Source organism: Equus asinus, chromosome 15 (genome assembly GCF_041296235.1).
Source record: "Equus asinus isolate D_3611 breed Donkey chromosome 15, EquAss-T2T_v2, whole genome shotgun sequence".
NCBI lineage: Eukaryota > Metazoa > Chordata > Mammalia > Perissodactyla > Equidae > Equus > Equus asinus.
In genome coordinates, this window is record NC_091804.1 from 6,903,272 (window position 1) to 7,024,569 (window position 121,298).

General features: G+C 41.7%; 2 protein-coding genes across 6 annotated transcripts; both read right to left on the reverse strand.

The window, feature by feature from the left end:
- Positions 1–29,527: 29,527 nt before the first annotated feature.
- Positions 29,528–97,937, reverse strand: KAT14 (lysine acetyltransferase 14). 5 transcript variants are annotated; one of them, XR_011494547.1, is made up of 12 exons: positions 97,679–97,937; positions 95,633–95,751; positions 90,637–90,758; positions 84,163–84,344; positions 82,344–82,760; positions 81,662–82,227; positions 70,839–70,975; positions 69,741–69,916; positions 69,467–69,512; positions 68,725–68,792; positions 68,257–68,447; positions 65,387–66,108 (listed from the first exon to the last, which is right to left on the reverse strand). XR_011494547.1 is itself a non-coding variant. In XM_044747938.2 (10 exons), exons 1-10 carry the CDS (start codon positions 97,935–97,937, stop codon positions 29,775–29,777), a joined length of 2,328 nt encoding a protein of 775 aa, XP_044603873.1. In that variant the 3' UTR covers positions 29,528–29,774. The 5 variants fall into 5 exon arrangements, 4 of the variants coding, with proteins under 4 accessions (XP_044603873.1, XP_044603872.1, XP_070341624.1 ...); XM_044747938.2 differs by lacking the exons at positions 65,387–66,108; positions 68,725–68,792; positions 69,467–69,512 and adding an exon at positions 29,528–29,933; XM_044747937.2 differs by lacking the exons at positions 65,387–66,108; positions 68,725–68,792; positions 69,467–69,512 and adding an exon at positions 54,622–55,118.
- Positions 97,485–102,877, reverse strand: PET117 (PET117 cytochrome c oxidase chaperone). Its single transcript, XM_044747939.2, has 2 exons — positions 101,698–102,877; positions 97,485–98,391 (listed from the first exon to the last, which is right to left on the reverse strand). The coding sequence occupies exons 1-2, from the start codon at positions 101,791–101,793 to the stop codon at positions 98,242–98,244; spliced, it is 246 nt and encodes an 81-aa protein (XP_044603874.1). The 5' UTR covers positions 101,794–102,877; the 3' UTR covers positions 97,485–98,241.
- Between the last annotated feature and the right edge of the window lie 18,421 nt (positions 102,878–121,298).

Sequence of the window (121,298 nt, forward strand, 5' to 3'; positions counted from 1 at the left end):
AATCATCAGCTGCAATTGTGATAAAATTCATCCATAAAACATGTTAATATTTCTGCTTGGCTCACAAAAATATACCTCACAGGTTAATAATATTCAGTAACCAGTTTTGAGGTAAAATAAAATTAGTTTAATGGATTAAAAATTTTAAAGGTATGTGATTGGTATTACTATTATCCTTTGAAATATACTGCAGATAGTTCAGCTATGAAGTATTTTGGCTTTTCTGTAAAGCCTTGTAATACATAATTGTGCTGATGTTTGATTACAGGACATAACTAATAACACTTATTACATTGAACTAGTTAGTCAGTGTCCTTTTGCTGGTTGAATTAATTACACCTTTAAATTATAACCTTAGGTATATTTTATTATATTGTCTTCCTGACATCTGAGAAATACACTTACAGAATGTACCGATTTTACCCTGGTTGTACCCCTTCTGGCTTGATGTATTCATGCCAAGGGATGATCACCACACAATGTTGGTCTTGGAGAGAAGCAGGATCTGCTCCTGAGGAATGGGTTTATGTCATTATTTGGTTTAATATGTCTGTACTCCTTGGTGAGACGTAATCCTCTCTCATCAATGTGCCTAATGAAGTGCAGACTTCCCAAGAGGAGATGGAGATAACTGGTTTCCATGGCTTTATGTCCGGGTTTCTCCCTTGGTTTTGAGTACTTGAATTTAGTAGGATACACATGGAACCTGTCCCTTACAATGGCGATCCTGGGCCAGGTAATCTTTGTCTATCACACAAACTTAACAGAAAAACGTTAAATCACTTGCTGCAAAGATGCTGGATGAGGGAATTGCTTTGGGATATTTACGGACCAAATAAGTGGGCATTTGTGTCTGGCTATCACTTTTCTTTGTATTTGGATAAATACCTCTGAATGATAAAGTTCAAGAACAAGGCAATTGTTTGTCCCAGGCGGGACAAAATTAACTGTTGAATTTTCCTTTGCATAACTTGGTTTGGCCAAATAGGAAGTTGGTTGGAGGGTCCTCTACAAATGTTAGGCTATTTTTGTCCTTGTTGCTAATTTTTGCTGCTGTCATGTGTATTGCCAAGAGGGTATTAAAATCCTTGGCAGAGCTACCAACCCATGAGTTCAAACCACAGATGATTTTATATCAAAAGGAAATTGAAGCGACTCTGATAGAAACAAAGAAATCCTGTGAGACTGACACCGAAAACGGTATGGAGGTGTGGAACTGAAACCTTGATAATTTGGCTATTATTTGTGTGGTCATCCCATCATTTTAGGAAAGGAAAGGACCAAATATTTCATTTCATTTACAGCAGCACTTACTTAGATGATAATAACTGAATGCTGTCTCTCTTCAGCTAAATCTATTAAGAAGCATGAACTTTGAATGACCCCATTAAAGCCAAAAGCTTCTTGGATCTAACGTAAGAATTTTTCCTGACCTTTGAAAAATGGGACCTCTTTTAACGAATCATGTAACAAGTCTGTGGATTCATTCTCACCTCTCCAGAATGCTAGCTCTCAATCCTTGATGAACGCAGCCACAGTGAAACTCTTCCTACTTTCTAACATTCTAAGACATGTGAAATTTTCCCCTCAATGAAAAACTTAGGAGATTTTTACAGTGGTGTTTATAGTGTATAAGAAACTCAGCCTTTTTCTTTAATTAACCTGCAGTAGTTTTTGTTTCACATTAGAGACAAAACAAGAAAACTATATATGAAAATCAGAATTCTGATCATAGCAAATCCACTATATTAAATGATGTTATTGTTGAAAAAAATTAAAAAGGTAAGAAAATAAACAAAGCCTTCCACCAAAATTAGAGAAAAAAACAAAAAAACTAAAAGAAGTACAAAGGCATGAATGAATGAATCGGGAAACAGACAGTGAAACTGATAATCCTTGTGAAGCGGTTAGAGCACCTGGCGTGGAGTGAGGGCTCAGGACCTGTCAACTGGGGCTCAGCACGTTCCCCTCCATCTGCCGCCGGCTCACCTCTCGCCAGGTGGTTTCTCATAAGCTTCACTGCACTTTCATTACTGATAGAGTGTGGTTTACTTTTGCTCAGAGAAACATGTCATTGAATAGAAAGGGTTTTTTTCAATTTGGAAAGAAATGCTTCTTTTTAAACTTCAGACTTTTTATTTGGAAATAATTTTAAGCTTACAGAAGGTTGCAAAAGTAGTACACAGGACACCAATACACTCCACCCAGATTCACCTATTGCTCTCTTATTTGCCCAGGCAGGCAAGCTTTCTCTGAGAGAGAGAGAGGGAGATTAGATGCTTTTTCCTGAACTATTTGTGAGTTACATACACCATTGACCCTTAGAGGCGTGCATTTCCTAAGGATAAGGACATTGTCTTACATGACCACGGTAGCTATCAGGTTCAGATGTAATACTTTTACTTAACCTACCATCCATATTCCGATTTGACAATTGACAATTTGACAATTGGTAATGTGTTTTATAACATTTTCCCCATCTAGCACAGGATCCAGTCTAGGATGTTAGGTTTAGTTGTCATGTCCCTAGTCTCCTTTAATCTGAAATATATCTCAGTTGCTTTGTTTTTGATTATGATGGGCCTAAGTGTGGTTTTCTTCGTATTTATCCTGGATTCATAGGGTTTTTTTCCTTTTCACAAAACTACGTGAAGATTCCTTTATTTACCATAAATTTTTTTAATTGAGATATAATTGATATATAACATCATATTGGTTTCAGGTGTGCAACACAATGATTCAATATTTGTATATATTGTGAAGTGATCACCACAGTGAGTCTAGTTATCATCTGTCACTATACGTAGTTACAAAATTTTTTTCTTGTGATGAGAACTTTTAAGATCTATTCTCTTAGCAACTTTAAAATATGCTTTACAGTATTATTAGCAATTGTTGTTTTTGTTTTGTCTTTTATGACAATAATATTTTTGAAAAATGGGGGCATTCTTTTTGTCGCTGGTCTCTCTTACTTGGGGTTTATCTAAAGTTCCCAGGTGGTTAGATTTGGGTTGTGTGTCCTAGTCCGAGTGCTGACGTGAGTGCAGTTGTGTCCTTTGCAGGGTGTCACATTTGCTGCTACCTGATTTCGGCTTTGTACAGCTACTGTTTTTTCACTTGTACCAAAGACCATCTCTGGGGAGACACTTTAAGATGATACATTCATTAATGATTCTTGTCTGCTCCGGTCTTTACTGTGATGTCTACAAAGTTATGATTTTCCAATGCCAGCACTCCTTCCATTTTCCAGTTGGCACTAGGATGCTATTTTAAAAGAGAAAATACGGTGTTTCCAGAAAGCAGTGAGAGATCGACGTGCAGACCCCTGATCGCAGTGGCACTGGGCTCTTCGGAGGAGGTGCCCAGAGCTGTGAAAGCTTGGAGAGGGGAGCATGAGGAGGGGTGGCAGGAGGCAGGGCTGGGGATCGAGGTGGGGCTCCCTGAGCTTCCTCACCTGTCTGGCTGAGGTGTCTGGACTCAATCCTGCGCATCGGTGACCTTATAAAATCACAACACAAAACCTAATTTCTGAGAAAGGGAGCTTTTTTGATGCATTAATTTTTATTTAAATAATGCATCTGTGTACCTGTATATTTAACATTTTCAGAAAAGCCAGTTGTCCCTTAGTAAATTAAATGTTTTTAGCATATTCACAGTTAAGCAAGAGTGACCATCATGATTAGAGTGTTTTTTTAAATGACAATAGTGCTGACAGCAGTGAGGAGCAGATCCTTGAAGAATGAAGACTGGTGATAGCTCTGGTAAAGACAAATGAGATTCATTGTCAATGGGCAATTGTGAGTCATCAGGAACCCAACTAATTTAGACTGGAGCTTCTCAAACTTGGGTGTGCTGGGGATCCTGGTAAGATGCAGATTCTGATGGGGGCCTGAACTCCCCAGTAAGGAAGATGCTCCTAGCTGGGGTCCACGCTCAGAGTTATCAGTCTCCAGGGGGCATGTTGTAAATGACAGGGAGGGTGTGGATAAAGCAAACTACGGAAGGAGCAGCCGAAGGAGGTCTGTCCTGGAGATGGGTTGACAAGATACCTGTGTCTCACTGAGAATGAACAGTCACTACCAGTGATTCCTTTGGGATTTTGGTCCCCAGTAGTTCTGCAAGGGCCTGATGACCTAGGTGTGAGTCAATCTCAGGTATGGGCTACTATTTTTTAAGCTCTTTTCAGGAGCCAGATACCCACAGCATCTCGTTGAACTCCTAGAACAGCCAATGGAGATTACCCCCTTTTTATGGTTGGGAACATGGAAGCACAGAGCTGGTACGTACTTTGCTCAAAGTTATGTAGCCAGTAAATTGCAGAACCCAAATCTGAACCCCTATCTGGTTCCAAAACCCTGCGATTACCACACATTAAGTGCCCACCACACACTACATACTGCGCATAGTGCTCGATAAAAGAATATGTCAACCAGCAAGACTAAGGGGAGAAGGATGTGTCTGCAAATAATGACCACCCAGCTGTGTTAGTCGAGAAGACTACCAGCGAGGTATTAGCTTTCCACTCTGCAGACTGTTTCGGTTGGAACTGTAATAAATGCCCTTTTACAACGTAGAATCTTGAAAGTTGGATAAGCTGGAGTAACATTGTATTTAAAGATATTAAATAATTGAATCTACCTTAATTCTTTTCCTCCCAACTTTTTACTATGAAAATTTTCTAACATAAAGTTTGGGAGAATCGTATATCCAGTGAATATCCGGATGCCCCCCACAGTTAACATTTTACTGTATTTTTTTGTCACACGCCTATCTGTTCATCCATTAATCCATCAAATTTTTTGATGCGTTTGAAAGTTGCAGACATCAGTTCACCCCTAAACACTTCAGCATGCATGTCATTAACTAGAGCTCAGTATTTGCTTACAGTCCTTTTTTAAAGTGAAATTTACTTTACAATGAAATGCACAAATCCTAAGTGTACCATTTAAAGAATTTTGACAAATGCAGACACCATGAAACCAAACCCTTCTCTAGATACAGAACATTTCCATCACTCCTGAAAGTTCTCGTGTGCCCCTTCCTGGTCAGTCCTCATCCCCACAGCCTCAAAGGCAGTCACTAGATTAGTGATTCCTGTCCTAGAACTTCACATAAATGGAATTAGCTTTTTATTTTGAGATGTCTTTGGTCTTAGCAAACAGTTACATATGTCCAACACACCTTGTCTAGACCCCAGATATATACTTTAAGAATTAGTTTATAGGAAGTGTTCATTTTAGTTGAATGGCAAGAAAGGTTAGAGGGTTGCGTGGGCATGCCCTTCATACCAGGTACACATATCAGCACACTAGATCAAGGACATCATAGTCCCGTGTGAGGGCAGAGTGACCTCTGGGCGGGAGAGTCAATGGCTCGCAGCGGTCAGCCCCAAGCTGGGGCTCTTTGGCTTCCAGGTAACCTCAGAGGTACCTTTGAACACATTATTATCTTTAATATTTCAAAATCTCAAGTAGAAGTGATACATTAATCTTCCACAAGGCAGCACAGACTGACAAAAGTACCCGCCCCGCCCCAGCTTTTGGCTGTTAGTATGCTATCATCATAGCTAACATTTCCAGAATGTACGCGCTGCCTCGGCCACTGCTCTAAGTGTTTTATGCATCTAATTTCATTTGATAATGTCAGTCAGCATAACAGCGCATACATGGCAGTGGTGTCTAGACTTTTAAAAGTGAGAAAACACGTATCCTCTAAATGTGTGCTTTGTTTGGTAGATTAAAACTTTCAAAATATGAGGCCTATGGAGAAAAATAATGAAAGAAACAGCTGGGCTAAAAAGAAGCAAGCTTCTCTTTAGTTCTTAAGGAAATTCATTCCTGGGGAGCCCTTAGGATCCAGAAATAATGAATGGTTTTTAAAAATTATTTGATTTTTTAAAATCATGTATTGAAAACATAAATAGTTCACATTATAGGAAGTTGAAGGTATAAATCATAAGGAATAGGCACAATAAATTTATGATTAGTCACTCTTAATTTTTAAGGGAGAAGAGACGGGGGTTATGAGTTCAGTTTCCCCTTATGGGAAGCACCAGTCAGGGAATTCAGCATCTTCTCCTTTTGAGATATAATGAACTATGTGACCATGGACGAGACATTTGACTGATTTGGGCCTCAGTTTCCCCATCTGTAATACATGGATTTAACTAATCACCTCTAAGGTCCTTTCCAGGAATGAAAGCTGGTGGTTCTCTGACCTTTGACCTAAGATCCTCATCCACAGAAGCCCCACCCCGTTCTAGATGCTGCCTCAGTGCCATTGAACAGCAGGGGGCGCCCTAAACACAGTGATCCATTCCTTTTCCTGTAGGCCCTTCTGGCAATCCAGGTAGAGAACGGGAGCAGGCCAACTTCTCAAAAATCAGGGTCCAGTTGTCTAGAGGCCAGCTTTTTCCCTGAACACTATGGGTAGCCAAGGCCTCAGAGGAATCTGTTGGTTTTGGATCTTTCCAAATATTTGTGAGACTGAAACATTTAACTGTATTTTAAGTATGAATATCAGTGAAGGAGACTGAAATTATGACACATATTCTTATAATGCCATGGTAATTTACTGCTCTAAAATCAAACACAGACAAGTAATGTAGCCAGTCTTTTTTTTTTTTCAGGGGTATGGGGTGTGTGTTTCACATAATGTCCCAGGGTTCTCAGAGCATGGATCCATGTATTCATTCATAGTCACTGAGGGTCCACTATGTGGCAGCCACTGTTACGGCATTAATAAAGCGCTCGCCCCCACTGAAGGGTACATGGTGGTACATTTTAAGATGGTGTGAAATGGGGTCTCAGGCCTTGGAATGCATGTGTGGAGCCATATCTGAGCTAACCAAGAGTGTGGCCCTTACAAACACCATATAGTACCCAAATGAAACTGCTCAGCAGGAGGAAAACTGCTATTTGTTCAGGAGTTTTTCCACCAGCAAACTGAGGTAATTGAGAAAATGTCTGTTGAATGAGTTCAATGATGTATCTACATCATTCTAGAAAGAAAGCCAGACAAGAAAGCCAGCTCAGTTTGCCCATATTTATCAGTCTCAGGGTAGTAAAATGGGTGGGGGGATATTAGTGTACAGAGTAACTGTGGCAGCTAAAACACCTGTTGTGGTGAACTGCGAAAGTTCTAGAATTAGGCTGCCTGAGTTTGAGTGCTGGCTCTGCCACTCACCAGCTGGCTGACTTTGAGGAAACTGCTTCATTTACCTTCAGTGGTTCGTGTGAGGATTCAATGAACCCATCTATTTAAGCCTTTGGAACAGTGGCCTGGCACATAGTAATTGCTCAATAAGTATTCTCCATACTCATCAATATGATGGTCATTATAGTTTTAAATTGGCCCAGTTCCTGATTTCTTTTCATCCTGACTAAACTCTTTAGATTTTAGTCTGAAAAGGCTGAATATATTTGCTTAGTCAGTAAGCCCAAAAAATACTGACTATCTACTGTGTGCCTGGCACTGTTCTAGGCACTAAGGATTTGGGAATAAACAAGACAAAGCATCTACCTTCTCAGGAGCTTACAATTTCCAGGGGATGCCAGACAATAAATACATAAATAAATAAACAAGTGAATGTGTAATGGATGTAAATCATATTTCTTCATTTGGAATTAATTTTAAAAACATTAAAATGTTGCTTGTGGTATTCTCTTTTTTTTTTGTTTTTTTTTTTTGCTGAGGAAGATTCACTCTGAGCTAACATCTGCTGCCAATCTTCCTCTTTTTGTGTGTGAGCCGCCGCCACAGCATAGCCACTGACAGATGAGTGGTGTAGGTCCACACCTGGGAACCAAACCCAGGCCACCAAAGCAGAGTGCGCTGAACTTAACCACTAGGCCACTGGAGCTGGCCCTATTTGTGGTAGTCTTGATGCCATATTGCTATAGACTGCATGTTGGTGTCCCCCCAGAATTCATCTGTTGAAACCTAATGCCCAATGTGATAGTATTTGGAGGGGAGCTTTCAGGTGGTGATTAGGTCATCAGGGCAGAACCCTCACGAATGGAATTAGTGCCCTTATAAAAGAGATCCCGGAGAGCTCCCTCACCCTTCCACCACGTGAGGACACGGCGAGAAGACAGCTGTCGCTGAGCCGGGAATGAGCCCTCGCCAGTCACCAAATCTGTCAGCACCTTGACCTTGGCCTTCCCAGCCTCTGCCGCTGTGAGAGCGAAGGGTCTGTTGTTTAAGCCCCCCCGTCTACCGTATTTCTGTTACAGCAGCCTGAATGGACTAAGATGTGTTCCTGTAGGAAAATGGCTTCCACTTAAGGAATGGATACATGATCCTAGCAAAGAACTTAAGTCAAGATATCTGGCTTCTTTCTCTGCTTTCACAAGATGTAAGCAGAAGCTGGAGATGCTACACATTCCCTTTTGGTAAAAGAAAGTTGTATTTGACTGCAACAAGATTTTAAGCCTGATTATATTTTGAATTGTGTTTGTTCTGGCTAAAGACTGAATTCCAGGCTGACATCTGTAGCATGAATCTGACCACTAGAGAATGAGTGGATCATGTTTCCTTTTAGCCTTCTAATATCTGGGTGAAATGAATGTATGTTTCTCTTCTTACGTTTCTCACTACTACACCATCTCCAAAAGGAAAGGAGAACTTCTGCTAGCTCAGACAACATCTTTGTGCAAATTAGAAAAAGAAGCCCCCTTCCTTAAGGCACTTTACTTCCATCTTCCTGAAATTTTTCATAATATATGTTCATTTCCACGAGGTCTAAAGTGAGAACTGCACTCCCTAGTTTTGCTCAGTGCACATCCTGCACAGCCATATCAAACAGCTCTCCTGACAGGTCTAATCAAGTCCTGTGAAGAGAGAAGCAGAAGAGCAACTCATTTCATAATTTCATCTTGTAATTGCCTTCTCTCTACCCTTTCCCTTTGTCACCAACTCTTCTCACTTGGAGGCAAACATGAATTTTCGTGCCAGTGATTAGTAAGTCTATACTAGTCCTAGCAATTAAGTACATTCTTGGGAGAAGACACTCAGCTAATATCTATATGACCATAACAAACAAGCAAGCAAATAAAATTGCACACATGCCCTCAAACAAAACAACACAAAACCAAACCCCCAGAAGACATCCCAATCTAGTCTGGCATCAGACTGTCCTTTTTAGCTGCCAGAGTAGCCTCCTGCTTTTATCGCATCTTCTGAGTGAATATTGCTCCATTGTTTTGGAATTACAATGGGTCTGCTATCTCCTGAGTCAGAACCAAACTCTGTACATGTGGGAGAATGCAAGATGCACCCCGTGATCACCTTTCTGGAGCTCAGACCTAGTCTCCAAAGCCAGGTGGATGTCTCTGCTTGACCATCAGGCACCTCAAGCTTAGCACGTCTCACACTCACCCTACTCCTTTCCTTCCCGATCCTTCCTCCTCTTTAGTCCCTTGGTCACCATCAGCTTCATTGCTCTCCTCTCAGTTTCACAAATGATTATCCAGCTTCCTAGAATCTTTCTCAACATCTCCCTTTACCTTCACCTGACATCAAATCAGTTACCAAGGACCTTTGCCTGCTCTAGATTCTTAAATCTGCCAGGTCCCCTCTGTTCTACCGCCTCAGCTTTGAGCCCTTGTCCTTTCTCCCTGGGACTAAGGCAGCAGCTCCTTAGCCAGTGTTCTGGCCTTCAAAGGGCTCCTCACCTTTCAATTTTCTGCTCTCCTGTTATGTAAACAGAGCTCTGACCATTTACCCAACCCCTTATAGACCTCCAGCAGCTCCTTGCTGCCTTTGGGATAAAATCTCAACTCCATCCAGTCTGCCCCAACTCGCCCCTGGTTTTAACCACTATCACTGTTCTCCTTTCTGCTTCCCCTCCTCACCTCATGGTATTCCCTGCCACTTCGAGCTACTTGGAATTCCCTCAAAACATGTACTTCCAGCCCCTCATCTTCCAGTACCCAGTGGATTGACTCACTCCTCTTCCTCTGGCAGCCTCTATCCATCCGTCAAGGCCAGCCCAAGGGTTGCTCCTTCTCTGAAGCTTCCGCCCCCGCCCCCGCTTGCTTTGACTTTCCTAGCACACCTTACGAACCTCTGCCTTAATGTTTTTTATCACGGTGTGTTGCAACGTGTTTCTCATGGTTTTCCCTCCCATCAGGACCAAGCTCCCCCAGGGGAGGTGCCAGGACTCATTTTATTTCCTAACGCCCTCAGACTGACACTCAGAATGTACTCAAGAGTTGGTTGAAACCTTGAAATGGAAAGACAAGAACAATGATATGGGGAGGTGACTGCATGGACTGTTGAGCAACTTCTGCTGAGCTTCAGGGATAAAGGGAGGAGGCTGCTGTTGCCTGTGGGCCACTGGTTATTTAGGTTAGACAGCTGGAAAACTCAGGTTGTTAAAAATCAGAACTTCCACCAGAAAGTTTTCCTGTTTTGCACACTTGACATTCTGGGCTTCCTTTGGACTGGAGCTTTACAAAATTGAATAAAAGGACCTGTGCTGTTGACTATAAAGTAATCAGCTTTAGAAGACAGACACTAAGAAGAGAAATCACTAAGTCAGCGAGTTGAACGTTCAGAGTTCTAGAATAGATTTATGGGCTCCAGCAAGGGGTCAGGTATTAAATGGTTATCTTTTTTTTTCAATTGAGTTAATGATAGGTTACAATCTTGTGAAATTTCAGTGGTACATTGTTTGTCATTCGTATCGTAGGTGCACCACTTCACCCGTTGTGCCCTCCCCCCACCCCACCTTTCCCCTGGTATCCACTAAACTGTTCTTAGTCCATAATTTTAAATTCCTCATATGAGTGGAGTCATACACAGATTATCCTTCTCTAGCTGGCTTATTTCACTTAACATAATTCCCTCAAGGTCCATCCATGTTGTTGCAAATGGAATGATTTTGTTCTGTTTTGCAGCTGAGTAGTATTCCATTGTGTATATGTACCACATCTTCTTTATCCATTCGTCTGTTGCTGGGCACTTAGGTTGCTTCCATGTCTTGGCTATTGTAAATAATGCTGCAATGAACATTGGGGTGCATAGGACTTTTGGGATTGCTGACTTCAAGCTCTTTGGATAAATACCCAGTAGTGGGATGGCTGGATCGTATGGTAGTTCTATTTTTAATTTTTTGAGGAATCTCCATACTGTTTTCCATAGTGGCTGCACCAGTTTGCATTCCCACCAGCAGTGTATGAGGGTTCCTTTTTCTCCACAACCTCTCTAACATTTGTTACTATTAGTTTTAGATATTTTTGTCATTCTAATGGGTGTAAGGTGATATCTTAGTGTAGTTTTGATTTGCATTTCCCTGATGATCAGTGATGATGAGCATCTTTTCATGTGCCTATTGGCCATTAAATGGTTATCTTTTTTATCTTCCTCCAATTTATTTCTTAAAATTGTTACAAAAGCTAATTCAGTCCTGCTTATATGATATATTTTGAATTCCTTGGCATTCAAGATTCTACTAAAAATAAAATCATCTTGCCTGCTTAAATGCATTGATGTCAAATTCATTTTCTTTTTTGCCTAGAAACAAGTTTTTTCAGAACTGTTTTTTAAGTAACACAAAGTTCATCTTTAAGTAGATTAATTTAAAAAACAAATATATCTTCCACAAATAATTCATTTATATTATATTTATTTAGCTTAATATATTAGTTATATATTTATATTCATTCAATAGCACGCTCTAACATATAGACAGCTAACGACCATTGTATTGGCCCTGCTCAGCTGGGCCACCAGGATTCAAAGGGGAGGGACCCTGCTCCTGCCCCCAAGATGCTCACAGTCTCATTGCGGGAATGATGAAGTATAGAAATATTCATGTCAATGTAGCGGATGTAGAAAGGTCTTTAACATTCATTGACGTGCAAAGTTCAATTAGATAATTCTCTGGCGATGCTGGAGTATGTACACAAAGTGGGACACAGGCTGGCTCCAGGTGTGGCCAAAAAAGGAGTATGGTTGAATCTGACAAATTCAAGTATAAGCAGATGGAAGCTCAAGAAAGGGGCTTCCAAAGTCTTCTGCTTTGGTCCTATTCCTTTACAGTGAAGGCTCGAGGCATAGGAACTGTGATTTGTGCAAGATCACCCAGGTCATTGCACAATGCCTGTTCTCCAAGCCAGGTCAGTGCTCCAGCCCTTTCCACTAGTTGCCCTGAAGAGTTGAAGGCCAGCACAGCTTCGCATTAGTGGGCCGGGTGGAAACCAAACTCTAAACTCAATCCATTAGAGTGTCCTTTCTATTTTATTTTAAAACTCTCTTCTATTATGGTTGTAGTTAATTAACTTTTCTGATTTAGGAGATAGCTTCACATTAACAATAGGCTGGGATGTTTTCAGCTTGAAGGTAGACGTTTATGTCAACCACGTAGGTTATGAGTGTATCACATGGATTGGGGGCTTATGCATTAACCGAGAAGACCCTGAGATGCTTCAGATTCTTGGTTGTGACTGAATGCTACACCAAATAGAAAGAAGATCGCAGCGAATTGGAGATGAAAATTAGATGTCTTAAAAAGACAAATTATTTTTATGTATTTCTTCCACCTTCTTTCATTCCATCTCATGTGTGAGTACTCTAACACCTCCAGTAGCAGAAGGCTCCAGAAAAAAATATTTCTCCTTATCTGCACTATTAAAAGGAATGGCCCTTGATTTCATCCCTTTATTTTTCGTTCGTATTTCTTTTCTTTTTTTCCTTTTATTTTCACGGTGTGACACTTGGAAGACCTAAGTCCCTTTGGCGTGTGTGTTAGCCAGAGATTTTCTGCAGCTTCTCTTAGTGATGTGTTAGAATCTTTTTTGTTTCCCCTGTTGGAGAGTGTTTCGAGCACTTGGGCTTTGATATTGCTGTTTTCACATTTGGATGGCAACACGCATATGCATTTTTCCAACTGGCTCTCATGCCTTGCAGCCAGTGGCAACAAGCTCTAACAAGTCCAGAACGAAAGTTAAAACTGCAGGACTAAGTTTCTAGTCTCATCTTTAAGGCCAATTTTCCAGGTGGTCTTGAGACAGTCCTAACTGCCTAAGGCATAATGGGGATGATAACAGCCCTCATATGGGTAGGTTTGTTGTATAGATAAACGAGGCATGTCTGCAAATGATTCTCAGCTCCTTGGAGGAAGATGACATTATGAATCCATAATGATTACAGCAGTCAAGAGTGTAATAGTTTTCAGTGAGATCTGCTCTAGTGTATTTTGTCTCTGCCTGGTTTCATTATAACCAGCAGCTTTCTATTGGAGGTCACAATGGGGTGTTTTATGACGACACAGACGGGTAAGAGAATTAAGAATACCCGTCAATGTGTAGGATGATGTTTTATAATGATGCGTTTCCTTACACGTATCTTTAACACCTGGTACTCTCCAAGAGGCACTGGCGTGTCCTAGTGTGATCATTCCTGTATTCAGCAATCTGTTTCAGAGGGTCTTCGTGGCGTTGTTTATGCCACTATAGTCTAGGCTGGAGCATATTCCAATGTCTTGGGAAGTGGCGGACAGGATAAGTAAATGTGGGCTAAGGAAGCCACATAGTCTATTTCTACCCTAGGAGATGGGCTTCCAGAGCTTGAGCAATTCTGAGGCTTCCAGGTGGCTAGATGGGTTTCAGAATTCCCACTGGGCCTCTGGATCATTCACTGGGGAAGGGGCTCAAACAAAAGCTTCCTGCCCTAGGGAGTTCTTTTTGTGGGTTGCTCGATTACTGTTCTCTGGAAGGCCACAGAATCTTACAGGTTGCTTAAGGGGGTCTGTGGGGTAGTCAAGGCCAGTGCCATGGAGGAGACTTTGTTAAATCCTTTCAAATACTGGAACTCTTATGTCAGAGGTCCTCAGACCTATGAGACCTGACAAATTCCCTATTACGATATATTAGGTAAACCCCCTTTACTGTCTGGAAATGAAATTCACAGATAATATGCCTTAATTAAGCATTTATAGTTAAACACATATACACATTATATACGTATATATATGCACATCATAAATATGTGCATATATATAGTCCAAACTATACATATGTGTGTATATATATATTCCAAACTATACTATAAAGAAGTAGAAGAAAAGTTGTTTATAAAGAAATAAGATGTAACCGGTATTTCAGCATATAGTTGCTCTAGCATGACTACACTAGAAAACGTAATAAAAGAGCCGATGCTTGCCCCGTGCGTAGAAGTTATAAGTAGCTATACCTACTTATAAGTAATTAGTTTGGATTTTAAAGTAAGCGAGAGGTTCAGAATACACTCCAGATTAGAAGTACAGGAAAATAAAAGAGAAGAGTTAAGCGTGGAGGATAGACTGAAACTAGTATTCAGATAAGATAGACCAGACATTTGCATATGATAAGAGAAATAATCTTAACATAAGCAGGGATAACATGTTAGGACAAATCCACTTCTAAGGAGGGGAAATGGTGGCTATATGAAGCATCAGCAGGCGCCCCAGAAGGAAACAGATGGTGTGCTTGAAGGAGGAAGTGAAGACTGTTTCATGAGGGTGGAGGCAGGCTTAAGGGAAACCATCAGGGAAGGTGGAGGCTCTTGAGGGACTAGCGAAGGTTCCTGAAGGTTCAAGGGGAGGCAGCAATTGATGGAACTCAGTGAGTTGTGGAGCTGAAGGAGAGGGTCCCCCCAGCGGAGCTGTAGCAGAGGAACTTGGCCCCTGCTGACCTACCGCTGGGTAGGGAGGAAACCAGGATAGTAAGTACCCTAACTTCTCTCTCTCCATCCTCCACTCTCCTCTCAGGGCCTCACATTGGCCAAATCCAACAGAAGCAAGGGGGAAAGAACAAATGAAAGCTGTGTGGGATATGAGCTAATTTTTTATCTCGCAGGACTGCTTTGCATACTGCTGCATATCTAGAATCCCTGGCTCCACCCCCAACCGTGCTTTCACAAATTTCCAACAGGCCCTCTGGCAATGGTACCCTGTTGAAAATCACTGCTTTACCTTATCAAACTGAAAAATGCTTTTCTTGTCTAGACCCTCCAATGACCTTTGGAAAATAAATGGATGACAGTTATTTGCAGCCTGTGTCTCAATGTCAATGAGTAGGTCCGATCTTGGAATTACTTTAAAGATGCCATAACGTGTCACAACAAACTGGCCATATTGGTTATCTGTTCCTGCATAACCAATTACACCAAATTTTGGCAGCTAAGCAACAGTAATCATTTCTTATTTCTCACAGTTTTGGGGGGACGGGAACTCTGACAGGGCACAAAGGGCATGGCTTACCAGACTCAAAGGTTTGGGCTGGGATCATCCGAAGGCTCATTCACTCACATGTCTGGTAGTTGAGCTGTCTGTGGGCTGAAGGCCTAACTGGGGCTGCTGGTGGAATAACCACACATTCCTTCTGCATGTAGCCTGAGCTTCTGTGCAACATGGTGGCTGGGTTCTAAGAGCAAGAAAGTTAAAAGCCAGGGGGAAGAGGTATGACCTGGTCTCAGAAGTGACAGGCCATAACTTCTACCACATTCTGTTCATTAGAAGCAAGTCATTAGGTCCATCCCACATTCAAGGGCCGGGGCCAAGGAGGAGACTAGGTCCACCTTTTGAGGGAAGACATTTCAAAGAATTTGTGGATTTATTTTGAAACTACCACACTGCCCTTCCAGAAGACCCAGCTCCTGCCCTCTATAAATATTAGAAGGGGAGAGGGTATGTCAGAGACTCATCCTGTCCTTTCTTTATAATTTCCAAATGTATATGGTAGGCACCTAGCCTATCTGAATGCTTGCAAGCCAAGTGACAGCTCCCAGTCTTGTGGGTAAGTCAGAAGGCAGACCTGGGTAAGCCCTGCTTGGTCTTCTCCAAAGGGACCTTAAGACAGCTGTGAAAAAAAAGGCACATGTATTGACTCCATCCATTCAACTTTTCACTTCTTCCTAAACTTCTCATTGGAGCATCACCGCCTGCTCTGTGCCTCCAGTCTGCTACCTTAGGTCTGCAGTGGTAGCAGCTCAGCTGTAGAGGTCATTCTCTGCAGAATGCCCCCTCTGGAGCCAGCCTTAATGTCATACACCTTAATGTATGGGCTGGCCTTTTGGGAAGACCACTGCTGAGAGAACACTGAGGCTTTGCCAAAGGGAGGGCTGTGGGTATGTGTGCCTCAGCAAGCATCTTTAACCCACCCTGGTGTACCAAGTGTCCTTAATATGATTATATGATGATAAGCTTGAACTCATCACTTCTTGATCCACCTTTTGATCCCCTACCTTGTGCCAGGCACTGTCTTACTTACTCCTCACAATCATCCTGACAGATGAGGGCTATTATTGCCTTTTCACTGATGAAGAAATTGAGACCTAGGTGAAGGAAATAAACAAAACAGGAGTACTCTTCTTTCACAAAAATTGATGTAGTGTCCAGGGAAAGCCAAGACTCCTCCTGTAATGGGGCAGAGTTCTCCTCATTTGAGCATGTGAATCATCTAGAATAAGAACTGCTCCTCAGGAAGCCCTGGACATATACAAAACTCCCAGTCAGTACCCCTTCCAGCCATCCACAGGAAACAGCCCTTCACACACAGTAGCATAGGAAATCCAGACCAGCCACAGAATCCTTTACATTAATGGCTCAGGGAACACACTGAGGGTGCCAGCTAGTTGTTAGATTCCTCTTCAGCCTGGATTCGAATGTAGGTCTCTGTGTAAAAGCTACTCTTTTAACTGCATCTTCTTGCTTCTCCAAGTAAATTCCAAGAGGAGAATGAATTCTTAAATTTGAAGTTTGAAACCTAATTATTTGGGTATTTTATATCTTGTATTATTATCTCTCTTCTGTTTGTCTTTTATCATGCCCTGAGGAAGATATTCTGCCCTAATAGTGATTATACAGAAAGAGAAACTAGGGGATAAGTAATATAATTACTTTAATGTTTTTAATTAAGCCTTTTTTTGGCACTATAAAATAAGCACTGAAAATACTAACATAACACAATGAGATAATTTACCCTAATTCACAGAATGTTAAGGACCAAACTTGTGTGAGGATTTAGGCTTTTTGGTACCTACACACTAGTCACCTGTTTTCTCTATTCAGCTTGTATATAGTAACATATAAGAAGTTTGTAAATACAAGAATATGTAAATATGTAAATAAAAAAGTTGAATGAATAATTTTATCTGAAATTAAATCCCTGTGTTTGCAATTTATTAAGTGAAAAAAATCCGTAGGTATATTTTTTCTTTAAAAGTACATGCATAGGTAACCAAAATGGTGGCGTAGGAGACCCAAGTCTCCATCCTCTGACAAAGATCAGCAATTAGACAGCTATCTACGAGTGAAAATAGCTCTGGGAGAGCCCAGGACTCTGCTTCAGAAACCTCAGCAACATAGTGGAAGAAGAAAAACCCTGAGAATAACTGCACAGAAAGAGCAGGAAGAACAGCTCCATCTTGCTGCACCACCCCATCCCCAGGCCGGCACAGCTCAGCGTCAAGAGGAACTCTGTGGCCTGAAAGAGTTCTCCTCGCTGCTAATTAGTAACATGAAACCATATGAAAATATACAACACACTGGTAAAGGTAGGTATATAGTCAAATTCAGAATACTCCAATACTGTTATATAGTGATGTGTTAATCACTTAACTTTAGCATAAAGGTTAAAGGATAGAAGTATTAAATATGGATATAGCCACAATAATTTGTTAATGAATACACAATATAAAAAGGTGTAAATTGTGACATCAAAAACATAAAATGTGGGTGGGGAGTAACAGGGTAGAGATTTTATATGTCATCAAAGTTAAGTTGTTATTAGCTTAAAATAGACTGTTATATCTATAAGATGATTTATGTAAGCCTCAGGATAACTACAAAACATAAATCTACAGTAGATACACACAAGATAAAGAAAAGGAAATCAGAGTATGCCACAATGGAAAATCATCAGCAAATCGCAAAGGAAAATAGCAAGAGAGGAAGAAAGGAACAAAAGAACTACAAAATAACCATAAAACAATTAATAAGATGGCATTAGTAAGTCCTTACCTATCAATAATTACTTTAAATGTAAATTAATTAAATTCTCCAATCAAAAGGCATAGAGTGGCTGAATGGATAGAAAAGAAAACAAGACTCAATTATGTGCTGCCTGCAAGAGACTCACCTCAGCTTTAAGGACACACATAGGTTCAAAGTGAGGGGATGGGAAAAGATATTCCACACAAATAGAAACCAAAAGAGAGCAAGGGTGACTATACTTATATCAAACAAAATAGACTTTAATCCAAAAATTATAACAAGAGACAAAGAAGGTCATTATATAATGACAAAAGGATTAATTCATCAGGAGGATATAACAATTGTAAACATATATACATCCAACATTGGAGCACCTAAATATATTAAGCAAATACTAACAGATCTGAAAGTAGAAATAGCCAACAATACAATAAAAGCAGGGGACTTTAGTCCCCACTTTCAACAATAGATTGTCCAGACTTAAAATCAATAAGGAAATATTGAACTTGAACTATACTTTAGACCAAATGGACCTAATAGACATATACAGAACATTCCATTCATAGCAGCAGAATACACACTCTTCTCAAGTGCATATGCAACATACTCCAGGATAGACCATGTTAGGTCATAAAGCAAGTCTTAGCAAATTTTAAAAGACTGAAATCATACCAAGCATCTTTCCTGACCACAATGGTATGAAGCTAGAAATCGATAACAGGAGGAAAACTGGAAAATTCACAAATGTCTGGAAATTAACCAACACACACTCCTGAACAACCAATGGTTAAAAGAAGAAATTAAAAAAAAAATCTTGAAACAAATGCAAATGGAAACACAACATACAAAAATCTACGGGATGCAGCAAAAGCAGTTCTAAGTGGGAAGTTTATAGTGATAAATGCCTATATGAAGAAAAAAGAAAGATATCAAATAGGGGCCAGCCTGGTGGCTTAGTGGTTAAGTTCACACACTCCACTTTGGTGGCCTGGGGTTTGTAGGTTCAGATCCCAGGTGCAGACCTAGCACTGTTTCTCAAGCCATGCTGTGGTGGCATCCCACACAAAATAGAGAAAGATTGGCACAGAGGTTAGCTCAGGGCCAATCTTCCTCACTGAAAAAAAAGAAAGAAAAAAGAAATATCTCAAATAAACAACCTATCTTTGCACCTCAAAGAAAAAGAAAAAGAAGAACAAACTAAGGCAAAGTTAGCACATGGAAGGAAATTACAAAGGTCAGAGTAGAAATAAATGAAATAGAGAATAGAAAAACAATATAAAAGATCAATGAAACTTAGTCTTGGTTTTTTGAAAAGATAAACAAAATTGACAAACGTTTAGCTAGATTTACCAAGAAAAAAAAGACAGAATATTCAATTAATAAAATTACAAATGAAAGAAGAAACATTACAACTGATACCACAGAAATACAAAGGATCATAAGGTGCTATTATAAACAATTATATGCCAACAAATTAGACAACCTAGAAGCAATTGAAATACTTCTAGAAGCATACAAAAGACTGAATCATGAAGAATAGAAAATCTGAACAGACGAATAGTGAACAAAGAAATCGAATCAGTAATCAAAAACCTCCCAACAAAGAAAATCCCAGGACCAGATGGCTTCCCTGGGGAATTCTACCAAACATTAAAGAATAATTAATGCCAGTACTTCTCCAACTTCCAAAAAATTGAAGAGGAGGGAATACTTCCACATTCATTTTATAAGGCCTGCATTATCCTGATATCAAAGCCAGATAAAGTCACTACAAGAAAACTACAGGCCAGAATCTCTGATATACATAGATGTAAAAATTCTTAACAAAATACTAGCAAACCAAATTCAACAGCACATTAAAAGGATCATACACCATGATCAAATGGGATTTATCCCCAGGATGCAAGGATAGTTCAACCCTGGATAGTGTAACAAGGATAGTACACTTTTGGTGGGAATGTAAATTGGTGCAGCCATTATGGAAAACGGTATGGCACTTCCTCAAAAAGTTAAAAATAGAACTACCATATGATCCAGCAATCCGACTTCTGAGTATATATCCTAAGGAGATGAAAACAGGACCTTGTAGAGATAACCTGCACACCCATATTCACAACAGCCAAGACATGGAAACAATGTAAGTATCCATCAGTTGATGAATGGAGAAAGAAAATGCGGTATATATATACACAATGGAATATTATTAAGCCATAAAAAGAAGGAAATCCTGCCATTTGCAACAACATAGGTGGACCTTGAGTACATTATGTTAAGTGTTTGGCAGTGACTTTTAGATACAACACCAAAAACACCATCTATGAGAGAATGAATTGATAAGTTGAAAAACTGCTCTGCAAAAGAAATTGTTAAGAGAGAGAAAAGACAAATCACAGACTGGGAGAAAATCTTTGCAAGACACATATCTGATAAAGAGCTGTTATCCAAAATATACAAAGGTCTCTTAAAACTCAACAATAAGAAAACAAAAACCCCAATTTTTTAAATGGGCAAATGATTTGAGCAGACATCTCATCAAAGAAGGTACACAGATGACAAATAAGCTTATGAAAAGATGCTCAACATCAAACGTTGTCAGGGAACTATAAATTAAAACAACAATAAGATACCACTACAGACCTGCTAGAATGGCCAAAATCTAAAACACTGACAATACCAAATGCTGGTGAGGATGTGGAGCAGCAGGAACTCTTGTCATTGCTGCTGGGAACACAAAGTGGTACCGTCACTTTGGAAGACAGTCTGGCTGTTTCTTACAAAACTAAACATGTTCTTACCGTATGATCCAGCCATCCCACTTCCAGGTGTTTACCCAAATGAGTTGAAAAATTATGCTCACAAAAACACCTGCACATGAACGTTTACACCAGCTTTATTCATAATCAACAAAAATTGAAAGCAATCAAGATGACCTTCAATAGGTAACTGAATACATATCCTGCAATACTTCCATACAATGGCATATTATTCAGTAATAAAAAGAAATGAGGTATCAAGCTACAAAAACACATGGCGGAACCTTAAATGCAGCCTGTCTGAAAAGGGTATATACTGTCTGATGCCAACTATATGACATTCTGGAAAAGGCAAAACTATAGAGACAAGAGGATCAGTCACTCTCAGAGGTTTAGGGGTTGGAGGCAGGGATGAATGAGCAGAGCACAGGAGATTCTTTTGGGTTGGGAAACTATTCTCTTTGAGACTGTAATGGTGGATGCATGACATTATGCATTTATCAAAAACCTGCAGTTCTATACTGCACGACACAAAGAGTGAATGTAAATTATGGACTTTAGTGAATAATAATATATCAATAGTGGTTCATCAATTACACAAATGTACCACACTAACTCAAGATGTTAAAATAAATATTGTATAAGAAATAAATATAAAGATTGTGAGTGCGTGTGGTTATATAAAATACAGAGATGTAATATTTAAGACAATAATATCTTAAGGAGAGGAAAGAAATGCATATATACCAGGAGCAAGTTGATATATTTTACCAGAGTTAAGTCAGTATTAACTTGAAGTGAGTTCTGATAAGTTAAAAATGTATATTATAATACCTAGAGTAACCATTAAAAAAAACTTTTAAAAAAGCTTTAAAAGCTCAACAGAGTAGTTAAAATGATACAATATACTAAGAAGTATTTGTTCAACACAAAATAAGGCAGTTATTGAGGAACAGAAGAATAAAAAAGACATGATGCATGTTGACAGCAAACAGCAAACTGGCAGTCGTAAATCCAACAACAAATCAGTACTTGCCCTAAGTGTGAATGAACTAAATATTCTAAGCGAAAGAGAAAAACTATCAGACTGGATTTTAAAAAAGAAGCAGGATCTGACTTCATGCTCTCTACAAGAAACATATGTGAGATTCAGAGACATACGTAGGTTGAAAAAAGTAGGCTTCAAATCTTGCCCAAGATGGAGTAAACCCACTACAACCTATCTCATTCAATGATTCCAACCAAAAACTGCACAAAATACAAAAAACAACTACCTAAGTACTCTTAAAAGTAAGCAAAAACAGTGTTGCAGAGATCTATCGTGACTGTGAGTGGAGAAAGCTCAATAGAAACCCCCTCTTTTGGAGCAAAGCACCCATGAAAATGTGTCCCTGTTATCCAAAGAGTGTGGAGGAAGTCCCCATTTTTCTTTTTCTCTGTCATGGCTTAGCTCTGAGAACAACACCCCAGTCATGGAGCTGCATGGTAGTGTAGGCATTGAAAATTCTGAGAAAAACTATTTTTCAGGCCTCTAGAAGAAGTAGAAAAGTAGACTTTGGAAGGACAGAGTGTGTATGGGGGAATTCAGAACTGGAGTTAGGTGAAGAGGGGGATCTCTTAAGTCTGTATATGAGATGGCCCAAATTGAATGTCTAGAGAAGAAAATTATGTCTGAAATGAAAAATACAGTAGGTAGGATTGACAGAAGATTTGACATTACAGAAGAAATGAATAGTGATCTTGAAGACATAGGAATAGAAACCATCCAAAATGAAACACATCAGAAAAAAGGCTAAAAAAAAAAAAAAAAGAAACAGAGTAATCATAAAAAGTAATCATAAAAAGAAGAGTTTAAAAGCAGCCATAGAAAAATGACCTTTATGATAGAGAAACAAACATAAGAAAGGCAGCCCTCAGGAAACAATACAAGACAGAAGACAGTGCAGGAACATCTTTAAAGTGTGGAAAGAAGACAACTGTCAATCTAGAATTCCATACCTAGCAAAAATATCTTTTAAAAATGAAGGCCGGTTCCGTGGCCAAGTGGTTAAGTTCGCACGCTCCGTTGCAGCGGCCCAGGGTTTGGATCCTGGGCGCAGACATGGCACCGCTCGTCAGGCCACGTTGAGGCGGCGTCCCACATCCCACAACTAGAAGGACCAGCTACTAAGATATACAACTGTGTGCAGGGGGAGGGGTTGGGGAGATAAAGCAGAAAAAAAAAAGAAAAAAGATTGGCCTCAGTTGTTAGCCCAGGTGCCAATCCTTGAAAAAACAAAAATGAAGGCAAAATACTTTCTCAGCATACAAAAGCTGAAGGAAATCATTAGCAGACCTTCTACTACAAGAAGTGTTAAAGCAAATCCTTCAGGCAGAAAGATATCATAGATGAAAAACTGAATCTGCACAAAAGAATGAAAAACACCATGAATGGTAAACAATCAAGTAAATTTAAATACTTTTTTCTTATTTCAAATATCCTTAAGAGATAATTGAGCTGCTTACAGCAAAAATAATAAAAGTGTATTGTGGTTTTAATAAGGTATGATAACAACATCACAAATCTGGGAGGGGAGAAATGGAAGCATGCCTTATTATTCTAATATTATACATGAAATGGTATAATATTACTTAAAGGTAGACTGTGATAAGTTAAAGATATTTACTATAACTCTAAACCAAATGTAAAAACCGAAGTGCTATATACAATAAATCAACAAAGGAGATAAAATGGAATCATAAAAGTACTCAATCCAAAAGAAGGCAACATAGAGAAAAGAGGAACAAAAGGAAGAGATGGAATAGGAACACCGTCGGTGTATTTAAATCCAGTGATACAGGTGACCAGATTAAATGCATATGCTCTGAAGAGTCCAATTTTAACAAGCAGAGATTGTCAGACTGGGTAAATAAGTGAGACTGCCTACTTGAAACTTCTTTGAGAAATGTGATTTCTCCTAGCAGTGTTTCATAGTTTTCAATAGGAAGGTCTTGCATTTCTCATGCTAAATTTTTTCATGAGTATTTTACTCTTTTTATACTATCGTGAATAGAATTGTTTCATAATTTCATTTTGGATTGTTCATTTCTAGTATATAGAAACAGTGAACTTTTCTATATTGATTCTTATGTCCTGAGACCTTGCTAAAATTAATTATCCTCATATTTTTTTTTGCAAATTCCTTAGGATTTTCTACCTACCAGATCATGTAATTTGCAACATTACGTAGTTTTACTTCTTCAATTTCTATCTATATGCCTTTAGTTTCTTTTACTTGATTTATGGTACTGGCTAGAAATTCCAATGCAACCTCTGCTAGAAGTGGTGAGAAGGGACGTCTTTACCACATTACTACTCTTGTAAGGAAATCAGCCAGTCTTTCACCCTCAATGTGATGTTAGCTATAGGCTTTCCAAAGATGCTGTTCTTCATGTTGAGGGTTTTTTCCTAGTTCATTGACAGGTTTTGTTTTTTTTTAAATGAATGGATGTTGGGTTCTATCAAATGCTTTTGTTCCGTCTACTGAGATGATTATATATTTTGTCCTTTAGTCTGTTAACATGACGTTTACATTAATTTATTTTCAAATATAAAACCACCCTTGAATTCCTAGGAAAAGAACCTCACTTAGTCATGGTGTATAATCTTGTATTAGGTGTCTATTGCTGTGTAACAGATCACTCTAAAATTTGGCTTAAAACACTGAACATTTATTATCTCACAGTTTCACAGTTTCTCCGGGTCATAAATTTGGGAGTGGCTTAGCTGGTTGGTTCTGGGTCAAGATATCTCATGAGGTTGCAGTTAAGAAGTCAACCAGGGCAATGACATCAGTGAAAATGGCAGAGTAGGCAGCTCAAAGTGCCTGTTCCTCCAGAGAAATACTGAAAAAATGAGTAAAAACTGTCAGAATCAACTTTGTTGGAACTCTAAGTCAAAGCTATACAGCAACCACCATTCCTTTCCATATGCTGTTGGATCTGATTTGCTAATATTTTATTAAGATTTTTTGCATCTACATTCACGAGGGATATTTATCATAGTCTTTTCTTGTGATGTCTTTGTCTAGCTTTGGTGTCAGGGTAATACTGGCCTCATAAAATGAGTTGGAAATTGTTCTTTCCTCTTCTATTTATGGAATTTGTGTAGAACTGTATTTTACCATTCATTTTCATTACAGTTTGATAGAATCCACCGGTGAAGCCAGCTGGGGCTGGGCTTTTCTTTGTGTGAAAATTTAAAATTATTAATTCAATGTCTTTGCTTGATATTAACCTATTCATATTTTATATTACTTTGTGAATCAATTTGGGTAATTTCTTGCTAGGAATCTGTCATCTAACTTGTCTAGTTTGTGGGCATGAAGTGGTGAATAATACTCCCTTTTAATCCTTTTGATTTCTGTAGGGTATGTAGTGATGTATCCTATTTCCTTTTGATTTTAGGAGTTTGTCTTCACTCTTTTTTTCTTGGTCAGTCTAGCTAACCATTTTTCAATTTTGTTGATTTTTCAAAGAACCAGCTTTGTGCATTTCTTCAATTGGTCTATTTTTTGTTTTCTATTTCATTGATTTTTGCTCTGATCTTTACTATTTTCTTCCTTCCATTTACCGTGGGTTTAATTTGCTTTCTTTTTTCTATGTTCTTGAAGTGGAAGCTTATGTGAATGACTTGAGACCTTTCTTCTTTTCTAATGTGAGCATTTAATGCTATAAGCTTTCCGCTGAGTGCTAGCTTAGATGCATGCCATAAATTTTGACATGTTGCATTTTAATTTTTATTCAGTTTCAAGATATTTCCTAATTTTCCACATGATTTCTTCTTAGACCCATGGATTATTTAGAAGTGTGTTATTTAATTTCCAAACATTTGGAGATTTCCAAGATTTCTTTCTGTCATTTGTTTCTACGCCATGATAGTTGGCACAGGTGATTTTACTATGGTAACTAACTAATACAAAATAATGGAAGTAAATTAAACCAGTGTTTCCCAAACTTTAACGTGCACATGAATCAGCTGGAGATCTTGTTAAACATGCAGATTTTGATTCAGTAAGGCTGGGGTGGGGCTGAGACATCGCATTTCTAACTCATTGCAGTGGCTGCTGGTCTTCAGACCACACTTTGAGTGGTGAGATTTAAAGAATGATAATAATTTTCAAGAGTCTTAGTATTTAATTTCTTAACTCCATTTATTTTATGGTATTTTCCAACTAGTCATTTTTATTATTTATTACTGGAAATAAGAGTGTCTATTGTCGTAGCTTTGCATTTTTTAGAGACCATTCTGACACTTTCTTCATTCATTTTTCACAAGAGTAATGTCACGTAAGGAAGGCATGCATTTATTTCATCATAATTTCAAGAGTGAGGAAACCGAGGTTCAGAGAGATTGAGACTAGTTTGAGGTAGTTCACGCTTTCAAACTTAGATCATGCTCATTCCTTTCAATAGCATCATAAATTTTCAAAGCTGAGTTTTCAGTGTTTGCTGTGATAAAATGAAGACAAGTATCATGTGCAGATCAACGTGATACCAGAAATGAAGGTGGTGTTATATCCAATCAGATTCCATGGTTTGAGAAGCTGCGAGTGCCCAGCAGGCACATTAATATTTAACTGATTTCAGGATGTTTATTTAAGGAATAAATAAAATATATTCTTTCAAACTATGTGTATTATTTTTTCAAATGGCTACTACATACTTATATGATACTTGTATTATTTCAACCTAATAACGGAAGTTTAGCGTGTTCTTGTTGGTGTGGGTGCCATGAAAACTTCCCGAGATGCTCAGGGCACCGTGAGCTGAGAGTGTTTGGGAACCTCTGCTATCGACCATTAATCTCACTAGTCATGTGAACATCTTCAGCTAGGTTTTCCTTGAGAGTTTGTAACTTTCTCTGTTTGCTCACTCCGCCATGTGAATTACCGCGTTGTTTTGGAATTCAGGCGTGTCTGAGGAGGGGAGCGTGTCGTTTCTATGTTTTTGAAAGTGCTTGGTAGAGTCTCACACTGGGTGCTGTCTGTGGGGGTGTGGTGCCTCTCACCAATTACATTGACGGGAAAACTGAGAGAAGAAATTGCCAAAAGCCACGGGGAGAGTTGGCAGCCGAACCCAGGAGCACATGAAAAGCAGGTTTCTCCAGACTCTACCACACCTCTTTGGGGACTTCTTGGGGGGAGAAAATCCTCTAAGTCCCTGTACACCTTGTTGTATGGTTTCCCTTGGGTCAGGGGGAAGACAGAACAAAAATTGTCATCAGAATTTAAGATGTCAATTAACAGAGCTTCCAGGTACTGAATCTAATTTATTTAATTATTTGGTGATTCTCCAAACCCATCCAACCCACTGGATAACAACTAGCCTATCGACTAGCTTGATCATGTGCTTAAGTTTGAATCAATAAGGCAGAATCTTCTTTAATTTTTTTTCAATTTGAAGCTTTTTTGTACTTAAATGCTTTGAGAACATAAGCAAGACTTTGGAGCATTGATTTAGTACACTATGTGAATAAAATGAGGTAGTGAGAGCTAGTGGTTTTTTTTTTTTAAAGATTGGCACCTGAGCTAACATCTGTTGCCAATCTTCTTTTTCTCCCCAAAGGCCCCCAGTACAAAGTTTTATATTCTAGTTGTACAGGCCTTTGGTTGTGCTATGTGGGACACCACTCCAGCATGGCCCGACGAGCGGTGCCATGTCTGTGCCCAGGATCAGAACTGGTGAAACCCTGGGCCCCTGAAGTAGAGTGCGTGAACTTAACCACTTGCCTACGGGGCCGACCCCAGTGCTAGAGATTTTAAAAGTCCTTTAATATAAAATGTCACTTGCTGGTCTCACAGTGTGCATTTTCTCTTCCACCTGCGCCTGAGCTAACAACCTGGCAGGCACCTCCCCCTGTAGCTGTTCTGGGGATCATGACACAAACACAGATGCCAAGGCCCTGCCCCTCTCAAACTCTATCACAACCTCTGGGTGTGGAGCTGGGTTTAAGTATTTTTACAAGCACCCCAGATGTTCTAACATGCAGCCAGGGTTAGGAACCACTGGCATCAAGTTCTTTAGTGTTTCATTCACTGAGTTTCTTCTCTTTCTAAATTTTCTCCTGAAATCATAGTCCAGGGGACCCTGATAAACTCCCTAGCCTTGATAAAAGAAAACCCTAAATTTGGATCCATTGGTTAATCCACACTTGAGTCAACATGTTGAAGGTTAATCCTACCCAAAGGGAAGAAAGGAAACTTTTTTTCCCAAGAAGTCTAACTCTTATCTCATGTGAGAAAACGGAGAGAGATGGCGTTTGCCCTTTCAGGACTCTGCACGCCCAGCTGAGTCAGCCGTTTGGCATATGCTCACAGTCATCTTTTGTGGGCACCTGGGGGCCGTATCTTTGTCTCAGATCTCCTTGTCACCTCTCATGCTTGGAGAGCGGAGTGCAGGCTGGCTGCCTCTGGAAGAACTCACCCTACGGGCCTGCTGGGCCCCAGCAGGAGCTCGTTAATAGTCATTCATTCACTAACGCAGTCCACACTTATTGGCTGCCTTTTGGTTAAATGGGACCAACCAGATCACATGTTCTACATTGTGAACACTTCCTAAGGCTCTCCTTTCCTCTCCACCCCACACTCCTGGTCCTAGTTGAGGTGCTCAGCATCTCTCACCCAGATGCCTGCAGTAGCTCCCTCATCAGACCTGCTGCCTCTAGTCTCACCCCCTTTGAACCCAGCCCACACACTGGCCTGAGTCATCTAATAAAACTAGGTATGGCCAGTTTTCATCCCTGTTCACTACCCTCCAGAGCCCCTGCCACTCTGATCCACACTGCCCAGATAAAGATGCTAGAAGTTTCATGAGCTGGTCTCTGCCCACTTCCTTAGCAGCCAGTCCATTGCTCCAGCCTCACTGAATCCTCTAGCAGTGTTAACTGATGGCTCTCCACGCACATCCCTGACAGGTATTGTTTGAATCACCTCTATGCATCCTGCTGATGATAGAGGAACTCTCATCCTACGGTTATGGAGATGGCCAAGTACACAGACGTGGCAGTGGACAGATGAGCTCGACAGCAGTTTATTAGTCACATATACTCGGCCTGGGGCGGAGGACACTGCACACCACACAGGGCCACACAGGGGCTGCACTTGGGAACAGAGGGAACATCCTGTTTCCTGCGGCGGTTGGCTTTGTAGCGTCAAGAGGGTGGGGTGACCGCCGGCTACGCGGGAGGATGTGGTTGGCTTGTGTGAACTATCTCAAGGGCTCTCAGAGGACTGAAACCCGCTCCTCAGGGATAAGAAGGAAATGCATGCGCCTGGTCCCCTTGATGAGGAGGGTTGTTAGCTAGGGGCCCTTCTCCTAGGGGGCAGAGTGGAGAGGGGACCCATGGTTAGAGTACTTGAGGCTCTCAGGGTTTCACCGGATGCCACAGCAGCACTTAATATTGGGCCCTAATTTTAGACCTCACACCACAGGCACGAGTTTCTTCTCTGCTTCCCCAGTCCCATTTTCTCTCCGGGCTAACTCCTGGTCACCCTTCATCCATCAGCTCAGGCATCCTCTCCAACAGGACATTTTCCCTGACCTCTCCCCTCCGGCTGGGCCGCTTACCTATCCCAAGTATCCTCATTGTGCCCTCTGGCTCAGAAGCTAAAAAATTACATTTAATTTTCTGTCTTTCCTCTAGAATGTAAGCTCCTTGAGGACAGGGACCCTGCACAACTTATTTGTTTTCAAATCCTTAGTGCCTGTCCAAGTAAAGATGATACCTTTTAAGAATACAATGAAAAAATTTACTTTTACAAAAAAACAGTCTCGTTTACTTTTACTAAATTTTACACCGCCAGAGAAAGCGAGTCAGTGGAAATCCCTCAGAGAAAAGAGGCAACAACATGAATTTTAAACTCAACAAGAAAACGGTGAGGGGAAATTATAGTACTTAAAACTTGTTTTGCTAACACATCCTTTCCTCTTCTTTTCTTCACAATGCTGCCTTTGGCCCCCTCACACCTGGTCCAGTGCGCCTTGGCGATCTTGCTGCCCTCTTCTTAAACAGAGAGGCACGGGCTCAAAGACAGTCTGTGCTTTGAAAGCACCGTTTGGAAGCAGTGTGTGGGTGGCCAGTTCGCGGGGAGGTGGACGCCGGGCTGGGGTGGTGAGCCCAGGTCGCCTGGGCTGAGGCTTTCGGGGTCAGTACCTCCAGAGACCTTCGAGTGGGAGACAAACACAGACAGTGACCAAGCTTTTACAAGCCCTGACCTAGCGACCGGAGAGGTTTCCGACACCTCACGGCTGCTGAGGAGCCAGCCAGGATTCAAACCCTGGGGCCCCCAGCTCCCGAGCCCGTCAGTGACCGCGCTGGCATGGAGGGGCACGTGCAGCAGAGGGTATGAGCCGGCAGCCGCAGGCCCAACTGGGCCCCAAGACAAGTTTTGTTTAGCCTGCACTGTACTCATAATTTTTTTTATTGTGGTAAAATACACAGAACATAAAATTTACCATATTAACCATTTTTAAGTGTACAGTGTAGTGGTATTAAGTACTCTCCCCTTGTCGTGCACCATCACCACCATTCATGTCCAGAACACACTTCATATAAAACTAAAACTCTGCCCCATTGGACAATAACTCCCCACTCTTCCTTCCCCCAGCTCCTGGCAACACCATTCTACTTTCTGTGTCTATGAATTTGACTATGCCAGGTACCTCATATAAGTGGAACAATACCATATTTGTCTTTTGGTGACTGTCTTATTTCACTTAGCATAATGTCCTCAAGATTGCCTATGGTGTAGCATGTGTCAGAGTTTCCTAACTTTCTAAGGCTGAAAAATATTCCATTGTATGTATATACCACATTTTGCTTATCTGTTCATGCAAGAATGGACACTTGGGCTGCTTCCATGTTTGGGCTATTGTAAATAATGCTGCTGTGAACACGGGTGTACAAATATCTCTTCGAGACTCTGCTTTTGGATTTTTTGGGTATACACCCAGAGGTGGAAGTGCCAGATCATATGGTGATTCTATTTTCAAGTTTTCGAGGAATAGCCATACTGTTTTCCACAGGAGCTGTACCACTTGACATTCCCATCAACAGTGCACAAGGGTCCACATTCTTGCCAACCCTTGTTATTTTCTGAGATTTTTTTTTTAATAATATCCACCCTAATGGATATGAGGTGTTATCTCATTGTAGTTTTGATTTGCGTTTCTCTAATGATTAATAATTTGAACATCTTTTCATGTGCTTATTCAAGGTCTTTTTAAAAAAATAGTTGCCAACATGAAAAATCTGGAAATTTCAAAATAACTCCAAATTCCTGGCGTCCTTTGACAAATTAAAAGATCTGGCAAAGCTGGGCAATCATTCCCACAAGGCAACAGTCCGTTAGAGGGACGGGGGCTGCTCTCCAGAGGGGCACGCACTGCCTGTTGCCTGATCTGGGGACACAAGAGTTTGAGACTCCTGTGGGAATGTTCAGCATTGCCCTCAACTTGTCCATGTGTCCAGATCTTTGAGTGGACGACTTGCCCCAACCCAGCCTCACATGACCCGACCTGGCCTCTCAGGCCTCTGGGAAAATGCCGGAGCCACTCTGGGGACCACATGGCAGAAGCCTGACGTCTCTACATACTTCTTGTAATCATCAAGAACAGGAGCCAAAAAGTATTTGCCAAGCAAATAATAGAGAGGAACTTTCCTCGTAAAACTTAATAAATCAGTCAAGAATCTAGGTGCGACAGGGAGTGACATCCTGAGCCCAAAGGATTCCAGGAGGGGCTGCAGAGGGCTTCTGAGATAAAGAGCAGTCTAGTGCAGGGAGCCGGTGCAGCCCACGCTCCACTCTCCCACAGTTTGCAGCCAGCACCCTGGAACTGTGTCAGAGGACACCAAGACCTGGAGGGCGAAACCTGGGATCTTGTGTGTCTGGGAAGACGGGCCAGGACCCTCGGCGCCTGTGCTGACAGAGACTGGTAAATCACCCAGCACCTCATGGTGAGGAAGGCTTGAGCACAAGCATCTGGGGCACACCAAGAAAGGAGAGGAATCCCCCGGGGCCGCCTTCCGGGGACCTCGGAGTCTGACCCATATTCACGGACTTATCCAGAGTGTGAACAACAGAGCAGCTTTTCCTTCCTACCACCCTGCGGATGCGAACCCATTTCACAGAGGAGGAAAATGGAGGTTCGTGTCACAGTGGCACCTGACCCTGGGTGTGAACTATAAGATCCCTATTAAAGGTCTATTTGGCCATTTTAAAATTCCAAGTTCCTAGCTAAGTTGATTAGGTGCAGCCTGAATCAATTATGGTTTTAGCAAAAAGAGGCTCAAGCTATCCATGGCAGTCTCATCATTTTGCAAACGTAGGCTGGCCCCAGAAGTGCTTACGGAGCCCATGGGGCATCAGAATAAACAGCCAGCTGCGTTATTCCTGTAATAACAATAAGTAAGTTTACTGAGCGCCTCCACATATTAACCCTCCACCATCACCACAGGCCCTCGAGGTCATATTGAATTCAGGGATGAAGCAGCTGAGGTGCAGACAGCTCCTGCCACTCGGGGGGCAGCACCGTTAACCATCAGAAGAGCTTGTTCTTTCAGCTACTGCAACAATAGGGATCTGTGCGCTTCTCTAAAAGAACTGTCATTTGCTGCCGCCTGCTCAGAGCCTCACCCCAAAAGCACATCTGTCGCCCACACCCCATTTGGTTTCCTGCATGAAGCAAGAGCACCTGCATCCGTGATCCTCTATCGCTCACAACACAGTGAAGCGGGTGCTGGTCTGGCACCTGGAGAGGATTAGCACCGTGGCCACAGGTGTGTGGCGGAGGCAAAGGGGTCCAGGTCTCCCTGCCCCGGAGCCCAGGGCCCTGACGCTCTGCCCACAGCGGGCTGCCTGCAAATCCCCGATGGATGAAAAAGCGCCTTGGGGAGTTCTAGCTTCCAAACTCAGCTCATTGCCGACTTCACCCCCTACTCCTCCATACAGCAAAAATCTCTTAAATAATATTTCAGATTAACATTTTTGTAAACTACATTACTATTACTATTTGCCTGCATTCCCTTTTTTTCTTTGCTTCTTCAACTGCCAAAATGTATTTCAGCAATTTTGATGGAAATTTTTCTAAAATACGTTATACTTTTCCTTACCTTTTTTTCAGAGCAGGTTTTAAAAAACTTTATTATGAAGACTTTTAAAGATACACAAAAATAGCTTATAGTTGAATGAGTCCACAGCACCCATCACCCACTGCCACCCTCCACCAGCAATGGCCCGTCCTGCTTTTCCACACCCTACTCAGTGAACCTTGGCCCATCGAATTCTGAAGCAAATCCCAACCATTATATCACTTCACTTCTAGATATTTCTGTATGTACCTCTAAAAGATAAAACTCTTTTTTTAGACATAACTTCCTTATTATTACATGTAAAAATCATAATTTTTCAATATCATCAGATATCCAGTTGTGTTCAAATTTTTAATTGCACCACAAATTTGTACATTTTTTAGCAGATTTTTTTAAAAATCAAGATTCAACTAAGGACCTCACATTGCAAATGTGATATGATTTTTAAGTGTCTTAATCTAAGGATTTCCCTCCATCTCTCTCTTTTTCCCTTATAATTTATGTGTTGAAAACCCCTGAATTCTCTTTATCAGGAAAAATATTTCTTGCTTACTTTATGGACAAAGTTCAGAAAAAGTTTTCATCTTTTTCATGATGCCTTGGGATACCACAAAAAATGTCAGCTGCTGTTTGTTCTCTGCTGTGATGGGAATCCTTTCAGGGTCTGACTACATGGAAATCTTTGAGCTGCCTGAGGTCTTGTCAATCTTTTCCTATTTGCTCTGCCGCTGCCCTTGTGGTCCGCCTGTCACCCCCCATGGCCCGGGCCAGCCTGCAGCGGCCCTCCTGGGGAACATTCACACAATGAGAATGCACATTCTCCTGCTACACTCAGCAGTGGAATGGATCTCCCAGATGTGATGTGGAGCCCAAAAACCCTGACCTGGCAGACTGCACGCTGTGGAGTTCCATTTATGGAAAGTGTAACGACGGGCAGAGGGCATCCACGCCGTCAGACACCCGCTCAGATAGTGGTTCCCTCGGGCTCGGGGGAGTGACCAGGAGGACTGGTCATGTTTCTTGATCTGCTGCTACTATAGGGTGTGTGTTCAGTTTGTGAATATTCATTGTATTATATGCTTACACTTTTCCATGTGTTTATATACCTCATAAAAAGTTTGTTTTAGTGATAAAAAATATATAACGTAAAAAGTGAATGACTACAAAGGACCTGACATAGCTGTTGGTGGGAGAAGAAGCTAAGGAAATGAGAATCATCACTTCCCAACGGCACCCTGGACTGTCAAGGTGGGGTAAACTCTAGATCTAACTGGCCTGTGGCAAGGAGGTGAGGGTGGGGGAGCACCCCAGGAATCATCTCTTTCTTGACACCATCCCAACCCCCAGATAAAAGTGACCTTCTTCCTTAATACTCAGAGTACGTCCCATTCAAAATTCTCTCCTTGCATTTATTTAGTTAACAAGCGCTTAAATAGCACTTTCACATGTACTAATATTAATCCATTTAATCCTCATAAACACCCTTTGAGGGAGGTACCATTAGCATACCCACTTTACAGATGAGGAGACTGAGGCACAGAGATGTTAAACAACTTGGCCAAGATCTCCCAGCTGGTAAGCAGCAGAGTGGTCAGGGTGGGTGCGATGAGGAAGGGGAGCCCGGCGCATGGACTAGGGGAGAAGTTCAGCTCGCACTAGCTGGAGGATGATGACATGGAATCCCTGAGTTAGCCATCCTCAGGCCTCCAGAAAGGACAGGGTCAGCACTTGGGAGGTCTCATTACCCAACAGAGGCCCCACTGTTGCGCGTGGGCTTTGAAGGCACTTCAGTCTCAAGGCACCTGGGAATGAAGGACACCCCCAGTCCCCGGCCTGGACCTGTGGACTCCTTGGCCTGTTGGACTTGCGCTCCGCTTGCCTGTAGTGGAAATCTTCCTCCCCAGCCCCAGAGGTCCTCCCCGCTTCCTGACGGCTCTCCCACTAAGTCGCAGGCCCCAAAGGCCCAAGCCCTCGCTGACTCCTTCTCTTGGCCCCCAGGGCTACACAGGGATTCAGCAACCAAGTCCCAATCTTGGCACCACCCCTGCCAGCCAGGTGACCCGGGGCATGTTACTTCTCTGAGCCCCAGTTCCTCCATCTGTAAATGGTGGGAAATGAGCCTAGTGGGATGGCTGGGCTTCGATTGCTGATACCCAACACGTAACAGATGCTCATGAAATGTTAGCCACCTCCACCTCCTTAATCTCGCTCGGGCTCGCGCTCGGTGCTGCGCACGTCCCAGCTGTCTGGTTCTCTGGCCTCGAGGGCTAGTCTGCTGACCAGTCCTCTTCCTCTGCCCTTCCCGAGGGCAATCTCTCCACTCTGGGGCCAGGGGAGTGTTTCTCAACTCCAGAGAAGATCCTGTCCCTCTTCTGCTCAAAGCTCTTCTCTGTTAAGTTTTCTGCTGGTGGGAAATGAGCCACTGGGACCCAGAATGGAGAGAAGAGCCATTGGGAGATGGGTATCCAGCTGCAGACACAGACGTCTAGGAGGACAGAACTAGGAGCTCCGTGCGCAGCCCTGCAATGAAATCCTGCAGTAAAGGTAAATGTGTAACTAACTTTTAGGAGAAAGTAAAATTGTGACTTGTAGGTGATATGATTGCCTATCTGGGAAACCCAGGAGAATCAACTGAAAAATGAATAGAAGGAATAAGAAAACTCAGTCATGTGGCTAATTACATATTTAATTACAGAAAATCACTTTATGATATGCAAAGAACTTGTTAGAAAATACAATAGAAGAAAAATCCCATTTACAATACTCACAAAAGACAGAAAACCTAGGAATAAACTCAATTAAAATGAATTTAAATGAACCAAACTTTAAAGCTCTAGCTGAGCTTTAAAAAAAAAAAAAACCAAACCTGAACAAACAGCAAGACATACCCTATTTTTTAATAGGGAGAACTGATATTATATTTTTTTCCTGCGTGAATTTATGTAAATATTTAATGCAACCTTAATGAAAATATCTACTTTTTAATTAGGGAAGCTGATTCTAAAGTTCATGTGAAAAGTAAAACATGCAAGAATAGCCAAGAAAATTCTTCAAAAGAAGCCTAGTAGGGGGAGACCACTCCTTCCACATAATAAAAGGCATTATAAAACTATACTTAATTAAAGAAGCTTGAAATAGCATATGAAAGTGCAGCTAGATCAATGGAACAAATTAGACTCCAGAAATAACCCAAATGCATATGCAAAGGTGGCATTTCAAAGCAACGAAAAAAAGATGGATTACTCGATAAACGGCTTCAGGACAGCTGAATGCCAGCTGGAGCCCTACCTTACTCCGTACACCACAGTCAATTCCAGATGGATGAAAGTACTTTTAAAAACATAAACGTGCCAGAAGAAAACTCCAGGGTTGGGTTTTTAAAAAAAATCATCTCCAAATAGAGAAGATCTTTCTAAGCAAGACATAAAACTCAGAAGCTATAAAGGAAAAGACTGATACATTTATGTACATATAAAGTTTATTTAGTAAAAAATACTTATTTTAAAAGTTTTTTAAAAGAACAACCTTGGAAAAAAATTTTCTACTCATATGATAGAGGACCAATTGCCTTAATATATAAAGAACTGTTGTTTAAAAACAAAAAGAACTGGTAAATCTCAATAATCCACTGTCCCAAAGAAAAATGAACAAAAGGGAAGAGCACGTAGGTTACAAGTGAAGAGGCACGCAACCTAACTTACAATGAAAGAAGGGGAAATCCCAACAAGACAATAAAAATTTTAAAAATTGATAATTCACATTGTAAGCAAGTGTGGAAAGAGGAACTGCTAATGTGAGGTAAATGGCTATGATTTCTTTCCAGAGCCGTTTGGCATTAATTATCAAAAATTAAAATGCCCGCCCTCCTTGATCTTGCAATTCTTCCTGTGCTAGAGATTCGTGCTACAGAAATACCTGAGGGCAAAATTCGATGAATGGGAATGTTACAGAAACATTGTTTATAGTAGCATTGGATTGGAAACAATTCAAGTGGCCTTTCACTAGGAAACTGGCCAAGTGTGTTCTAGAACGGTGCTCGACAAGCTTTTTCTTAAAGGGCCGGATAGTATTTTAGGCTTTGTGGGCCGAGAGGCAAGACAGGGCTTATTATACAGGTACTACTTTAAAACTATTCTCAGCCGAGGTATAAAAACAGGCGACTTTGCTCTGAGGTCTAGAATATCCACACAATAAAATGCTATCCAGGCATGATGAAGTATGTGTAAATACTGACTGTGTGGAAAAGCCCCAATGCACACATTTTCAAAAGCAAGAGCTAGCGCACGATACAAAACCAACGAGTATCAGCTGTGCTTCTGTAAACTAACAATGAACACTCTGAAAAGGAAATTAAGAGAATAATTCCATTTACAGTAGCATCAAAAAGAATAAAATACTTAGGAATTAACCAAGGAGGCAAAAAACTTATACATTGAAAAGTTCAAACATTGCTAAAAGAAATTAATGAAGATGTAAATAAATGGAAAGACATTTCATGTTCATGGCTTGGAAGACAATATTGTTAAGATGTTGAAATCACCCAAAGTGACCTACAGAGTCAATGTCATCCATATCAAAAGCCCAATGACACTTCTCAGAGGAATAGAAAAATCCATCCTTAAATTCATATAGAACCTCAAGGAACCCCAAAGAGCTAAAACAATCTTGAGGAAAAAACAAAGTTGGAGGACTCATACATCTGATTTCAAAACTTACTACAAAACTACAGTAATGCAAAATGTGTGGTACTTGCACAAAGACAGACATATAGACCGCTGGAAGAGAACAGAGACCCCAGAAGTCAACCTCACATATAAGGTCAAATGATTTTTGACAAGGGCACCAAGACCACACAATGGTGTTTTCCAACAAATGGTCTTTCCAAAGGTGTTTTCAATAAACGGTCCTGGGAAAACGTGTCCCCAAAGAAGATATACGAATGGCCAATAAGCACATAAAACAATGCTCGACATCATTATTCATTAGGGAAGTGCAAATCAAAACTACAATGAGATACCATTTCACACCTGTAAGGATGGCTGCTATCAAAAAACCAGAAAATAACAAGCATTGGCAAGGATGTGGAGAAATTACGACCCTTGTGCACTGGTGGTGGGAATGTAAGATGGTGCAGCTGCTGTGGAAAACAGTGTGGCAGTTCCTCAAAAACTTAAAAATAAAATTGCCATAGGATCCAGCAATTCTACTTCTGGGCATACACCCAAAAGAGCTGGAAGCTGGGTCTTGAAGAGACATTTGTACACTCATGTTCACAGCAGCACTATTCCCAGTAGCCTACAGGTTGAAGCAATTCCAGTGTCCATCGACAGATGAATGGATGAACAAAACGTGGCGTTACACACAATGGAGTATTATTCTGCATGAAAAAGAAATGACGTTCTGATACATACCACGACAAAGATGAACCTTGAAGACTTTATGCCAAGTGAAATAAGACATACCCAAAAGCACAAGTATTGTATGATTTCACTTACACGAGGTGCCTGGAATAGTCAAAGTCATAGAGACAGAAAGTAGAATGGCCTGGTTGCCAGGGGCTGGGGGCAGGAGAGGGTGGGAAGTTACTGTTTGATGGGGACAGAGTTCAGTTTGGGGTGATGAAAGAGTTCTGAACGGAGCGGTTATGACTGTACAACAACAGGAAGGTACTGAATGCCATCGAACTGTATGCTTAAAAATGGTTAAAATGGTAAATTTCATATTATTATGTATATTAGAATAATAAAAAAGAATATAATTTGAAGTTTTTAAAAAGCAAAGGATATAATAGTTGTGTCCGTTTGCATAAATTAACGTGTGTATGTGTACACAAATGTATATTTGCATGTGTATGGGGAATTTCTGCAGGATACATGAGGAGTGATAGTGGGTTTCTGGGATGACAGAGCCTTATTTTTTCAATGAAAACACTATATTTAGAAAAGGACATGTGCCATAAAATGGTAGAAAGTTTTTGATAGTCATAGGTCATCAAAATCCCTTTTGCCACACACTTCTATCTCCAAATCTGCTCCCCCCACCAGTCACACATACGCACACACCTACCATTAGAACCAACACTAGCCCAGTTAGCACCTTTGTGTAACTAGAAAAAGGTGTCCATTCCTCTGGGTAGATATAGCCCCATAGGCGTGCAGCTTGGGGAACAGAGAGGAGGATGGATTTTAGCCCTCAGTTCCTGGGTACCTTTTGGCAGTGCACAACATGCACAACTGTATGATGGCCCTGGCTGGAGCGACATTTTCCCTACTTAACTAGTGTTAGTATTCATAGACCAAGAAAGAACACATAGCATCTGTTGTTAAAAGTACAATTTTCTTAAAAATAAAGTTTTCTTTGAAAAACACACAAAAGGTAGAAGTAGGGAATATTCCATTCTTTTTGATTGTTTCATTGATGCAGTACAAAAGGCACCATCCAGATTTCCTGCTAACTGTTGGTTGCCGTGATTTTCATAAACACAATGACCTATAAACATTTCTGATTACTTGAAATTTGTTTTTTTCTCTAGAAGATCCTAATTGTTAAGTGAGCATGGACAACTCCCTCATTCTCTGTTTTCCTTTGAAACTTGGGTCCCTGTAACTAAAGCATTGCACTAAAGGATGTGGTCTTTTCTGGATCTGGTCTGAGGCCGGGAGAAGTTACAGGGTCAACATGACATCTGATTTCAGGTAAATAAATTCACACCAACTGGTTTTCGTATTGCTTTATTTTTTAGAACAAAGCATTGTCTAAGCCACATCACCCCACACAAAGAATTGTACTTGTTTGTAATACTTATGAGCTGGGAATTCATTTGTACAAACCTGGAAAACCAAACCCACTTGGTAATCCTGAGTCAGCGAGGGGCGGGGCAGGAAGGAAAGTCCGTTACCCTGACCGCGGTTTTGGGTTCCATCTCCTTAGACACAAGCTTGCCTCTATTGATGCACCCTGAGTCCATGATAAACAGATGCTTTGTAAAACCAGACCATTCTGAACCTAAAGGTAAATCTTTCTGTGTGGACCCTAAAATAGACTGACTTTCAAATGTATTCTACCCTTTTCTAAAAACTTTTTTAGGGGCTGACCGGTGGCCGAGTGATTAAGTTCTCACGCTCTGTTCCGGCGGCCCAGGGTTTCGCTGGTTCAGATCCAGGGCGAGGACATGGCACCACTCGTCAGGCCACACGGAGGTGGCATCCCACATCCCACAACCAGAGGCACTCACAACTAGAATATACAATTATGTACTGGAGGGATTTGGGGAGAAAAAGCAGAAAGAAAAAAAAAAAAAGATTGGCAACCATTGGTAGCTCAGGTGCCAATCTTTAAGACAAAAAAACACAAAAAAAATTTTTTTAGACTTAGAGAAAAGTTGCAAAGATAATAGAGTTCCTTACTTACCCTTTACCCTGCTTCCCCTAATATTAGCGTCTTGTGTAACCATGTCAAAATTAAGACACCATCTTTGGTACCATGCAGACGGCATTTGGACTTCAACTGGTCCCCACTATTGCTTTATATGTCTCTTATCCTTAATCTTCTCAAATTGTGACAGTTCCTCCATCTTCCCTTGTCTTTCATGACTTTGATATTTTTCTTTACTATGATATTATTGACATATTATATTAGTTTCAGGTATACAACATAATGATTTAATATTTGTATATACTGTGAAATGATCACCACAATAAACGTAGTTAACATCCATCATCATACATAGTTATAAAATTTTTTTCTTGTGATGAGAACTTCTAAAATCTAATCTCTTAGCAACTTTCAAATATGCAATACAGTATTATTAACTTTAATAATATACTCAACTATTAACCAAAGTAACTATGCTGTATATTACATCCTCATGACACTTATTATAACTGGAAGTTTGAACCTTTTGACCCCCTTAACTCATTTTGCCCACCCACCCCCATCTCTGGCAACCACCAATCTATTTTTCATATCTATGAGTTTGTTTTTATTTTTTGTTGTTGTCGTTGTTTTAGATCCCACATGTGAGTGAGATCATACAGTATTTTCTTTCTTTCTCTGACTTATTTCACTTAGCCTAATGCCCTCAAGGTCCATCCATGTTGTCACAAATGACAAGATTTCATTCTTTGTTATGGCTGAATCATATTCATTGTATATCTATCTATCTATCTATCTACATCGCATTTTCTTTATCCAATCATCCATCAGTGGATACTTATGTTGTTTCCATATCTTGGCTGTTGTAAATAATGCTGCAATGAACATGGGGATACATATATCTTTTCAAGTTAGTGTTTTTATTTTCTTTGGATAAATACCCACAAGTGGGATTGCTGGAACAAATTGTTCTATTACAATTAAATAGAACAAATAGCTCTATTTTTAATATTTTGAGGAACCTCCATACTATTTTCCATAGTGGCTGCACCAATTTACATTCCCACCAACTGTGCACAAGGGTTCTCTTTTCTCCACATCCTTGCCAGCACTTGTTATCGCTTGTCTCTTTGATGACAGCCATTCTAACAGGTGTGAGATGATGATGTCTTGTGGTTTTGATTTGCATCTCCCTAATGATTAGTGATGTTGAGCACCTTTTCATGTATCTGTTGGCCATCAGTATGTTTTCCTTGGAAAAATGTCTATTCACACCCTCTGCCCATTTTTTAATTGTATTTTTTTTTGCTATTGAGTTGTACGAGTTTTTTATACATTTTGGATATTCACCTGTAATCAGATATATGGTTTGCAAATATTTTCTCCCATTCGGTAGGTTGCCTTCTTACATTGTTGATGGTTTCCTTTGCTGTGCAGAACTTTGATGTAGTCATGACTTTGACATTCTTGAATAACACTGGTCAGGTATTTAGTCGAATATCTCTCCATTCAGGTCTGTCTGGGATCAGATGAGGGCATGTGTTTTGGGCAGGAATAGTCCTGGTTGTTGTGCCCTCCTCTGTGCATCGCATCAGAGGGGCATCATGTTGACATATCTTCTTGCGGGTGCTGTTGCCTTTGATCCCTTGGTTAAGGTGGTGTCTGCTGGATTTGTCCACTCTCAAATTATTATTTTTCTCTTTGTAATGAATAAATATCTTGGGGGAGAAACCTGAGACTCCAAATATCCAGTTTCCCTTAAACTTTTGCCGACTACTTAGCATTCATCAGTGGATTTGACAATTATTACTATGACTTTCTCAAGGTGCTTTTCTATTTTCCTCATTCCTTCTACATTTATTAGTCAGAATACTTCTATAAGGAAGAACTGTCTTTCCTCCCTTATTTATTTACTTACTGATTTTTAAAAGCTTATTTACTTATATCACTTCATACTCATGGATGCTTATTTTATTTAATGGATTATAACCCAATACTATTGTTATTTATTTTGTTGCTTCAATTTTTCCAGCCTTGGCCATCAGGAGCTCTTTCAGGTTGATTCCTGTGCCTTTTGAGATGTCCCCACCCTTTTCGTGGACTTCCTTCCTTGTTGGCACCACAAGATGCTTCAAGCTCATCCTGGAGTTTCCCTGGCCCACAATACTCCCACATCAGTCTTCCCAGTGAGCACACACTTAATAAATCACGTTCACTCAAGACCTCAATCCAGGGTTTGCTTCTGGGGCACCTGACCCAGGACAATAAGCTTCAGAACATCTCTTGCATAAATTCCACATGATATTGAAGTTCTGATGGTCACAGCTGAAAGAACTGACCAGATTGTCCACTCAGATCATTCATTATTTTTATACCTATAATAAACATACTAGTAACTACTTATTCATGTGTCCGATATCTGCATTATCTTCAATCCTAATGTTCAAAACCTCATAACTAACCTACAAGATAGATAGATTTATTCTTGTGGTAGTTTTAAAAAGTGACCACAGATACTTGGACTCTTTTTGCAATAAGGTCTGTGTCCCTTCCCCTTGAATCCTGCTTCTTTTAAAGAAATTTGCTCTATTTTCATAATTTGTCCCTCAGTTGCCAAGACCTGGCCACTCTAGGATGCCCTTTGCCAGATCAAGCCATCCAGCCATGTGGGCTGACTAAACTTAAATTGTACCTCTAGTCGACTGGATATGTTTGGGTCTTGCTTTTATATTTAGCCTGACAGTCTCTGCCTTTTGATTGAAGCATTTGGTCCATTTATATTTAATGTAATTATTAATATAGTTGGATTTGGGTCTACCGTTTTGCTATTTGTTTTTTATTTGCCTCATCTGGTTTTAGTTCCTTGTTTTCTCTTTTCTTTCACTGTTTTGGTTTAATAAAATATTTGATTAAACTTAGAATTTAGAATCTTGGATTTTCTAGAAAGTTGCTCAGTCAGTGAGCTCCAAATCCAGAGCTGTGAACTCTCTTTAATTTTTTGTAATAGCACATTTTCTTTACTATCCATGATGATGTTTATGAAGTCAATATCAGGCTTAGTTATATTCAATTCTCAAACAAGGTAAGTGAAATCTTCAGAAGTTATTGATTTGGGAGTTGACTGAAACAGTAATTTGTGGGTTAATACTGTATAAAAATACTTCCATATGATTGACTTAAAGGAGAAGTTACATAGTGTAAGGAAAAAAATGTGAACTTAGAGAACCAGCTTAGAGAAGACACCTTGAAGGCAAGAAAAATATCAGCAAGAACAGGAATTATCATCCACCCTGTCAGCACTATATTTTCAGGTTTGTTAGTACATCCCACATCAGATGGCATGTCTGTGATACATCTAGTTTTGGGAAAGACTGGCAAAAATTTTTGCTGATATTTCTTTGACCTATAAATCAAACTTATGGCCATGTCTTCCTTGATCTGCCCTCTTATCTGGTGGCTGGGGTGTTGCCATGGAGCCCTAAATGTCTAACAAACATCAATTGATTGATGTTTGCAGCTTTAGTTTCATTGGACAAAAAGTCAGCAGAATATGTCAAGATTAATTAATACAGTTTGGTGATTGGGTAAGCATGAGAAAGAAGAAAAGCCAAAAGGGGGAAATTAACATTTATAGGGTCCTAGCTATGTTCCCAGCAAGGTGTTACGAGTGTTTATAACATGAGGATATAGATCCATGGGCCCTCACAGGGAGGTTGGACCTATCAAATGGGAAAGGCACATGAAAGCTCCTTGAAAACTGTCAATGGGGTAAACGCTGTCTGTGGTCAGGTTGCCTGGAGCAGAGCCCGACTCAGGGAATCAGGTGCACAGGACAGACTGAAGGTGCGCATTCAGGAGAAAGAGAGGGAGGGAAGCTCTGTGTCTTCATTTACTCATTTTCATTTTGGGCATAAGTATCAGAGATTATTCACCTATTCAGCAATGGTTTTTCTGCACACTCTATACCAGGCACAGTTCTAGGAGCCAAGGATAACACAAACAAAAGAAACCAAGGCCCCCGCCCCTCATGGAGCTGACATTCTTGTGGATCCCATTACTTCCTGGTCCCCTTCAACCTCTCCTGGGGTTTATTGATCAAAGGACCTTGTTCCAAGGCACTTACCCTAGAGCCAGGGGAACACACTGGACCTACATCTTTTTCTGAGAGGCTCAGAGTCCTTGCTTGACCTATGTCATCCTCACAGCTTCCCAGGGAGCCAGGGAGGGGATAGATATTACTTCCACTTTACGAACAGGGGAATGGTGGTCCCATGCCACCATACAGTCACCTCTGGGATCCAGTGGCAGAAACATACTGAAAGTCATGTCTCCGTCAGTCTTCCAGGAACTAGCATTTGAAGTAAAGATTAATTTAGATTTAATATAAAGATTAGCTCATCAAAATTCTTCTGTGACACTTCAGATTCCTGAGGAGAATATCTGAAATCTTGGCTTCCATTCTGCTTCATCACTGCCTGAGGGTTCTGTCCAGGGCTGGGGTCAAGCTGGCCCCTCAGAGAGCTGGAGAAGAGGTGGACAGACAGGGTGATGGCAAAGTGAGAGTCTGACTCATGTGGCTATAAAATTCCTGTGCCCCATGACCTTTTAATTTTGCTTGGTTTATAAATCAGCTCCCTCCCTGTCAATTTTTTAAAGCTCCATTAGAAACTGCAATTGAGTTACTTGAACAAAATGTGTAGTGTGCACTTCAAGTGATAACTCTCTGAAATCCAGTCTTTATTATGACCAAAGAGAACAGTTTATGGCACCATTTGGCCAATCCCTGTTTCTGGGCTCCTCGTGGCTTGATAACTAAATCTCCAGACATATTATCACTTGACAATTTTCAAAAAGTTAGTCAGCTACTCAAGGACAGAAAGAGCTTGAGTGAGCTTTTCTTTCTGAACAGAAGTCCCGAGAACCCACTCCCCAGAACCCCTGAACTGACCCGGGGGCCCTCAGGCTGACACTGAACACTTTATAAAAAGCATACAAAGTAAATTCTAGAACTTGTCTGACTGCTTTGCTTAAAAATATTCACTATAACGCTACTGTGGATTTTGGGGTTTGAGCTATTTCTGGATTTTTGTGAGGCTTCTCATTACATCCTTGTCCTCAATATGTTAAACAACATCAATGTGGTCCAAGTCAGGGCTTTGGAGACCAGCAAGATGCATGTTAGATGTGAATATGTGTGCTGCTGGCTAGTGCGTGCATGTGAGTGCATGTACACACGCTCACCTGTCCCGTGCAACTGAGAACCTTGACACTGACCTTGAAGGTTGAGCCTGGGCAACAGGGAGTCAACAGCAAAAATATTTTGCAGTGGTGGAAATGACTACTTTCTCTAATCCTGCGGTGACCACATTCTATAGTCCTGTGGCCTGAAAACAGACTCCTGCTGAAGGGAGTTGGACCGACAGCGGAAGAAAGAGTCTCTGTGATTGAACAGCTGCTTGATGAAGTAAGTGCAGCCAAAAGAACAAATCACTCTAAGATTTTCAGCCTGGTGTTTCACCTCTATCTCTTTCAGATGGAAGTTTTGTTCTATATTTTGATAATCACAGTGCCATTTAATTAAAAACTGTTTGACTATGAAAATCTATATGCCAACAAATTGGACAATCTAGAAGAAATGGATAAATTCTTAGACTCATACAACCTCCCAAAACTGAATCAAGAAGAAATAGAGAATCTGAATACATCAAACACAAGAGATTGAAATAGTAATCAAAAACCCCCCCAAAAATGAAAGTCCAGGACCAGATGGCTTCTCTGGAGAATTCTACCAAACATTCAAAGAAGATTTAATACTCATTCTTCTCAAACTATTCCAAAAGTTGAAGAAAATGGAAAACTTCCTAACACATTTTACAAGGCCAACATCACCAACAACTCAAAGCCAGACAAGGATAACACCAAGAAGGAAAATTACAGGCCAATATTGCTGATGAACATTGATGCAAAAATCCTCAACAAAATATTGGCAAGCCAAACACAACAATACATTAAAAAGATCACACACCATGATCAAGTGGGATTTATACCAAGGACACAGGGATTGTTCAACATCCACAAATCAATCAGTGTGACACACCACATTAATAAAATGAGGAATAAAAACCACATGATCATCTCAATAGATGCAGAGAAAGCATTTGACGAGATCCAACACCCACTCGTGATAAAAACTCTCAATAAAATGGGTACAAAAGGAAAGTACCTCAACATAATAAAGCCCATAAATGACAAACCCACAGCCAACATCATACTCAATGGGGAAAAACTGAACGCCATCCATCTGAGAACAGGAACAGGACAAGGATGCTCACTATCACCTCTTATTCAACACAGTACTGGAGGTTTTAGCCAGAGCAATTAAGCAAGAAAAAAAAATAATTCAAATAGGCAATGAAGAAGTAAAACTCTTGCTGTTTGCAGACGACATGATTTTACATATAGAAAACCCTAAAGAATCCTTTGGAAAACTATTAGAAATAATCAATAACTATAGCAAAGTTGCAGGGTACCAAGTCAACTTACAAAAATCAGTGACATTTCTATACTCTAAAAATGAACTAATAGAAAGAGAAGTAAAGAATACAATTCCATTTACAATTGCAACAAAAAGAATAAAATATCTACGAATAAATTTAATCACACAGGTGAAAGACCTATACAATGAAAACTATAAGACATTATTGAAAGAAATAGATGATGACATAAAGAAATGGAAAGAGATTCCATGCACATGGATTGGAAGAATAAATATAGTTAAAATGGCCATACTACCTAAAGCAACCTACAGATTCAGTGCAATCCCAATCAGAATCCCAATAACATTCTTCATGGAAATAGAACAAAAAATCCTAAAATTCATATGGGGCAATAAAAGACCCCAAATAGCTACAGCAATCCTGAGAAAAAAGAACAAAACTGGAGGCATCACAATCCCTGACTTCAAAGTATACTACAAAGCTATAGTAATCAGAATGGCATGGTACTGGCCCAAAAACAGGTGCACAGATCAATGGAACAGAATTGAAAGCCCAGAAAATAAAACCACACATCTATGGACAGCTAATCTTTGACAGAAGAGCTAAGAACATACAATGGAGAAAGGAAAGTCTCTTCCATAAATGGTGTTGGGATAACTGGACAGCCACATGCAAAAGAATGAAAGTAGACCATTATCTTTCACAATATACAAAAATTAACTCAACATGGATCAAAGACTTGAAGGTAATACCTGAAACCATAAAACTCCTAGAAGAAAATATAGACAGTACACTCTTTGACACTAGTCTTAGAAGGATCTTTTCGAATACCATATCTACTCTGACAAGGGAAACAAAAGGAAAAATAAACAAGTGGGATTTCATCAGACTAAAGAGCTTCTGCAAGGGAAAGGAAACCAGGAACAAAATGAAAAGACAACCCACCAACTGGGAGAAAATATTTGCAAATCATATATCTGACAAGAGCTTAATCTCCAAAACATATAATGAACTCCCACAACTCAACAACAATAACAAAAAATCAAAAAATGGGCAAAGGATATGAACAGATATTTTTCCAAAGAAGATATACAGATGGCCAATAGATACATGAAAAGATGTCACTAAACGTCAGGGAAATGTAAATCCAAACTACACTAAGATATCACCTTACATTCATTAGAATGGCTATAATCACCAAAACAAAAAATAACAAATGTTGGAGAGGGTGTGGAGAAAAGGGAACCCTCATACATTGCTGGTGGGAACGCAAACTTGTGCAGCCACTGTGGAAAACAATATGGAGATTTCTCAAAAAATTAAAAATAGAAATACCTTATGACACAGCTATCCCACTAGTGGGTATTTATCCAAAGAACTTGAAATCAATAATTCAAAGAGGCTTATGCACCCCTATGTTCACTGCAGCATTATCCACAATAGCCATGAGGTGGAAGCAACCCAAGCGCCCACAGATTGTTGATTGGATAAAGAAGATGTGGTGTATATATATATACAATGGAATACTACTCAGCCAGAAAAAAAGGACAAAATCATCCCATTTGCAACAATATGGATTGACCTTGAGGGTATTATGTTAAGGAAAATAAGCTGGACTGAGAAAGTCAAACACCGTATGACTTCACTGGTATGTGGAAGATAAACACACACATGGACAAAGAGAACAGATTAGTGGTTACCAGAGGGGAAGAGGTTTGGGAGTAGACAGAAGGGGTTAAGGGGCACGTATGTATGGCGACTGACAAATAATAATGTAAACTGAAATTTCACAATATTATATACTACTATGATCTCAATAAAATTAAAAAATTAAAAAAAAAAACCTGTTCAGGAATGCGTTAAATGACTAGTCAAAAGCTTTATATTACTTGAAAGGGAGTGGGTGACTGCTAATCTGCTAATATACGCAAAGTTCCTTTGGGGATGATGAAAATGTTCTGAAATTGGATGATGGTGATGATTGCACAACTCAGTAAATAAACTTGAAACCATTGACTTGTACACTTTAAGTGGGTAAAATTTATGGCGGGCAAATTATATCTCAATAAAGCTGTTGGGAAAAAACCTTTAACTGCTATAGGTTGCTAGTTTTTATAGCAAGGACAACAAGCAGAGAAGTGCACGTGAGCTATGTAAGGACTTAAGAATCATTTTAACCCATTTCAATCTTAATAAAAGGCTTATTTGCTTCTAAATTACAAATCTGGGTTATATAAAATAGCTGACTGTTGCTTTGCCTAGTTGAGAGATTTTTATAAATCATGACATATTTTGTTAACTCCAGACTTTACACTGTTGTGGGGCCCCCAAATCCATGATCCCTGAAGTGTTAAGCCATATTTTCATCATGGTTCGAACAGTTGAGATTGACACTAAGAGAAGAGAGCCCCGGTGTATTCCCCATGGAAGTATGCTCGAGAAGTTAATGCAGAAAGAAAATCTCCAGATGCTAACACCACTGGGGAGGAGACTACATCTGAGTTCACCACATCATCTCCTGGTGCCTTGGTTTCCCCAGCTGTGAAGCAGGATGGAGAGATACCAGGACATGTTGGATAGTTTTGTTACTTCCTGTCCCAGTCTTGGTCCAGTCTTGACTCATGACCTTCCCTCCCAGCCTTATGAATTTATTGTTCTCTTGGAAATTACTTTAGAACCTGCTGTGCAAAGCTCTTCAGTGTGAGTCATTCAGCTTTCTGTTAAATAACTGCTTACATCCTGCTGACCAGCTTGTAGAACTAGGAACAGCACAGATGCTTCCAGGAACAGCACAGGTGTCTGACACTATGCCTCCTGAGTCATTACTGAGACCACACACTGGAGGTCCCCACTAGGAGAGGGCCACAGAGAGATGAGGTGGGGTTGCTCGCTTTTGGACCGTAGCTGGCCTTCTTCACGTCACTGGCAGTTTCTAACAATTGGTCTCGTGGCCCTGCCCCAATAGCCAGGTAAGGAAAATGCAACCAACAGTCTACTTTCGTAGAGGTTCAGCTGTGGAGATTTATTTTGTCAGGTAATTCAAGGTGTACTAGGAAAGACTCTACCTTAATCCACCACGATGCCGAGTTCTGAAATCAGTTTCTGCATTCACAGGAAATCTTTAAAACACAGGAATCACGGAAGACACGGTGTGAGCATTGCACAAAGGCTGCACTGGAAAGTCCTATGATGAACTTCTAGGATGAACAACTTCAGATGTGTCGTTTCTGCTGAGAAAGTACGTTCCACCTCATGTCCATGTCACTGTTGGGTGAAGTCGTTTAAGGAGTACAGTGTACCTTGGATGTTTCGGGGCAACCAGATGTCCAAAGTAGAGTATCTCTAGAGAAAATCGAGTCATTGAGGAAATAAGAGTTGAGACCATGTCACGTGGGGCTTGGCGTGCCCGCCTCTGGCCCAGATGGGGCACCAGGCAGGCACTCAGGGAACGTGTGCTGAAAAATGAGCAAGCAATCAGAGTGACTGAGAGCCAAACAGAGGAAACCAGAAAGCTCTCACAAGAAAGGTGAGTCCTGAAGGTGACCACAGAGATTTCACAAAAGGAGAAGGAAGAGACTCTTCTGTGATCGTAGAGGACAATTTGGAGGCAGGAGAGAAATATGGGGGAAATGACTGTGCCGTAGTTCTCATGTTGATGAAAGAATATGATGTATTCTCCTCAGGCAGCCACCTCAAGGAAGATGAACTCGATCGTGCTTCTCACACTTTAACATGCGCAAGTCGCCCGGCATCTTGTCAAAAAGCGGATCCTGACCCTGATCCAGTGGGTCTGGGGTGGGGCCTGAGATTCTACGCGTCTGCACGTCTCTCAGGGGATGCAGACACGAGTGTGTAGTGAGGATCTAGAGTATGCTCTTAATACATCTTGAGCTTTTAAGAGAAAACTCAACCTGGCCTTTGGTGAGGGACAGCCTCACAATGCTGTTGACAAAGAGGATTTTTTCCCGTACTTGGCAGGTCAACTATTTTGATCCAATAATAATCGTAATAATAATAATAGAAATGATCTCTAGAGATTGGTTGCATGAGGAAATCCCCCTGCTGACGTGTGATGATTTCGGAGGGCCCTGGTTCCTGAACAGTCAACCTTGTGAATGGGGGCCACCAGCACATGGTGGCTCCCGAACACCAAGGGCTTCTAAAAGCACAATGAAAATGTTGTCCCCCTTAAACACACTAGGTTGTAGGACTTTGATGCAATGGGGACCAATAGCCAGGATTGACATTGGACATTTGAAATCATAGAGCCCCTCAGAAGATCTCAGGGTAGAACCACTCTTGAGAGCTGGGGTCATGGTGGCCTCTTGGGGACAGGTTTGGGAAGGTGGGGCCAGGAGGGAAGAGCCAGGCCCTTGGGTTCAAGTGCCCCACTCCTTTTCTCCCCCATTTCCTTCATAGATGCAACGCAAGCATCCGAAAGAACACGGGAGGCCAGACAGCGTATGACCTGGCTCTGGAAATCGGGGACGACCTCGTCACCTCGCTCTTTGCTGCTAAGCTCAGCCTGGATGACTCTTAGACCCGAGGGTCTCTGTGGGGCTTCACTGAAGGAAACGACCCAGCTCGGGCTGTTCTCCATTCGTTTCTTTCTGAAATGTGTGTTTGAGGTTTGGGAATTGAAGTTGAGAGGAACTGACAGATGTTTCTTTTAAATTATACGACAGAGTAAGCCACCAACACCACATGGGCGTTTCCCAATATGCCCTGGATAGTGGTGAAGTTAATATATGGTTTTAAAGGTTTATCTATTTCTTTTGTTCTAATTTTCAATTTATTTTTCAACAGATAATAACTGCACGTGGTTCAAAACTAAAAAGGATAAAGCATTATGTAGTGAAAACTCTTCCTCCCGTCCCTGTCCCACAGCCACTTGTACCCCCCAGAGGTACCCGGTGATGTTGGTGTGTCTTTGCAGAAATAGCATAGCATCATATAAGTACATGGATAAGTATGACCACACATATGCATGTGTGTGTGTGAGTGTGCACTTCTTATTGCTCCTGTAACAAATTACCACAAACTTAATGGCTTAACAAAACATAAATTTAGTATCTTATATTCTGGAGGCCAGAAGTCCAGAATGAGTCTCAGTGGACTAAAATCAGGGTGTCAGCAGGGCTGTGTTCCTTCTGAAGGCTCCAGATTAGGATCCAGCCTCTTCCCTTTTCCAGCTACCAGAGGCTGTCTGCATTCCTTGGCTCATGGCCCTCCTCCCCCATTTTCAAAGGCAGCAGTGGTGGGTCAAATCTCTCTCATGCTGCCTCACGCTAACTTTAAATATCCCCTCGCCCTCTTTCACTTATAGGACCCCTGTGATTGCATTGGGTCTTCTGGATAATCCAAGATAACCTCCCCATCTAAAGGTCAGCTGATTAGCAACCTTAATTCCATCTGCAACCTTAATTTTCTCTCGCCATTCACGTATCATAGCATATTTACAGGTTTGGGGATCAGTATTTAAACATCTTGTGGGAGCATTAATCTGCCTATGTGTGTGTGTGCGTGTGCACACAAAACATAGACTAAAATAATAAATATAAATAATGAATATTATATTTTTATATATTTATATCTTTTAGCATAAATAGCAGCAAACCACACACTATTCTGAATCTTGTTTTTTGGGGGAGTGTTTAATATGTCTTGCAGGTGGTTCCAAATATGTACATAAAGATGGAGCTTTTCTTTTTCTCGCATTGAATTAATCAATGTTCCTATTGGCTATGGTTTGTTCTTTGGTCGAAAAAATCAGCTTCGAATAAAGCATCTGTAGTCATTTGTCATTTTGACTCACTCCATCTTCAGATCCTTATGTCAATCTCGGGGCAGTAACGTGGTGGTTGTAGAGTCCCTGGTTCTGATAATGTATGTGAACACCTAACACCGTGAGTCACAGACTTTGTGGAGGTGGTTGCTGCCATCACTACCTACCCTTTCTTTCCCCAGGTTGGGTGACCGTCTGTGGGAAGAGATGCAGAGTTGTTGGAATCTAAGCCCCCATTGGGGCGGGGCAGAGCCAGCCCTGAATCCAGAGGGACAGATGCCATTCCCAGACTTTGAAACCAGAACGCCTGGGCCGAATGCGGCCTCCTTCTCCTCCTCCTCCACTGATCTCTCTGTGCCTCAGTTTCCTCACCAATAAGATGGAGAAAGTACCTACTTCCCAAGATGGCTGTGCAGAAGTAGTTGATATACGTAAGCGTGGAGAATGATGCCTAGCACAGAGTAATCAGTAAGTGGTACCCATGATTCTCTGTAGCCAGGAGCACACCAATGTGCATGGAGGGCCTAGGAAAGGAACAGCTTATATTTATTATTATTATTATTCACACATTGAGCCCAACAACATATCGTGAGCTCTCCTTATTGTCCCACTTAATCCTGACAACCACCATAGAGCTACATATTCATATCACTGCTGTGTATACTGGACACTGAAATTCGGGAAGGTCAAGTAACTTTCCAGGGTCACAGGCTAGTAAACAACTACTAAATATTAGAACCGAGTGTGAGGCTCCGGCGTTCTGACTCCCCATGAAGCCCCCTTTTCCACTGCCCTCTGGTGGTCTGGAGGGGAGCGAATGTAACAGCAGCCAGGAAACAAAGGAGAGCTAGTTTGTGGTTTTGCCAGCACTGCCTTGTTCACTTACTCAGACAGCCTCTGTCCCTCAACTTCTGCATCGTTCAGAAGCCCTATTCCCCACCAGCAAAGCTGAGAAGGTTATCGAGCCACACCAAATATGCTTTTAGTGAAGTCCAATTAATCAACTTTTCCTTTACGGTTAATGATTTTGCCTATCTCAAGATTATCTTCTGGAAGCTTTATCGTTTTGCCTTTCACATTTATGTCTATAATCCACCTTGAACTGACTTTTGTGCATGTTTTGTGCAACCCACTGCACATGCAGCTATCATCTATCCTAAGCATGTTGCCCAGTGAGAACTGGACCTTCAAGAACTGGAGCAAATGCTGATCCTCCGGCTACTGCTATTGCTGAGATTGATGAACTATCCTTCATCTTTGATCCAGAAGACTCAGGCCTCCTACTGGCCTCCAGGAAACTGGCAGGCCAACTTGTCGACTTGGAAATAGGATAATGTCTCAGACTCCTCCCAGTTCTTTACACCCATGTGCAAGAAGACTGTTTATTATCATAAATCACTGAGTTTGTTACACAGCGTGACTTGGGCGATAGCTGACTAACAGAGGGGTCTTTCATTAGAATTATTTGGCAGACTTGGTCAAAGGCTATGACTATTTAAAAATTCCTAATACGTATCGCTAATTCGCTTTCCAGAAAGTTTGTTCCAATACACGCTCCCAACCCCAATGATATCTGAGTGGATTTTTCCTACTGAAATGCTAAGGTGTTCTGTGCTTTTCCCCCTCCATGCCTTCCCCCATAAGTTTTGCCTTCTTGCCATTTTTTTTTTTTCAGTTGGCAGTAGAACCCAGCAAATGGAGCAAAGTCACCAGTGAGTGTGAAGGCAGTGGCCTGGTACGTGATCGCGTGAACTGTGGGTGGGTCTCTTGCCAGGAATAACACCACAGGGAGTCTCTGCAGGGCCCTGAGTGATGCCCCAGTAAACCCACAGCCTGCTGAAACCACCCCCTGAGTTCCATAATAAATCATATCTCATTCTCTTCTCTGTGGCGCCTTCCTGAGTAATCTCCAACACGAGCTTGGTATAAAGTGCTAGAGGAAATGGCAGGCTTGCCAGAGCTTGGCTCTGAGGGTGACACTTAATAACTCACCTCAAACAGGACTGTTTTGTGACTGTGTCTCCCTAATTGAAAGGGCTGTCTCATCCCAATGTGGACCTCAGACCTCAGGATGTCAGCCTGAAGGCCCCAAGACAGGCTACCCGGAGGCTTCTATTTGTTTATTTCCTGCCCCTTAACTTCAGTAAAACACAAGCAGAGATTAAGTTAGAGCTGTCCCCAGCTCCCTCACATCATCTACTTGACAACAACTCATCTACTCACCCATCCATGCACCCAACCATCCATGTACCCAGCCACTCACCCACATGTCCACTCAGCCCCCCAACCATCCATCAAGCCATCTATCCACAAACCCACCAGCACACCGCCTCCAGCTTGTCATACATGTCTCCTTCAAAGAACTAAGGATCTTTGGCAATGATTTTCTTTTTGAGATTGATTGTGTATGCTGGGGATTTTCAGAAAGGGCAAGATCATTGAGGGTCACAATAGTCAGGAAGCCTTCACAGACCCAGGAGGATAGGAGAGGGGTTGAATGCTTAGGTGCTGGTGTCCGACTGCCCAGGTTCAGATCCGCCACCTGCTGGCTTTGGGAGCCTGGGAAACTTGAAGCAACCTCTTGGTTCCTCACTCTTCCCACCTGAAAAAGCCGGTGAGGTAAATTACCAAAATGGCCACAAACCTCTACCCTTCCCCATATCCATGCCCTTTGCCATGTAACTGCTGCTCCTCCCATTGAGAGAGAGAGTCTATTTTCTGGGTAGGAATCTGGTCTGACCTTGTGACTTGCTTTGGCCAACAGAATGTGGCAAAGTGATGTTGTGCCACTTCTGAGCTAGACCTCAACAAGTCTTGGCATCCTTTGTCTTTCTCCCTCTTCTTCTCCACCTGTCTCCCACTCTCAGCCCTGCCCCCACCATGTAAACAAGCCCAGGCTAGCCTGTTGGAGGAGGAGACACCACATGGATTAAAAATCCCCATGACTCCAGCCAACAGCCAGTCAACTCCCAGGAGCCGAACTGCCTGGCTGACCTGTATCTGACCAGACACCTGAGGGAGCCCAGCCAAAACCAGAAGGACTCTCCAGCCTAAATCATTCACTCCCAGAGTCGCAAGCAAATAACTGGTGGTGGTTTTAAGCTGCTAAGTTTTGGGGTAGTTTTACGCAGAACTATTGTGGCAATAGGTAAGTGATACAATAGGATTATATGACTTTTGTATCTCACAGAGTTGTGGAGGGAATTAAATGCGATGGTCTATGTAAAAGTGCTTAATTCAGTGCCTGGCATGAAGCAACCTCCTGGGATATTAACATTATTCTTGGTGTGGGGCATTGCGTCCTATGTGGAGATCAAAACTATGATCTCAGCCAAATTAACTGTGCTAGAAGTTGACTCCACCTGAACATCCACCCAGCTGCTCTAGACCATATGTGGCCCCACTTACAGCAGCCTGGGCCCTGCCTAAAATTTCTAGCACAACTTTTAAAAGTTATGTAACTAGCAGGCACCCATGAACCAGCTGAGAAGGGATGTTCGGAGTTCGGGTGATGTGTGGTACTGTTGCACTCGCCTGCTGTGTAAAGAGGCAGCACCTGCCACAAGACGCCAGATAGATTTCAACGGTCTCTTCATTGAAAAGAAAGAGAAACGTGGTGTGGCAAATGTTCCAGCCCTCCTCTGGAAGATGCTGGGCTCGCAGGCCGCTGGACATGAGGTGTGAGCAGACGGCCTCTGGAGACCAGCCTTACCCTCACTTTGGAACAACTTTGAGCATAACGAGTCATGAAGATTTATGGTGCTGCTTGACTCAGATTGAAATGTGAATTTCAGAAGTGAGTCACGGCCATGGCACCAGCACAATGGGTTATGTGTACAGGGATGGCTTTTGCTGCCTTGTTTGTAGTAGCAAAAAACTGGAAACTGCCAGAATATCCACCAGTAGGGGGGTAGTTGAAGAAATTGTGATACTTATACACCTATGGAATGTTATGCAGCTCTGTTTAAAAGTAAATTAAACCCACGTCTTTTGACCTGGAGGGATCTCTATGACGTACTGTTAAGAGAGAAAATCAAGCTGCACAATAATTAGTGGACAGAAAATGATCCCATTTTTATAAAACAACAAAATCCCACCTAAGCTAATAAATATTAGTGTTTGTGTGGGTATGGAGAAGGTATGGAAGGATACACACGTGGAGGAGTGAAGTAGGGGGGAGATTATTAACTTTTTGTTTCTTTTTATTTTATTTTTTTATTCAGAGATCATTTCAAACTTACAAAAATGTTGAAAAAATAAAAACAGTACAGAGAACACCTGTATATCCTACCCAGATTCACCCACTGTTAACATTTTACCCTTTAGCTTTATGATTCATGCGTGTTCCTGCCACTCCCTCCCTCTCTCTCACTCACTCAGTCTCCACACACACACATACACACACACACACACACACGTTTCTTTCCTGACCTATTTGAGGGTAAGTTACACACATCGTGGAGATTGACCCGTAAATACTTTAGTAAATACTTCAATGTGTATTTCCTAAGAATAGAGCTGTTCTACTATATAACCACAGCACAGGCATCAGCTTCAGAAATTAACACTGATACAAAGTACATTCTCTGATCACAAGAGAATTATCCTGGAAATCAATAACAGAAAGACAGAGGGAAAGTGCCCCAAGATATGGAAATGAAATGACTCACTTCTAAATAACCCATGGGTCAGAGAGGAAGTCAGAGAAATTAGAAAATGTTTTGAATTTAACAATGTTAAATAATAAAATACTTTCATCTAATCTACTGATTCCCTTTTCCATTATACACTGTTTATACATAATTCTTCATGTCCTTTGTCACGTGACTTGACCCGACCACCCACTGGAGTCGGTAGAGGTTATTTCCCCTCCCAGCTGATATTGGGCTGGGACAGGTAACCTGCTTTCGCCAAAGGAAAGGTGGGAGGCGGGACAGAGTGAGAATGTGCCAGTTCCTGGCCAAGGTCTTGTGTTTTTACAGTGTTGTGCTGCTGTCATTGTCACGCAGAGAGCATCCCCCGTGCCTGCTGCGCTGCTGCCCTGGGACCCAGAAGGAACACACACGGGGCAGACCTGAACCTAACCCAGCTCCGTGCATAGACTGAACTAGAGTGGCCCCGCCAAGCCCTGCCAACCTGCAGGCCTGTGAGAAAGAAATATTTATCGCTGTGGACCGCTGTGTTTTACTACACAGCAATGACTCATCAGTACAGTAGCTGACACTTAGAAAACACTTTATGTTAGGGATCATTGTAAGACCTTTACGTATATTAACTCATTGTACAAGCAACAATCCTTCTTCACGGATAAGGAAACTGAGTTTAAGTTACTCGCCCAAGGTCACATAGTTAATAAACTAACAAATCATGTGACCATGGCACATATTGCCTCCAGACTTCTGCCAGGTGAGACAGTAACTGGTGGTGGTCGTGTGAGCCAGTTTGAGTTGGAGCTAGATTACTTGCAGCCGAAAGCATCCTGTCTACTTCACTTGCACTGCCTTCTCCTTACCTCACCCTCCCGGCCTCATCTTCTCCAGCCTCAGGGGATCTTTGATGAGCTTGAGGAGAAAGCCTTGCTTTTCCCAAACATTAGTTTACATCCATGCTCCTCCAAGGTGCCCCAAGGGTTTAGACTTTGGGAGCACAAAAGCCCATGAGTCTGGTTTTCTATCTACAGAGGTGCAGGGAGGAAAACAACATCAATATGATACAAAGGAAAAGTGGTTGTGAGAATAAAATGAAATTAAACACTGAGTCAACTTCTACCTGAAGAAGAGAAAGTGGGTCCTGCTGCCTTCAGAATAGGGCAGTTACCAAAAGCTAAGACAGGCCTTTGGGCTTGGAGAAGGAGTGCATTTCGGAGAGTGAGATGAAGAACCTGGTGCATGGGAGGCCTGGTGCCTGGGAGGCCTACAAGGCCAGCGTTAAGAGCAAAGGCATGGAATTGTGGGGGTGAGGAGGGGTGTGAGATAAAGTGCACAGATTTCCATCCTTGATTACTCCCTCCAGCCTGTGAGTCTTGACCTTGGCCATCCATTACCACTTGAGCTGGGAAGCTTTTAAAAACCCCTGTGTCCAGGCCACACCCCAGACCAAGTACATCGAATTCTCTGAGGATGGAACCCAGACGCTCGGGTTTTGTGTGGCCAAGGCTGAGTATCACTCAGTTCCAGTCCCATCTTAACTAGTTTCTTCCACTCTCTTGAGGATAGCCACAATTACTGCATGCCCACCAGCTACCAGGCGGCATGCCAGGTACTTCACATGCTATCACAACAAATGACATGCTTTTTAGCAAATAGGGAAATTGAGGCACAGCCAGCAATGGCAGATGTAGGAGTCAAACCTAAATGGTCCAAAAGCCAAGCTTTTTACAGCCACCCCATATACCTCTCTGATTCAAACGACTTGAGAATTAGAAGAAAAAACAGAAATTTCCCCGAGATTCAAAATGGGGCCTGTTTCGGTGGGCAGAAAGAGCAATCCACTGTTGCTGACTGAAGGGAGCCTGCAGAAGGCAGCCAGCTTCCTGGGAGGGCCAGTTGGGTGAGACCAGGCCTTCATGGACTAATGGGAGCAGGTGAAAGAGGGAATCAAGCAGAGCAGCTGGAGCAAAGGGCCAGCTTTCTCCAGAGAAAGAGGAGAGATGATCCATTTTTCCATACAGCCACTTCTCCCAGGGCTCAGAAATAAACACTGAGGGTTCATGTGCAGGTTTTTGTGTGGACATAAGTTTTCACCTCATTTGGCTAAATATGAAGGAGTGCGATTGTGGTATCATGCAGTATGTCTAGTTTTGTAAGAAACTGCCAAACTGTCTTCCAAAGTGGTTGTACCATTTTGCATTCCCTTATCAGATAGATGATTTCCAAATATTTTCTCCCAGTCTGTGGGTTGTCTTCTCACTTTCGAGAGGTCTCTTTTGAAGTCAAATGTTTTTAATTTTGATGAAATCCAGTTTGTCAATTTTTTCTTTTATCAGTTGTGCTTTTGGTGTTGCATCTAGGAAACCATTGCCTAAGCCAAGATCGTAAAGATTTACTTCTACATTTTCTTCTAGGAGTTTTATAGTTTTTGTTCTTACATTTAGGTGTATGATACGTTTTGAGTTAATTTCTGTATGGTGTGAGGTAGGGGTACAATTTTTTTTTTTTTCTTTTGCACGTGACTATCCAGTTTGACAAGCACCATTTACTAAAAAAGAAAATTCCTTTTTCACTGATCAGTTGCTTATAAATGTAAGGGTTTATTTCTAAACTCTCAATTCTCTTCCATTGTTCAGTATTATCTGTCCTTATGCTGTCCCGACACCGTCTGATCACTGTAGCCTTGTAGTAAGTTTTGAAAATGAGAAGTGTAAGTTCTCCAACTTGGCTCAGAATTTCCTCCTGAACCTCATAACTTGTCTATTCAACAGTAACAAAAGTAGGAATTGTAGATATAATACAAGTTGAATTATAAATTAAAAAATTTTTGTGGTTAAAATGTTCTGGGAATACTACTCAGCCACAAAAAAAAGACAAAATCATCCCATTCACAACAACATGGATGGACCTTGAGGGTATTATGTTAAGTGAAATAAGCCAGACTGATAAAGACAAACACCGTATGATCTCACTCATATGCTGAAGATAAACTAACACACTGACAAAGAGAATAGTTCAGTGGTTACCAGTGGGGAGGGGTGTGGGGGTGGGCCCAAGGGTGAAGGGAACGTAGATATGGTGACTGACAAAAAGTAATGTACAACTGAAATTTCACAATGTTATAAACTATGACCTCAATAAAATTTTTTTAAAAAGTAAATGTTCCAGAGCCAGACTGCCAGGCTCTGCCAGTTACCAGCTGTAAGATTTTGGGCAAGTTACTACCTTCTCTGTGCCTCAGTTTTTTCCACTGGGAAAATGAAAATCATGATAGTACCTACCTCACTGAGCTGTTGTGAGACTTAAATGAGTTTCTGAGTTGTTTAAGGCTCTTAGAATGGTGCTTGCACATCAGAAACACTCAGGAAACATTAGGCATTATTATGATTCCTATGGATTCTACTCCAAGACACTGTATCTCCTTTAATCCAGCAATTCCACTTCTAGCAATGTATTCTAAGGAAATAGTCATGGACATGCATCCAGATTTAGCTTCAAGAATGTTCAGTGCAGTATTGTTTACAATACAAAAAGTAGAAACAAGGGGGATTTGTTAAATTATGCCACACATAACAAAGTATAGTTCTATCATACACGATGTTTCAGAAACAACATTTGATCATTGGAATGCAGTTCGTGATCACTTAAAGCAAAAATAGGAAAAAAATTGTGTATCTTATAGGTCAAGATATATATTATGATCGCAGTTCATTTTAAAAATTAGTATATGAAAAAACTGGTATATGCAAGGGCATGTATATGTACATAAAACAAAAGTCTTGGATGATTTATATCAAAATATCTAAAGTCATTGGTTACGCTGGGTTAGAGAAGCCTCTCTGGCAGCTGGTAACAGAAGCCAACTTGAGGTGAAGCAAAAAAGGGTCATTTGATATTTAATGTCTAGAAAAGGCAAATCTATAGAGTGAGAAAAAGATTAGTGGTAGGCTGGGGCTCCGGGTAGAAGTGGGGACTGACTGCAAATGAGTGCCGGGGATCTTTTTAGCCCTATATGCAAAAACTGAATTGGGTGACGATTGCACAACGCTATAAATCTACTAAAAACCACTGAATTGTACTTAAAATTGGCGAATTTTGTAGTACGTAAATTACACCTCAATAGAACTATAAAGGGGAGAAGGGGTAATTTACTGTAAGAATGGGATGGGTGTACGGGAGGTCTTTCCTGATCCTGAGGAGGAACCACAGCCGGCCTCAGGGAGAGGCCCCCACCTCACGTCTGTCTGTGACTCGTCCTTCCTGTCTCCTTCCTCTCTGCAGACTGGCTCACAAACAAAAACAAAAAGCCATGGCCAGGCTGGAGCTCCTGCACTGTAGCACCCTCACTATAACTCTAGCAGGGATGAGGTATGCACCAGCTATGGCCCGCCCAGATGCCCCAAAGGGGAACTATTCCAAGCTGCCATCTAGGTGTTAGAACTTCAGGTGCTTTTTCTATAATGACCCTATACTTTGGTGGCTCCCTCATGAACCACAAATCCTGGGGTTTGTCCCTTGGGAAGCCCTCCCACATGGACTAGGAGCTTGGCCATGAGACTGGCTCTGGCCAATGGGTCAGCAGTAAGCACACTGCAAGCAGAGACCTGATAAGCTTGCAGTTGGGGTGTGTCCTCCTGGAGTGTCAGAAGAATATCCCTTCTTGGAACCCAGCCGCCATGCCATGAGGCAATCCATGCAGCCACACGGAGAGGCCCACCTGAAAGAGAACCGAGACCCCTGGCAGGCAGCCCCAGCTGAGCTCCCAGATGACAGCAGCTGTCCCAGTGCCCCAGCCGGCACCATGGGGAGAGAACCATCCAGAAAACTCTCAGAATCCCAAGAGAAAATAACCTGCTATGGTTTTAAGCCACTGGACTTTGTGGCAGTTTCTTATGTAGTAATAGGTAACCAAGACATCCTTTATTCTCTGTCATCAGAAAGTTCTCGTAAATGTTGAGATGCACAACCTATAACATGCACTGAGCAATGCCCCAGACTGAAGTACCTCCACCTTCCCACAACACACTGCTGCGATGCTCCTGCGGCTGCAGTGGAGATGCAGGAATACCTGCCAGCATTCTACTGAAGGATGACAGATGCAAATACCCACTTCCCATACTAGGGCTCTTGTTAAAGCTCAGCGCTTAGTGTATTGCAGCATGAAGAACTGGGCATTGCCACCTGGCTCTAAAAGCTGCTTCCTCAAGGAGATGAGAATGTAGAAGGCTAACCTGCCACCACTGGATGCTAAAACTGGTGGTGGGAAGTTTGAGGAGTAACAGGATATTTACATCATCTCAGTGATTCTCCCCACAAAATACTCATTTGCAAAGAGTTAAAGGATCAAAGTTAACTTTGCCAGAAATGGGACTAATGAACAGCATGCGCTTTCTAAACGATGCGCAGAGAACTCAGCATCGCGTCTTATAGTATTCCTGCCAAAGTGCCTAACAGAACTCTGAACAGGAGGAAAGAGCAGCATCCCCAAATTCAGGGACATTCTGCAAATCAACGGGCCAAGACTCCTCAAAAATGCCTATGTTAACAAAGACTCAGGGCAGTTCCTGACTACAGGAGACTAAAGAAGCATGACAACTAAATGCAACACTTGATCTTGATTTTTCTTTTGCTATGAAGGGCAGTATTAGGAAATCAGTGAAATCTGAACTAGGGCTGTGAATCAGATAACAGCATGGTATCGATGTGAATTTCCCTGATTTTGGTCATCGTACTGAGGTTAGGTAAGAACATTCCTTCCTTTTAGAAACGGACACCAAAATATTAAGGGTAAAATGGGTGTGATATCTGCAACTTACTTTTAATTTTATTTATTTTTTTAAAGATTTGATTTTTAAATAAAACACAGTCATGTCCACCCCCAGGATCCAAACTAGGGAAACCCTGGGCCACCGAAGCAGGGTGCGCAAACTTAACCACTCAGCCACGGGTCCGGCCCCTGCAACTTACTTTTAAATGGCTCGGAAACACACGTGTGTGTGCACGCAGACATCCATATGTGTAAACAGAGCAAGCAAGCAAGAGGCAAATATTAATATTTAAGGAGCTGGGAGGGAGGGCACCTGGGAATTCTTTGTACTGTTCTGTAACTTTCTGTCAAGCCTGAAATTACGTCAAAATTAAAAATAGAACATTTTAAAGGTATTGTTTGGTGAGTCATTCCTTTTGAACCTTTGTCCCAACCACCCAGCTGGCTCTAGAAAGTTCCTGCAGTCTTAATAGCCCTTGTTACTACTTTTTGGCTTGCACACCTCCTTGAACATCTGATGAGCCCTCCCCAGAAAACATTCACACTCACATACACTTGCCTTTGCACACAACCACCCCAGGCTAGTCTCCCTGACCTGGGAGACAGCAAAGAAACATGCACACACAGAGCTTAGAGGTCCAGGCAGCAGAGCACGAGGGAAGTGAATGGCCTGGCTCTGAATCACAGGTCGCCATTCAGGATCCAAGGACCCTTAGGCCTTGGGATGGTTCCTCCTCCATTTCACACACCTCTGCAGACAGGGCGGGCTGGCACAGAGACAGATTCAGCCTGGACAGAGCTGCCCTCTGCTTTCTATCTGCACGCTCTTGGCACAGAGTTACTCAACCTCTCAAAGCTCAGTTTCCTCTTCCATAAAATAGAGGCAATTATAGCATCACCTCAAGGAGTTGTTGTGAGAATTGAGTTCAGAAATGGGAGCTGCCAGTATTTTCATATTTTTAGCAGCTAGTATGTGTCTGCTCAATGCCTACAGACCTTGCCGTCTCCACATGACCCAACCTAGCGTTGGCGCTGGAAACACCAAGCGCCCTTCTGCTGCTCAGCGGCAAGCAGCTGCTCAGGGACCAGGGCCACTGCCTAAATAAAGCTTAAGCCCTAGACGCCCAAATTGCCAACAATCCTTGTTTTTGCAAGAACCTCTGAGATCAGGCCTTTGCTTTTCATCTTACTTGGAGCCTAATGCCTTTTGTTGGGTGTATCTTTTTATTTAATTTAGCCTTCACCTATACTCAGTTTAACTCGAATATGAGACATCTTGGCCAAGTGTGAACATACTAGTAGTATGTTTGCTTTTCAACCGCCACTCATCTTCAACTCAAAATTCTCAAAGTGACATGAATTACAAGGTGTCGTTCAAAGTGAAGATACGTCTGTCTTGAACCCCTGGAGTATTTGTCGCTGAGGAAAAGAATGAGACTGTAGATCAGTGGTGTACATCCACCCAGCCGGGGGTTGCATGTGCTAAGGCTGAAAGTACCCATCTTCCTAGAGTGTCAACTCTACCTACAGCTTTGGGGTGAAAAATCCATTATTTTAGCATTAAAACAGATATACCTAAAGAGTAAAATATAACATACTTGTAATTTTAAAAACCTGAAACTTAAAGGACATGAGAGGTGCCCCCGCTCTCTGTTAGGGTCCTTGCAGGAGGAGGCTGACAAGTGCTGGTTCAGCTCTCGGGAAGCAGGGAAGGTGATAGGGAGTCCAGAGGACTCTCTCCCGGAGGCAAGCCATCGCTGCTTTGGGGAACTCGGCAACTCAGTGACTCTGTGTGTCCAGCCCAAGTGCTGGGGAGGACAAAAGCGGGGCACAGCAGCCTCGGCTCCCAGGAGCCCCAGTCCTGGTTAATAGAGACAAGCAATAGAAGAACTTCCAGGTGGTCTTCACATTCCCCTTGAACAAAGGGATTCAAGCCGGCTCTAAGTATAGCCTCTAGAACAGAGGTTCTTAACTTGTGGTCCATGCATCACTGATGCAAAATTTTAAACATGCACAGACAGTTTGCTAGAGAGTATTCAGCTGTCTTTGGATTCTCAAAGAGATTCATGTCCCAAAAAGTTAAAAACCACTGCTCTAATTAAAGAGAGTTTAAAAGCAAGCTGATTAGACTAAAGCTCTGGCCATAGGTTTAGTACAAAGGAAAGATTTTTATCTGAGAACATCTGACAATTTTGGAAATGCTCCTACTGGATCCAAAAAAATGTGACTGACAGTCCATCTCCCACACACAGACACAGCAAGGAGCCCAGTCCTGCAGACAACATAGGTTCCGTCCACAGCCAGCTGTACTTCCACCACCACACACTTCCATCCAGTGGCCCAATCTAAGTGGTGGGTGCTCAGCCACTCCAACCCAAACCAAGTACACAGGCACGGGGAGAAGGAGACCCTCCCCTCAGGAGATGCTAACAGTAGATCAGGTGAAGCAACGTGCAGACACGAACACTGACTTTATTTTGACTGTGATCAACACCAACACGAGACAATAGAACCTAGAGGTCCTCCTGGATTCAGTGACAACACAGCAAGGCTGGGAAAAGGGTTGGCATCTGATTACACTCTCATCTTCCCAGGACAGGAGGGTGCCTCTCTGGCACTGCATGAATCTTTAATAGCCACCACATTCCCTCATCTTTTCAATTAGGACAGATTCTCTCTCACCAAGAATATCCATTTAGATATTTCTTTGCTCTCACAAACTACCATGTGGAAGGAGGACAGCAGCATCTTTCAGTTGAGTTAACGGTGGAGTCCAAGAGGTGGGCCGAAGGCCCCTCCAAAAAGGACTGGACCATGATTTTGCTGACAGGTTGCTCACTACTCATTCCACTGCCCCCCGTTGTTCTCATTTCAGCTGAGAGGCTTGAATGAACATCTGATCGCAGAGATCAGAACCCACGGTGCGATGACTGCCTGCCTTCAGGCCTTCTGAAGACCCGTTCTCTACAGCATAGGCGTCTCTGTGAGGAATTGCCTCCCCCTCAGCGTCGGAGCCTCAGAAAGAATGCGTGTTTACACTCTGTGCTCTCCAAGGGGTAGTATTTATCATAAAAATCTAAAACATATTCTTCAGTCTTGAATCCAAACTTCTGGTACAGCAGCATGGCGGGGTTGCTTGCTGAGACGTGAAGGGTTACATCCTTGCCCATGCAGGTCTGCCAAAAGAGCGGTAAAATGCAAGATGAAAAGGAAAACGCCTGAGGGAGAACGAGTAGGTGGAGAGACTCTCAAGTGCAGGCGTGAATCACAGAAACCAGACGATCAGGGACTGAGGCTGGGACTCAGCAGCACCCGCAACCCCGGGACCAAGGACATTCTGCTGCTGATCACACATCCACTAAAACACTCAGCAAGGCTGAGAAAATTGATGGGATGCCAGATGCTTTTATTCCGATCTGAGCAAAGGGCCAAGGAGGATATTTTACGTCAACTATTTTACTTAAATTCAGTTACATTTAAATATATCAAACATATTAATACCAAACACTATGACCATCTTGAAGAAACTGAGAAGAATATAAGAAGTTCTGCTTTTAAAAACTAGATGTTATACTGTAAAAGAACTGTAAAATTTCCCTTCCTAGACCCACTGGAAAAGATGTTAAATTATGTGGCCAGATTGGAAATATTAAGACTTTGGCTTAACTTTACAATGTGAAGAGCCTGTACAGACGCCCTGAATCCCCAAGTCCACCTCCTGTCCCTCCCCAGCTGGCTTCTCAGAACTGAGGTTTCCACATTTAGCGTCGGCCTAACGCTAGGGGAAAAGAGTAATACTCACTTTATCAATACAAGGCAAGCTCCTAGATTCTCTGATTAGCTACACAGAATAAAGTACCCCAAAGTCACATAAATCAAGAACTTGCTTTTTAATGATGAAGGCATGAAATACTGAGGTTGATAAGTTTCCTGAGATTTTATAATCAGGCTTCCCCAAGGCTTCTATTTAAGAACAACTCTATCGAAGGTAGACAGCTACCTTCTTTTCTCGGCTTAACTCACATTGTGTATCCAAAGGTATTTTTAGAACAAGAGAGAACTACTGTTTTACTAAGGACAAGAGTGTGTTGAGTGTAAAATGAATTTTGTGGAGTGACGCCAGTGTTTCTACACTGCAAATACGCACAGTTGAACCACGGCCATCCCTGAGTACTCCTGCCTGACCGAGTGGTACTGTGTCAGGGTTTATGGTCTGGCTGGGGGCCAGCACCCATAAAGATGAACAATCCTCCTCCCATGCTGTGAGTGTGAACACTCAGTAAGGACTGACAGTGCCAGGCCCTATGTCAGGCACACACAGCAAAATGTCATCCCTGCCCTGCCCTTAGGCCCTTGCCAGTGAAGGAACAGGCTGAATCCTGCAGGGCTCTGCTAGGACAGAAGGACGCACACAGAGGAGAGGTCATTCTGCAAGTGGGGTAGGGCAGAAAAAAGGAGGAGTGTGGTAGAAAAAACTGAGAAGGTCTCAGTGAAGACAACAACACGAGGTAGCACATATTAACTGCCAAGAAAGGAGAGAAGAAAGCAATTTCTAGGAAGATGATTCTCAAGGTTCCTGCCAACATTTAGGAATTATTGAGCCAGTTTCATTAAAAACTGGAAAAACTGCATTTTATCATCTCCATCCTCTATTTAAAAGGAATCTTGTCCACATAACACACAATCCTCCATACCAAATGGTTTCTAAATAAAAGTTACCAGAAAAATTCTGGGGGGAAAAAATCCTTACATGTTTTTCTGATATTAGTATATAAATATATGGTGTATCTTCTTCAAAGGTGATAGAGATATATCAAAGATGAGTTATAATTCAATGTTAGAATCAAGTCTGAGAAGGTTCATACCAGCTTACATAGTGATAATAAAATTAAAAACAATCAGCAATAATAGAATGCATGTACACACTTTTGCTAAAATGTTTAAAAATACATAAAAACTAAAAATCATAGTTCCACTTCCACTTGGAGTCGTGGCGGGGGTGAGTGTAAGAACAGCAGCAGTTACTAATATGACAGTGCAAGTGCTTTAGGCTCTCACTTTTGGTATTTCCTCATTTTATTTACTACACATGTTCACAAACTGGCTTCTTTGAAACCTAGGTCTGAATGGTAATCTTATTTTAGAGGGTGAAGACTTTAGTCTGTGTGTTTGACTAACCTCATGAGTACGGGTGGCTGGCCTTCTTTCCCCTGGTCTCACATTCCGCTGGGCAGTGCTGGGAAGGCCCTGCTCACTTCACCCTCCCCATGACTTCCAGGGAAGCCCAGGGGCAAGTGAGTGGATGATGAGCGCGGCCAACATACCTGAATCAGATGGTAAATCATGAAAGTTGCAATCCCTGCTCTTCTCCATTCAGGATGGACAAAGAGAAATGAAATGTAAGCTTCATTGTACTTCACATCGGGAACCATGAAGCCAAAGGCAATGATGACTTTTTTGTAAAGGACGACAACACTGAAGTCTGGATACTGCAGGCACTCAGACAGGTCAATGCCTAAAGAAAAGAGACAATCGAGACTCAAGCCATGCACCTTGAATTAACGAACGCCAAGCTGCTCAGTCTGTACTTACAGCTACACCTGCACGCTAAAAACCCTAGAACTGGAGACAAAGATATTACCATAGCCAGCACATATTCAGATCATAAAAATAAAAGTGAATTTTGAAAAATATCAAAATTAACATCATCTTTTCTAAGTACATATGTTAAAAAGAAGAGAGGAGGGATAGGGCAGATAGTAGAGAGCAAACAGGTTCAGAAATGGACACACCTGGCTTTGAACTCGGCCTCGGTCATGTGTGTCAGCTGGCACATCTCTAAATGTCTTGGCCTCAGTTTCTGCAATGTGTAAGAGAACATACCTAGACCTCACAGAGTTGGGGTCAAGATCCCCTAAGAGAGTCCATCCTGTTGTATTCTTTACTTCACACATAGACAATTCATGCGCTCTTTTGTACAAATGCTAAATTTTACAATCAAGAGGTTAAATATAAAATGATTCCATGCATAATGTATGGAAGGTACCAGCGAAGGGCAGGAGGTAGCAGGTGCTCCCAGAACATTCCTTTCAGCCCCACACCACTCCCAAGCACAACTCTGCGACCACACGCACTATTACATGATTATGAGACAACAGGGATGACACGGCTCTCATCCTGATGAAATCTTATCTAACATCTGGAGACATGTATTATTTCCTTTACATTTCAGGGTAGAGCAATAAAGCAGATCCACAAAGACCGTGTTTATATTTAGCAATGAAAATGTGTTCCTTTAATTGATAGCTTCAGTCTTCAGAGATAATATGTTAAGGCTAACAAAATGACAAATCATACTGCATTTACTCTTATTTTCGAAGTCTATGATTAGGGTATTTGGCTTTTTAAAAACACCTTTTGGCTGTACTAACACTCTAAAGAACAGCTAAATAAACAAAGCATATGGAATTATTAGGCAAAAGTGTCCAAACAGGCAGCCTGCGGCTACCAGCCTGTGTTCCTGCGAGACATTACCTGGTGTCTAAACACAGGAGAAGCAAAGCAGGATGAGTCTTTTATTCTGGAAGCAGAGACAAACAAACAAAACACTGTTTATTACTCTAATTGCTGGCTTCTTCCTGATCTTAGGAAAGAAAGAGGTGTTTATATTTTAACATTTCTATGTTAGTAGGGACACACTGAAATCATATGAGTAAAGGTTTCAGGGTCACATGACATACACTAATTTAAAATCACAAAAGTGAACTATAAGAAAACTGATTGCCTAGTTTGGGAGGGGGACACATACCGGGCCAGAAAAACTCCTGACACGTCGAGTTTATTGTTGGGATGTGGTTGGGCCGCACGTAGCAGTAATCGAGAGGGGCGTCGGGCTCCGGCGTCCAGTGAGGGTCACTCCTATGCAGGTAGGAACGAATCTGTGACAGGAGCTGCAGTTTGGGTGGCTTTGTTTCATAATCACGCCTCCAGTGCCACAGAAAATAAACAAATTCAAGTCAAGAAAAATACCCATTATTATTCCTAGCCATTTGATTCACAAACTCTTTGATCAGCTTGAAATTTTAAACTAATTTGTGCTACTCTACATGGCAGACAGCTTGATAACAGCTACAACACTTTTCTGGTATGAAGTTTACAATTCACTTTATTAACATTCATCAGAGCACACCCCTCTGTACCCTCAGGACCTCTACTAGTGCTGGTGCGCCTTATGAACAGAGTGAGGGAACAGAAACAGCATCCTAATTAAGCCCTCGGAGTGCTCTGACCCAGGACAGCTCAGGGAAAAGAAGGTCCAACCCTGCCAAGGCAGCTGAGAGGCACCAGAAACAAGAGAAGCCGGAGCAGGCTCGCAGACTGCCTTTCCATGTGTCTGCCCAGGGGGCAGTGCTGGGCAAGGAGGAGCATGCAATTACGGAGCTCCGAGCAAGTGTGGTCAACAAAGACATGGTCTCGATCACAGCGCCAGACAGCACTGGGGGCCTCTCTATCAGCTCAGCCCCCATGGCCCTGCCTCAACGAGACTCATCATTAGTCCAGATAGAGGCCTGATTGAGACGTCCTTCCCATTTTTTCATTTCAAAGACTATTACATATATACAACTTTAAAATTTAAAACAAAACAATGAGTATGATCATTATAATGAAATCTAACAGAGTTAACATATCCTTTCTTTTTATATTTCTTTCAAAGGATCATCCTTTCTGCAAAAAAGTACAGCTGAAACAAGCCAAGGGTGAGACTGGGCATGGAGCACAGACTGAGTCCTTAACGACCCTGCTCACAGGTTTGGGTCTTTATTCAGTCCAACAGGGGAACGGGGCGCAGACACCACAAACATTACTACTCATGACACCCTCGACATCACAGCTCTTCTCCTTATACCTGATGTAAGGTTTCAAGATCCGAGAAGTGTAAGGGCTGACAATACTCTGGTCCACAGCCATGTCTTCCGATCCAACCAGACGATACAAAAACTTAGTGGTCTGGTGCCGAAATCCTTTCCTGGATGGCAAGGCCGTCTATGAGAAAGAAACACTGGTTATATAAAAATAAACATATTCAAAGGATTGGTTTAATTTCCACAGATCATTGGTACTTGTGACATTTGTGTGTCAGAAAGTAGGTCTTGGGGCTGGCCCCGTGGCCGAGTGGTTAAGTTCGCCTGCTCCGCTGCGGTGGCCCAGGGTTTCACTGGTTTGGCTCCTGGGCACGGACATGACACCACTTGTCAGGCCACGTTGAGGCGGCGTCCCATATGTCACAACTAGAAGGACCTGCAACTAAGATATACAACTATGTACTGGGGGGATTTGGGGAGATAAAGCAAAAAAAAAAAAAAAAAAGATCGGCCACAGTTGTTAGCTCAGGTGCCAATCTTTTAAAAAAAAAAAAGTAGGTCTTTTTACACTACTTATTTGCAAAGCTCAAGTTTCAACACAAACTTCATAGGTACCCTTGCATAAAACTAGATATGAAAGGCTAATTGTAGCTGCAATAATGTAAAATCGAAACAATTTAAAAAATTTTAAAGTTACTTAAAAATTTTAAAAGTCATTTAAGTGAGTGAAATGCAGGATTGAGGACTGGATTTACAGCTTCTCTCTGTTTCATTTTGTCCTTATTACACCTTCAATCCATTCATCAAACATTAACCAGCACTAGACAAGCAGGTAACACACATGGGTGAGTTTTACGAGTAGTCCCTGCTACCCAAAGAGCCACAGGAACCAATTATTGCTGTACCTCTACATGGATTTATTAACATATGTCTCTATTCTAATGAATAAATTTGACAGAAGTAGGACTGATGTAGATTATCATCCTAAAACAAATCCCGATAGCGGAGAGGCCCCCCAGAGGTTCCATGAAGATGTGGTGGGTGTCCTAAGAGATGGAGGGATTGGCCCTGGGAGCCCAAGTGGAGATGTCTGTTCTTCAGCGAGCACAGTGCCAAGGCCCCCAGTCAAGTAGTAACAGACCATGTGCAATTAGGGTTTTATAGCAAAGAGCTCAGATGGAAGATTAAAAGGCATATTTATAAAGTGGTTTGCCAAGGGCTGGAGGAAGTTTAGAAACCTGAGTTGTTTTTGTAGAATCAGTTTGCTCTTAGCCTAGAAAATAATTTTGTTGGAAAAAGAGCAAGAATTCCTTCTTTTACAATATGGTCTCATTATGTTCCCAAACTGGACATGAAGACTTTCAAAGGCCACCTTTGAAATTCTTCCAGGACTTTAAAATAAGTTCCAAATTGAAATTCAAAGCTGTGGTATATAGTTTCCAAACATGGCCCCAACACTTCCTCCTGTGCCTGGGGTACACATGGCTCCTCATATCAGAAGACAGACTCGATTTCCCCCCTCCTTGAATCTGCGCAGGCTTGTGACAGGCTTTGACAAATCAGAAAGTGACAGAAGTAACATTCTGGACTTCTGAGCCCAGGCCTTACGAGGACTGGCACCTTCCACATGCTCTCTCTTGAAGTCCAGCTGCCACGGTGTCCACGGCGGACCACTGAATGACTAGAGGCCACACGGAGACAGGTCTGGAGGAAGAGGCCAACATGGTCATCCCAGCCCTGACACCACTCCCAGCTGAATGCAGCCACAGAAGAACCACCAGCTGAGCCCAGTCAACCCACAGAGTCAGAAGGAATGTTAAACGGCTATTGTGTAAGCCACTAAGTTTGGGGATGGTTTGTAATGCAGCAACAGATAACTGAAACACCAGCCACTGAACCACTAGCCTACGAAATACTCTCTGGTTAACATCTCAAGATGAGTTCTGTGGAACTCTGTGGACGTTCTCCAGCACCCCAACTTCTTTGCATCACTACTGCTTTCTGCCTAGTCTAAATCACCCTGAGCGTCTGCCTGGACCATGACCACTGCCTCCTATTTGCCTCCCTGCTGCCGCTCTCACCTCATACCATCCAGTCTCCACAGAGAGCCAGGTTCTTCTTCTAAAAACTTGTAAGTTCACCTCCTTAAATACAACTCCGATGTGGTTTCCCGCTGTATGTTCACAGCACCATTCCAACTCCTTACCCGGGACTTGCAGGATCTGGCCCGTTACCTCTGTGGCCTCATCTCCCACCGTCACGTGTTCCAGCCCCACACACCAAACTAACTCGTGCCTTAGGGCCTGCGCCTGGAACTTCTGCCCTGCACCTTCTTCAGCACGGCTCCTCCTGTGGGCGAGGACTTAGTCCAAGGGTTACCTCCACAGAAAGGCCGTCCTAAACTACCCCACCCACAGTGGAGCCGCTGCCCTCCGCCTCTCCACTCCACTGCAGCACTCACTTGTCAGAAGCGATCCTGTTCAGTGAGTCAGTACTGTCATCTCCCTGCTCACAGACGTCAGCTCTGTCTTACTGCAGTCTCCCCAGTTAGAACAGTGCTTGGCACATATGAAGTATTTGACTTAGGTTTGTTGAATGACAAAATGGTGGGAAAAAAGCACCCAAAAGTCAGATAAGTTTGGAAAATGTTAAATGAGTTTCTTCAAACTTCTAGTTCTAAATAAAATGGAGAGCTAGGCTGCTGCGTCCCTTCCTCAAACCCAACTTGGGAGATGCCACAAAAGTGAGACGGAAGATAGAACACTAGGGCTGTGAGAAATCAGAGGCAAACGGGTACAGACGAGGCAGCGAGGCAGCCAGGAGCAGAGACAGGCTGTGCACCACTGAAGGGACGGAGGAGGGTCCTGGTTGGGCCACTTCCTCTCCCGAGCTCTGCTCTCGGTGGATCTCTACCAATCGACTCTGCCAGCAAGCATGAGCCAGGGGGGTGACAGTGGAGAGCACTGGAGCCTTCCTGAGGTGGAGGGTAGATCCCATCAGGACAGTCCCCAAGCATGCCATGATGCCAGCCAGTAACAGCAGAGGAAGGTGAAAAGCAGCACCTGGGCCAGATGTCCTGGAGGTTCCCTGAGAGTGAGGCTGCCTGATTGTGGAAAAAGGTGAAGATAGGAAGTGGTTGAGTCCAGAGCCTCCCATTTTATAAAACTTGTCAAGAGCGTGACAAACTAGAAACCAGGTTTTTGCCCCTACCTCCATGTGTGTACAACCAGCAAAGGCAGCTGATAAGACCAAGGGAATATATGTCACAGGGAAAAAATTCAAGACATGTAAATAAGGAGTGCAAAACAAAAGAAAGATAACAAAGTAAACTGTACCAGAAAAGGCAGAATTCATTTAGCAGACAGACAGGAATTTTTAACAAGCACAACAGTCATCAGGGATAATTCAAATCAAAACTACAATGATTTTCCACTTGATACCCACTAAGATGGCTATAATCAAAAAGGGAGGTAATGACAAGTATTGGTAAGGATGTGTGCAGAAATCAGGATCTTCATACTGCTAGTGGGAAGATAAAATGATGCAGCCATTCTGGAAAATAGTCTGGCAGTTCTTCAAAAAGGACTATGTTACCACTCACCCAGGCAATTCCACTCCCAGGTTCATTTCCAAGAGAAATGAAAACATATGTCCACACAAAAACTTGTACACAAACATTCACAACAGCATTATTCAGAATAGCTAAAAGGTGGAAACAACCCAAATGTCCATCAACCGATGAAGAGATAAGCAAAGTATGGTATATCCGTACAATGGAGTATTATTCAGCCATAATAAGGAATGAAATACTAACATATGCTACCACGTGGATTAACCTTGAAAACATTATGCTAAGTGAAAGACCACATGTGATTCCATTTATGTAAAATGTCCAGAATAGGCAAATCTATGGAGACAAAAAGCAGATTAATGGGGGTGGGTATGGAGGGTTGAACAGTAACAGAGAAAGAGTTCGGGGTTTCTTTTTAGGGTGAAGAAAATGTTCTAAAATTGATCATGGTGATGGTTACACAACTCTGTGAATATACTGGAAACCACTGAAGTGAACACTTTAAAAGGGTGAATTGTATGGTATCTGAATTGTATCTCAGTAAAGCTGTTACCAAAAAAACAAAACCAAAAAGCATAATAAATAGGCTCCAAGATAATGAGGAAGCCTGGAAACAAGAATGAGTAGTTATGGAGCATCTCTTATTTGTTACCAGATATGAAATACATGATCACTGAAATAAAGCACTCAACAAAGAAGTGAAGGACAGGTCTCTTCCAAAAAAACAAAGGAAGCAATAAAGAAAAGGAGTAACAGTGTCAACATTCATACTGGGAGTCCAGAAAGGGAGGAAAAAGACAAAGGAGGAATGTACTTAAAGAAGCAATGATGAGGAATTTTCCAAATTAAAGAAGCCTCAGAGGACTTCTGGGTCTCCATCCGGCATGTAAGGAGACTGGAAGTCGTCATTCCATCCTAACAAGTAAAAAGTTGAACAAACAGAAAATCAACAACTTTTCTTAGATGCACAGAGATGTGAGGTCACAGGGCAAACCACTGCCCCCGACACTGGACACAGACAAGTGAATACAGAGTCACCATCTACTGAAGCATCCTGGGACCAGTACCGGGGTAGGAAAACCCAAACTGCAACTGACGAATTGCTGGAGGCTCACTGTGGACAGATCTGAGAAACTCCAGGGGTGCCCCACATTTTTGTGTTTCATCTGCAGGAGCTCTACCAGGTTCTCACAGTAAAGATCAAAGAAAAATCCCCTCCTGTTTTGGGTAGGGGGAGGAGAAAAGTAGCCATCTTGAAATGTCACTCTGTTCTTCCTAACAAGGCCTGTCCTCAGGAGAAACTACTTTCCCAGAGCCTAACCTGCTGGGGTTTTATCAGAGCGTAACCAACACGGGGAAGGGAAACAGCAACTCCAGGCCCCACTGGCCATCCTGTCCCACCCAACTGGGGAGGAAACTCTGAGAAGCACTTGTGAAGTTCACAGCCCAGGGCCCATGTTTACTCAAGAACAAGGATTTCAGAATGCGTCTCACCCCATACCGCACCACATCACCAAAGGCCTATCTTCCACATTTCCTTTTACCCAATACATCGTATTTGGCTCTCAACAAAAAAGTACAGGCAGACTAAAAGGCAAAAAAAAAGTTTGAAAAGACACAGCAAGAGGCCGGCTGCGTGGCTGAGTGGTTAAGTTTGCATGCTCCGCTGCGGCAGCCCAGGGTTCGGATCCTGGGCGAGGACATGGCACTGTTCACCAGGCCACGTTGAGGTGGCATCCCACATCCCACAACTAGAAAGACCTGCAACTAAGATATACAACTATGTATGGGGGTGGGGTTGGGGAGATAAAGCAGAAAAAAAAAAAAAGAAAAGATGGGCAACAGTTGTTAGCCCAGGTGCCAATCCTTGGGGAAAAAAAAAGACACAGCAAGCATCAGAACCAGACTCAGATATGGCAGAGATGTTGGAATTATTCAACTGGGAATTTAAAATAACTGTGATTAACATATTAAGGGCTCTAACGGACAAAGCAGACAATATGCAAGAACAGACAGGTCATTTAAGCAGAGAATGGAAATTCTAAGAAAGAATCAAAAAGAAATGCTAGAAATAAAAAACACTGTAACAAATGAAGAATGGCTTCGATAGGCTCATTAGCAAACTGGACACAGCTGAGGAAAGAATCTCTGAGGTTGAGGACATGTCAATAGAAACTTCCAAAACTGAAAATCAAAGAGAAAAAAGACTACAAACAGAACGGAACAGAATATCCAAAAACCGGGGTCCAACTACAAAAGGTGTAACATACAGGGAATGTCAGAAGGAGAAGAGAAAAATGAACAGAAGAAATATCTGAAGTAATAATAACTGAAAATGTCCCCAAATTAATCAGATACCAATCGCACAATGCAGATCCAGGAAGCTGAAGAACAACAAACAGTACAGATGTCAAGAACCGTATCAGACACCTCTAACTGAAGGAGTTGTCAAGCAAGATAAATGAGAGCAAAATCACTTAAAATGCATGAATACAGTTAAAGATCAAAAGCAAAGAGAAAATTCTGAAAGCTTCCAGGACATGGGAGAACAAGAAAGGGAGGCCACCTACAAAGGACAAGAATAAGACACACAGAGGCCCTCAGGAGCAACATTACACACAAGGCAATAATGGAGTAATAAGTTCAAAGTGTTGAAAGAAAAAAACAAATTATAATTTTATATCCAGCTATGCTATCACTTAAATGCAAGAGTGAAATGAAGATATTCCTAGGCACACAGGTTTTCAAAAATAACCTGAAAAAGACCATATTTTAAAGAACTGTTACAGGAAGTCGTCTAGCAAGAAATTAATCTAGGAAGAAACAATGAGAAGTAAGAGTGAGTAAACAATTTAGTTTACTGTTATCTAAACAAGCAACACAAAAGAAAAAGACAGATGAGAGCATGTAAAGCTATTTTTTTGTTTAGGGGGAAGACCACATGACAATATTAAAAAATTAATAGAGAAAAAATATATGTCTTAAGTTAGGACCTATAAAAAGAATAAAAATAGAACATATAACTTTCTTTATAGCAAAGAAACAACATCATATAGACTATTTTCTCTGACCACCACATAACTTGTAGAAATTAAATCAACTCCTAAAAGATATCTTAAAATTCCCATATGTCTGAAACTAAGTTATTTAGCAGTAGATAACTCGAGTTAAAGAGGAAATATGAGAGAAATAACAAAACGCTAAGTACTGACTGACAATAAAATCACATCATTTCCAAAGTCACATTATAGGGAAATTCCCTATCAGAAAACAAGAAAGAGTATGGATTGAACAAACACATCTACAGTTGCTCCTCTGTGTAACTCTGCATTAAAATGAAACTAAAATTCCAGGTTAAGATGTGGGATTAAACACAAACATCCAATTTTACTCCCTCCCAATCCCCACTAGAACTACAGAAAGACTTAAGGGTGGGGGGGGGGGGAGACAAGCATACAAGAACAGAAAGATCAGGAGAAGAAACAACAGCAACTGGGAAGCAGATGGACAAATAGCAACTGATTTAAAGCCAAAATTCCAAGCTGGCTTTGGGGAAGGTGAGAACCAGCCCAATCTGTACTGCAGAATCCTCCTAAAACCCAGGTGGCAGCACCAGATTCCTCTGGAACCGGGAACAAACCGGGTAGTAAATACGGACCAGGTAAAAGCTGTGTGCAGAGCAGTAAGACCCCCAAATCTGACCTCCGTCCCTGCTGCCGGGTGGCTGCCCTCCCCACAGAAGGCTGGAGGTCCCATCGCTACAGGTGTAACAGGGGCTCTGGATGGGGCAGCCCACAGAGCACTGGGGTGTGAGTACTGGACAAGCTGAATGCTAAGATCCCCCTTCCACTCCCAGGCAACCAGGGTTCTGAGACCGGAAGACTCTTCTATGGGGACTCTGACTAGCCCAAGAGGAAAGACCTAAAGGAAGGGACATTTGGGGTCCTCAAAAGAGGACTCACCTAGATAATGGGCTGTGTATAGAACTCAAGGTCCAATCTCACTTTCCCGCAGAATTTGAAAGCATGCTCCACTGTCTACTTCCTTCCAGTATTGCTGTTAAGTTGGCTCTCAGCTTTACCGAGTGCTGGCTTGGCATTCTGGCTTTAATTCAAGGTTTTTTCAGACACATAAGGTCTCAAATTCTACTTCTCAGGCAGCTTTCCTCAGGAAGGCACTAAGGATGTGCTTCACTAAAAAACTGGAGTAAACCTACAAAAAGGTAAAGATGGGGCACAAGAAACAGAAGATTCAGTACAGAAGAGGGGAAGATGGAGCTCTGGTGAGGAGAGATTCCAGGACCACTGCTGAGTGATCCCAGAACTGCAAAGCGTGGCCAGTACAGAGTGACAGGTGTGACTCAAGGGGCAGACATACTCTGGCTGCCGCACTGGACCATCTTTTACACCTAAGTGGTCATGCCCAGCATCTCACCTGTGCTCAGCTTGGCTTCACCACACACTGAGACTCCTTTACTCCCACCACACCTGCCCCCGGATCAGCTGAGAACACCCCCGACAATAACTGCTCTGACCTCCTATAGGCTGGAAGGAAGCATGTCAGCCCTGAGGCAGGAAATACAGAGGACCCCACCCCCTGATCAGATTTCTCGCACATTCCCTGGTATACCCTGCAGCCCTGCCTGATGCTCACACAGCAGTGAGCCTCATGTTTCCCAGGACTCCCTAATGACCTTGACCACTGACTTCTCCAGGAGGGGCTCATGGAAGCCAGAACATGACTGCGTGAGTTTCCTGAGGCTGCTATATACACATTCCATAAACCAGGCAGCTTAAAACAACAGAAATTTATTCTCTCTCAGTTCTGGAGGCCAAAATCCGAAATCAAGGTATCAGCAGGGCTGTGCTCCCTCCGAAGGCTCTAGAAGAGAACCTGTTCATGCCTTTCTCTTGGCTCCTGGTGTTGCCACCAATCCTTGGTGTCTCTTAGCTTGCAGACACATCACTCTAATTTCTGCATCAGTCATCCCATGGCTTCTCTCCTCCGTGTCTCTCTGTGTCTCTTCTCCTTTTCTTATAAGGACATCAGTGATGGCAGATTAAGGGCCTACCCTACCTCAGTATGACCTCATCTTAACTAATTACATCGGCAAAGGCCCTATTTCCAAATACGGTCACATTCACAGGTACCAGGGGTTAGGACTTCAGTAGATCCTTTTGGGGGGCACAATTCAATCTTCAACAATGACCTACAAAAACCGTTCAGCTTATTTTCTCCTGGAAGCCTTCATCTAACAGTAGCAATTTCCTTACACAGCTCCATTTGTGCTTTTTATTTAGTTTAGTTTTTTTTTTAACTAAAAGTATACTGTTTTGGATAAAGAGATTAAAAAAAAGCAGAGGAATGATTAACACTAGAAGTCAGAGAGTGGCTCCCTCGGCGGGGAGCAGGCAGTGCACAGAAGGACTTCTAAGGTGTCTGTAATGCTGTTTCTTCACCCAGGAGCTATATTCATAGGTATTTCTTATTAACCTTTAAACTATACCCATATGATCTATGCATTCTTGCATGAGTATGACATTTCATAATTTAAAAATTGAGTACAGGTATTAAAAAGACAAACCCATGAGATCAAAGACCAGGTGAAGAGATGACTGCAGCAAACGCATATGAACAAGTGGCAAATGACTAAGACCAAAGGGAGCCAGAACCTAGGGCAGCAGTGAAGACGGGCCAGGAGCTGGGCGACTTACAGGCCAGAGCCTCAGAAAGGCGCAGCAACGGGAGGCATCAGCTCCTGCCAATGGTGAGCATGGGCAGGAGGACTTTGGATTGACAGTCTCTTCATTTAAGAGGGTAAAGCCCCCAGCTACACCCCCATTGCCCACATCCAGAAATGACCTTTCCCTCATGGGCAGAAGGCCAGACTCTCTGGAGGCTCAAAAGAAAAATTCTGGACACAGGGGCACCTGATACAGCCAAGGATGGGAGTCCTGTCCTGAAAACAGGGAGACTCAGTGGAAGCTTACTAGCTGACTGGTCAGCTCCTGGCCCTCCCCACCTGGCTCCTAGGATGCAGGCAGGCAGGTTACTATTTCTCAGGAAAGATGGGAAATAGGAGAAAAAAAGAAAACTAAGGGCATCCATCTAGAGAAAGGGTCATCGACAAGCTACAGCCCACAGGCCAAATCCAGCCTATTTTAGTAAATAAAATGTTACTGGAACACAGCCACGCCCACGCCCATTCATTATGTCTTATCTATGCTGCTTTCACACTGGAACCCCAAAGTTCAGAAGTTGCAACTGAGCCTGTGAGGGCTGCAAGGCTGAAACTATTTACTGTCTGACCCTTTTAGAGAAAAAGTCTGCCAGCCCCTGGGCTAGAGGGTGCAAAATCCAAATAACAGGGGCGCTCCAAAAAGACAAAACAGAGAAAATACAGGACAGGAAATTAGGAAGCCATTCCAGAACTCAAGAATGAGAGTTTCAAATTGAACAGGCCCACATACCAAATGCCCAGCACAATGAAGGAAAAAGCCCTATACATGGTACATCACTGAACAATATCAGAACTCCGGCAATAAAGAGAAGAGCCCCCGAGTTTCCAACAAAGGGAAGGATAGAAAAATGTGTAAAGAATCCAAACAGGCAATTCACAGAGAAACAACTAGGAATCATGAAAAATGTTTAACCTTACCTATAATCAAAGAAATGTAAATAAAAAAACAAGATTTCACTTTACAGCCATCAGATTAGCAAAACTAGTTAAAGGCTGGCTAGCAGCAAGTGCTAGCAAAGATAGAGGGAAATAAGAGCTCTCGTTCCTGCCATGGGAAGGTGTATTTGGCAGTTCCCAGGGACACTCACAAACCTGGGTTCGTTCCACTGAGTACCTTTTGAGCAACACGGACAGCACACTGATCCCTTGGCTACTATTTCTACATGTTGTCTCCTGACTACATGGACGTTTACATGTCTTCAGATCCTGCTCAGCATGGGGTCTGGTACACTGTATGGTCCTCAACAAATTTGTCAATCAAAGCTACACAAAACCATGTACAGCAACCCTCAGGGACTAAGAGATACAAAGAAAGTGTATAGGTTCTGTCTAAAATGCCCAAAAGGGAAAAAAAAAAACAAATCCAAATGTAGTAAGAGATATTCATATTGAACAATTTCAAAAACTAAAGCCCAGCAATTTTTTCTATTTTTTTCCCTTGCTATTTTCTTTTCTCTCCTGAAACTACTCAGGATTTTAAATGTCCACTGCATGGTGCTGCCTGACCCACCTCCACTCCTGCCCCCAAGAGTCTAAGAGCATGTGCTAACACCCACCTGGTATCGGTCAAGGATTCTAAAGTCCTGACAGGTGGTTCTGTAGGTGGCTTGGCCAGCTGGAAGCCGGGAAACTCCTTCTTTGGCTCCATAAATCCCATCAACTAACAGAAGAGCAGCATTAACAACTTGATCCAAGTCAAAAAGTGGTAATCCCCTATCCCTTTTCGCTTGTCTGACAATCAGTTTCCGCTTCAGTCTCCGGGCTTCTGGTGTCATGGCAACAGCACTGGGACAAGCTTCCAGCCTCTTCAGGAGCAGCTTCTCCTCGTAGATGCTCACAGGGGTGTACTTGGGCCCTTTAGGTTTCCTGTCCTTCTCCAGCTGGGGCTTCCTCTTTTCTCGAGCCCTCGTCTGCAAAGATGTGTTGGAATCTGTGTCTTCACTGTCAATGTCCATCCTGTCAGGTTTTTCCTCCTCACTCTCTACCTCCTGCTTTATCTGCTCTGGTGCTCGGACTTTCTTCCTGCCACCGACCACTGTCCCAGAAGCGGCTGACCCAGCAGGGGGCGGAACATACTCCATCCCTGGGTCTATGACTCCATCACCTTCCATCTCATCATCATCTGTGCAGAATATAAAACAGGAAAGACGAAATGCAGGGCACACAGCCCACAAGGAGAAAACATACACATTTATATCATGGGCCACACATAAAAGACCCAAGAAAGCTAAGTCTTACCATGAAACAAGGCTTGTGGGGGCATCACATCTGGAATCAGATCTGCTTCTGAAAGCAAGCTAGGTGTGGCTGAGTGGGAGGCGGGGGTCCCGGGGGCAGAGAAATCCAGAGATGGAGAAGGAGACGGGCTTGTCAGCGGGGTGCGGTCAGAGGAGCTCAAGGATGAAAAGTCAATCACTTCTCCTTTTTCTAGAATCACGTCCGGCCTGCGGCCTCGGCTTATGAACTTCACAGGGGTAGAAGAAGTGCTCCTGTCAAGAAAGCCAGCTGCTTCCTTCTGGGCTCTTCTAATGTCTTTCGCTTCCTGAGTTCGAGACCTTTTCTCTTTTAACTCCATGGCAGATTCCACAGGATTCCGGCTCGCCCGTTTTCTAAGGCCCTCAACAGTAATGATGGGATCTAAAGTTGGTTTTGAGGCTGCCGGAAAAGAATAAATATCTAAATTTTTTAAGTAACTATTCAACTTTAGTTTCTTTTGCTAATTTATTATTGTGAACCCACTACCATGTTCAAAATAGAGAAATGTTCAATGCAAGCCCTGAAATAAGACTTAGCTATCTCTTAACAAGATAAAAGGAAATATAATGCAAACTTAATTAAATACTATCTTTCACCTATTTGGACTGGTAAATATTAAAGTGTGATAGCACTCAGCAAGCAAATGGGGACATGGACATTCTTCATGCCTTTTTTGGTAGGACACAAATTTCATTACAACTTTTTGGAGGGTAATTTGGCAATAACAATGAAAATTCTGAATGAACATGCCCTTTGATACAGCAACCTGTTTCCAGAAATTTATCACAAAAAATTTGAACATATACACAAATGTGTACAATTATAGTATCACTTAAAATAACAACCACCAAAAAAGGCAGAAATAACCAAAACGCCCATCAACAGGGGAACGGTTTAAGAAATTATTGTACAGCCATTCATGGAATGCAATGAAATGTGCTTTTATGGAAAGATGTCCAAGGTATCCTGGTAGTTGGGGGAAAACCGGAGAAGGAGTATTATAGAAGGAGTCTATTTATTTGTTTATTTAAATAAGAAAAAGCTTAAATATGCAGGGATAACTTCTACAAGCATTTAGAGGAGACAACGGTGGCTACTCTGGAGAGTGAGACTGTAGGCAGGAGGGGTGCAGGGGGACTTTCTGACTTTACACACTTAACACTGCTGGACTTGTTCACAAATAGATTTTTAAAAATTTAAAAGCTCATTAAAAAGTTTTTGGATATAAAAATCAGATCAATGTGTGACAGTAAGAAGTTACTGTTAAATTTTTTTAAGTGTGAAAATGGCATTATGATTGGGCTACAAAAGAGAGAGTCTTTATCTCTTAGAGATACATACTGAAATAGTTAAGAATGAAATGTTAATGCCTGGGATTTGCTTCTAAATAATACAAGGGTGAGGATGGGTGGAGGGTTGGGGGAAAGCACCCAGGGTCTAGATAAAATGAGACTGCCAGCAGCCAACTGCTGAAATGAGGTGAAAGGTACATGGGGATTCATTATATTACTCTCTTCACATTTGTATTTGGTTAAAATTTTCCTTAATAAAAAGTTAAAAAAAAAAAAGAGTGAAAATAGAGAACCTTTCAGATACCAAAGGAAATTTATAAAACTGGTACCTTGATTAGGAAATGATAAAATACTTTTATATGGTATTTATTTATGGCACAAAAAGTGCCATAATAAAACTGCCAAGCAGAGCAGCAATGAGGCAGACAAGCAGGGCCTGGCGGAAGCAGGATTGCCTCCTGAGCCCACGCTTGCTGGACTTTGGTCTTGCACTGCTCTCACAACGTTACCTTTCACTTTCAAAGCAGAGGCAGACAACTTCTCTCCTTCAGGCTTCATTGTCGGGGGCTTGTTGTGAACGAGCTTCCACCATCCTGGTTCTCCAAATTCCTGAGCACCTGAACGGAAGTACATAGGACTTCCCACGCTGAGACAACCTGCCACTGTGCTCCACCAGGTTGAAGTCTTTTTCCTGCAGAGTCCAAGAATTGAAAAGTTATTGACTTTTTGATTCTATTGTCATATAGAAAATACGCTGTATGTATACTCTATGACTCCGCACCTGTGACATGCTATGGAACCTCCAGTCTTTGAAGGAACAAAGTATGAGTCAAGGGAGAGGCTCTGGAGTCTGCCTGCCTTCAAATCTCGGCTCTACCACCCTCCATCTGCCTCAGTTTCTTTATCTTTAAAATCAGGACAACAGAACTTACCTCACAAGGTTGCTGTGGGATTAAGTGAAATAATTCAAACAAAGCTCATAAAACATTTCTCATCACGATTATGGAGTTCTACAGGCTGATTTTAATTAACCTGAGTTGCTTTTACATGTGAATTAAACACAGCTCTCAAGAAGGCAAGCAGGAGAATCATTAGCCTTGGTAAACAGTTCATTTAGCCAAGGAGTCGGGTGCATCCCTCAGTCTGCTCTATTTGTCTTTACGTAGAGCAGCAGGAATAAAACTACATGGTATGTTCTCCAAAAACAGAGCTAAACCTTGGAGGAATAACCAACTTTGGCCAAAAAAAGAAAGCACTTCAAAATAACTACACAAAGGTGTATATAAACAAAACTTTTAAATGATATGTAAAATGTCAACTATTCAGGTTCCTATTGAAAATTCTTTTAAAGGCAACTATTATATTTCTACCTTGAAAACATAAAGCAATTACCCAAAATCTTAAAAGATGGTCTCTCATAAAAAGGCCAGTCTAACAGGTGGAAAATATTGCAAGGGAGGCAAAAGAAAAAAGCATTCTTTAGAACAAAGATGTACTAGAAAAACACAGGGGGAAAAAAACCAAAAAAAACCTTTTTTTTTCTTTCCTTGAGGAAGATTCACCCTGAGCTAACATCTGTGCCAGTCTTCTTCTATTTTGCATGTGGGTTGCCACCACAGCATGGCCACCAACAAGTGGTATAGGTCCATGTCCAGGAACTAAACCCAGGCCCCTGAAGCAGAGAGGACTGAACTTAACCACTAGGCCACAGGGCTGCGCCCCTACCAAAAAACTTTATTAGGCATCAGCATTATCTGAGGTGGGGAGAATGACACCCTAGCTTCCACACCCATGGTTTTGGTCCCAGAGCACCTCTTCCACATTCTCACCTTTTTCTAATATTTCCAAGCCTCCCTCCTGTTGCCCCAAGAATATGACCAAGGCAGAAACCATTCCACTTGCATTCTCACACCACGTGTGTTGGTCTACCACCTCACGGTGCCCACAGGTCCCTTGGCCTCTGTTCACTTCTCTTCACATCTTTCTTCTTTCTGTTCCTCAGACTCAGTAATTCCTATTGTCCTGTCTTCAAGTTTGCTAAATCTTTCTTCCGCCCGCTCAAATCTGCCTTTGAATCCCTTTAGTGAATCTTTCATTTCAATTACTGTACTTCTCAAATCCAGAATTTCTTTTTGATTTCTTTTTAGGTTTTCTCTCTCTTTATCGCTATTTCTATTTCATTCATGGATCATCGTCTTCACTTTCTCCACATCTTCCTTCAGTTCTGCAGGCATCTTTAAGACCACTGTTTCAAAGTCTTTGTGAGTAGATCTACCATTAGGTCTTTTTCAGGGACAGTTTCTGTTGGTTTATTTTTTTCCTTTGAATGGGCCATACTTTCCTGTTTTTGTATTCCTTGTGTTTTTTGTTGTTGAAAATTAGACATTTAACTTTAATAATATAGTAACTCTGGAAATCAGATTCTCTTCCTTGCCAAGGGTTGACTGGTTTTTTGATTGTTGTAGGCTGTCTCTGTGCCAAAGACCAGACTGAGGAGTACACTTAAAGACTTCTTGGTCCATCTCCGAGCCTGTGCCTTCCTTGTGCATGCGCAGTGACTTTCTAACTTCGCCTGTAAACATGGTTGCTTTTGAATGTCCTACTCTTCAATGTCTGGCTCCAAAAAGGCAACAAAGAGAAAAATGAAGGTGGAGAGGAAAGTGCTGGCCCTTTAAAATCCCTTAAAGTCATTTTAGCCAGAGGGGGAGGGGCTTGCAAAAATGTAGGCGGGGGGTGCAACAACGGTGCTGCCCTGCCCGCCTTTTCATCTGCACTTCTGTGATGGGAAGCAGCAACCAGCGATTAGAGCACAGATCGCAATATTTGGAGGATAAGGCCCTTTGTGTTGACCCTGGATCCCACAGGCTATAGGCAAGTTGCTCCAAGAACATGTGCACTGCTGCCTGCCACAGGGCTGAAGGCTGTTGGATGGGTGGTACTACTGTACTATGAGTTGAAATTGACTGAAATTAACTGCAATTTATGGTCCTCTGGAAGTTGCAAGCCTTCAATAGACTCCAGAGTTCCAAAACAGTTACATCATACAGATTCTGCAAGTGCAACTGTTGTCTAGGTGGGGAGTCAGATTTCTGGTGCTTCCTACTCCGCCATCTTCCTAGAATCCTCATCATATAATTTTTTGAATTTTAAATATTATGAATTATTTATCACATTTCAAATATAAGATCCATTGACTTTAAGATACATGATTTTACGAACAAGTAAGGAGGAAAACTAGCTATCAATTAAATTATGACACACCATCACTTGTAAGATGTGTCTAGCTGTCAGAGATGTCAAAATTTGAAAAATTGTGTACCTTAAAATCAATGAAATACGGTAACAGAAAAAAGTATTAAAACTACCCTTCACTAATCAAAGTTATACGTTCTGGAAGAACTTAAGGCCAGGATCACAAGAGCAGATTAAATGATCATATATACAATGGAAAACTGTAGCAATTAAGCTTTTGTAGAACCTTTTAACTTATTTCTAAAATAGGTATATAAAGTTATTTAGATTCATCCAAAATAAACCTTCACACATTTAAACTTTAATAAAACATTGAAGGCATGAAAGAAAAGCCTGTAAACGTCTGAGAGAAAATGTATTCAAATTTAGAACTTCATTACACAGTACACTATTCTCTTAGATTCTATGGCAAATGAGAAATGGTTAACTTTGTTAAGAATTTAAAGTATGCTCTATGGATGGCAGAATTAAAATCTTCAGTAGCTATGAAAATAGTTTACATGCTTTTGGCGGGCCACTTCTCTGGAGGGTAGTGATTCTGTGTATGTTCATACAGAGATGTCTGAGCACGTGGTGCCCACGTTGGGTGAGTGGTTTCGGGTGACTTTTCCAGCCACTGATCTTTAAAGCAGATTTCCCAAAGTGAAGGATAGCAGTGAGGCAGGAAACTGAGTGACAAGGAATCACAGAATAATTTTTCATTCTCTTTCACTCCTTCTGGTTAGATAAAGGAGAGAGTTAGTTGCTTTAAGTTCTCACTACCACCTTGTTGTCTCCCTTTCTGATCAACAAAGAGGGCCTCACCAATAGACACATGAAAAGATGCTCATCATCACTAATCATCAGGGAAATGCAAATCAAAACTACACTAAGATATCACCTTACACCTGTTAGAATGGCAAAAATATCCAAAACCAAGAGTGACAAATGTTGGAGAGGCCGTGGAGAAAAAGGAACCCTCATACACTGTTGGTGGGAATGCAAACTGGTGCAGCCACTATGGAAAACAGTATGGAGATTTCTCAAAAAATTAAAAATAGAAATACCTTATGACCCAGCCATCCCACTACTGGGTATCTATCCTAAGAACCTGAAATCAGCAATTCCAAAAGTCCCATGCACCCCTATGTTCATCGCAGCATTATTCACAATAGCCAAGACATGGAACCAACCTAAGTGCCCAGCAACTGATGATTGGATAAAGAAGATATGGTATATATATACAATGGAATACTACTCAGCCATAAAAAAGGACAAAGTCGTCCCATTCACAACAACATGGATAGACCTTGAGGGTATTATGTTGAGTGAAATAAGCCAGACAGAGAAAGACGAACTCTGTATGACTCCACTCACAGGTGGTAGTTAACATATAGACAAAGAGAACTGATCGGTGGTTACCAGGGGAAAGGGGGAGTGGGGGGAGTGCACTAAGGGTGAAGTGGTGCACCTACAACATGACTTATAATAATGTACAACTGTAATTTCACAAGGTTAACTATCATAATCTTAACTAAAAAAAAAAAAAAGAAAGAGGGCCTCAGATTGCCTTTACAGGCCATGGGATCCAGCTACGATTTAACAGCATTTATTTTCAGTGCACTTATTTTTATAGTTTCACTCTATTTATGGCAAATAATATGGGTTTTCTGCTTACCATGGTAGTGTGAAATCTCTTTTTAAAATAAATGGATTCTTTAAAAAAGTGACTTGAGTTTAAATAAGTAAATGATAACTCAAATGATATACTAATATGGCCAAAAACCACTAGTTTAATACTTAAACTGAAGAAAAGCTGGAGAGTAATTAATGCCTTTCAGTAGAAGCATTAAAAATAAAAAAGCTTTAGCTGATTCCTCTCAGAACACGCTCTACAAATGAATAAAAGAAACTGAACTTTTGTTAAAATATGGCAATATCCTTAAAAACAGGCAATTTAAATCCAATTTCATCCAGAAGACAATCCACTAAACAGAACAGCACTGAGAGATCATGAAAACATTCCAAGATCTAATTTTATCAGTTTTCTCCCTTTCTTGTCCCTTATAAATGGGGTATATTAAGTTCCATAAATAGTGCTAAATCATTAAACTAACACAACAGATCTCCTTTCTTTAAGAAAAAGAACAAGTTATACTATCAATTCTTTTCTTAGTACCATTAAATAACTCAAGAACAGAAATAACTCCTTTTGTAAAAATGTACTGAAGCTATTCTATTTTTTCCTCACAGCAAGCCTCTAGAAGTTCGCTCCTCCTTTTGACTGAACCTCCCTGATTTCTCAGCAACATTAGCGGAGCCATGACTTCTCAGCACCCAAGGAAACAGGCTGCTGCGAGTTCAGAGTGAGGACAGGTACAAACTCCCTGCTCTGACCTGATGGGATCAGAGCCTTTATCAAGTCTACGCTGACCCAACTATGCAAGAATTACGAATCTCATACAGGACTTCAGACGGCAACTAACAACCAGAATCTCCAACCATTTGCCCAAGGCAACTGCAAACTCACTAATCCCTAACAGCACCTTTAGTTACAACCCATGGATGGTCTTGATGCCTGTGCACTGGCATCCCTAAGTCTGAGGAACTAAAGCCGTCAGCAAGGAGGGGCAATCAGCGGCAAAATCAGAGCATTACTAGGAAGAGAGTGGATCTCACTCATAAATAGAAGGTAAAAACAACAAACACACAGAGACAGAGATTGGACTGGTGCTTACCAGAGGGCAAGGGGGAGGGAGAAGGGCAAAGGGGTGATGGGCACGTGTGTGTGGTGATGGATTCTGATTAGTCTTTGGGTGGTGAACATGATGTAATCTACACAGAAATCGAAATATGATGTACACCTGAAGTTCATATAATGTTATAAACCAATGTTACCACAATAGAATAAATATTTAAAAAGAAAAGAGTAACAAATGAATAAATCACATGAGTATTAATGTGCCCAGACTTTGTGAAGCACTATGAATAATACCAAAAAGTATAAAAGTTTGTACCTTCCAGAGTTAATAAAAACAAACACTAATAACATAAGACAAATGGGTGCAGTCAATAAGTGCCATTATTTTTCTTCTTCTGACCTCCTAAAAGGCACTGATTTTAAAAGGACATAATAATCCTATATCCTCAAATTCGTCACTCATCCAACTATTAAACAGCCTCATTTCATCAAACTCTCTATTTTTTAACATCATAAAGAAAAGAAGAGTCTTAACTCTTTGCAATCTCTTCATTAGAAACCTCTGGAAGTAGGATGAGAGAAGTCTGGAAACCTACACATTTCACAGTATACACCTCCACTTTGATTTTTCATAAAATTTTTTAACCTAAAAAATAATATTTTCCGGATTAAAAAATTCTCTGTAAGGGGCTGGCCCCGTGGCCGAGTGCTTCAGTTCGCGCGCTCCGCTGCAGGCGGCCCAGGGTTTCGTTGGTTCGAATCCTGGGCGCGGATATGGCACTGCTCATCAAGCCACGCTGAGGCAGCGTCCCACATGCCACAACTAGAAGGACCCACAACGAAGAATATACAACTATGTACCGGGGGGCTTTGGGGAGAAAAAGGAAAAAAAATAAAATAAAACAAAATCTAAAAAAAAAAAAAAATTCTCTGTAATTGCCACAAGTAAATACTCTAACTTTCTAAGAGGCTGAATTAGGCTGTCTCAAATCTTATATATCTCCTTCTATAAATCTTCATTCAAGCATAAGATTTTTTAAAACCACATTACCTATTCCCTAGTAAGAAAGTCCAATGTTTCTCAATAAATGCACAGATATCTTCTTTCCACCTGAAATAACCTTGACGTCCACTTCCTTCCAGAGACAAGTTGTACATTGCCAACATGACAACCTGAAACACAAAGGAAACAGGGCTGGGAGAAAAGCGTGATTAGGGATGTTAATCTTTGGGGGAAAAGATTGTTGCTTTACTTCTGATTAGGAATGGTGGGGGATGGAGGGGGAAAAGGAAGGATAACATCTGGGAATATTCTCAGTACAGAAGTCGTTCTTCTTTGCTTTCATTAGTTGACTATCACTAACCCACTTAATTATACTCAGTTGTTCCTTACATGTTACATTTGCAGGGCTGACATGTGGTTGAACTGATTATGATAAATACCTGCCATCCTAAGCAACCCCATCGCAGTATCCCACCATCATTCACAGTGCAGCGCTACACAGAGCGTTAACTCCTGGCCCTTAGGTCTCAGGGTGCCTCCTGCAGCCAGCATTTCTGACTGGCAGCACTAGCCTTTATTAAATATTTTGAAAATCACCCCTGCACAGATGCTTTCCTAAGCTCTGCAGAGGGCAGAAACAAAAGACTCAGAATTTCAGGGCTGAAAATAATGTTAGATACTGTGGACTCAGTGTTTGGCCCTTTTTCAGCTGTGGAACCTTCATTCAGATGCCATCAGCATCAGACGAGGGGCAGGAACCAGAAAAGCCTGGCGCTCAGCTCACTCTCAGAGGGCTCCAGACACCCCCCGAACTCAACGTGAAAACCCCTAATCTAGCCCGATCTTGTACGTCACAGATAACAAATTGATGGCCCCAAATGGGGAAGTATTTTCCAGAAATATATAACACATGCCATTGTAAGACTTCAATAACAGACAAAAGAGCGCACAAGAAATAAAAATCACTTTAAATCCACCATCAAGAAATAATCACTTTTAACATTTTCAGTGACTCTTCTTTCAGATATTTCTCTTCGCATCTAGATACAATTTTGTATACACAATTTTATGTAAACAGACAAAACTATATAAGCTATTCAAAACCACACTTTCGACCTAATAAAAATAATGATTGATTTGGGGCCAATGAAATTGAAAAGGGAATGGAGAATCTAAGAAAAGATCCTTAAGTAATTCTTCTTTCCAGAAGGGGTATCCTGAACTAAAAGGAGTCTAATAAACTACTAATAAATTCCTGCGCCCGCATCTGTGCTCAAAGTATTAAACCCCCAAGGGCCCAGGGAAGACCTACGACCACACCGCTCCAAAGGGCCGGGTAGTTCTGAAGCTTCTGCTGACCAAGTTTCAATTTCCCCCATCCTTAAACCTGCAGAACTTGCAGATGGTCTACAAACAGTGAACCCCACCAACAGATTTTTCAAATTCTTCCACTTAGGTTTGCCTGAGGCCTACATCACCCAACAAACGTCTTTCTTTAAGCAGTACTGTTCACGGGGAGTTGTTTAATGGATAGAGCTTCAGTTTGTGAAGATAAAAACATTCTGGAGATGGAGGCGGTGATGGTTGCAAAACAATGTGGAATGTACTTAATGCCACCGAATTGTACGCTTAAAAATGGTTAAAACCATAAACTTTTGTGTTATGTATTTTTACTACAATTTTAAAAAGCTATTGTTCAAGAAATACTTTAAGGAAAGAACGAAATGAGCTTCTTCTGTCCACTCTCAGATTCCTGGAGTCCCTCAGAAACATATATTCACTGTTAATCTCAGTGATAGAAAGTGTGTGTTATTTTATATCCGGTACTATTTTTTTATATTTGAAACATTTTGACATTAAAAAAGTTAAAATTCACATATTTACTTGAAAATAATTTGTCTTATTATCACAATATATACTAAACAAACTACAAATTTAATATACGAAGGACAGGGTTTTCCTTCTCTCCTGGAATTTGTAATCTAGAAGAATGAATCCCAGCTTAGTTTGCTGCTCTCACAATACCAGACCAAGCTCACCAGTAACAGGCCAGCCTTGTGGACCCAGCTCAGGCTGCCACAGCCACTTGTGAAGCTGGCACTTCACAAGTATCTACTGAAGATTACCTAGAATAATAATGAGCGCCGGGCATGGTATCTTTCTGTACGTGCAACGTAAGAATGAACGTCCAGGACAAGAATGTAAAAACTACCCTATCCTTCCCAAAGATTTGATAGTTTCTCCTACATTTCAAACAGTTGTTCACAAGTCACCAAGGAGGAAGAGAAGACACGGAAAGAAGTGGGAGGCAGGAGCCTTTTAGTCAGGAGACCAAACTTGGTATTTTGTAATACAAACCAACATTTTAACGTATTACTTCAATAAATCAACAAAGTTTAAGATTTAAAAAGACAGAAAATCCACATTCTAATATATTAAGTATACAGAGCTAGAGAATCTATTCAATATCAACTGATTCTCTCCCAGCTCTTCCATGAGAGACTGGGTTTTTCAGATGCAATTAGAAACAATGGTCAGTAGTTTGCCAAGACCCAGAGGTGTCTGATCCAAGTTCTCACTTCATCACACCAGGGTACTATCCACCACCACTATGGCTTTTGGAAGTGAGAAAATAATTTTCAAGTGATGAGTCTAATTAAATACGCAAATTGAGCCAATATTATGTATTTTGAGCAATATAACAAAAAGCCAGTAGTTCTTTCAAAGGAGAACCTGCACAGAAAACTCATATTCTTGAAAATAACAAGGTACATGTATTTGCTCTTCCTGCATTTTACAGTTTTACGAGAAGCTATTTGGAGACCAGACGCGAATCTGCCTATGTGTACACACATGAGAATAATCAATTAATATTAATCTGACCTTGCCTAGACATAGTATCCCATGTACACTTTGGAAAAAAATCCCAACTATAACACTCAGGAGACTATATCCTCAATACAAACTTCACTTCATTTTCTATCTACATATTTTCAGGCAAGTCAAAAAAGGCTCCCTAAATTCACCACTGACAGGTTTCATTAGGAGATGTCCTAATAGAGCATTGATAATTAAGATAACAGTCTAAGCCTGCTAACACAACTACAATTTACAAGGAACACCTTAAGTGGCTTAGATGGCATAATCTAAAATCTCTTTCTCACTACCCTATTTATTTCCTTCACAGAAAAAGTGCCATGGGTAATTAACTTATCTGTCTGCTTATTGTCTAAAATAAATGTCTAGAATGTCAGCTGCCAGGGCAGGGCTCTTAGCTGTCTCATCACAGCAGTTTCCAGGCCTACAACAGTGCCTGGTTCACACAGGCACTCAAAACCTGCTGAATGAATAAACATAAAAACCGAGTCATGTCTAATTTATAAATAGTGTTTGGAACTTAAAGACCGAATATACATTGGTGTCTCTTTATAGACGCAGTAATAGAAAAACAAAATCTAAAAAATTAATACAACCCAGAGATCAGTTAAAAGCTACTGTTCAGGCTATAGTTGGCTTGGATTAGGGTGTTGGTATTGGAGGCAGTTAAAAGTGCACATGAGTATTCATCAAACAAAAAATAGTCAAACGTGTCTGAGTTCAAATGCAGAAAAGCTGGATTATGTTGGTGTCTGCAATCAGCCACATTTGTCTTCCAAATCTATTTCCAATGTGGCCATCTTCACATTTTTAAACATGGTTTTATTGTTCTAAAACTGGCTGCCAGAAAAACTCAAACTTCTTCAATTAAAGTCAGTTTGGCAGAGTAGTCCCCCATTATCTGCAGTTTCAGTTACCCACAGTCGGAAAATATTACATGGAAAATTCCAGAAATAAACACTTTATAAGTTTTAAATTGTGCGCTGTTCTGAGTAGCCTGATGAAATCTCAAGCCACCCCGCTCTGTCCCACCTAGCACGTGAATCACCCTTTGTCTAGCAGATCCACGCTGCACACACTACCCGCCTGTTAGTCACAGTAGCCTTTCGGTTATCAGATCAACTATCACAGTACTGCACTGTTGGGTTCAAGGAACCCTCATTTTACTTAATAATGGCCCCAAGCTGCAAGAGTAGTGATGCTGGCAATGTGGATACGCCAAAGGGAAGGGGAAAGTTCTCAGCTTAATAAAGAAAAAAAAAAAATCATAAGGTGAGGTTGATAAGATCTATTTTTATTATAGTATATTGCATAATTGTTCTATTTTATTATTGGTTATTGCTGCTAATCTCTTACTGTGCCTAATTCATAAATTAAACTTTATCAGAGGTATGTGCGTATAGGAAAAAACACAGTACATATAGGGTTCAGTGCTATCTGTGGTTTCAGGCATCCACTGGGGGTCATGGAATGTATCCTCACAGATAAGGGGGTACTTTGTTGTTAGTGCCATCAAATCAATTCTGACTCCTAGCGACCCGGAACCCTGCCTGGTCTTTTTGGCTTCATCCTCTCACCTTCCAACACACTACAGCAGACAAGGCTCTGCTGTTATTCACTGGGTTTTCATGGCCAGTTTTCAGAAGTGGGTGGGCAGGTCCTTCTTCCTAGTCTTAGTCTGGAAGCTCCACTGAAACCTGTCCACCATGGGTGACTCTGCTGGTATCTGAAATATCAGTGGCATAGCTTTCAGCATCACAGCAACACATAGCTGCCACAGTATGACAATCGGCAGACGAGTGGCATGGTTCCTTGACCGGGAAATGAACCTTGGCCACAGAACTGAGAGCACCAAATCTTAACCACTAGACCACCAGGGCTGGCTAAGGGAGTGGAGGGGGAGGGCGTCTACAGTATTATATATAAATGAAATCATGTGGAGAGATTTTCAAGAATCTCAAACCCAATTCACTAAGTTAGCAGCAAGCATTTTTACCCAGGACTCCTTTCTCCATGTATTTATTATCATATTCATTGTGAAATAAAAAGTTACCCTCAAAACAACTCAAAAGCTCATACATCATTTCCTCATCCTCTCGATATTTATTCCCATAAACTCCTTGGGGGACCAACCTCACAAATTCCAGAGTAAAAGCATTTTACTCACTTGCTGCCATGTCAGCTTCAGCCTTTCATACTGCTCCTTGCCATCTTCTGAGCAATCAGAACACGTAAACCTAAAAAAATTGTCACCCTTAAGGTAACTGAGCTGTTCCCTCAGCTGACCTAGGAGAAAAACAAAAAGGTACATCACAGGTGTTTCTAGAGCAGTGGTTAACTCAAAGATTTAACCAGTTTATCAACCAGATTTTCAAGTTTTCTATGCTTTTTCATTTTTTTCAGCCAATCCATGAGAGCAGGATGGGGGTGGGGAAAGGAGTAGAGATTGTCATTCTAACATCAAGTGTATGCCCACTAAGACAGATCTGTGGTTCCCTAACTTTTGGGAGCAAGGTACTAGAAAAGCAGGTATTATTGTTCTCAGTGGATATTCCAACTGTTAACATCCTGACTCCTACAGGAAGTCTCTTCACACATTCATTCAAGAAATAGCTGAGCTCCCACTGTGCCAGCCCTGGGCTAGGAACCGGGAACACCCAAGACAGACATAGTGCCTGGTCTCAGCAGTTGGCAAATTCCGTGAGGGCTACATACAAGGAAACAGGTAATCACAACAGCACAGCAGTTCTCGATCCCCACTATGCTTCAGGATCACCCAGGGAGCTACTGATGGTTTTCGATATGCCTAGGCCTATCCCACACAAAATGAATCAGTCTCTGAAAGTGGGGCCTGAGTCTCTACACTTTTTAAAGTTCCCCAGGTGATGCTGATGCTCTGGGAGACAGGAAAACCACTGGAGGGGAATGTGATGTACACCGTAGGGCAATGTGAGGGCACATAAAAGAGATGCCCAATCTGCATTAGGAGGAGAAGTGAGCTGGAAAAAGTGGGGTCTACAGGGGATGTGACGGATGACTGGGATTGGCCAGGTGACGAGAGGTGCTTGTGCATATGGGAGGCGGGATGGAGTCTGTAGGGGGTTGGACGCGTAGTCCAGAGAGGAAAGTAAAATGTGCAAAGTCCTAGGGATAAGACAGAATTGTTGGTGAAGAATTCAAAGTTCACCCTAACTACAAAGTTCTGTTCATGTGTGTGGATAGGAGGACACCAAGGAGAGAGGCTGAAGCAGGTGTCAGGGCCCGATCATGAAGGACAGTTTAAAACACATCCTGCGAGGACAAGGGGAACGCCACTGAGACTTTCAGGCAGATCCCTGAATTAATAAGCAGAGAGAGCTCAGAGGCAAACATAATAAATCCCAGGTTTGTTTTCTGTGAAAATGTTATTTATTAATAGTAACTATTAATCTGAATAGTTGAATCCATCTTAAAAACACTTCCACATATCCAAAAATGACCCTCATCAAAATTATATATAAAAATTTCTCTGACCTAGCTACAAATTCCATTACACAAATAATTCCTGCAGTACATATGTCTTTATTAGTCTCTGGCTAATGGAAAAATCCTGTTTTGGTAAATCTCACGATAGCTGGCAAAGCATACTCCTTGAGAGCTAGGAAGCTGGCAGTTGAAAAGACGGAGCTGAAAGACTGAGGTGACAAGGGAGCATGTGAGTATGTATCTCTCGCCAGTGGATCAAGGAGGCCAGCAAGCAGAAAATAAGAATGGTCTTAGAATAGGGGCGCAGAACACTTTTAATCTGCTAATTCTGACTTTATTTCAGCATACAATAGCAGGAGTTTTCCACGTAAGTTAAATACTAAGAGAGTAATTTTTCTGACCTTGAATTTTAATTCGACACTAGGTCTATAATTTGGCCCCAAATCCATAACAAGATGATCTTGTTAGAAAAATGTGGCTAACTCTTTAAATGACACAGGATTTGCAATTTTCTAATTTTTATTGGATTACCATCAAGAACGTTAACATGATAGAGGTTGACAGTAACTTTTATTAGTACAAACGTGCCTATGTTTTATATAAATTTGTAATTAATTGACTAAACTATAATAAATATAATAATTATCTTTTTATTTAGGTCTACTTTACATTCATGTTTCTTTCACAGATAGAAAAACAAACTTTCACATAGGAATTAACAAATCAAAGGAAGTGAGAAGCTCCTTACTGGCTGGTATCCATTTTTGGCACTTGTCACAGAAGTAGGACAGCTGCTCCTCCATCCACGACATGTCTCCTTCATCACTGTTGAGGGAATCCCCACTCTGATCATGAGATAAGTCCACCGACGCCTGGTCCTCCGACTCAACAATCAGGAGAGTCTCCCCCTCCACCTCCCCCTCCTCCAGTCCTTCTGAGGTAGACGTTCTTGTGGCTTCATCATCGTGCCGACTTATTAAACTACTGAGGTGGATGCTACTATCCATCTCTTCCTTCTCACAGGTTCAGAAGTGCTTTTCAGTAACAGTCCTAAGCTCTGCACACCAAGCTAAAAGGGGCTTCTATCAGGATCACACAAATGGAAACTCTTCAGAAAAGCATCTGCCCACTGCTTTACTGAGATATAAGAAATTTTTAAATAATTTAGAATATATGATCCATAGTCCTTTTTTTGATCAAGTTTAAAAAGATGGTGACCAAAAAAGGATTGAAATTTCGCTAAGCTACTCTCCATCAACACACACACACACAATGCTGTCTGTCTCATGGATTTTTCACATTCATTTCAAGTCATGTTTTTTGAGATCCTTTTGCCAATACCATCTTCTCTCTTTCTGCTTCAAGTTGCTCAGTCAAAATAATCTGTTCTCCCAAAAGACGAATGTTTTCTTTTTTCCGATTTTGTCTCTCAATGTCTCTGATCACACCGTCACGAAGCCTCTAAAAACGTAAGAAACAGATTTCAGTAACACCGACCAGGTGGTTCCCATCCTTGTGCCACTTAAATCCAAATAACAGTGTTACCAAAATACACCTAAAGCTTCCAGATTCTAAATGCCCAATTACTACTTTAACTTTCTGTATAAATGTAAAATGGAATAAACTATCAAATTAACTTGGTAGTGTGATATAGTTTTATTCCTGAAATGACTAATCATGTTTTAAGAAATTCCTGAACATTCAGTATAAAAAACTTAAAGGGAAATAATAATTAAAAGAGAAAAAACTGCCACTATGCTGAATTTTAAAAGTTTAATTAATATATGATGCTTTAAAAACTTGACAAGTTATACAGCAACTCTGAACTACTTTCCTCTTAGTAATTACCCTAGCTGAACGATAAACATCAAAGGAAAAAAAAGATTACTAAAATTTGAACAAACTATAAGGATGCAAGAAAGTAAAAAAAAACTGGCTTCTCCTAGAATGTAAAGAGAAAAAATAAAAATTATTCAGAATTATTAATCAATTACATAACAAAGAGAGTAGGGAAAAAAAATAATGCTGCTACCAGAGGAAAAAATAAAGGCCCATCAATGGTAGTTACTTTGATAAGCACTAAAGACAGTCAGAAAATTCCAGAATGTGGACCTGGCACCTAAGACGAGACCTTTAAAGCATCAATGCAGTCATGTATAGGTCACAAAATAAGTTTTTAACAGTGGCCTTGTGAGGCAGAATTAGTGGGGGTGGGGCTGGGCATGTTTTTCTTTCATTATTATTATGTGTGTTTAAAACTCACCAAGTACCTACTTGCTGGACCTCCTCCAGGCCCAGCGCTTCACTTGCTGCTATGGGGGGCTGGGAGATTTAAGAGTCCTGGGACTGATAACGCAACTGAAAACCAATTTTCCTGAGCCCTGTACCCCTGGCAAGATCTCCAGAGACAGCAATGGAGGCTGTCATTCCACCCCTCTCCCCTCAGCTCCTCCTGTCCTGGCTCCCTACACCATGACACATCTATAGACTCCACCCCACCCCCAAAGTCCACTGCAATTACTCTTTCCACACCTGCCTCTGAGACCCTAGCCTTCCTTTCTCAGAGACTTCAGCACACAGCCTAGCATCTTGCTCTCCATCCATCATTTGCTATCTTCCTCCAAGTTTCAATGTCTATGCTGACTGCCTCAAACATCCCTCCTGTGACTTCCACTTAACTCCCTTACTAACCAAGAACTCTTCACTATTCTAACTCCAACACCTAGGACTCTGGCTCCTCACCTAGTACCACTTGTTTTGCTGGGTTCCTGTGAGGATTAAAGATGATGTAGATAGAGTGCTTAGTACAGTGCCTGGCATGTGGTAGAGAGTCAAGAACAAGAGGAAACAACAGTCATTCTTTTATTTCTTGCTTCTTTAAACCTTCTGATACACCCAACACATCAATCTTTTTTTTTTCTTTTGGTGAGGAAGATTGGCCTTAAGCTAACATCTAAGCCAATCTTCCTCTATTTTGTATGTGGGTCACCGCCACAGTATGGATTATGAGTGGTGTAGGTCACCAGCCAGGATCTGAACCCGTGAACCCTGGGCTGCCGAAGTAGAGTGCGCCAAACTGAACCACCATGCCACTGGGCCGGCCCCTCAGTCTTTTGTCCTACTCCTTCCCACTGCTAGGAAGTAAGCCCACAATGAATGTCCGGATGTAAAACAAACACAGATGATTCTGGTCAATTTTTTCTTTACCTCTAACTTCCAAATATCTAAATCCTCCTGTTCTTCCACTTTCTAACACAGTGGTCCTCAACCTGGGCTGCATGTTAGAATCCCCTCAGTTGATTTTAAAACATAGCTAAGCTGGATCCCCACCCCCAAGAGATTCTGTTTAACAGGTCTGGAGTAGGGTCCAGCCTCAGCTGCACTGTCAAAACTTCCCAGGAACTTGGGACCTGTAGCTAGGGTTCAGAACCAAGCTCTAACCTATCCCTACTCCGTACTTTGAAAATCCCTGCATTCACTGACCTCACAGCTACATCTGACATACTATCCTCCACTCCATCTGAAACTGTCTCAAGAGCACCATCTTTTCCTTCTTAGAGGAAGCCTTCTGCCTCTATTCCAAGAGCTACCTCCTTAGAACCTGTACTTTAATCCCAAATCTCTAATCTCTTCCAGGCCCTTTCATCATTAATCATCCCATTACCGCCTCTGCAAAACTCTAGTATCATCACAGGTTTCCGCTCTGATTTCCACAGAGGGTGAACACCCAGGACAAGGCCTCATCTGCTTCATCTCTCTATACGGAGCACAGAGCACCGTCCAAGGCACGAAAAAATGGTTTACTATTGATTCATCCTGGTCATTACTTCCACCTTTGGCAACCCCCAAACCCCCAACAAGGTGTTCTCGAGAGTTCACCAACGGCCTGGTTGCCCCTTCTGACATTCAACATCCAGCACTGATGGAATCACTCAGTCTCAGCAGAGGCTGTGCTTCCTTATCTTTGGCTCCCGAAGAGCCTGGTGTTGTGCCTGGCACACAGCGATCGTCCTTAAACGTTTGCCAATTGAATAAGAAAGAAAACGTGAACTCAAAGAGAGAGAATGGACCGCCAGTCTACTGATCAATAAGTCACAGACATTTCTAGAAGTAAAAAAATTGAAAAAAAAAAAACTTGGAAGCTGGTATCTCTTGTTGTTCCCAGAATCTAGTCTCCATAGCAAACTGTTCCTTAAGGAAAAAAAAAAAAAAAACCTATTTCACCCAACTACCTCGGCCAAAGGCACGAAGGCGAGTGCGCGGGAGCCTTCTCTTTCAGGGGATAAAACCTTATTAGCATTTAAACAGGTAAGAACCGAACCTTGAGCCTGGGAGTGGCAGAAGGCCGGTCATTTGCTGGGTGCACCCCAAGGAAACCCTTCCCCGCCTCTACCCTCCCGCGGCCCAAGCGAGGTGCTGAAAGGTTGCCGACCCCGCGGGCCGGCTGCCCCTGGGAAACAGCCTGCCCGACAGCCCGCGGGCGCGCGTGCGCGGAGCCCGCCGACTCCGGCGCGGAGGGCCGGGACTGCCCGGGGCTCCCCTGGGCCCCGAAGGCGCGCGCGGCCGCGGGGCTGCAGCGCCCCGGGCGGAGCGCGCGGCGGCCGGACAGCAGGGGGAGGGGTGGGGGAGCCGGGCCGCAGGGGGAGGCGTGGGGGAGCCAGGCCGCCGCCGCACGGCCAGGAGCGGGGCCAGACGCGGCGGCGCGGGGAGCCATGCGGAGGGACCAGAGTGCCGCGGCCCGCGAAGAGACGGTCACGTGACACCGACCTGCTGGTCCTGCCGCTGCTTCAGATGCACGCCGGCCACGGTAGCCGCCGTCAGCACCACCGAGAGGCCCAGCACTGCCTTCGAGGTCCTCGACATGCCCGCCTCGCCGCGCCCGTGCCCGTGCCCGTGCCCGCCCCCGCCCGAGGACCCCTGCCGCAGCTGAGCGCGCCGCGCCTGCGCGGCCAGACCCGACTCCGCGAGCTCCGAGCCCCAGCCGCCGCGAGCACCGCCCGCCGCCGCCAGACGCGAGCAGTCGAGAGTCGAGCGCCTCCCCCCTCCCCCACCCCGCGTCGCGGAAACCGTGGCTTCGGCTGGGGCGGGCAGACAGAGGGTTGTCCTGCTCGCTGTGCGGGCGGCCAGGCTAGAACTCCAAGTTCAAGTTCTAAAGAGCCCCGACCCAAAGCTGGCCCCAGCAGCTTGCCGGGTCGGCGGTTCCATGCCTGAGCCACCTCCTTTCACCGCATCCCCGGTCCCCGGGGCGGGATTCCGGATGAGGTACCTTGTGGCCCTGCCCCGCGCGTGGCCCTTCGGGGCGTAGGGCTGACCCAGCTGCCCTGCTCGGTACCGGCGGCACCGACGCAGCTCCCGTTGCCCCTTTGGCGGTGGACGTGCCACTAGGACGTGGAGTTTTTGCTTGTGAAACATTGTAAACACGGTCACCTGCTTTCCCTTGGCAGTGTGGGGTGGCTGGTCAGGGTCTGATTTTTCTTAAAATCGAAAAGCCTTCTGGCTAAAGAGCATGCTAACGGGGCAGCGACACCTCCATGCCTCCTGATAGGAAAAGCGCCGGTCACCTTGTTGCCCATGAAATCCTTAGGAGGTCACTCTTAACACCCTTGGAGCCTCAGTTTCCGCCATCGGTGAGAGGATCCCGATGCCCGCATTAGCAGGAACATAAATGACGGAATGAAGTGCGCTGCGAATAGCGTGAAGTACTGTGCAAGGCGTCGAAGGACAGTGGCTTTTCAAAGAAGAGGTATGATCATTGTCATTCTTTCCCACTAGAATTCACAGAGAACAAACTTCTTTCTGTGGAAACAGACAGCTATGAAGGGTATTGATTTGGGCTCAGCCTTGGTTAGCCTCACCCAAAGGCTTCTCCGACGTTCATCTCTGGTGCTTTGCTATTCCAGCTTCTGTTGTGTGAGCGCAAATGGCATGCGGTGAATATTTCTCCTAAGAATGTAATAAAATAAAAATAATAAAAAAATTTTAAAATACTGTTTTCAAATGTCATTTTGCTTGCAGCATTTTTCTCAGCCGGAGGGGGATGTACCATTGAATTGGAAAACGGGTTTCCTGCCCTAATAGACTTTGGAGTTAGAAGCAATTTAATTCAGGGCATATTTGCATATTTCTCAAAAGAAAAAAAAACTATATTAGACTACTTTTTACTTGTGGTCGACTCCAGATATTGTTTCCCTCTAGGTCAGTGAGACTTCAGCAGAGCTACATGTCCTTAGAATGTACATGGGAGAGTTTGGTGGCCTTTCATTCTATCGTGATGAATTTTTCAACTTGTCTTCTTGAACTCTATTGTTGTTCTACCTTATGTGTTAACAGTGTCAAATTTAAAAATGGATTCTTTCTTTAAATATTTATAAACCTAAGCAGTGATGTTTTGTGTGATTATTGTCACACAAATTGCTGGGTTGTGAGAGAATGATTGCATACCATCAAACATTGAAACTAACTATTTTTTGTTCACTGAAATAATTTCCATCTAGTCTAAGTATATTTTTAAGTGTGTGCAGTGTGTTTGAATAAAAACGGTTGTCTGGGACAACTGGCAGACTCTCTACTCATGAGTACATTTTCAAAAGAGAAAGTCCAGGCTTACGGATTGGCTCTTTTCTTTCAACAAACTTTGATTGAATGTGCCAGGAGCAGTGGATTCAAGGTAGCCCCCCATCCCTCAAGCAGCTCAATGCGTGGAAGGAAGACAGACTGGAATATCAAATAATTACAATAAAAAAGACAGAGGAAACAGTTGACAAGTAGCAATTGTTATGGACTGCATGTTGGTGTCCCCCGTCCCCAAATTCTGATGTTGAAAGTATAACCCCCAATGGGATGGTGTTAGGAGATGCAGCCTTTAGGAAGCAATTAGGTTTAGATGAGGTCCTGAGGGCGGAGCCCCCATGATGGAATTAGTGTCCTTCTAAGAAGAGAAAGAGACTAGAGCTTGCTCTCTCTACCCTGTGAGGACACAGCAAGAAGGTGGCCATCTGCACTCCAGGAAGAGGGCTCTCCCTAGAACCTGACCACGCTGGCACCCTGATCTCAGACTTCCCAGCCTCCAAAACTGAGAAATAAATTTCTGTTGTCTAAGCCACCCAATCTATGGTATTTTTGTTATAGCACTCAGAGCTGGCTAAGATAGCAATTAACTGTTCCCCAAAGTTAGGTGTGAGTGTGGATCTGCTGCTCCAGAGTCAGTATCACCCAACACAGGAGAAGATTCAAGACCCAGTTCTCTGTCAGAACCTTCCAGCAACTCATCTCCAGGAACCAGGTGCTGCCTGATCTTGAATTCCTCACTCTCCTCAGTGGTAAATCTTCGCTAATGCTGACTAAATAGAAAAGTCCTGCTTGACCATTGTAGACTCTGGGTGAGAGGAGCTCCTGAAACAATCACAGAAGTAAGTTCAGGCGGAGGTTCTACTGCAAAGTACAAAACTCATTCATTCATTCATTCATTCATTCATTTTTTTTTGCTGAGGAAGATTTGCCTTGAGCTAACATCTGTGCCAATCCTCCCCTTTTTGCTTGAGGAAGATTCACCCTGAGCTAACATCTGTGCCAGTCTTCTTCTATTTCATGTATGTGTCACCACCACGGCATGGCTACTGAATGGTGTATGTTCATGCCTGGGAATCAAATCTGGGCCACCAAAGCAGAGCGCGCAGAACTTAACCATGGGGCCAGCTCTACTTCCAACAATTTGACTTTTTTAGATTCCACATATAAGTGAGATCATACAGTACTTGTTTTCTGTGCCTGGCGTATTTCACTTAGTGTAATGTCCTCCAGGTTCATCCATGTTGTTGCAAATGGCAGGATTTCTCTTCTTTTTTATGGCTAAATAATATTCCACACACACACATACCACACCTCTTTATCCATTCATCCATTGATAGACACTTAGGTTGTTTCCTTGTCTTTGCTATTGTGAATAATGCTGCAATGAACGTGGGAGTGCAGACATCTCTTTGAGATCCTTGTTTCATTTCCTTTGGATATATACCCAGAAGCAGGGTTGCCGGATCATATGGTAGTTCTATTTTTAATTTTTTGAGGAACCTCCATATTGAGTGGCTGAACCACCCGCAGTCTACAAGGGTTCCCTTTTCTCCACATCCTCACCAACACTTGTTATCTCTTGTCTTTTTGATGACAGCCGTTCTAACGGGTGTGAGGTGATGTCTCATTGTGGTGTTGATTTGCATCTCCCTAGTGATTAGTGAAGTTGAGCATCTTTTCATGTGCCTGTTGACCATTTCAGTTATAGGATGAATAAATTCTGGGGATCTAATGTACACTATGGTGACTATACTTAATAATACTGTGTTGTATACTTGAAATTTGCTAGGAGAGTAAATCTTAAGTGTTCTCACCACACAGAACAAAGGTAACTATGTGAGGTGATGGATGTGTTAATTAGCTTTATTGTAGTAATTATTTCATAGTGTATAGGTATATGAAATCATCACATTGTATACCTTAAATATATTCAATTTTATGTGTAAATTATGCCCAATAAAGCTGGAAAAAATTTAGGAAATTTTAAAAGCACCAAGAAGAAAAAATAAATTATATACATATATACACATACATTCAAAACTCAAATAAAAAAAAAGAAAAGAAGTTCTGATATATGCTATGAACATCAATGAAGGTTGACATCTTGAAAATATGCTAAGTAAAAGAAGCAAGTCACAGAAGACTAGGTATAATATGATTTTATATAAATGTCCACAATAGGCAAATCCATAGAGATGGAAAGTAGATTACTGGTTGCCAAAGGCTGGGTGTTTGGGAGATGAAAGTGACTGTTACTGAGTTTCTTTTTGAGGTGATGAAAATGTTCTAGGATTAGATCATGGTGACGGTGCACAACTCTGTTAATCTACTAAAAACCACTGAGTTGTCACTTTAAAAGGGTAAATTTTATGGTATGATAATGGTAATTTTTAATTAATATACCATAACCCTTTTAATAAGGCTGTTAAAAGGTGAAAAAAAGCTGTTTATATGTATCAACTCATTTCATTTTCACAATGACTCTATGAAAAAGGTGCTGTTATTATCCTCATTTTACAAGTGAGGAAACTGAGGCACAGAGACGTACATGACTTGCCCAGAGTCCATAGCCAGAAAGTTATAGAGAGATCTAATTGGTTTTTTGTTTTCTTTTCAAAAAACATGAGAGATTAAATTCACCTGGTTTAAATGTTTAAAATAGAGAATATATATCTTCAGTCACTAGATACAAGGAGAATATGTATATCTAGAATTTTCCAATTCTATTTTTTAGCTACATAAAAAATGAGAGGAGATGGGGCTGGTCCCGTGGCCAAGTGGTTAAGTTTGCACACTCTGCTTTGGCAGCCCAGGGTTTCGCTGGTTTGGATCTTGGGCGCGGACCTAGCACTGCTCATCAAGCCATGCTGAGGTGGCCTCCCACATAGCAGAACCAGAGGCTCTCACAACTAGAATATGCAACTATGTACGGGGCGGGGGGGCTTTGGGGAGAAGAAGAAAAAAAAAGAAGATTTGCAACAGATGTTAGCTCAGGACCAATCTTTAAAAAAAAAAAAAATATAGGAGGAGAGATACAGGCAAGGAAAGGAGAGGAAAGAGAGGGAGGTAGATATGACTAGGCACAGAGCAGAGAGGAGAGAGAGAGAAACGGAAGAGAGCAGAAAAACTGGATAGGTGCTCTCGGTGTGTTCTGAGGAAATAGGGTTCGCCTCTCCGGGATGTTCACTAGAAAACAGACCCCTGAGAGACTGCTCCGTCCATGTGGCCCTTGGGGATCCTCATTCCTCCCTTTGAGAGGAGGGCCCTGCAGCCCTCCAGTGGATGTTCTCAGAAGTTGGCCTCTGTGCGCAAAGCTCTGCGGCAACAAAGAGGTGAGGAGCAGGGCTTCTGGCTTCACTCAGGGGACGATCCTTTATCTTTTGGGGCCTCAGTTTCCTCCTCTGTACTGTGGGGACGATGATATGTCTGCTGCCTCCTTGGCTTGCTAGTTGAGATGATTAATTATTAGCATGGCCACACCAAAGTCGGGTATGTGGCAAGAATGCAAGTCGGAGCCTTTCCAGCCAGTGAGCCTCCAGTGGTCCCCCGTGAGGCAGGAGTCCAGGAGCCCTGTCGGCCCTGAAGGGAGGGGAAGGCTCCTGTCGCTACTGATGCTGGCAGTGGCCCTGAGTTCTTATCTTCACATATTTGGGAACTGTCTGTTCGTTTGTAGCTGAGTGGGCCTTTTGGTGACATCCCAGCACATGAGTGCCCTCATGGTGCTTCCCCAAACTGTGGATTAGAGTTTCCTTGTTTCAAAATACTTAGTGTAACTGAGTTCTTTTGCATTCCAAATCCAGTCACATCATCAGAAAAAAAAAATCAACATTATTATTTTAATGGAAGAAAAGAGCCATTAGATTCTATAATTTCAATTGCTGTAAATCTATGAATCATCGATAAAAAATAATGGCTCTGACAATCACCACATGTTGGCAGAGACATGTAACAGCTGGAATGCTCTGTACTCCTGGTGGGAGTGTTAGCTGGAAGCACTTCAGCTGTATCTGCTGGAGCTGAACCGGTGCGAACCCTAAGACCCAGCAACTTCACCCCTAGATAAAGGCCCAGCAGAACTGCATACGTGTGAGCACCGAAAGACATGTGCAAGTGTATCTGGATAAATTCCACCTACAGAAGGAGGCATGTGGTCACCATGTTGGGAGGGCAGGGAGGGGATTTGCTGGGAGAAGGCATGAATGGGGCTTCTGGGATGTTGGTATCATTCTGTTTCTTGATCTGGTTGCTGGTAGTGGGTGTTTGTGAAAATTAATCAAGTAGCACACAGATTTCATGCTCACATCTATACACATGACCTACTTCTATGCAAAATTACAAACTGAAAAAAATGGCTTTGCATTTTATCATGACTTCCTGTACCAAGCAAGTTTTTCTCCGTGATGAGAAAGAATTGAAGAGGTTACCATTTAAAGCATCTGGATCAGGAATTACATGCAGACATTCCAAACATAAAACTTGATATAAAAAAGTTAGACACAGAGAAGCAAGCTTTCTTTTTTTAAGCAAGCTTTAGTTTTTCATTTTTTAAAAAATTACAGACTTGTTATCAGGAAATTTTACACAAATTCAATATTTAAATCTGCCCCAATACTTCATTTTTATTTTCTTCTCAGAATTTATAGTATCATAAATTTTTTGTTTTTATAAGAATATTATATAAAGAAAATGTAAATAATTATTATTTGCAAAGTTCCATTTAGAATTATCCAAGCTCCCTCAAGTTGATCCCGGTAAGCTGTGCTAATACCCTTTTTGTATATTTATCAAGACAGGACAAAGATTAGGAAGCATGACTGGTTTAACACAAGTTGCTTTTCAGGCCAGAACTTCTGAACCTTGTGTGTCTGTCTTTAGTCTAGTGTCTTTGTGTCCTGAGATCACATCAGCTCCCACCCCTCGCAGCTTTGGACCGACCCAGATGTGCCCAGAGTGACGGCTGCTCTCCTGGAGGGGACAGTGGTGTTCCATTCACAGCTCCTGTCCCTTCAGAGTCAGTTCTGATGGGAGCTGGAGGAGGGGCCAGGGGTGACCTTAAAACATAAAGCCCCTGGAGCAAGTCTGCTCACACTCAGGTGTACTGGAAGCCTGGGAGCTTCAGGATACCCAACCCGCGCTGAGTTGTTTTCAACTCTTGAAGTCCCTTTGAAATTGACTGCTTGCATGATGATTCTTCCCATGTAAAATCACCGTAAGACATAACCACTGCTATCAGACTGAACTTACTCTCTAAGATAAAAATATGAATCTGACCTTCTTAGAAACCTCTCAGTGGCTCCGCATTGCTATAGAATACAGCTCCAAAATCTTTAGAACATACTACCCTCTGCCCTCCCCTTCTTCTAAGTAAGAGGAAACATCAAAAAGAAGTACAGTTGGGAATCAGCGGAGGGGAGTACAGTCATCTCTCTGTGTTTGAACAACGTGGTCACACAACACTTGTTCCACCTTTGCTCACACAAGGGTGGGACTTGAAAAAATGCCTTCACCACTGAGTGTGTAATTTGGCTTCTGTAATGTGGGCTTGAATCACGGCCAGGTCCTTGCAGCCAAGATGGGAGAGCTGGGTTTCCAAGTCACTTCTGTCTCAAGGAATATTAATCATCAGCACTCTAGTGGGAGGTATTAATAGGGAGACCTAGTTTTAAAGTAGAATAGATGGTGGGCAGGAAGGTAACAAGTGAGAGCGGAGGCATAAAGCAATGAATCAGAAGGTTGTATGGGGCGGGGCCGAGAAAGGAGGGGGCAGGGAGGGCACGTTTGTTTAGGAAGAAGGTGGAGGTGTCACCTCAGTCGGCACTAGTGACCAACTTTTGTGTAAATGTTCCGATCTCAGCACCCACTGATTGCGGAAACACCACACCACATGGCACCCCGTAAAGCACAATGTGACTGCTTGAAAAGGAAACACGGAGCCCTGCTTCCTCTATGGCCCTGTAGTAGGCTGTACAGTTCGTTAATACAATGGCTTCAGGCTGAGGTCAGCCATCAGCATGTAAGGCAAAAACCACAGTCTAACCTGCCCTTTAAAATCCCTTAGGAAGGTGACACTTGGGGACCATGGACTTTTTCTCAGTAAATCCAACATGGTTTTTCCCCTGGCACTGGAATTTATCACTGTGAATTCAGTGGAGGATCTACATAATTTATTTGGAATTCTGCACAGGAGATTTGTCTCTTCTCCCCCATTTAGTAATTTATTCAATCATTTATTTATATCAGTATGGACTCGTGCATACTTATTTTATACTTTGAGTTATAATGCCATGTTACTTTATTTTGTGGTTCCAGCTTTGGCCACTGGGAGCTCTTTCGGTTGGCTCCTGTACCCTTTGACACTTCCCCATCAACGTGAGTTTTTCTGTTTACAGACTTCCTTACTTTCTGGCACTACATGTTGCTCCAGGCTCATCTTGTATATTTCCTGTCCCGGTCCTAGAATCAGCCATTTCTCCAAGGAGCCCTGGTTCCTTTTATTTATTTATTTATTTTTATTTGGCTTTTTTTTTTTTTTGAGGAAGATTAGCCCTGAGCTCACATCTGCTGCCACTCCTCCTCTTTTTGCTGAGGAAGACTGACCCTGAGCTAACATCCGTGCCCATCTTCCTCCACTTTATATGTGGAACGCCTACCACAGCATGGCATGCCAAGCGGTGCCATGTCCACACCCAGGATCCGGACAGGCGAACCCTGGGCCACCGAAGCGAAATGGGCGAACCCTGGGCCACCGAAGCGAAATGTGCGAACCTAACCGCTGCGCCACCAGGCTGGCACCAAGATTTCTTTTATTGAAGAATGGTATTGGAAAGCAAGACCTGGGCTCAAAGTGTGCTTCTTGCTGCAGGAGTATTGTTTCTTTTAGGCCCTCTCAGCTTACAGAACAAATGTGTGAGTGTATACTAACCTGTGCATATACACATAATTGTATATATTTCTGTATATAACCATCTGAATTTATATTAAGTTAAACATAAGTTATTAAAGATGTTTCCATTACTACATGGATCATTCTAGTCTCCTCCCCTTGTTTATCTCTAAATTCCCACTCCAAGAGTGAGAAGCCTGGCTCCCATCACCCAACCTCCATTTACCATTACTCCATTTAATTGTGCATTTCAAGTGTATACATACAGCAGTCTCAGGATTGTTAATCATACCTTCACGGGAAACCAGTTTATTGACGAGAGTACCATGCTTTTGTGCAGTCCCTTCGCTTTTAGTCTTGCAGACTCCTTGAATTTCCAAAGTTACCAAGTCAGCGCTTTTTCCCTCAGCCCCATCAGAGAGGTTGTTTCATACATTTGCAGGGCAGTTAGAGTCTCTGCTCACAGCCTGCATTCTTTCCTGGGATCGTCCTGAGAGTACTTTCTTACTCCTTCTATAAGCATGACCGAATCAGCATAAATCCACTCTCCTCACCACCTGCTTGTAGTAGATAATGTTGTTTTTAACCTTTACCTTTAGCTTTGAATACATGTAGACCTCTGAGCTTGATTTATCAACGTTACATGATATTTTCTGACGGCCAGCTCTAAATACTAAATACTTACCTTACTTCACACCTTCTGTCTCTCAGCTTTTGTTAGTTACATCAGCTCTTCACTGCCAGAGTTTATAATATTTATTCTCTTCTGTAACTATAATTCCCACATTTGTTTTCATCTTAGTCCCACATTTAAATGGATTCAATGGTCATTACTGGTCTTTTCTGTGTAATTTCTCCATTTATCCCCATTAGCTTCTTTAAGAAAGAGTTATAAAAACTCTATTTCCTCAATTCTTGCACATTCAAAATTTGTGTTAGCTTTGCACCTAAAGCACAGTTTGGCTGGGTATAAATTTCTTGGGTCACACGTTCTTTCTGTGAGGATTGTATAGACTTTGCTCATCTCTCTTCTAATATCAAATAGCTGTGGAGACTTGAGAGTAGCATCTCTCTCATAAATCCCGTTCAGTTATTTAACTATTTTGCATGCTTGCCCAAAGTATACTTTGCCTTTTAAGTCCAATAATGTTACTAGAACATGTTGGGGTTTTTAAAATTTTGGGGGGGGGGAAGATTAGCCCTGAGCTAACTACTGCCAATACTCCTCTTTTTGCTGAGGAAGACTGGCCCTGAACTAACATCCATGCCCCTCTTCCTCTACTTTATATGCAGGACGCCTACCACAGCATGGCTTGTCAATCAGTGCCATGTCCGCACCCAGGATCGGAACTGGCGAACACGGGCCACTGAGAAGCAGAACGTGCAAACTTAACCGGTGCGCCACCGGGCCAGCCCTGAACATGTTTTTGAGTCAATTTTTTCTTGAACATGAAGTGCACATTCAATTTGTACATTCTTTTTTTATTTCTGAAACATTTCTTAAGTTATATCTGTAAATATATTTTCTGTTCTATTATTTCACTTTTCTTTTTCAGGGACGCCAATTATGTGTACATCGGATTTTCTCTTCCTGCCTTTCACATCTGTCATTTTCTTTCTAATCCTTTCTAACTCTGGACGTTTCAGTTACATTTTGTCTACTTCTCTCCACTCTGCTTCCCTCTCTTGCTGTGTTTCTAGCAGTGTCTGTTCTATTCCGAGAGTAGTGCTCAGAGTGCCCGCTCTGGCAAATTTCATTTTGCGTTGACGTCTGGGGTGCTCTTTTGTTGTTGTTGTTGTTGAGATAGATTCTCTCTGAGCTAACATCTGTGCCAGTCTTCCTCTATTCTCTATGTATGGCACCGCCACAGCACAGCTGACGAGTGGTGTGTGTCTGCACCTAGGATCCAAACCCACAAACCTGGGCTTCAGAAGCAGGCATGCCAAACTTAACCACTATGCCATGGGGCCGACCCCTGGGATGCTCTTCTGAAATTTCAATTTTCTCTACCCTACTACCTCATATTTCCTACTTTTATTGTGATGAAATCTACACAGCATAAATGAACAATTTTAACTATTTTTAAGTGTACAATTCAGTGACATTAAGTACGTTCACAATATATTGCAACCATCACCACTGTCTATTTCCAGAACTTTTTCATTATCTCAAACAGAAACTCTGTACCCATTAAATAATAATTTCCCACCCTCCCCTCCAAGCTGTAGTAACGTCTATTCTACTTTCTGTCTATGAGTTTGCCTACTCTGAGTACCTCGTGTAAGCAGGATCATGCAATATTTGACCTTTGTGTCTGGCTCTTTTCATGTAGCATAATATTTTCAAGATTTATCCATTTTGTAGCGTGTATCAGAATTTCATTCCTTTTTAAGACTGAATAACATTCCATGTACATGTATATCATGTTTTGTTTATACATTCATCTTTCAATAGGCATTTGGGTTGTTTCCACTTGTTGGCTTTCGTGACTAATGCTGCTATGAGCACTGATGTACAGTATCTGTTTGATTCCCTAGTTTCAATTCTTTGAGGTATATACCTAGAAGTGGTATTGCTGGTTACATGGTAATTCTGTGTTTAACTTTTTGAGGAACCACCTTATTGTTTTCCACAGTGGCTGCATGCTTTCACATATCCATCAGCAACGCACGGTGGCTGTACAAGGGTTCCAGTTTCCACACATCCTTGCCAACACTTGTTATTCTCCCTTTTTTTTTTTTTTCACAAGAGCCATTCTTATGGGTTCAAAGCAGAATCTCATTGTGGTCTTCACTTGCATTTCCCTAATGACTAGTGATGTTGAACATCGTTTTATGGTGCATAAAAGTTTTTAATTTTGATGGTGTCCAATTTATCTACTTTTTTTTCTGCTGCCTATGCTTTTGATGTCATATCCAAGAGATCATCACCAAATCCAATGTGAAGATTTTCCCCTATTTTTTTATGAGAATTTTTATAGTTTTAGTTCTTACACTTGGATGTTTAATCCATTTTGACTTAATTTTTGCATACGATATAGGGTAATGTTACAATTTCATTCTTTTGCTTGTGGATGTCTAATTTTCTCAGGATCATTTATTGAAAAGACTGTCCTTTCCCCCTAATTTTCCCAGCATCATTTGTTGTGAACTTGACATCCTCATTGAAAATCATTGGCCATATATGTGAGGAGTTACTTCTGGGCTCTCTATTCTATTCCATTGGTCTCTACATCTGTCCTTATGCCAGACAAAACCCCTGTTTTGATTACGGTAGGTTTATAGCAAGTTTTGAAATCAGAGCATCTGAGTCCTCCAACTTTTTTCTTCTTTTTCCAGATTGTTTTGGCTATTCGGGGTCCCTTGAGATTCTGTATGAATGTTAGGATTGGTTTTTCTATTTCTGCAAAGCATGCCATTTGGATTTTGATAGGGATTGCATAGAATCTGTAGATCACTGAGCAATATTGTCACCTTACCAAGATTAAGTCTTCCAATTCATGAGCAGGAGACGTTTTTCCATTTATTTATATGTTGTCTTTAATTTTTTTCAGCAATGTTTTCAGTTTCCAGTGTACAGGTCTTTCTCCTTTGTTAAATTTATTCTTAAGTATTTTATTATTTTTGATGGTATTGTAAGCGGAATTGTTTTCTTAATTCCTTTCTTAGATTGTTCGTTGTTTGTGTATAGAAATGCAACAGACTTTTGTGCATTGATTTTGTATCCTTCCATTTTGCTGAATTTCTTAGCTTTATTTTTGTGTGTGTGGAATCTTTAGGGATTTCTACATACAAAATCATGTTATCTGTGAACAGAGATAACTTTACTTCTTCCTTTCCAATTTAGATGCCTTTTCTTTTTCTTGCCTAACTGTTCTGGCTAGGACTTCAGTACTATGTTGAGTAGAAGTGCCAAAAGTGGGCATCTTGGTCTTGTTCTGGATCTTAGGGGAAAACCGTTGTCTTTCATGATTGAGTATGATGTTAGCTATGAGTTTTTCATGTATGCCTGTTATTGTGTTGAGAAAATTTTCTTCTATTCCTGGTTTATTAGCTTTGTTTTCATCAATAAAGTGTGTTGAATTTTGCCAAATGCTTTTTCTGTATCAATTGAAATGATGGCATGGGTGTTTTTCCTTTATTCTATTAATGTGGTGTTTTTACATTGATTGATTTCTGTAAGCTTGCTTTCCAGGAATAAATCTCACTTGGTCAAGATGAGTAATTTTTTTTTCTTTGATATGCTGCTGAGGGGCCAGCTTGGTGGTGTACTGGTTAAGTTTTCGTGCTCTGCTTTGCGAGCCCAGGGTTCACGGGTTCGGATCTCATGTGCAGATCTACACACTGCTTGTCAAGCCATGCTGTGGCAGCATCCCACATGCAAAATAGAGGAAGATTGGCACAGATGTTAGCTCAGGGCCAAGCTTCCTCAAGCAAAAAGAGAAAGATTGGAAACAGATGTTAGCTCAGGGCCAATCTTCCCCCCACCCCCAAAACAAATCAGTTTGCTAGTATTTTGTTGAGGATTTCTGAATCAATATTCATCAGAGAAATTAGTCTGTAGTTTTCTTTTCTTGTAGTGTCTTTGGTTTTGGTATCAGGGTATGGCCTCATAGAATGAGTTAGGAAGTATTTCCCCTTCTTCAATTTTTACAAGTGTTTGGGAAAGATTGGTGTCCATTCTTTTTTAAATATTTGGTAGAATTCACCAGTGAAAGCATCTGGTCCAGGGCATTTCTTTGTTGGTAGGTTTTTGATTCAGTCCTTGATTGTTTTGATCTTTGTTTGACTCAGTCTTTGGTAATCTTTGGTTACTGATTCAATCTCCTTAATATACATCTATTCTGATTTTCTATTTCTTCATGATTTAGTTTTGATAGATTATGTGTTTCTAGTTATATGTCCATTTCATCTAGGTTATTTATTCTGTTGGTATATAAATATTCATAGTACTCTCTTATAATCATTTTTATTTCTTTAAAATTTCTTGTAATATCCTCACTTTCATTTCTGATTTTAGTGATTTGAGACTTCTATCTCTTTTTTTCTCAGTCTATCTAACTAAAGTTTTGCCTATCTTGTCAATCTTTTTGAAGAACCAACTTTTGGTTTCATTGATTTTCTCTATTGTTTTTCTATTCTCTATTTTATTTATCTCTGGTTGAATCTTTATTATTTCCTTTTTTCTGCTAGGTTTGGGTTTAGTTTGCTCTTCTTTTTATTAATATGAGATCTTTCTTCTTTTTTAACGTATACAATTACAGCTATAAATTTCCCTCAGCACTGCTTTCACTACATCTCTTATATTTTGGTATGTTGTGACTTTGTTTTTGTTTTTCTCCAGGTATTTTCTAATTTCCCTTGTGATTTCTTCTTTGACCCAGTGGTTGTTTAAAAGTATGTTGTCTGGGGCTGGCCCCGTGGCCGAGTGGTTGAGTTCACGCGCTCCGCTGCAGGCGGCCCAGTGTTTAGTTGGTTTGAATCCTGGGCGCGGACATGGCACTGCTCATCAAGCCATGCTGAGGCAGCGTCCCACATGCCACAACTAGAAGAACCCACAACGAAGAATATACAACTATGTACCGGGGGGCTTTGGGGAGCAAAAGGAAAAAAATAAAAGAAAAGAAAAAAGTATGTTGTCTGATTTACACATTTGTGAATTTTCCAGTTTTCCTTCTGTAATTGATTTCTAGCTTCGTTCCATTGTGATCAGAAAAGATACTTTGTATTATTTCAGTCTTTTAAAATTCATTAAGACTTGTTTTATAGCCTAACATATGGTCTTTCTGGAGAATGTTCAGGAATTCACTTGAGAAAAATGTATATTCTGCTGTTTTTGAGTGGAGTATTTTGCATATATCCCTTAGATCTAATTGGTTTATGGTATTGTTAAAGCTCTCTATTTCTTTATTGATCTTCTATTTGGTTACTCTATTCATTATTGAAAGTAATATGTTGATATCTCCTACTATTATTGTAGAAACATCTATTTCTCCCTTCAATTCTGCCAATGTTACCTTATTATATTTTGAAGTTCTAATGTCTGGTGCACATATGTTTATAATTATTTTATCTTCTTGGTGAATTGGCCCTTTTATCAATGTATGATAGTCTTCTTTGTCTCTTATAACAAGTTTTGACTTAAAATCTATCTTGTCTGATATTAATATAGCCACCCCTGCTCTCTTTTGGTTACTATTTGCATGGAATATCCTTTGCATTGTTTCACTTTCAATCTACTTGTGTCTTTAGATCTAAAGTGAGTCTCTTGTAGACAGCATATAGTTTCATCACGTTTTTAATCTAAGCCTTTTGATTGGAGAGTTTTATCCATTTACATTTAAAGTAATTACTGATAAGGAAAAAGATACTTCTGCCATTTTGCTATTTGTTTTCTGTAGGTCTTACAGCTTTTTTATCCTTCATTTCTTCCATTACTACCTTTTTTTGTGTTTAGTTGATTCTTTTTTGTAGTGACATATTTATATTCCCTTCTCATTTCCTTTGGTGTGTATTCTGTAAATATTTTCTTTCTGGTACCCTGGGGACTACATATAAAAACTTATAGATATAACTATTGAATTTGAATTGATACCAACTTAACTTCAATTGCACACAAAAATTCTACTCTTATAAAGGTCTACCCCTCCCCTTTATGTTCTTATGTTCTTGGGGTTACAAATTACGTCTTTGTGAAATTTCATGCCCACTAACATGGATTTATAATTATTTTTATGCATTTGTCTTTTAAATCCTGTAGAAAATAAAAAGTGGAGTTCCAGTGTTACAATTATAAAATATAAAATGTTGCAGTTTAATATGATTATAAAATATAAAATATTACAATATAATACTGACTTTATATTTGTTCATGCATTTACCTTTACCAAAGATCTTTATATCTTCATACAGCTTCAAGTTACTGTCTAATGTCCTTTCATTTCAACCTGAAGGACTTCTTTTAGCATTTTTTTTTTTTTTTGCACAGAAAGACTTTCTCTGAGCTAACATCTGTTTCCAATCTTCCTCTTTTTTTTCTCCCCAGAGCCCAAGTGCATGGTTGTATATTCTAGTTGTAAGTCCTTCTAGTTCTTCTATGTGAGCTGCCACCACAGCATGGCACAACTGACAGATGGGTGCTGGTGTGGTTCCACTGCCGGGAAACCAACCCAGGCCACTGAAGTGGTGAGAGCGCTGAACTTTAACCACTAGGCCATCAGGGCTGGCTCACTTATTGAGAATCCCTTGTGCACTTCTCTCTTGCAACCTTCAAGATTCTCTCATATTCTTTGTCTTTCCACAGTTTGATTATAACGTATCTTGGTGTGAGTCTTTTAGGTTTATTCTACTTGGAGTTCATTTAGCTTGTTGAATTTGTAGACTCATGTCTTTCATCAAATTTGAGATGTTTTCAGTCATTATTTTTTCCAGTAATCATTCTGCTCCTTTCTCTCTCTCTTCTCTTTCTGGGATTCCCATAAGGTGTATGTTGGTCTGCTTTATAGTGTCCCAGAAGTCTTATAGATTCTGCTTACTTTTCTTTAATCTTTTTTCTTTCTGTTTCACAGACTTATCGTGTCTTCAGGTTTACTGATTCCTTCTTCTGCTTGCTCAAATCTGATGATTAATCCCTCTAGTAAATTTTTATTTTTAGTTATTGTATACTTTTAAGCTCTGGGCTAAGGGGTGAATTCTAGATATGTTTTGAAGATTAAACCAAGAAGATTTGCTGATAGGTTGGATGTGATATAAGAGAAGGAGATCATCAAAGATGACACCAAGGTTTTCGACTTGAGCAATTGGATGGATGAGGTCACCATCCACTGAGATGGGAAAGGCTGTGGATAGAGAACCTTGAGGGCAAAGATGAATGGTTCAGTTTGTAGATGGCAAGTGTGAGGTATGTACTAGACAGCTAAGTGGAGATGTTGAGTAAGCATTTGATACACAAGTCTGGAATATGAGAGTGAAGTCTGTTTGGATATATAAATTTGCGAGTTCTTGTTTACATGGAACTTGAGGTCATGTGATTGGGTAACATTACCAAGAAAATAAGTGTAAATAGAGGAGACCAAGGACAGAGTCCTAAGACACTTCGACATGAAGTGGTTGAAGAAAAGATGAAGAACTTGCAAAGGTGACTGAGAAAGAATGGCCAATGAGATAGAAAGAAAACCAAGAGACTGGATGTCCCAGGAACCAGTGACGGAACGGAGTGATCAACTGTGTCAAATGCTAATAGTCCAAGGAAGAAGAGGATTAAGACTGGATTTCTCCAAGTGGAGGTTATTGACAATTGTGAAAATAACTGCTTTGGGAGTTTTCTCTGTGTCCATAAAAACCAGATTGGAATGGATTTCAGAGACAACGGGGAAAGAAATTGAAGATAGTAATATAAACAACCCTTCAGAAGACTTTGGTTGCAAAGTAAAGACATAGAGTTTTCACACAATATAAAATCATTATGTTGTACACCTTAAGCTTATATGATGTCATATGTCAATTACATCTCAATAAAACCAGGAAAAATAAGGTAGTAAATAACGGGGAAAATGAAATTAAGAGAAGTTTTTTTTTTAAAGGGATGATCAACAGCAGCATACTTATGTCCAGAATATACCCAGTAGAGAGGTAAACATTGATGGCATAGGGAAGAAAGGGGAGAACTGCTGGAGTGATTTCTTTGAGTGAGCGAGGATGGGATTTCGTTTACAAGGGGAGGGACTGGCTTTAGATAGGAGCATGAATAGTAATTACAGCATCTATAGTATGCTGTAATTATTTTGAATCCTGAGAGTACCAGGGATCCAACTGAAGCTCTTGACATGCATTAAAATATTTTTCCCCAACTTGTTCAGCTCCATGGGCACAAACTCAGAACAGGTGGAGAGGTGAATTTAATCAGTTTTGAGGTTTTGCCTAGTGAGTATGATGAAGTGAAACAAGGATAAGGAAGGGCAGGGTGTGATGCTAATTACTGGTCATGAAAAGCAAACTGGACGAGCATGGGGCAAAGGGCAAGAGAGATGGTGGAAAAGTGGCAAGATTAATGATTGGAGGTTAGGTTCTTGTGGGTCAAATGATTGTTGGGGATACAATAATGGATGGTAGTCAGAAGTGGAATGCATGAAAATAGAGATTATGTCATGGAAGCAGTTATTGATAATGACACGGTTTAGGCAGGGCCTCTCACACCAGCTGTGGTGATGGACCAGGTTTTTGTCTTTCTTCCCTTCATCCAATCTGTCGCAAACCACCCATCCACCCACACACACTACTACTACTACTTCTACTACAACTACTACTACAAATGGAATTTTTTTTTAAAAGACAAAGTTCACTGATCAAAAAAGCACTGTGCTTGGATGTCACAGCAATGTCATATTACTATAAAAGTTTCTAAATGCTTACTTTAGAATTTCTTTGCTGATCTCATCTGGACCACTAATAAGAGTTTGCCACTGGCACTGGTCCATGGCCCACACTAAGCAGTGCAGGTCTAGGGTGTGACCATAGAAGTGAGTGGCTGAGCTGGGATAAAGGCCAAACTCATTGGAGAAGTTCAGGAAAGCGAAATGCCAGAGGTTGGAAAGATCACTTAAATGTATGTTGAAATCACCGAGAATTAAGATAAGAGTAGTACTAGAGAGCGATTTTGAGCCAAGGGCTGAAATTGTCAAGAAATAAGGGGGAGGCGTGTCCCAAGGCGAGTAGGTGACAGCAACAGTGGGGTAGAGGGTAATACAAGCTGTTAGATGATATTTAAACCTGAGATTTAGGGAGAAGAGAGGGAGAACGATCTGGATGCAGCAATGAGGAGCAAAGAAGACACCTACCTCACCCGGAGCTCAGTGTGGGAGGGAAAATAGCCACCCTTGAGAGGGCTGCAGGAGATACAGTGTCCTCAGGGAAAAGTCAGATTTCTGCTAGAGCAGGAAGGGGAAGATGGTTTAGAGAAGTTGAGGATATAGGGGATTTTGTTGTTGCACAGTAGAAAAAAGGTTTTATGAGTAGGCACTAGTGGGGGAAAATGACAGAACAAGGAATGTGCAGAGCCTTTCTGGGATTGAAGTGCAGGACACGAAGAGTGAGCTGGGTCTCCAGGGCGTCTTAAATGTGTGTAAAGGGCATAATGATTCAAGGTAGGTAGTGAAAGCAGGCTGAATGTTGGGTATAGAGAGAGAGATGGGGATCTCTCTTGGTCCTCATCCGTAGAGGTAAGGAGGTCTGAGGAAGCTGGGTGCCCTCTTGATCTCAATGATGAGGGTAAAAGACCTGGGAAGGAGTGTGTCTCAAGACTTCTACTGAAAGGGTCCAGGGAAGATGCCACCAACAGCCTAGATATCCCTTTCCTGCTGTTGTTTTGGTATCTCAGGACGCAACGCTTATTTGGGGAAAGCATGCTATGCTGATTATTTTCCGGTCTCTGCAGTTGCAAGTATCCTCTCCTCATACTTTTTTTGCAGTTGGGGTTGACCCATGGCTGTCCTAATCCCATATTTGGGTTTAGGGTTTCAGACTTAGCTTTCCTGATGATGACAAATTTGCATTTCTGTTTCTTGGTCTCCTTGTTGATTTTGAATATTTCATATCAGAAAGAAGAAATGTTGATTCTACTTCATCATTTTAGAACTGGAAGTTCCCTTTTTATAATACTTCATTCTTCATTTCTTTGGAGAATCCTGAATATTTACATCTATAGGTCTTTTCTCTTATGTTGAGAATTTCTCCAGAAAAGAATCCTCTGACGTCCTGCCTTCAAGAAAATAGGTCTGGCAGTCAACCTCCTAGGAGCCCAGCAGGAGGATGCCAGGAATCCCCCATTAGTAGGCAGACTTTTGTTCAATTCCCCTGTTTCCAGTAAAGCCGCATCTGTGCCTGTTGTCCCTGAATGGAAAGAGTCTCTAGTTCAGAT

Bases quoted from the DNA above. Each gene is read 5' to 3' on its own strand.
- KAT14 (XM_044747937.2), bottom strand. From the start codon at position 97,937: ATGGATAGTAGCATCCACCTCAGTAGTTTAATAAGTCGGCACGATGAT. The intron at 82,761-84,162 runs GTAACGTTGTGA...CTTTTCCGGCAG, and splicing joins CTCTGCTTTGAAAGTGAAAG to CCTCAAAACCAACTTTAGAT. The intron at 70,976-81,661 runs GTGGGTGTTAGC...TCTTTCTCATAG, and splicing joins GAATCCTTGACCGATACCAG to ACGGCCTTGCCATCCAGGAA.
- PET117 (XM_044747939.2), bottom strand. From the start codon at position 101,793: ATGTCGAGGACCTCGAAGGCAGTGCTGGGCCTCTCGGTGGTGCTGACG. The intron at 98,392-101,697 runs GTCGGTGTCACG...TTACGTTTTTAG, and splicing joins AGCAGCGGCAGGACCAGCAG to AGGCTTCGTGACGGTGTGAT.